This window comes from Pezoporus wallicus, unplaced genomic scaffold, assembly GCF_028554395.1.
Source record: "Pezoporus wallicus isolate ANWC-B61680 ecotype Strahan unplaced genomic scaffold, APGP_CSIRO_Pwel_v1 contig_8366, whole genome shotgun sequence".
Taxonomy (NCBI): Eukaryota; Metazoa; Chordata; class Aves; order Psittaciformes; family Psittacidae; genus Pezoporus; species Pezoporus wallicus.
In genome coordinates, this window is record NW_026642977.1 from 11,560 (window position 1) to 138,005 (window position 126,446).

Here is a 126,446-nt window from a genome sequence, read left to right on the forward strand (position 1 = left end):
TGTCCTCCCCCTGCCCATCTGCCTGCACTGATGAGCATCATCCCTATGGGAGCCTTTCTCCTGAGTGTGGTGGGTGCTATCTGACATCCCCTAGAGAATTTAGAGAGCCTCAGAAAGTCTTTCTGCAGGCTTGTGGTACAGGAGATGGGGCATAGTGTGGGCTGATCTCACTGCCTGGTGCCTGCAGGAGAGGGCTACCTGGTGTACTGTGTCCTTGTGGTGCTGTGGAGTGGGCGCCACTGGGGTCATCCCCTGCAGCCTGAATGGGTGTGGTTTGGTGCAGGATCCCTCCTTGGGCTATACCAGAGTGGGCGTGAGCCCTGGGGAACAGACCTTAGCTGTCACTGCAGCTCTTCGTGCAGTCACATGAGTTGTCATTGACCCCTGGATGTTGTTTTTTACTGTTTGTTTATTGCTGAGTAATTTCAGCCAATGTGTTTTTTAGCATTAGGTCTATTCATCATGAATGTCAACACATTAAGTTCATAAATTTTCTGACCTAGATGAAAATGAGTCTGGAACAGGCTACTCTTACTAACTTAACAAGCTGGTTTAATTTTCCCCTGCAACTTGCTCTAATAATATGACCAGCTTTAAATTCCTCTGGCTGGAAGGCTTGGCAGTAAAGTCCTGTGCAGGGCTAAGGTTTGAAACATGAGGCTTTTCTCAGGTTTGGAACATGGCAATTGATATCTCTTCTACTGAGCACTGATGGAAAATACCCAGGAGCAGAAGTTTGTTCTTGGGAAAGTACTTTTCATATGCTGAAGACAAGGACTGCAAACCCATTTTCCTAGAGGTCAGGTCACTGCTTAGCATGTGCATTAGCATCTAACTATAGAAAGCCACCCTAGCAATCCAGTCACTTTTGGTGACCCCAGCCAGAAGACACAGAGCATTTGTGGGGTCTGGTCCCAGTTTTCTCCCTTCTTAAGTGTTTCTTTTGGCTGTGATATTGTCTACCAGCACAGAAGCAGATATGCATTTGTCTTAGCAGTAGCAGCAGCTTATTGCAGAGTGCTTGGCAAAACTCTCCCTGTCCTAGTTTGCCACTGCCCCAGTTTTAAAGGCACTTGTTCCTCCAGACTGCTGCCCATGCCACCAGAAGGAGCTGACTTGATTCTGCACAAGGTGAATATCCTGTGGGAAAGCTCTGCCTGTCCTTGTCAGAGCTGGCTTCCAGGTCTCCCTGCTCACCATGCAGGATATGACCCTTAAATGAATTTTATGAATGAGCTAAATGGATTGTAATTGATGATGTAATCTTCACTTGAAAGTACAATTCAGAAACATGGAAACGAGCACAGTAAAGCATTAAATTAAATCACACCAATCTGGTCAGATCATGGAGAAAAGTATTTTTCTCTTTAATTTTGGCTTCTGTATTCATTGAATTTCTCCAAACAGCAGCTTGTCTGTACGTCTGATGCTCAGTTAATGGTATGAACTCAGTGAAGGAGCTTGAGCCAAGTCTGCCTGACTGCACATGCCTGAGGGTGCTCAGCAAAACAGCCAGAGAACAGGTGCCTGCTGTACTTGAGAGCTGCCTGATCTGATGGGAGGGAGGAAATCATGAATCTAGGAAATTCATTTCATGTATTTCATCCCACCAGAAAAGCTCTTCCACTGGTCACATCTCCACAAGCGGTTCAGTGTCTCGATGCTTGGGTTTGTGCTGTATGGGAAGCAACCTTCATGCTAGTAGCAACAAAACATGAGGAAGGGAACACACCCCTCCATTCCACCACTCCAGGATGGGTCTTTGGCTCTGCAAAGGAGGTAGTGGAGGGGCTGGGGTGGCCCTGGTCCTGCGGCAATGAGGGCAAGCTCTACAAATCTGTTCTGGGCTCTGCTCAGAACATTGCAACCGCCCCCCTTGTATCCTTAGGTTTAGATAAAAAATGAAGCAGGCAAAGCTATTAACCACTGCATGTTGTCTATTTGTTTTGTATAATCAGGTGTTGAAATCATGATAAATGTTGACATCAAGTAGGAAGAAGTGCAGAATATAATTGTGTGAGCCAATAGGGTCATATGAAGTCTGTGCTTTTGCTAACATAATATGAAGAGATGCTACTAGCAATTAATATTACCATTTATTATAACTAATTTTATAGCTAATTATTACAAGTAATAATTATTCTACTAGGATTATTTTCCTAAGGGCTTTGTCATTCCTTATGCTTGAAAGTTGTACAGTATGTATGACAATAGCTGAAACTTTAATTTTGTAGGATTCTCTCAGTGTGACTACTGCATTTGTGATGTGTGCATGTGACGCTGTATATGGTTTTGTTCTTTTACATCTGTCTTGCATGATGCCTTCTTGCTAAATGCTCTGCAAAAAATTTAAGTAAAAAGATGTGTCATGGTTTAAACCCAGTCAGGCAACTTGTTCACTCACTCCCAGTGAGTGGTGCCGAGCTGACAACAATTGAGGTCTGTCCCACCCCCCCCCGCACCGGGGCTCTCCCCTTCCCCACTCCCGGAGGAATGGGGAGGAGGATCGAAAGAGTGCAACCCCCACGGGTTGAGACAAGAACAGTCCAGCAACCAATGTACAACACAAATCACCACCACTACCATCAACTACAACAATGATAAGGGAAAATAACAAGGGAAGAGAATACGATACCACCGGCCAAGAAACGAGTCCCACCCGGAAGCCCGTGTCCTTCCGGGTGACTCCCAGTTACCCCCCACCCCGGGCATGACGTGCTGTGGTATGGAATACCTCCCTGGCTAGCCCGGGTCAGGCGCCCCATCTCTGCTTCCTCACAGCTTCCCCTCCTCCCTGGCAGAGCATGAGCCTCACAAAGTCCTTGGTCAGGGTAAACATCACTTAGCAACAACCGAAAACATCGGCTTCACCAACACCGTTCTCAGGCTGGAAGTCAAAACACAGCACTGCACCAGCTACCACAAAGGAAAAAACATGACTGCTACTGCTGAACCCAGGACAAGATGTCACAGTGTACTGAAAATATTGACACAACACATTTGCTATGTGAACTTGATGTACATTATTTCACATCAGCACTGCAGTGTAAATGAGCAGTGTATGCCATGTGAGGTTCTTACTATAATACATCGTAAGGATCTGTCCTTGGCTATAATATATAGTGCAGCAATGCAAAATTTGATGTAACCAGTACTGCATATTTCTCAGTCCTCAATCTCTCTATTATATAGTTAAGCATCTGTGATAATAATAATAATTGAAATTGATAGCATTTTTATCAGGCCTTCCATCTGAGGATGGAAGTTTCAGGGGTTTCACAGCTACACAGAAGTAAGCCCTACAATCTACCCTTGAGAGTAGATGGCTTTTTTTCTATTATGGAGATGAGGAGATGAAACACAGTTCAGAAGTGTGTCTTATGATGCCAAGCTTGTTTTCAAAAGTAACTTACTATTTGGATGCTAGAATTCCATCAACTCTCAATAGCTGCTGTGGTTTAAGCCAAGCCGGTAACTCAGAACCATGCAGCCGCTTGCTTACTCCCCCCCCTTCTTCCCCCTCCCCACTCCCAGAGGGATGGGGAGGAGAATCGAAAGAATGTAAATCCTATGGGTTGAGATAAGAACAGTCCAATAACTAAGGTATAACACAAAACTGCTACTGCTACCACCAATAATAATGATGATAAGGGAAATAACAAGGGGAGAGAATATAAAACTAAAGGGGGAAAAGGAAAAGAAAATAAGAAACACAAGTGATGCACAATACAATTGCTCACCACCCACCAACCATTACCCAGCCTGACCCAAGCAGCAATCTGGGCCTTCTGGGTAACAACTCCAGTTTCTGTACTGGGCATGATGTACTATTGTATAGAATACCCCTTTGGCTAGTTAGGGTCGGGTGTCTTGTCTTTGCTTCCTCATGGCTTCCCATGCCCCTCCTCACTGGCAGATCATGAGACTGAAAAGTCCTTGGTCAGAGTAAGCATTACTTAGCAACATCTAAAAACATCAGTGTGTTACCAACATTGTACTCAGGCTAAAGCCAAAACACAGCACTGCACCAGCTACTAGGAAGGAGAAAAATAACTTACAGCTGAACCCAGGAAAATAGCCTAAAGCAATGTGAGTGCTTTGACCATTTTTAACTTGTGTGCCATGGAAAGGTTCAGAGAGAACAAGGAGTCCGAACTTAACATCAGACCTTTCCTCTGACAACTAATTTTTTTTTTAAATTTTTGTCAGTTTATCTGTATCTCTTGTGTACTAGCTCTGAGCTAGAGGATTTAACATGAGAGAATAAGAGCACCTTTCAAATCTACTCTCCTTGGTTTATTGTCCTGTATGGAGATGCCTTCTGGGTTTTGTAGGGCAGTCTCAAACTTGCCTTTTTGGCCAAACCCTGGATATTTTGTTGATGCCTGGGTAGGTTGCGTGGCTTCTTCTGAGCCCTGTGGTGCTCAGTCTGTGCTGCTGTTTGCACCCAAGCCAGCTGAAATAAGCTAGCTGCCATATAGCGCTGGCCATGTTGTGATGTGCCCACAGTATGGGGGGATGTATGGAGGGCTTGTAGAAGAGCTGTCTGAACATGCACAGAAGAGACAGAGAAGGGAGGTTTTTCACTGGAGGGGAACCCAATGATGCTCTACATTGGTAAACAGAGGGTTTAGGAAAGGATAAACTTCAGGTGTGGGCCAGCAAATGGGGCTCTGTGCATACCTTTTGTTCTTAGGAGAAAAGGCAGCTGGCTAGGAGGGACCTGGGTATGTGCAGCCCCTGCCCATGAGCAGTCATGGCAGATTGTGGTAGCCTGAAGTTAACTGAAAATCCTGAAAATCCAACTGCCTTTAAGATTTCACTAAGGCTTCTCACTCCAGGATTTCTTTTTCACATACTTTATTCCTATGTACAACAACGTTTTCAAAAGCATGCATTGGAAATGACAATTAGCAGGAAGTTTCATTTCTGTGATAGACTTCTCTCTCCAAGCTCAAGAATCCAAAGGAAACACGACAAGAGAAAATTCATCTTATAGAATGAGTCTCCCAGGTGGGAAGGCTGCATTATGTTTGGCCACTTGCCACATACCAAAACCCCCAGTCACAAAGCCATTTGTGACTGACCCCAGGGTTGGGGGTGACTGGACAGCTGAGCAAGTTTGGTGGGAACATAATATTTGCAGGTAGCTTTGAGCAGGGAGATAGAGAGAAGTGTTTGCAGGGAATGAAATTGTGTCTACTTGATTGTGTCTGGTTGATATTCTTTCTATTAGTAAAATAACTCTGAAAATATGAATATATCAGTGTCATCAGTGTATGCTGAGACAGCAGTGCTGATCACTCCTGGCAGTCTGTGATGTGCTGTTTGCCTCTTTTCTAAGAGAGATCACATTTTTTAAGACTTAATTTTATTGTTTTAGCTTCATGAGTTTATTTCTGAACTTGGCTGCTGTTACCTGGAAAATAAATAGAGAATGAAGTACGATTTATACTACAGTTCGGCCAAATTGCTCTTATTAGAAGGAAAAATACATTTATTGAATGCATTGAGGATGGAATTAGCTCCTCAGTGATGATGATAAATGCTTGCAGTCCTGTAAACGTGCTGAACATTAACTTCCTAAATTACTGTACCACTTTGATTATCAAGTTTGGCCCTTTAAGCTTCATGACCCACACATAATCCTGGGGACTACTGACATTCTGAAGAGTCCTTAATGCTATTTTTTTTCCTAATTAAACTTTTTATTGAATTTTCTTACCCTTTTAATGGTTGCTTTGATTCTCTTATGTGCAAATGACAAAAGATTTGCACTAGCCATGTGAGTCTCTATTTTAGAACAGTCCCAATTTGAGGGATTAGCCATTTTTAATGACTTTAATCTCCTTTTTGAAAGTGATTTTTCTCACTCTGCTACAGTCCTTTGATTGCATTAATGTAGAATTAGCACTCTAACCATTGTTGCTAGATGTGTCACACCACATCTAGAATATATCTTCCCACTGAAATATTACTCCAGTAAAATACTTTAGATTTTCCTTCTCAGTTTATTATAGAATTCATAGAATCATAGAATAGTTAGGGTTGGAAAGGACCTTAAGATCATCTAGCTCCAATCCCCCTGCCATGGGCAGGGACACCTCACACTAAACCATGCTACCCAAGGCTCTGTCCAAACTGGCCTTGAACACCACCACGGATGGAGCATTCACAACTTCCTTGGGCAACCCATTCCAGTGCCTCACCACCCTCACAGTAAAGAACTTCCTCCTTATATCCAATCTAAACTTCCCCTGTTTAAGATTGAATCCATTACCCCTTGTACTATCACTACAGTCCCTAATGAAGAGTCTCTTCCCAGCATACTTACACACACCCTTCAGACGCTGGAAGGCTGCTATGAGTTCTCCACTCAGCCTTCTCTTCTCCAGGCTGAACAGCCCCAACTTTCTCAGCCTATCTTCATGCGGGAGGTGCTCCAGCCCCCGATCATTCTCATGGCCTCCTCTGGACTTGTTCTAACAGTTCCATGTCCTTTTTATGTTGAGGACACCAGAACTGTACACAATACTCCAAGTAAGGTCTCATGAGAGCAGAGTAGAGGGGCAGGATCACCTCCTTCAACCTGTTGGTCACGCTCCTTTTGATGCAGCCCAGGATATGGTTGGCTTTCTGGGCTGCAAGAGCACACTGCCGGCTCATGTTCATTTTCTCATCAGCCAACACCCTGAAGTCCTTCTCCACAGGGCCGCTCTGAATCTCTTCTTTGCCCAAACTGTATGTGTGCCTGGGATTTCTCCGACCTGGGTGTAGGACCTTGCACAAGTTATGGTTAAACTTCATGAGATTGGCATCAGCCCACCTCATAAGTGTGTCAGGGTCCCTGTGGATGCCATTCCTTCCCTCCAGGGTATCAACCGAACCACACAGCTTGCTGTCATCGGCAAACTTGCTGAGGGTGCACTCAATCCCACTGTCCAAGTCACCAACAAAGATGTTGAACAAGATTGGTCCCAACACCAATCCCTGAGGGACACCACTCATTACAGGTCTCCAGCCTGACACTGAACCATTGATCACAACTCTTTGTGTGCAGCCATCCAGCCAGTTCTTTATCCACCAAGTGGTTCATCCATCAAATTGATGCCTTTCCAATTTAGAGACAAGGATATCATGCGGGACAGTATTAAATGCTTTGCACAAGTCCAGGTAGATGACATCAACTGCTTTTCCCCTATCATCAATTCTGTAGCCCCATCATAGAAGGCCACCAAATTGGTCAGGCAGGATTTCCCCTTAGTGAAGCCATGCTGGCTGTCACCAACCACCTTGTTGATTTTCATGTGCCTTGGCATGCCTTCCAGGAGAATCTGCTCCAAGATTTTGCCAGGTACAGAGGTGAGACTGACTGGTCTGTAGCTCCCTGAGTCATCCACTTTCCCCTTTTTGAAAATGGGGGTTATATTTCCCTTTTTCCAGTCATTGGGAACTTCACCTGACTGCCATTATTCTTAACATATGATGGACAGTGGCTTAGCAACTTCATTTGCCAGCTCTTTCAGTGCCCGTGTATGGATTTCATCAGGTCCCATGGACTTGTGCACGTCCAGGTTCTTAAGATGATCTTGAACCAGATCCTCTCCTACAGTAGGCCTAGGGTCTTCATTCTCACAGTCCCTGCGTCTGCCTTCCGAGACTTGGGTGCTGTGGTCAGAGCATTTGCCAGAGAAGTCAGAGGCAAAGAAGTCATTAGGAACCTCAGCCTTCTCCAGATCCAGGCTAGCCAGTTCTCCTGACAACTTCTGGAGAGGGCCCATATTGTTGTACCTAATCTGTCTTTTATTTGCAGCATACCTAAAGAATCCCTTACTGTTATCTTTCACATCCCTAGCCGAGTTTAGTTCTAACTGGGCCTTAGGTTTCCTAGCCTGGTTGCTAGCTTCCCAGACAACATCTCTGTATTCTTCCCAGGCCGCCTGTCCTTGCTTCCACCTTTTATAAGCCTCTTTTTTCCCTCAAAGTTTCTTCAGCAGCTCTTTATGCATCCATGGATGTCTCCAGGCCTTCCTGCTGCATTTCCTTCTGCTTGGAATGCAACACTCCTGAGATTGTAGCAGGTGATCCTTGAATATCAACCAACAGTCTTGGGCCCCCCCGCCCTCTAGGGCTATATCCCATGGAACCTTACTAAGCAGGTTCCTGAAGAGGCCAAAGTCTGCTCTCTTGAAGTCTAGAGCAGGGAACTTGCTGCACACTCTTCTCACTGTCCTGAGGATCTTGAAATCGACCATCTCATGATCACTACAACCAAGGCTGTCCTGGAGCATCACTTTTCCAATGAGCCCTTCCCTGTTGGTGAGCATGAGGTCAAGCATGGCACCTCTCCTTGTCAGCCCCTCTTACTTGCAGAGGGACGTTGTCTTCTACACAGTCAAGGAGCCTCCTGGATTACTTTTGCTGGGCTGTGCCGACCCTCCAACAGATATCAGGGTGTTTGAAGTCCCCCATGAGAACAAGGGCCTCTGAGCATGAGGCTGCTTCTATCTATCTATGGAGCGCTTCATCCTCAGAGTCCTCTTGATCAGGCGGTCTGTAACAGATCCCCACAATAATGTCCCCCATAGCTGTTCTCCCTTTAACCCTGACCCACAAACTCTGTGTTGACTGATCACCTGTCCCCAGAGAGAATTCCATACTCTCCAACCTATTCCTAACATAAATAACAACTCCCCCTCCCCCCTGCCAGGCCTGTCTTTTATAAAGAGCCTGTAACCTTCCATTCCAACACTCCAGTCATAGGAGCCATCCCACCCTGTTTCTGTGATACCAATTATTTTACATCCCCATAGACGTGCACACATCTCTAATTCCTCTTGTTTGTTCCCCATGCTATGGGCATTTGCATAGATGCATCTGAGCTGAGCTCCAAATGAATCCAGCTCATTGGCTGGAGTGGCTGAAATATCTCTACGTTGCTCCGAGCATTTATTTTAGGTTCTGGCAACTGACTGGGTGTGTTGGAATGGAATGATGCCCCCCTCCCCCAACACATCTAGTTTAAAGCTTTCTTCACCAGCCTGGCAAACCAAAACCAAAACGGCTCTTCCCCTTAGACCAGCTCCACCAGCCTCCAGTAGACCTGGCCACCCAAATTGAGTCCCATGTTCTAAATACCCTGACTGTGGCATCACTGTTCTAACCATTTACTAACCTGCCAAATTGGTCTTTTCTTCAATGTAATATGCCATGTTAAAATTAACAGGGCTACTTTTCAGAGATTAATGGTAATGAGATTTCCCTAATTTCTTTGGTTTAGGCCTTTGGTAATCTCATTTTTATTTAGTAAAATTTAGTCAAATTCAGTATCTCATTTCTAACCATGGTAGGTTTAACCATGGTAGGTTGTTTCTGGGCCTTAAAATTTTCTAATTCTTTTTAAACTGTGAAAGAAATATAAAAGGGTGCAATAAAAAGCGTCTACATTTTAAACATTTTTATTGCAAACCCAGCTTTTTAGCCTGAGAAATGTTGGATTTTTAATCCAAATTGTATTAGCACAGCAATGTATTTGTGCATCACTCACAAAGTAATACCAGCTTTCTTAGATTTTGTTTTTTGAATAGGCCAATTTGTTTCAAGAACAGCAGCTGGAGGGCAACTGGCCCTAGTGCATGGAGGTGTAATAGCAGCCCTCCAGTCTCTGAAGGGGCCTGTAAGGATGCTGGGAAGGGACTCTTCATTAGGGACTGTAATGATAGGACAAGGGGTAACGGGTTCAAACCTCAATAGGGGAAGTTTAGATTGGATATAAGGAGGAAGTTCTTTACTGTGAGGGTGGTGAGGCACTGGAATGAGTTGCCCAAGGAAGTTGTGAATGCCCCATCCCTGGCAGTGTTCAAGGCTGGGTTGGACAGAGCCTTGGGTGACATGGTTTAGTGTGAGGTGTCCATGCCCATTGTAGGGGTGATGGAACTTGATGATCTTAAGGTCCTTTCTAACCCTAACTATTCTATGAATTCTATGATTTTGAAGTAGATTGGTTTGTTTTGGCGGCAAAAGAGGCCTGCTAGCAGAGTTGTTCAATTTGCATGGTGGGCCATTTTAATGATTGGAATAAGCACATATGGATGTAATGAAGTGGGCCCAGCCTGTGTTACCACTGGATTTGGCCCATTGCATCTCCAGTTTCAAGGCTGAACAACGCAGCTTTATTTGCTGGAGCTGTTTGTAGTGCTCGGGTTTCTTTCTGGCATGGTACAGCCCTTCCTCTGCCTGCCACTTCCCAGCACGAGGTGTGAGTAGTCTGTCTGCAAACAGGGAGTTATTTAAAATGTGTGTACTTTTGTAATATTTTCTGCAAAGTGAGCATTTTAAATTATTTTAATTGCAGCCAGTAAGGCTGAACCGTAAGTAACACAACGGTGGTATGCTTTTTTTCCCTGTTGTTTTTCTTTTCCTCCCCCCGGGTGGACAGCAGTAATGGTTGCAAACTCAACATGTGCTGCCCTAGTTCAAGCCCAGCATACCCCTCTTGCTCCCCTTTGTCTCCTTTCCCCTGGAGGAGCCCAGCTGGTGAGAGGAGGGAATTAGCCAGCCCTGAGTTTACTGACACCTCCCCGCAGCCCCTAATCCTGGCACTGGCAGCCAGCTGCTTCCTTCCCTCACTTGACCGTGGGTCCGTGGGCATGGAGCCCCGGATGTGGCTGGCAGCAGAGACAGGGGCCAGGGGCTCCCCAGAGGTACAGAGTGAAGCTGCACCGGCAGCTGGGTGGGCAGTGGAGGTGGCTTAAATAGTCTTTGTTGCAGCCGCAGAGACAGAGCAGTGCATGGTTGGGGGAACGAAGTCTGAGAAAAGTTCACGTAAAAAGCAGAGGCTGGTCACCTTGTGTTTTAGGTTTGGGCTCTGCTAGGCTCGGAGGAGTTAGTTGAGCACAAAGGCCTTGAACATCCTGAACATCTTAGAAGTGCGGGTGTTTGCTGAGAGCCAGGGTGCATTTTGGGAGTGGGAGAAAGCGTGTTCTCAGTGTGCAGCATTGTTCTGGGGCAGGACGTTTAGTTAAACAGGGGAGCAGAGCTCCCTGGGAGCACAGGGCAAGGGGAGCTGGTGCCCAACCCGCACATTCAGAAAACAGGCAGCCCTGTTGTGCAGGAAAAGTTGTTTGGTGTGTGATTATTTGGTTTAGTTTTTCCAAGGTAACTTTGCTCTCTCTTTTCCTGGGATGAAAAAGAAGGTCTTTGACACAGCAAACGGTACCTCAGGAGCCAGCCTTTTGTGGTGGTGATATCCCCTTTAGCCAGGCCTTTCTTTGAGAGATTCTCCGCCGTACATGTGCTCTTCCCTGCCTGGTAACTCTAGTTGGCAGGCACGAAGAGTGCGTGTGCGGCAGCCTACACGCACAGTTGGGGATTATTTTATTTGTTTGTTTTAGTAAGAGATGAAGTAGAAACATTAAATGTTTTATAAGGACAATGTATCTGGAGAACTGGTTCCTTTTTTGAATCTCCAAATGTGTATGTGGTCAGTGCCTTCCCTCATTTACATGGATTTTGGTTTTGCTTTGTTCCGTAGGTCAGTTTTATATCAGACTAGTGGCATTTTTGCTTCTCTCAACATCTCCGTGTTTATTGGAATTAGGATAGTTGAACTTGCTCTCTTCTGTTTCTTGTTAACAATTTTGTTTATGAAAGCTGCCAACATTTTATGTATTTTTCCTGAAATGACTGTTTTGCTGCTGGAGTTGGTGCTGTGTTTCTTTATGGTAATAGTGAATTCTAAACTATTTTCCAAAGCCTCATATTGAGCAAAGGAAATAGTTATTAAAATAGAGATTGGGCCATTGTTGGTTTATCCTGAAGTTCATTCTTTTGTAATGTCTTGAGATCTCCAATAGTGACATTCCGGGCTTTTTTAATTTGTATGGTTTTGTACCAAGCGGGCAACATTACCTTTGATTCGAGCAAGTATGGTAATGGTGCAGATCTCTTCTTTGATTTTCTTGAGCTTTATTAAATCTGATGCTTTTATTTCACCTAGATGTTTGACTCTGCTTCTGAGTAGTCTTTCATTCTGTTAAAATTTTTGTGACAGGACTGGAGGATTTTGTTTAATGGAGACATAACTTAAAATCATCTTGATGTAGCATTTAAAAAGGCCCACAAACTCACAGGTGATCACTTAAACACTGTAGTTTTTCAAAATGTTTGTATTGCTTCATTGCATATTGTGTTTTTCTTTATGCATTTTTTATTGCTTTACAGTACAGTGAGCAGGTGTTAAACCTGCTAAATAAGAATGCTTTTTATTAATGCTATATGTTGGTATATTTGTGAATTATGTGTACAACTATATTTTTATTTCTCTTTCTCAGACCTCCTTTGAAATTCAAGATCTCTTTGTTTTTTAGTTGACTTTTTTTAAAATGCTGTAGTAGCAGAAGCCCATAGTGTCGTTGAGAGCTTTGTCCTTATTTCACAGATGCACTGGGAATTGTTTTAAATCTCCTTTCTGCTTTCCCATTACAGATGGTGATGATGACCCACAACTCTCCTGGGTGGCTTCATCTCCCTCCAGCAAAGATGTTGCATCACCCACTCAGATGATAGGAGATGGGTGCGATCTTGGCACTGGGGAGGAGGAAGGGGGGACTGGTCTGCCATATCCCTGTCTGTTTTGTGATAAGTCCTTCATTCGCCTGAGCTACCTTAAAAGACACGAGCAGATCCACAGTGACAAACTACCTTTCAAATGCACCTACTGTAGCCGGCTTTTTAAGCACAAGAGAAGTAGGGATCGCCACATAAAGCTTCACACAGGGGATAAAAAGTACCACTGCCATGAATGTGAGGCTGCGTTCTCTCGCAGTGACCACCTCAAAATTCACCTGAAAACTCACAGCTCCAGCAAACCATTCAAGTGTAATATGTGTAAACGTGGGTTTTCATCTACCAGCTCATTGCAGAGTCACATGCAAGCTCATAAAAAGAACAAGGAACATATGGCAAAGACTGAGAAAGATGGAAAGAAGGATGCTTTTATGTGTGATTACTGTGAAGAGACATTCAGTCATACTGAAGATTTTGAGAAGCACGTAATGATACTCCACCCACAGCTTTCTGTGAAGGCAGATTTGCAGTGTATTCATTGCCCTGAAGTATTTGCAGATGAACACTTGCTGCTCTCACACATTCATGAAGCCCATGCCAACAAAAACCACAAGTACCCTATGTGCTCAGAGCAGTTTTCTTCAGTGGAGGATGTCTATTGTCACTTGGACAGCCACAGACAACCTGACTCCAGCAATCACAGCATCAGCCCTGACCCAGTCTTGGGGAGTATGGCATCCATGAGCAGTGCAACACCCGACTCCAGTGTATCAGTGAAAAGAATTTCCACCCCAGATTTGACCTTAAAGCCTTTGAAAGGACAAAAGAAAATGAGGTCTGTGGACAGAGGGGAAGGCCAGAAATGGTCTAAAGTTGCCTACAGCTGTCCGTACTGCATGAAACGCGACTTCAACAGCCTTGCTGTTCTGGAGATCCACCTGAAGACCATTCATGCAGACAAACCTCAGCAAAGCCACACATGCCAGACTTGCCTTGATTCCATGCCTACACTGTACAACTTGAATGAACAAATGAGAAAAGTGCACAAAACCCATGCCTATCCCATGATGCAGTTTAGAAACATTTCTGCCTTTCACTGTAACTACTGCCTGGAGATGTTTGTGGATATCAACAGCTTACAAGAACACATCCATATTACTCACTGTGTCCTAAACACAAACCCTCAAAATGGCAACAATACTTTCTTCTGTAACCAGTGCTCCATGGGATTTCTGATGGAAGCAACCTTGACTGAGCATATTCAGCAGACTCACTGCAATGTAGGGAATTCAAAATCTGATTTCCCTGTCATTCAGCCAGCACAGTCTTCTATGGAAGTTTATTCATGCCCTTATTGCACAAACTCCCCCATTTTTGGCTCCATTATGAAGCTTACAAAGCATGTTAAAGAAAACCACAAGAACATTCCTCTGGCACACAGTAAGAAGTCTAAAGCAGAGCAGAGTCCAGTTTCTTCTGATGTTGAAGTCTCTTCCCCTAAAAGGCAGTGGCTTTCTGCTAGCATAAATTCAGTGTCTAATGTTGAATACCCATGTAATCAATGTGATCTAAAGTTCTCAAATTTTGAAAGTTTTCAAACCCATTTAAAGTTGCATTTGGAGTTGCTGTTGAGGAAACAGTCTTGCCCTCAGTGTAAAGAAGACTTTGATTCCCAGGAGTCTCTTCTGCAACATCTCACCATGCATTACATGACAAATTCAACTCATTATGTATGTGAGAGCTGTGACAAACAGTTTTCTTCGGTGGATGATTTGCAAAAACATTTGTTGGACATGCATACTTTTGTGTTGTATCACTGCACCCTTTGCCAAGAAGTTTTTGATTCCAAGGTATCTATCCAAGTGCATCTGGCAGTCAAGCATAGCAATGAAAAAAAGATGTATTGTTGCACAGCTTGTAACTGGGATTTTAGGAAGGAGATGGATCTCCAGATCCATGTGAAACATAGTCACATGGGGAATCCGTCAAAGTCTCACAAATGCATCTTCTGTGATGAGACCTTTAGCACAGAGGTAGATCTGCAGTGTCACATCACAACCCACAGCAAAAAATACAATTGCAAGTTTTGTAGCAAAGCTTTTCATGCAATAATCTTGCTTGATAAGCACTTGTGGGAAAAACACTGTGTTTTTGATGCTAGCATGGAGAATGGTACAGCTAATGGCATGACCCCAACTAATAAGACAGAAGGGGTAGATATCCAGAACATATTAATGAAGAATCCAGATACTTCTAACAGTCATGAAGCCAGTGAGGATGATGTAGATGCTTCTGAGCCCATGTATGGCTGTGACATTTGTGGGGCTGCCTACACTATGGAGGTCCTCTTGCAGAACCATCGTTTGAGAGACCATAACATCAGGCCTGGGGAGGATGACTGTTCTAGGAAGAAAGCAGAATTCATCAAAGGTAGCCACATGTGTAATATTTGCTCAAGGACCTTCTTCTCAGAAAATGGCCTGAGAGAACACATGCAGACCCATCAAGGCCCAGCCAAGCACTACATGTGCCCCATCTGTGGGGAACGCTTCCCATCACTCCTGACCCTGACGGAGCACAAAGTCACTCACAGCAAGAGTTTGGATACAGGGACATGTCGGATTTGCAAAATGACGCTGCAGAGTGAGGAGGAATTTATCGAGCACTGCCAGATGCATCCAGATCTCAGAAACTCCCTCACTGGGTTTCGTTGTGTCGTCTGCATGCAGACAGTCACCTCTGCCCTTGAGCTGAAAATTCATGGGACGTTCCATATGCAGAAATTGGCAGGAAACTCTGCAACCTCGTCTCCCAATGGCCAGGCCTTGCAAAAACTCTACAAGTGTGCATTGTGCTTGAAGGACTTATGGAATAAGCAGGACTTGGTAAAGTTGGATGTGAATGGCCTTCCCTATGGCCTGTGCACTGGATGCATTACCAGGAGCACCAATGGACAGTCTTCAGGCTTGACTCCACAGGAGGTGAATGAGAGACAGTGTGGCAGTCTGAGGTGCCCAGAGTGTAGTGTCAAATTTGAAAGTGCCAAAGACCTAGAGAGTCACATTCAGGTTGACCACCGAGACCTGATGCCTGAGACTAGTGGCCAAAGGAAAGGTGCCCAAACATCCCCTGTTCCCAGAGTAAGTACAGCTGAACTTTAAAATGTCTGAGGGATAAAATGTAGACCTTCAATGAGACTGAGAACTGATTTGTTGTAATTCTTTTTTTGTTTGTTTTTTAGCTGTCACTTTATAAAATTACTAGTGCTACTAAAAAACCCAACAAAACAGGAGGAAAAGTAGAGTAAGGCACATAGAAAAATCAGATGTTGCTCAGCCTTGCAGGCTCCATGTGTGCTTGTATGTGTGTGTGGATGATTTTAAAAGTGATTTTAAAAGGATCTGCTTCATGGCCCTCTGATAAGATAGCAGTTTTCTTAGCAGATCTGGAAATAGTCGTCTAATGCAGGTTACATCTAAGTGTGCTCTCCTTCAATGTTTGCAGATAGCCTGCTTTCCCATTTCTTAGCTTACAAGATACTTGGGAACATGCAGATCCAAGAAAGGTTTCGGAAGCCTATTCAGGAGATTAATATCATTTGTAGTTTATAGTCTTTTAAAATTGTTTGTTGACATTTTGGTTCAAGATTGGGCCAAGTCAGTCCTTCCTCTGTCAGGAACAAATAGAATGAGTAGATTTTGAAAATCTTGGGAGACCAACAGCAAAGACATCTGAGTATTGATATCATCTGACATCTTTAATTAAACATGATGAGGTGAGATTTTCAAAAGTATCTAAGGAAATTAGGCACCCAACTCCTAATGAATAATTCCAATCATAGATGCCTGTTTATGCCAATCTGATAATTAAAGCACCCACAAGCACATCTCACTGTATTAAAAGAACCTGAAAATGACATTCAACTAGAACACTGGGGGCTCAGTAAGTAAGAGAAAACCCTAAGTACAGCCTGAGGACACAGTCTGAGATGCCTGCACTAGAGCTGGTGGAGGCTGTATGTGTCCCCAGCAGGACTTGTTAGCTCTGGCTCAGCACTGGGGCACACGAGGCAGCAGCGTCCAGTGGAGCTGGGCTGTGTCCAGCTAGCTCGGAGCACGGCACTGCCTGCGCCAGCACCCGCTGGCATCAATGCCCCCTTCCAGGCTTCTGAGTGAATCCCCCAGAAAGTTTAATTTCTTGGTTTTTTGCTTTTTTAGTAAAACAGCTGCATATTGTTCCCTCTGTGTGCGTTGAATGTTATGACTAAGCCTCTAGATGCACACACCTAATTCTGCAGAAGAATGAGGAATGGAAATATCCTTCCTTCGGTGTGATACCTCTTGAAAATTTGTCTGGGGCTCTGGCTAGGTCATTCTCCTTCCTCCTCCTCTGGCCTTTATTTCCTTCTAAATTCTTTAAAGCACCTCTGTTCTCTTAGGTAAGACTAATTCTTACTTCATAGCCTGAAGTATTACTTTTTCTTTCCTATTGACTATCAGAAGCAGAATATGTTGCCTTATTCTGCTCTTATTTCTTGCTTTAACTCTTTCTTTTCAGTGACAGCTTCCATACTCATTCTCTCAAGGGAGAGTTTTAAGTTCTTCAATAAGGTAAATGCCTTGAATTTCATCCCATGAGAGAAGGTCTTAGTTCCTTTGTAGAAGATAATGAAAAATCAGCATTTGTGATGATGGCAAATGTTACTTTCAACAGGTGTCTATGGCCTGCACATATGCTGATATCAGAGACATTTATGGTATACATCCCAGGAATAGATATATTGTTGTTAGGAATAATTCATTGCAGGTACAAGAGGTGAACTCTGATATCAGTTAACATGGAAACTATTGATGTTTCACTCAGGTTTCTCAAGGCAATGACTGCCCTTTGTGTCTGCCTAGCACAGGAGTTTTCAAAGAAAGAATTACACTGTCTTTTAAATGGTAGTAAACCTCTCTATTTCAGGAATAGCATTTACTTTACTTCATTGGTGTCATAGCAAAGCTCAGCAAGTTGAACACAGTCTTTCTTGTAATCTTGTTAGCATTCTGCTTACAGGTAAAATACCATTTTACTGGAGCAATCTTAAGTGCACAATGCATGTAGAGTTATCTGCAGATGTCCAGAGAAAAAAAGCTACTTCTCTCCAGTTCATGAGCACTTCTACATTTCTTTTTTAAACACCTTATTGATTTTTCTTTCTTAAACAGAAAAGCCATTGAAGACAAGGTACAGTCAGAAAGTATGGGGAGATTAGAGTTTAAGTAGTGGGTATATATTTCAGAGTAAATAAGAATAGGCAGAATGAAATCCAAGCAAATAGAAAAGATGATGACATACAAAATCCGTAACTTCTTTCAGTGTCAGAAATCATTCCACCAGCAGTTGCACTTCTTGAATTGAAAAAATGGGCATGAAAGCCTAAAGGAATTTCAGGGAAAAAAAAAAAAAGAAAGAAATGAAGAAAATAAATATTAGCTCTTGATGAATAAAAAGTTAATATATTTGGGAAGGGAAAAAGAGCAGGAAAAAAAGGACAATTCCTGTTTACTGTATGTATTAATGTTTGTGTATATACACACATGGATATAGCACCACAAAGGAAGCATGAAAATTTTATTTTTAATTTTTTTACTATCGAACTTTTGGATGTTTTGTTCTGAAAATCAGATGGAAACAGCTAGATGAGGATCAAAAAGCACTCATAATTACTTGTAAGCTTGGGGGCTTGTTTTTTTTTTTTTATCCATAAGAATGAAAGAAAGCACATAACCCTTGAAAATTCTGCTGTATTCTGTCTTCTTCAGTTACATTTTAATATAGCAAACAACCAGGAATAAATATTTTTGAATTGATCAGATTTGTTGCTAGGACTTCTAACTAGGATCCAATCATGATGGTCAATAAGATAGATTTCCAGATGGAGAAAATTTTTGCGTTGTGTACATGGCAACATCTGCATTGGGGGATTTGTTATTAGGAGATTTTAAGTCAAGTCAATGGTCTTCCATAAGGAACATCTCTAAGAGGAATAAATAAAGTACACCTTAGTAGTAAAAGGTTGATCTAACATCAGTTTGTGTTTGATTCTTATAGTTTTACATGAGCTATTCTGTTTGGATATGACTGAAAGGATTTTTTTAAATGAGCATCACAGGTGGAGGTACCATTCCAGTATCTGACACATGCATAGCTCAAGACCTTTCTAATTCTATCATGATGGCATAAGAGGTAATGCTTTCATGTTTTTCTGAACATATTTCTGTGTGTAGGAGCTTCAGTTTTGAATATATTCTATGAATTCCTTTTAACATGTCTTGAGAAACATGAATAGTTGTTTAGTATTGAGATTTCTTATTGCCCCTTGTAATACTGGAAACAGTCGTGTTTCAAGCTGTTCTTTGTCTTACACAGATTTATCCTCATTTTGTACCATAGTTATTGTGAACAATGCTTGTTTAACATTGACAATGGAAAATGCTTAGTCTTTCATTAAATTTCTATCTTTAATGGTGTTACATTTTTAGCCCACCTAGATTATTTGGACTGAAGAAGCAAAGGAGGTGGCATAGAAAGTTGGAAGAATGAACCCCGTTGTGCTCCTTTACTCAGTTCCTTTTCTCCTGCACACTTTCTTGGACTCAGTTCCTTCTCTTTGTTCTCCCCTGCACCTCTTCTCTTCCCTTGTAAATTTACTTGAATGGAGGAATATTTTCTTTGTAGAACAGGAAATTATTTCCAGATTTAAAGGAAAGGTCTGGAAAACCCATGGGAACAACGGTTACTTGAGAAATCAGAAGCCTCTTGTTATTGCTACTATTTTGTGCCAAGATTAGAATTAAATATCATGACTTAACGGGGATTGAACACCTGCTCATCTGGTCTCTTGTCACCTAGATGCCATCATCCAGACTCTGTTAGCTCCTCAGAGTCTGAGCACCTTTGTTGTCACCACTTGTGAAGATAGAACTTTAAAAACAGATAACTCACCCATTAATAATGTCTGTGAAGCCATGATACCCACATGATACCCACAAGAAGTTCTTATTTGGTACCACAAATAACACAACCTTGTATTTAAACTAGTGCTCCCCATTTACTGAGAATGGAAGTCTAGTTTTGTGACATTCTTTTAAAAAAATTATTAATGAGCCAAAAAATAATCTCTTCCATCTCTTGCATATACATTTGGGTGCTAATCTAGCTGTAGCTATTTTGTGGGCTGTATAAGGCCATTTATTAACCTCACTCCATATCAAGCAGGGTACCCTATCACAAGAGCCATAACCTCAGTTAAGCTGCTCTTGTGCGTGCATGTATCTCAGCTGAGGCTGAAGATAATACTAAAAGGAAGTATGAAATCTGGCCCCTCTGAGGGGTGGTCACGCCAAGCAGAGTGTTATAAGTTTGTGAAATAGTGTGGAGGAGTTTGTACTGGATCTGTGGGTAAACAAAGACATCCTGTCTCCAGGTCTGTTAGCAAGTTTTCAGAAGCACTGAAATCAATAAAAAAATGTGAATTATTTGTTTGTGTTTAACATAACTTTAAAGGTTTGAAATAGAGTTGAGCTGAAATATTGTCCTTTTTAGCTAGTTACTTATGGAACCCTCATAACAGAGGTAAGTGTTGAACAAGGGGCAGAACTTAGTCAGCTTTGAAGTTTTAAAGAGGAAGGTTTCAAGTTTTAAATGTGACCACATGAATCCTTCACTTCCCAAATCCTGTTTTTCTCCTCCAAGGCTTTTTGTGTTTTGTTTTGTTTTTAAAGTTAGGAGCCCTCAGCATGTGTATGCCGGTGTGTTTGAGAGGACATGTGTACATGTGTGTGCTGTGCTTGTCTGCCAGAAGAGACTCCCAAGAAAAAGTGCTGCAGAAATCCAGCTGCTTTTCCATCAGCAGCCTTGATTTCTGAATGGACTCCAGGAAGATACTTTCTTGAGCTGCCTAGGGACAACTAGCCAGTCCAAACTATTTCCTTTTATGTGGTTGGCTGTGTCAGATTTTGGTCAATGGAGTGCAGCCTTCTTCCTATTATCATGTGAATTACCCGTTGTTATTTTAGCCTGGACTGCATACAGAATTCATGGAATAGGCATAACATCCATAGACTGGTGCATTTGTTATTATGGTATTGCAGCATGTTCATTAACTTCCAGCAGTCTAACTTGTTGCTACTGATGACATGGAAAGTAGTTAAGAAGCTCTTGGCAGCACTTAATTGTTCTTTCCTCAGCAGATGTTTGAGAAAATAGGATCCCATGCGCAGAGGGGGATGACAGCAACTCCTCTGTTTAACTCAAAACTTACTTATTACTGCTGTCCTAAAAATGTGATTATAAGGTGTGGGATGGAGGCTGTAAGAAAAATTCAAGTGTGTCTAAAAGTGCACAAACCCCACCTACAAAATATTTTCCTTCAAAAAAGTTAGGACGGTGTTGTTTACCAAATTGGGTTTCTCAGTGCTAATGGCTTGGGTTTCTCATCCATTCCTCGGCTAACTAAACTTGTGGCCAGTTCACGGAGATTTCACATAGGCTCTGCTGCCATCCACACTGGCTGTAAGGATGTGGACCACATGCTCATGGCTGGTGGCAACTGCTTCAGCAGGAGTTATTCTCTAGGAAGAAGTAGGCAGAAAAAGCCAAAATTTTCTAAATTGCATGTCAAAAGATGCCTAGTTAGATAGCATATTCCCATGCAGTCAATGAGCATACACATTAGACCAAAGCACTGTGATCCTGGAGAGTTTCTGCTAGTATACAAAAAACCCACTTAGCATTCATTTTTTTTTTCCTAACTTGGATGTCTAAGTTGTCAACATGCATTTTAATTTCTAGAAATTATTTCTTTGATTTTTTCCTGTCATGTTGCACAAGTGCAAACACCACTGTCAATCTGAGTGCAAACTCCATTTTTCCTATTTGAATAAATGGTTCATATAATTGCCTCTTCACAGTGTCTCCTGCCTTCTGCAGCTAAGCCTCCCTGGTATGATGCTGAGACAGAGAAAATAATGCACAACAGATTGTGCTAGGAAACAATTCCTTGTGGTAATGCAGTTTTTCCAGAATTTCTGATGGGATGCCATTACAAAATATACTTTTTTCCTTTCACTTCCCCAAGTAACTATAGGTGTTTTGCCTACTATATTTTGAGTTTAACTAAAGATGGATTTTTTTGAGAAAGTTGATCTTTTTCTGAAAACAGTTACCTTTCAATGTCTTTTATTTCACTCTACAGGAATTTTTACTGCAATGGGTTAAATGACACAAGCAGTCTTATTATGGCTTAAGCACTCAGAGTTTCAAATACTATAACTTGGAATTTTTAAAATTGAAATAAAAAATTCTCCTAAAGCAGGCTGTTAATTAGAGGGTGCATTTATGGTCCCAGAAAAGCCCAGCCCAACTTGGTGTCTTGTTGGGGATATGTGAGCAGAAAAGGCCTCAGTGGAAGTTGAAGCATGTAACATGCTATATTCATGATCACACTTGCCTTATGCTACACTGCAGTTTTCTCTAATCTCTTTTTGGTTATTAAACAGAAAAAGACCTATCAATGCATCAAGTGCCAGATGACCTTTGAGAATGAGAGAGAGATACAAATCCATGTCGCTAACCATATGATTGGTAAGACATTCTTTAAACTAGGCCACTCATTGGCTCCTCTTTTTTTTCTGCTACTCTTTGAAATTCACTATTCTGATAACTTGTTAACATTCCTGCTGTAATTTCTTTTTTTATCTATCAAGGAAAATTGTTTTGATGTAATGATTCTTTACTTCAAAGCTTTTAAAATATGTGGTTATAAAAGTGCTACTGCTGAGCTTTTTTTCCATACCCTTTTAGAGTCTTCATGTAGCATTTTCATTTATATTAAAATCAAACTTTTGAAAGTATCTTCCATTCGATAGCATAAATTTCTCTCTATCCTTGTAAAAAGTACTTGCCAGTTATAAACCACTTAGGATCTATAATGTTTCAATTTTGTATGTCATGACATTGAATAGATTTAACTGCTAGCATTTTCCCAGCTACATGATGTGAATTCCTGAGGAACATTGTCAAAATAAAACACTTAAAGAGTTATTTCAGTGGGGTTTTTTTTCTTCATTTTCCAACAACTCTGGGCTTCAGAAAGTTCAACTTTTCAGACATACAAGTGCTTTAAAAAATCAGTGCTTGCTGCCTTCTACTATGGTCCTGTCACAAGTTTGTAGTGTAGTATTATTGTAATCTGATGGGTTGTATTTCTGCTGCAGCTATTTAGTTGCTTTTCTGATGAACACAAAGAAATGTTTTTCCTGTCTGTACAGATGTTATAAATATATGCATTGGCCCAAGAGGTCAGTTTATTTTGATGCATAGACCATGAAGGAGATACTTCCACATGCCATATAGGCAAATGTTGGATGAGATCTTTCAAGGACCTACAGTACACTCTGTGTGTCTCATATATTCACATGAAGCATTTACCTCCCATAAGCATAATGGTTTTCCTTCAGCAATTTTACATCAAGGAAACTTTTCTCCTGTCAATGCATGTATGCAACTCCTATTATCTTTGAAGAGAATTATGCATAAATGCCAGAGAGACAGAAATGTGGAATGACACAGTCTTCATACTCCCACCCCAAAATGAAAAGTCACAACAATTTTCACCTGAGTGCCAGGCAGGAGTTTGAAGTCAATGTCAAGCAGGTTTAGATGAAGATATCTAAAAATGTTTGCTTTTGTACCAGGTGTTAATGTAATATCTTGTTTGCAAGCTTGAAGAGTGAGATCCTTGTTAATTCACAGAATCATAGAATCACAGAATAGTTAGGGCTGGAAAGGACCTTAAGATCAAATAGTTCCAACCCCCCTGCCATGGGCAGGGATGTCTCACAATAAACCATGTTGCCCAAGCCTCTGTCCAACCTGGCCTTGAACACTGCCATGGATGGAGCATTTACCATTTCTTTGGGCAACCTGTTTCAGTGCCTCACCACCCTCACAGTAAAGAACTTCTTCCATATATTCAACCTAAACCTCCCCTGTTTAAGTTTTAACCCATTACCCCTTGTCCTACCACTACAGTCCCTAAAGAAGAGTCTCTCTCCAGCATCCTTGTAGGCTCCCTTCAGACATTGGAAGACTGCTCTGAGGTCTCCACTCAGCCTTCTCTTCTCCAGGATGAAGAGCCCCAACTTTCTCAGCCTGTCCTCATATGGGAGGTGCTCCAGCCCCTTTAGCATACTTGTGGCCCTCCTCTGGTCTTGTTCCAACATTTCCATGTCCTTCTTATGCTGAGGACACCAGAATTCACACAGTACTCCAAGTGAGGTCTCGCAAGAAAAGAGTAGAGGGGCAGGATCACCTCCTTCAACCTGCTTGGTCACGCTCCTTTTGATGCAGCCCAGGATATAGTTGGCTTTCTGGGCTGCAAGTGCACACTGCCAGCTCATGTTAAATTTCTCATTGACCAACACCCCCAAGTCCTTCTTCACAGGGCTGCTCTGAATCTCTTCTCTGCCCAACCTGTAGCTGTGCCTGGGATTGCTCCAACCCAGGTGTAGGACCTTGCACTTGGCATGGTTAAACTTCATGAGGTTGGCATCAGCCCACGTCACAAATGACTTCATGTAGCTCCCCCCTAGATTTTTTTATTTTTTTTTAGGAAGCCTGAAAGAAAAAGTCCTTAGGCAAGCTTAGTACTTGCTTCAACTTAATTTGTAATACAGTAGCTAATAAATGATTTTTTAATACAAAGGTCATGAAGTACCAAGTTAAGATTCTGCTTGATTCAAGAGGGGAATTCTTTGTCCTTTTGAAAACATGCAATTTCTTCTTTTTCCAGTAACTGATGTGTGAAGTTTATATATGTATATCCCCAGATTAGTTTTCTGTGTAATAATAATCGATGACATTATCAGGTTTACTATTAGAACCATCTAACCAATTTTCTATTGGAAAACAGCAGTGGTAGAAGGCATAGGTGGGTAAGAAAAGTGTGGTGATGCTGTTTTTGAAAACTGTACCTCTTGTTTCCTTAGAGCTGTATGTAAGTTATTATAGATATTTGGAAGAACTCTATATAAATACAAAGGTACATATAGACTCAGTTACCTAGACTTGGAACATTGTAAATGCCAGGACATGGTGAGAAAATATGCGATTATTACATTGTGGTGTCAAGTCTTTGTGTTTCTTTGCTGAGATATGGACTGAGAACATTCATTAAGTTCAAGTCATCACTTTTATACACTGCAGTTTAGGAAAGAGTGAAGTATAGAAAGCTTTAATATGGAACCAAGCTTCTTCTCACTATGGTCATCTCAATGCACAAGGGACTCATGGCCCCCTCTCCTTCAAGACATGTAACTGCTTCCAAAAAGGTGTTGCCAGTGAGTATGCTGATGGTATTTTTTTTTTTCCTAGGGAATACTGAAGGTGAAAGTAGAGGCTAGATATCACCATTTCTCCAGCAAGAAATGCTGTTGCCCTGGATTCAGCAGTAGCAGTCATTTTTTCTCCTTCTTAGTAGCTGGTGCAGTGCTGTGTTTTTGGCTTTCAGCCTGGGAACAACTCTGATAACACCAATGTTTTTAGTTGTTGATAAGTAGTGTTATTCAAGGGCATTGAAAGGATATCCTCATGTCTTCTCCATGATCCCGCAGGAAAAAAACAATTGTTGTGGTTTAAGCCCAGCTGGTAACTCAGAACCACACGGCCACTTGCTGACTCCCCCCCCTCTTCCTTCTCCAGCTCCCAGAGGGATGGGGAGGAGAATCGAAAGAATGTAACTCCCACGGGTTGAGATGAGAACAGTCCAGTAACTAATGTATAACACAAACCACTACTGCTACCACCAGTAATAATAATGATAAGGGAAATAAAGAAGGGAGAGAATACAACTGCTCACCACCTGCCAACCGATACTCAGCCCAACTGAGCAGTGATCTAGCCCTTCCAGGTAACTGCCCCCAGTTTATATAGTGGGCATGATGTTCTGTGGTATGGAATACCCCTTTGGTTAGTTTGGGTCAGGTGTCCTGTCTCTGCTTCCTCCCGCCTTCCCCTCCTCCCTGGCAGAGCAGGAGACTCAAAGTCCTTGGTCAGAGTAAACATTACTTAGCAACAACAAAAAACATCAGTGTTATCACCATTGTACCCAGGCAGAAAGCTGAAACCACAGCACTGCACCAGCTACTAATAAGGAGAAAAATGACTGCTACTGCTGAACCCAGGACAGGTGTTCAGGGTGAAAGTTTTAGAGAGGAGAGGTCTTTGAAACATTGCACTGATTTGGGCTCCTTTGTAACATCTCCATGCCCACATTTTCAGGCATTGGGGAGTCCACCTGGGACTATATCAAAAACTTTCAGTAGTTCTTGCTGCCTCTGTACTTGCTTACCTCCTGTTGTGCTGACCTGGCAATGCTTATCTCCCCACCTACCACTGCTTCTGATTTGCAGTCTCTATTAGATGCAGAGAAGAATGGGTACACAGCTCTGGGCTCTACGGGAGGGACTGAGCAGGCATGGCAGCAGCCAGAAGCATGTAAATCTGTCAGTGCAGCTTCTCCCTGGTGTCTGGGGGAGTTTCCATTGCAGGGCCACCACTGAGTCCCCACAGCATGTAAGTGGTGTCTGTCCTGGGGAAAAGGTCCCAGCACTCACCCATCCTGTGCTGCCAAGGGAGATCCCACTCAAAACCATGTACAGGATTTGGCCCAGGGTTTTCCTATTGTTTTTTTTTACACCTGTGCTGTTACCAAAGCCAGGCTGGGTGCCCTAAATAATATTTTTCAGGGTGTACAAATTTCCACAGATGTGTTGCTCTACATGCAGGTCAGGCCCCCCAGTACCATGGGAAAGTGCATTTGAATCCATGCTGGGGCTCTCAGCCATTTGGGTAAGGGATGTGGCCACAGCAATGCTTCTCTCTGTCTTGGTTAGATGGATGATGTTTCCTTTTTAATGTCCAAAAAAGATGAACAACTGTCCCCACCCTTCTTTCTCCCTTTCTCTAAGGAAGTCTCCTGGCAAACGTGCATGGGGAAACTCAACTGCGGTGCAGTTAGTGCTGGAACAGGGGAAATAATGATTCCTGGTCATTCTCTAACACTGGGATAGCTGCAGGACCTTCCTGCCTCAGGCTCCAGAGGGTCTCTAAGGGTTTGTGGACTCATGAGAGGTTGTCCAACTCCTCGGAGCTCAGCAGAGCCCTTCTCTGGTGCTGCTCCTGTCCTTACACATGCAACTGTTGGTGCTCTCAGTCAAAATTCACATCTGAATTCTGGTGAGCAGTGAGGGAGGGGGGGCAGGCTGGAGGTGTGGTATATGCATGAGGCCCTGTTTGTGCTTTGGGAGCCACTGGGGACAAAAGGGAGTGCTGGAGGAAAAACTTCCAGAAGTCACATGGAAATTGTTCAGTGGTCTGGTTCTTGGACTGCTGTCTGGATAAATACCTCCCTGTCTGATGTGATGGGGATGACCAAGTTAAACACTGTGTTTGGAGGAACAGGGGGAATTTTCTGAGTACTGCCCTAAGCCATGGTATATTATATATGTAGCATAGGGCTCCAAGTACCTGAATTACATTTCCTGTCCTTGGATATCAAGTTTCAAGTTCAGCATTAAAAGCAAAGAGAAGTGATAACATCCATATGTTCTGATGACAGATAGGATATGCCACAAAGTGACCACACACTAGCTGTATAATATGCAGAGTTCATTAAACAAGCACACTAAAGCCAATAAGCACAATAAAGCAAGCACACTAATGTGAATTAGGTAAATATATATAGAGAGAATAAGAACAATAAAGCAAATCAGAGATATAGGTACATAAGTAAAGTACCAAAGAAAGTTAGCAATGCATTAAATCATTACTGCATAGAGAGAACAGAGATTAAGAAGGGATATATCACCAATTACCACTGAATCATCATCCAGGCCCACACTTCCAGCTAGGAAGCCCCATTGCAGCTGATGCCAGGAGTCTCAGGTAACTGGGAAAATTCCTACACAGTGGTGTAGGTGAAGCTTCTCTTATGGCCACAAGAGGATCCCCCTTATCAAAACGACCGGCTTTATGCCAGATCTCTAATCGTTTACTCGTGGGACCATGCAGTTTCTCATGACCTCACCGTTGTCCACTGTGAGAGTGTGGGCCAGGTGCCCCAGTGCAGCCATGTACGAAGGTCATAGAACAGCTGCCCACCTATGTTTTCCTGCCTCTTTCTGACAGTCGCGATGAACATAAACATATATACTCTACAGAATACACTGTGGCAGGCAACAACCTTTGTTGTGCCTCTCAGTCATGAGAGGGAATCAACTCCCAGCTATGTTCCCATCCGTTACACTATCCATAGTTACATTTCTTTCAGATGCATACAAGTATTCTAAGCGGAAGATGACCCAATACAGGGTTTTTTTGTTGACATTTAAAAATAACAGAATATTTAAAGATAACAAAATAAGTTTATTGCTCCATAAGAGGTCAAACTGCAATAATAACCACAGAAATAATTTTCTAAAAAGCAGCAATTTAGAAAGCTGATTTTATGTTTGAAAGAATTAGCAGTTGATACCAAGCTCAATCACTGAGATGAAAACAGCACAGTGGTGAAGGGGTTGAGATAAGATTCAAAAATCAAACATAAACTAATACATTCCCAGTTATGTTTTTCTCTTCTGTTTAAAAACGGAAGCAAACAACTTTAACTTTTTACTTAGGAACGCATCATTATCATAAATTCAGATCTTAACAAAATTGATAGTTCATATATTATATAAATAAAAATTTAGACTCATTTTGGATGGTCTTGGACTTCTGCACGTCACAGTAAATTCTAAGTGCATGTGTATGTGAAAAGGATGTAGGTTAGGATCATTTTGCAGAACTGACTTTTATATATGCGGAAATACTAGCCCTGGGCGTCTCTAATAGGGATGTAAAGCATTTCTGATACTCAGCCTGATCTTGTGAAGTGCTTTGTTCCTCGTTCTCATTGATTTGGGAGCTGAGGACAACTAGCGCTTCTCAGAATCTCTCTTATGATAAAACATCTTTTATTTTATATGAAATAAATGTAGTCAATATTGGAAGAATGGCAGCTTCAATTCTTTTAAAAATCCTATTTTTTTGTGTTTAACACAGTACTTGAGTTCATTTAAAAGCTTAAGGCTGCTATTTGGTAAATACATTCCCTTCCATTAAGATACCATCATGATATTGTGTCCTGAGAGAAATTTTTTTAATTCTTGAGGGAAAATCTTCAGACCTAAGTGCTACTGTTAGTTAAAGAATATACATAGTAGTGGTGATGATGACATTGTAAAGCACTATCTTGGTAACATCTTTCAGGCATTATGGCAAATAAAAATGTGCCAGATTGTTTTTGAAGCATTAGATGCAAATTATCAACAGGAACATATTTCTGGACTCAACAGCTGAATGTGTGAATTAATTATGGACACATTAGGAACTCAGAAATATTTTTTTATCTTTGATGTTTGTAAAGCATATTCCAAGTAATTGCTCTTTTTATGCATAAATGAACGTACAACCTTCATATATTTACTCAGCACTTGCTTCAATGTTCAATTCTATGTGGACTTGCCTTAACAGTATTTGCTAAATTTTCATTTGGCTGGATACTGTGAAAGACAGGGAAAAGAAAGCTAAGTGTATTTATCTTAATAGATGAACAACATACATGATGTTTCCACATGGACACGAGAGCCTTAATCCTAACATATGCAAGTGCCACGAGCTGGCCAGAGCCCTGATGGTGCTGCTGCAGGAGATTTTGCCCAAATGGAGCTTGCTCCTGACGCAGGCTTCTGGGCTGAGGGATTTGCTATGCCAATAGGTCCTCATGTTATTTAGTCAAACTCTAAGCCCTGGGTTTCTATTTTTTGTGTTAATTATTTTTAGCATTAAGCACTTGTGCAAGTAGTTAAATAACATTGGCTATTTATTTATTTATTTATTTATTTATTGGTTATTTAACAGAGCCTTGGGTGACACGGTTTAGTGCAAGGTGTCCCTGCCCATGGCAGGGGGGTTGGAACTAGATGATCTTAAGGTCCTTTCCGACCCTAACTATTCTATGATTCTATTGTAAAGAGTATAGTCTTTAAAAGGCTAGAAATGTTTTCATTTCAAAGCCACACTTTTTAACAGTGTAGTCTCACTGAAAGCTAAATCGCCATTGCAAACAGACATAAGAAGCTCCCTTTAATATAAACAATATCATCCCTTAATATAATTTGTTACTTAATTGGTTTCTTGTTTTGAAACTTGTTTCATAACACTGAATTTCTACTGACCCTTCTTTTCTAAGGCTGGAAAGTTCATTACCACAACTCTTAATAATTTTAGCCAATCATACTGTGTAGCTGTGGCCTCATGTAATTGTTATCTATGCATATTTGTTCATACAAATTACACTACTTCATAAGAATCTATTTTGTTTTGCTTGTTTATCTACCAGAAAAGAAATAATATTTCCCTTAATGTATTCATTCACATGTTCCTTCTGCATTTTTCATTTCATTTACAACTTGGAAATAGTAGTTCAGTTTTCACAGAAATTTTTATGGCTGCTATGACAACATTCCAGTTTTGCATTATATATGCTTAATTGGCTATAACCACAGTTTTACATAGCTTTCATTCTTTGAGTTTGGAGGCTGTAAGGAATCTTAACACAGTTAACAATTTTCATATGCAGTTATGATTACACTTATGTTGTGGTGGAAGCCCAGCTGGCAACTCAGAACCACACAGCTGCTCACTCACTCACTCCCTTCTTGCCCCTGCTCCCGGAAGGACGGGGAGGAGAATTGCAAGAATGTAACTCCAATGGGTTGAGATAAGAACAGTCCAGTAACTAAGGTATAATACAAAAATACTACTACTGGCAACAATAAAAATAATGATAAGGGAAATAATAACACCACCTACACCTGGGTTGGAGCAATCGCAGGCACACCTACAGGTTGGGCAGAGAAGAGATTCAGAGTGGCCCTGTGGAGAAGGACTTGGGGGTATTGGGAAATGAGAAAATGAACATGAGCCGGCAGAGTGCGCTCACAGCCCAGAAAGCCAACCGTATCCTGGGCTGCATCAAAAGGAGAGTGACCAGCAGGTCAAAGGAAGTGATCCAGCCTCTCTACTCTGCTCTTGTGAGACCTCACTTGGAGTATTGCATACAATTGTGGTGTCCTCAACATGAAAAGGACATGGAACTGTTGGAACAAGTCCAGAGGAATCCACGAGGATGATCAGGGGACTGGAGCACCTCACCTATGAAGATAGATAGGCTAAGAAAGTTGGGGCTGTTCAGCCTGGAGAAGAGAAGGCTGCGTGGAGACCTCAAAGCAGCCTTCAAACATCTGAAGGGGGCCTCTAAGGATGCTGAGGATGAACTATTCATTAGGGACTGTAGCGATAGGAAAAGGGGTAACAGTTTAAAACTTAAACAGGGAAAGTTTAGATTGGATATAAGGAAGAAATTCTTTACTGTGAGGGTGGTGAGGCACTGGAATGGGTTGCCCAAGGAAGTTGTAAATGCTCCATCCCTGGTGTTGTTCAAGGCCAGGCTGGACAGAGGCTTGGGCAACATGGTTTAGTGTGATGCATCCCTGCCCATGGCAGGGGGGTTGGAACTAGATGATCTTAAGGTCTATGATTCTAAGGGGAGGGAATACAGATGATTACTACCTGCCGACTGATACTCAGCCCTACCCGAACAGCTATCTGGGCCTTTTGGGTAAATCCCCCCAGTTTCTATACTGGGCTTGACATGCTTGGAATAGAATACCACTTTGGCTAGTTTAAATCAGGCATCTAGTTTCTGCTTCCTCATGGCTTCTTGTGCCCCTCCTCACTGGCAGAGCATGAGACTGAAAAGTCCTTGTTTGGAGTAATCATTACTTAGCAACAGCTAAAAACATTGGTGTGTTATCAGCACTGTTCTCAGGCTAAAGTTGAAAACACAGCACTGCACCAGCTACAAAGAAGGAGAAAAAACACTGCTACAGCTGAACACTGGACAACCTGTGCAAACATTTTCCTGGTAGTTTAATATTTATTCATAAAGAGAGCAGGTAATAAAACACCTTTTCTACAACCAGTCTGAGTAAGTGTGCTGTTTCGTCAAAGTTCTCATTAGCAAGAGATATTTCAGTTGCTCCAGACAATGAGTTGGATTCATTTGGAGGTCAGTTCAGATGCCTCTCTACAAATGCATGTAGTATGGGGTACAAACAAGAAGAATTAGAGATGTGTGCATGGCTGAACAGGTATTGTTGGCATCACAGAAACATGGTGGGATGGCTCCTACGATTGGAGTGTTGGAATGGAAGGTTACAGGCTCTTTAGAAAAGACAGGCCAGGCAGACAGTTAGGGGGAGTTGTTATTTATGTTAGGGATAGGCTGGAGAATATGGAACTCTGTCTGGGGACAGGTGATCAGTCAACAGAGAGTTTGTGGGTCAGGGTTAAAGGGAGAACAGCTATGGGGGACATTATTGTGGGGATCTGTTAAAGACTGCCTGATCAAGAGGGCTCTGTGGATGAAGAGCTTTATAGACAGATAGGAATAACCTCATGCCCACAGGCCCTTGTTCTCATGGGGGACTTCAACCTCCCTGATATCTGTTGGAGGGACAGCACGGCTCAGCAGAAGCAATCCAGGAGGTTCCTCGACTGTGTGGAAGACAACTTCCTTCTGCAAGTAATAGAGGAGCCAATAAGGACAGGTGCTATGACTGACCTCGTGCTCACCAACAGGGAGAGGCTGGGTGGAAATGCGATGCTCCAGGGCAGCCTTGGTTGTAGTGATCATGAGTTGGTCAAATTCGAGATCCTCAGGACAGTGAGAAGAATGTGCAGCAAGATCACTGCCCTGGTCTTCAAGAGAGCAGACTTTGGCCTCTTCAGGAACCTGCTTAGTAAAGTTCCATGGGATATAGACTGTCGTGGTTTGAGTAGCTGCTGTACTTGCCACTGGGGTAGCTGCGCTGTTCTTTTTTTTGATGGAAGGGGGAAGATACTGTCTTTGAACTCTCATAGTTTATGAATCATTTCATCCACTGTTCATGGTACTATGTCATACCAGGTTACTGTTGCCAGTGAATGGGCATATGATGACGGTGCATTCCGTGTAAGTTTTCGCCACATGGGTCATGTACATTCAACTTCATCTGGATCTATGGTTATATCCCCATTATTCGGCTTGATGTGATAGATCATCTCTACGATGGCTGATTCCCTCAGAGACTGGATGCCTTTGTCTAAAGCAGTCCTCTTGGCCGAATGACTCATAACATGGTCCTTGTATGGAAACCTTTCTTTCACAGCTGCCAAGAGCTGCCTCCAAAGACATAGGGACTTTTTCTCTCTTGCAATTGCTTTGTCAATTCCCCCTTCTCTAGCAAGTGAAAGCAGCTGCTTGGCTTCTGTACCTTCTAGTTCGTGACCAATGGGCCCATTGTCCCAACATCAGAGCAACCAGGTGATGATGTGCTCCCCTGGTTGACGTGTAAAATCTTTTCACATATTCCATAGCTCGGTTGAGGTCTGAGGTCAAGAAGTCACCTCTTCTTCGTCATGTGATGATGACTCCTGATCAGATGCTGCCCCAATTGGTGAATACATTGTTTCTTCATCTTGCTTCACCCTTCTTGCCTCCTTTTTGCTTTTTCTCTTGTGTACACGGGCAACCGATATTGGTACGAATTGGACCTCTGGTTTAGCTGCAGTGATTATCACTGTGTTTTGAGTAGCGACTGTACTTGTTGCTGGGGGTGGTGAAGCTGCTGTGCTTGGAGCTGGGGTAATCGCGCTGTCTGCTGCAGTCAAAGTTTGAGTAGCTGCTGTATTGCCGCTGGGGTAGCTGCGCTGTTCATTTCAGCCAAAGCTTGAGTAGCAACTGTACTTGTCACTGAGGGTGGTGGAGATACCGGCTCTGTAAGCATAGGCCAAGCCCCAGCACGTTGCCGTGATTTGTCCGTCTCCGGTATGGCCAGAATGACCACACACCTCATTTAAGTGTTTTACTAATTCTTCTGGATTTTGCAGTTGTTCGGTAGTGAAATTCCAAAGTACTGGAGGGGCCCACTGACCTAGGTACTTGCCCATACTATCCCACACACCCTGCCACTCATGGCTGTCCAGCCTCAGGGAAAATCTCTTGGTCCTCCTACATCATTGTTTGACCCCAGACAAGACCCAAACCTGACTCTGCTTAACTCTTGAAATCAGTAGTGGGCAAAACACACTCTGTATGCGTGTTAGCATGGTGATTCCCATCACCATCAGCAAACAAGTCTCAACAGCATTAAAAGGCCATTCAAAAACTTCAAAACTCTCAAATGATGCTGTAAATGATCTGGGGGGGGACAGACGGCGGGGTGGACTGGGAGGGTAAAAGAATGTCTCCTTTACAGGTTGACCACCCGAGAAGGAGAAAAAAGATGTGTAAATGCTAAGCACTTTTATTATATACCTCCCAAAGTATAAAGGTAGCGACCACACTGGGAACATAAGCCAGATCAGTTTCATGATCAATGATTCTATTGTATTACAAGTCATTGCCATAAAGTACAATGAGACAAGAACCATAGCCCAAGCCTCACACTTGAAAAACACTAATGCAGCAAATACAAGCTCGAAGGAAGGTACGATATACTGAAACTCTGAGATCAAGAGGAACAACTTTGAGAGCCAATAAATCAGCATTGTGACGAGTGACTACTAATCCGGACAGATCTGTCGTTATCGTGGGTTCGTGCCTCATGTTGGGCGCCAAAAAGAGCTGTCGTGGTTTAAACCCAGTCAGGCAACTCGTTCACTCACATCCCCCTTTTCCTTCGTCTTTATTTCCTTCCCCCTCCACCCCCCCCCCCCTCCCTTCCCCACTCCTGGAGGGATGGGGAGGAGAATCAAAAGAATGCAACTCCCACGGGTTGAGACAAGAACAGTCCAGCAACCAATGTACAACACAAATCACCACCCCTACCACCAACGACAACAATGACAAGAGAAAATAACAAGGGAAGAGTATACGATACCACCCGCTGAAAAATGAGCCCAACCCAGAAGACCTCATGTGCTTCCAGGTAACTCAACTTTGAGGGAAAAAAGAGGCTTACAAAAGGTGGAAGCTAGGACAGGTGGCTTGGTAAGAATACAGGGATGTTGTCTGGGAAACTAGGGACCAGGTTAGGCAAGTGTCCTGGGTTCAGCAGTAGCAGTCATTTTTCTCCTCCTTGGTAGCTGACGCAGTGCAGTGTTTTGACTTTCGGCTTGGGAACGGAGCTGATAACAATGATGTTTTGGTTTGGCCAAGGACTTTGTGAGCCTCATGCTCTGCCAGGGGGGAGGGGAAACTGGGAGGAAGCAGAGACAGGGCGCCTGACCCAGGCTAGCTAGGGAGGTGTTCCATGCCACAGCACATCATGCCCAGGAGGTAACTGGGAGTTAGCCGGAAGGGCTGGTAGACTGCAGGGTTGGAGGAGGCATTGGTCAGAGCTTGGTCGGGCTGGGGGGGGCAAGTTATCAGTCGGCTGGTGATGAGATGTTGTATTCTCTTCCCTTGTTATTTCCTTTATCATTGTTATTATTGGTGGTAGCAGTAGTGATTTGTGTTATACCTTAGTATATATATAGTATATATACCTTAAACTGTTCTTATCTGGTTCAAGACCATCTTATGAACCTGAACGTGCACAAGTCCATGGGACCTGATGAAATTCATCCAGAGGTCCTGAAGGAGCTGGTGAATGTATTTGCTATGCCACTGTCCATCATATTTGAAAAATCGTGGCAATCAGGTGAAGTTCCCAACGACTGGAAAAAGGGAAATATAACCCACACTTTCAAGAAAGGGAAAATGGATGACACAGGGAACTACAGATCGCCCAGTTTCATCTCTGTGCCTAGCAAAATCTTGGAGCAGATTCTCCTGGAAGGCATGCTAAGGCACATGAAAATTAACAAGGTGGTTGGTGACAGCCAGCATGGCTTCACTAAGGGGAAATCCTGCCTGACCAATTTGGTGGCCTTCTATGATGGGGCTATGGAACTGATGGAGGGGGTAGAGCAATTGACGTCATCTACCTGGACTTGTGCAAAGCATTCAATACTGTCCCGCATGACATCCATGTCTCTAAATTGAAGAGACATCAATTTGATGGATGAACCACTCAGCGGATAAAGAATTGGCTGTATGGCTGCACACAAAGGGTTGTGGTCAATGGCTCAGTGTCCGGCTGAAGACCTGCAACGAGGGGTGTCCCTCAGGGATCAGTGTTGGGATCAATCTTGTTTAACATCTTTCTTGGTGACATGGACAGTGGGATTGAGTGTGCCCTCAGCAAGTTTGCCAATGACACCACACTGTGTAGTTCGGTTGACACACTGGAGGGAAGGCATACCATCCAGAGTGTGGTATATCAAATATGGACTCCAGTTCTGGTGAAATCTGAAGACCTTTATTTCACATCTTGCATCCCTTTTGTCGTTTACTAAGTGCTAATCAGTAACTTCCTACTCTCTTGCTTCCTTATCATCCCTATTTACCAAACTATGAAGGGTTAAAAATATTCATTGTTTGGTCTGTCTTTGAGATGCACATTCTGCTTTATCTTGCAAACTGCCGGCTTTGTTTTAAAAATGATCCTTACCCTTAATTGTTCTTTTTATGGTTCCCAAGGCTTAAGCCAGACAAGGGTGATAGATCCATTTCGTTAGCCATTTCTATCCTGTCACCCACACCAGAGGGACCTTGATATGCTTGTGAGGTGGGCCAGTGCCAATCTCATGAACTTCAAAAGTGCCAAGTGCAAGGTCCTACACCTGTGTCGGAGCAATCCCAGGCACAGCTACAGGTTGGGCAGAGAAGAGATTCAGAGCAGCCCTGCGGAGAAGGACTTGGGGGTGTTGGTCGAAGAGAAAATAAACATGAGCCGGCAGTGCTCACTCACAGGCCAGAAAGCTGACCGTATCCTGAGCTGCCTCAAAAGGAGCGTGACCAGCAGGTCGAAGGAGGTGATCCTGCCCCTCTACACCGCTCTTATGAGACCTCACTTGGAGTATTGTGGGCAGTTCTGGTGTCCTCAACATGAAAAGGTCATGGAGCTGTTGGAACAAGTCCTGTGAAGGGCCACGAGGATGATCAGGGGACTGGAGCACCTCACGTATGAAGATAGATAGATAGGCTAAGAAAGTTGGGGCTGTTCAGACTGGAGAAGAGAAGGCTGTGTGGAGACCTCATAGCAGCCTTCCAGTATCTGAAGGGGTGCTATAGGGATGCTGGGGAGGGACTCTTCATTAGGGACTGTAGTGGTAGGACAAGGGGTAATGGGTTAAAACTTAAACAGGGGAAGTTTAGATTGGATATAAGGAAGAAGTTCTTTCCTGTTAGGGTGGGGTGGTAATGGAATGAGTTTCCTAAGGAAGTTGTGAATGATCCATCCCTGGTAGTATTCAAGGCCAAGATGGATGGAGTCTTGGGTGACGATACAGCACTCCCTACCCTGTCAAAATGTTTTTTACATTTTTTACTAGCATGCACTTGTAAATTCTTACCCCACAGACTTTTCTGAAAAGCTTTCACAAATCTCATTTCTTAACCACAAGGAGCCCACAAGGACAGTTTTCCACTTGCACAAATATCTCTTACTGGCATGTCAGGTCCCACTTGCACATACTAGCATTGTGAAGTTCAAAACCATTTCTTGGGGTAGGTTTTAGGGATGTAGGAGTAATGGCTTAAACTGGGAATAGATGTATCCTTCCCCCTTGTCTCCCTGCTGGTGACAGCAAGTACTGCAGTCCTGACAAGCAAAAGGAGAACCTTTGACTCCCATGGGATTTCCATGTGTGGATTTGTTGCTCATGTAGTAAGACTTTCATGGTTAAGCAAATAGCATTTAAAATTTAGAAAAACCTTTTGCAAAGTATTTTGCATTTCCATTGTTCAGACCGTTTAACTATGATATGTTGTTCATAGAGATAGGATGCCATTAAGTCCCAGGGGACCGATCTTGTTCAACATCTTTGTTGGTGGCATGGACAGTGGGACTGAGTGTGCCCTCATCAAGTTTGCTGATGACACCAAGCTGTGTGGTTCGGTTGATGCGCTGGAGGGAAGTTATGCCATCCAGAGGGACCTTGACGTGCTTGTAGAGGTGGGCTGATGCCAACCTTATGAATTTTAACCATGCCAAGTACAAGGTCCTACATCTGGGTTGGAGCAATCCCAGGCACAGCTACAGGTTGTGCAGAGAAGTGATTCAGAGCAGCCCTGTGGAGAAGGACTTGGGGGTGTTGGTCAATGAGAAAATGAACATGAGCTGGCAGTATGTGCTCGCAGCTCAGAAAGCCAACCATATCCTGGGCTGCATCAAAAGGAGCGCAACCAGCAGGATGAAGGAAGTGATCCTTCCCCTCTACTCTGCTCTCATGAGACCTCACTTAGAGTATTGTGTACAGTTGTAGTGTCCTCAACATAAAAAGGACATGGAACTGTTGGAAAAAGTCCAGAGAAGGGCCACGAGGGTGATCAGGGGACTGGAGCACCTCCCGTATGAAGATAGGATGAGAAAGTTGGGGCTGTTCAGCCTGGGGAAGAGAAGGCTGAGTGGAGACCTCATAGCAGCCTTCAAACATCTGAAGGAGGCCTACGAGGATGCTGGGGAGGGACTCTTCATTAGGGACTGTAGTGGTAGGACAAGGGGTAACGGGTTAAAACTTAAACAGGAGAATTTTAGATTGGATATAAGGAAGAAGTTCTTTACTGTGAGGGTGGTGAGGCACTGGAATGGGTTTCCTAAGGAAATTATGAATGCTCCATCCCTGGTGGTGTTCAAGGCCAGGTTGGCAGAGCCTTGGGTGGCATGGTTTAGTGCAAGGTGTCCCTGCCCATGGCAGGAGGGTTGGAACCAGATGATCTTAAGGTCCTTTCCAACCCTAACTATTCTATGATGCTATGATTCTAAGTATTCTGGTAGAGACAAAAAAAAAAAAAGAGTTTACTCTTCCCGAGTAGAAAATGCCATGTTAACTTTAGCTCTGATTATGAGACTAAAAGTCTAAGGGGGAGCAGTGTTCAGATCCAGTATCAATGATCTTTGGAGAGTTTTACCATTAACAGCCTAATGATTTCTCTTCTAGAAGATGCGAAAACCAGTCTTTTCACTGATAGGGTATTTATAGTGGGTAGATAAAGGCAAGTGTAAGTAACCATATGCTAGTGGAGGCTAAAAGTCTTAATCATATTCAGTACAACTTGTGAGAGGTTGTTTCCAACTTTCTTGCCAGAGCCACTGGCTGCTCTGAAGGGAGAAAATACACCTGAGGCTGATCCATGGGGATGGGGGACAGTGTGGGGCAAGCCCTGCTCCTCCATCTAGCCAGGCTGGAGCAGTGGTGACTTTCAGCAGCAGGGCTGAGTGTACACTCCACTCACCCTGTCATGGTTTAAGCCCAGCAGATAACTCAGCACCATGCAGCCTCTTGCTCGCTCCCCCCTTCCCCCCCTCCCAGGCAGGATGAGGAGGAGAATCAAAAGAATGCAAATTCCATGGGTTGAGATAAGAACAGTCCATTAACTAAGTTATAAGACAAAGCTACTACTCCCACCACCAATAATAGTAAGGGAAATAACAAGGGGAGAGAATATAAAACTAAAAAGGGAATGGAAAAAAAACAATAAACACAAGTGAGGCACAATACAATTGCTCACCACCCACCGACCAATACCCAGCCTGACCCGAGCAGTGATCTGGGCCTTCTGGGTAACTCCCCTCAGTTTCTATACTGGGTATGATGTGCTGTGGTATGGAATACCCCTTCGGTTAGTTTGGGTCAGGTGTCCTCTCTCTACTTCCTCATGGCTTCCCGTGCCCCTCCTCCCTGGCAGAGCATGAGACTGAAAAGTCCTTGATCAAAGTAATCATTACTTAGCAACAACTAAAAACATCAGCATGTTATCAGAACTGTTCTCAGACTAAAGCTGAAACACAACACTGCACCAGCTACTAGGAAGGAGAAAAATAACTGTCACAGCTGAACCCAGCACAGCAGGGGATGTAAAAGTGATTCTCTGATTCTTCCTCTGCAGCCTTTGGGAGAGAAAAGACAGGACATCAGCAACTGCAAAGAGGGAGACAAATTATATTTATAATATTAAAGTGAGTGTATTTGTGTTTTTGCCACTCGCCAGGGTTTTTCAGATGTAGAAAAACGCAAATTCACATTTGCTATTTCCATATATTGACTGCAAAAACTGCCTGCTCTCAATTAAGACCTATAGCTTTTGGGATGTATGGAACAGTTTTACAAAATATTTACATCAATAATTTAATTTTACATGCTATTACAGTTTTTCTTGTGTTTAGTAGAAGGGACTTAGGCCTAAGAGAGGAAATCTATCCAGTGTAGCAGAAGGGAAATAAATCTAAAATTAGATTGTTAGTATTCACAACAAGGAATGTCCAGTGCTGACTGTTACCATTGGTAGTTATCGAAGGTCACTTTCCCCAGCAGCCTTTTGTTACAGCCACTGCAAAGCCCCTGCTCTCTATGCAGAGCTATCACTATCCCTTTAAAACTGCCTTTAGAAGCGATTGGAGCTTTGTGTGAGACAGTTAAGTAGAACATTTTTTTAGCAAATGTAAATGTGCACTGTAAAGTACACAGCTATTTCCCAGATAATTTGCAATTGTATATTTTATGTTAATTTCACCAAAAATGTTGCACCCCTGCCAGGTTTAGTAGAGGCTCAATGTGATATGAATAATTTCTAGCTAATTTTTTTTTTCTTCATTTAAGATTTGGCACCTTTTAAATATTTTAATAATAGCAACAAGAAAGAAGATTTAGAACAAGTGAAATATTAGAGCCAAAGAATTTCACATTGAGAGAAGGAATAATTGCATGGAACAGTTTCCACAGATGTTTTTCCTTGTAATATTGTAACTATTAACTAAACTGTATATTTTAGGGCCTTGGTTTACAATAAACTATTAGACATGCTCTGCTGTAATAAAAAAAAAATATTGACAATATACTATAGAGATTTTTAAAAGACAATTAGTATTTCCCTGTCTGGAAAGTTGTCGTGGTTTAAGCCCAGTCAGCCATGCAGCTGGCTTGCTCACTCCCTCCCTTCCTCACCCCCACTCCCAGAGGGATGGGGAGGAGAATTGAAAGAATGTAACTCACACGGGTTGAGATAAGAGCAGTCCAATAACTGAGGTATAACACAAACCACTACTGTTACCACCAATAATAATAATGAGAAGGGAAATAACAAGGGAAGAGAATACAACTGCTCACTACCCGTCGAACAATACCCAGCTGGACCAAACAGTGATCTAGCCCTTCTGGGTAACTGTCCCCAGTTTCTATACTGGGTATGATGTGCTCTGGTATGGAATAACTCTTTGGCTAGCTTAGGTCAGGTGTCCTGTCTCTGCTTCTTCGTGGCTTCCCCTCCTCCCTGGCAGAGCATGAGACTCAGAAAGTCCTTGGTCAGGGTAAACATCACTTAGCAACAACTAAAACATCCGTGTTATCAGCACTGTTCCCAGGCTGAAAGTCAAAACCACAGCAATGCACCAGCTACTAAGAAGGAGAAAAATGACGGCTACTGCTGAACCCAGGGCAGTATCCACCCCTTATTCCATTCACGTCAATCTCAGATCCCACATTTTCAATATACCATCACATATACATATACATATACATATACATATACATATACATATACATATACATATACATATATATACATTCAAAGAGAGAGAGAGAAAGAGACAGACAGAGACCATTCCTTAGTGCATGGACAGATCCCTATAAAGCTTCTGAGTCCATTCAGTCCATGGTGTCAGGTTCCATCTCTTGTAACAGTCTTTCAGAGCAGGAGAGGCTGTGTGCAGTGTTGTATCATTGACTGTTGATGCTGATCATTCCTTTACCACAGAACTCGTCTGGTTTCATCAAAGTTGATTCTTTGTTGGGATGATGGTCAGAGGAAAGTCAGGGCCAGTTGCTGGTGACCTGAAGACATCTAGATGGTGGTCTATAAAAGTGCCACACAGCAGGCAACATCATGCAATTGAGTTCATTGGCTGTTTTCCACTAAAATCAAATCCCCTTGAGGTATACATCGGACTTCCCCATCTTCCCGCATTACCCACCAAGTATATCCAGGTCCCTGAGCAAAAGCAATCCCACAAGTGTGTTTGCCTTTACCTGAAGCAGGAATAACCCAGACTGTCTTCCCCAGCAAATTCTTTATGTGCACCACAAGAACTTTGTCCCCTTCTACAGTATGTAAAAGTTCTGACTGGGCTGGGCCAGCCCTGTTGGCAGATCCTCTGGTGTTGACCAACCAGGTGGCCTTTGGTAGGTGTGTATCCCAAAGCTTGAAAGTCCCACCACCCATTGCTCTCAGTGTAGTTTTTAACAGCCCATTGTACCATTCAATTTTCCCAGAGGCTGGTGCATGGTAGGGGATGCAATATACCCACTCAATGGCATGCTCTTTGGTCCAAGTGTCTATAAGGTTGTTCCAGAAATTAGTCCCATTGTCTGACTCACTTCTCTCTGGGGTGCCGTGTCACCACAAAATCTGTTTCTCAAGGCCCAGGATAGTGTTTCGGGCAGTGGCGTGGGGCACAGCTCATGTTTCCATCCATCCGGTGCTTGATTCCACCATGGTAAGCACATGAGCACTTTCCTTGGCAGGTTGGTGGGAGTGTGATATAATCAGTCTGCCAGGCCTCCCCATATTTGTACTTCAATCATCGTCCTCCATACCAAAGAGCCTTTAACCATCTAGCGTGCTTAATTGCAGCACATGTTTCACACTCATGAATAACCTGGGCAAGAGTGTCCATTGTTAAGTCCACCCCTCGATCACAAGCCCCTCTGTATGTTGCATCTCTTCATTGATGGCCTGAAGTGTCATGGGCCCACCGGGCCAAAAATCATAGAATCACAGAATCATAGAATAGTTAGGATTGGAAAGGACCTTAAGATCATCTAGTTCAAACCCCCCTGCCATGGGCAGGGACACCTCACACTAAAACTTGCCAGCAAGGCTCTGTCCAACCAGGACTTGAAAATGAATTGTCCATCCCCAGTATCCCTATAACCCCCCTTCAGATACTTGAAGGCCGCTATGACGTCTCCACGCAGCCTTCTCTTCTCCAGGCTGAACAGACCCAACTTTCTCTGCCTGTCTTCATACAGGAGGTGCTCCAGTCCCCTGATCATCCTCGTGGCCCTCCTCTGGACTTGTTCCAACAGTTCTATGTCCTTTTTATGTTGAGGACACCAGAACTGCACACAATACTCCAAGTGAGGTCTCACGAAAGCGGAGTAGAGGGGCAGGATCACCTCCTGCAACCTGCCGGTCCTCCTCCTTTTGATGCAGACCAGGACATGGTTGGCTTTCTGGGTTGCGAGTGCACACTGCCAGCTCGTGTTCATTTTCTCATCAACCAACACCCCCAAGTTCTTCTCCACAGGGCTACTCTGAATCTCTTCTTTGCCCAACCTGTAGCTGTGCCTGTGATTGCTCCGACCCAGGTGTAGGACCATGCACTTGGCATGGTTAAACTTCATAAGGTTGGCATGAAAAGTAATTCATGCTTATGTTGCCAGTCTACGTCCATCTGAGCCACTTCAATCTTAGCCACTTTATCCACCTGTTGGTTGTTCAGATGTTCCTCAGGGGCCCGAATTTTAGGTATGTGAGCATCTACATGGCATACCTTCACCACCAGGTTCAGCACCCACGCGGCGATATCTTGCCACAGTCCAGCAGCCCAGATGGGTTTACCTCTGCGTTGCCAGTTGCTCTGCTTCCATTGCTGCAACCACCCCCACAGGGCATTTGCCACCATCCATGAGTCAGTATAGAGATAAAGTAATGGCCACTTTTCTCGGTCAGCAATGTCCAGGGCCAGCTGGATGGCTTTCACCTCGGCAAACTGACTCCATTCACCCTTGCCTTCAGCAGTTTCTGCAACTTGTCGTCCAGGACTCCATATAGCTGCCTTCCATCTCCGATGCTTTCCCACAATACGGCAAGAGCCATCAGTAAATAAGGCATACTGCTTTTCACTTTCTGACAGTTTATTATATGGTGGGGCCTCTTCAGCACGCACCACCTCCTCCTCTGGTGACATTCCGAAATCTTTGCCCTCTGACCAGTCCATGATGAATTCTAGAATGCCTGGACGTCTGGGATTTCCTATTCGAGTTCTTTGTGTAATTAGTGCAGCCCATTTACTCCCTGCCTTTGAACATCCAGCCCAGCACGGGCAGCCGGGGTGCCAGGAGGAGCTGTGCTTCAGTGCCAATCACTTCCGAAGCAGCTCGAACCCCTTCATAGGCTGCCAGTATCACTTTCTAAGTTGGGGTATAGCTGGCCTCAGATCCTCTGTATCCCCGACTCCAAAAAACACAGGTCCGACCTCGCATCTTCCCTGGAGCTTTCTGCCAGAGGCTCCAGGTAGAACCATTCTCCCTGGATGCGGTGTACAGTACATTTTTTACATCTGGCCCAGTCCGGGCTGGTCCAAGGGCTACTACATGAATTATCTCTCGTTTAATTTGTTGTTGCTCAGGGCCCCATTTAAAATCATTCTTCTTCCGGGTCAGATGATAGAGAAGGCTTACAATCAAGCTATAATTTGGGATGTGCATTCTCCAGAACCCCACAGCACCCAAGAAAGCTTGCGTTTTTTTCTTATTAGTTGGTGGAGACATTGCTGTTATCTTGCTGATCACATCTGTGGCTGTCTGGCAACGTCCATCTTGCCATTTTATTTCCAGAAATTGAATCTCCTGTGCAGGTCCCTTGACCATACACTGTTTTATGCCAAAACTGGCTTTCAGCAGGATCTGGATTATTTTCCTCCCTTTCTCAAAGACGTCTTCCGCTGTATCGCCCCACACAATAATGTCATCAATGTATCGCAGGTGTTCTGGAGCTTGCCCTTGTTTCACTGCAGTCTGGATCAGTCCATGGCAGATGGCAGTGCTGTGTTTCCACCCCTGGGGCAGTCGGTTCTAAGTGTACCGGATGTCCTTCCAAGTAAAAGCAAACTGTGGCCTGCATTCTGCTGCCAAAGGAATTGAGAAAAATGCATTGGCAATATCAGTTGTGGCATACCACTTGGCTGCCTTCGACTCCAGTTCATTCTGAAGTTCTAGCATGTCCGGTACTCAGCACTCAATGGTGGTGTGACTACATTCAGGCCACGACAGTCTACTGTTAGTCTCCATTCTCCATTAGACTTTCACACTGGCCATGTGGGGCTATTGAAGGGTCAGTGGGTCCTACTGATCACTTCTTGGCTCTCCATTCTATGGTTCAGCTGATGGAGGGGAATCAGGGAGTCTCGGTTGATGTGATATTGCCACCGGTGCACTGTTGTGGTCGCGATTGGCACTCGTTCTTCGACCTTCAGCAACCCCACAGCAGAAGGATCTTCTGAGAGACCAGGCAAGGTGGACAGCTGCTCAATTTCCTCTGTCTCCAAAGTAGCTATACCAAAGTCCCATCAGTACCCTTTTGGGTCTTTGAAGTACCCTCTCCTGAGGTGGTCTACGCCAAGGATGCATGGAGCCTCTGGACAAGTCACAAGGGGGTGCTTTTGCCACTCCTTCCCAGTCAGGCTGATTTCAGCCTCCAGCACAGTCAACTCTTGGTATCCTCCTATCACTCCAGAAATACAAATTGGTTCCACCCCTTGATAGATTGATGGCACCAGGGTATACTGTACACCAGTGTGTACTAGAGTCTTATACTTCTGTGGGACTGATGTGCCAGGCCATCTGATCCACACAGTCCAGTAAACCCGATTGTCCCTCTCCTCTACCTCCACCTGGCTGGAGGCAATGCCCCTCTAATAGTGATCACAACATTGGGCACTTAAGTCTTGCAGAAAGGAATTATTCTTCTTTATCACAGGGGCTGGAGAAAAATCACCTCTTCTACTCCCTCTGGGAATCTGCTCACCAGAGACTAAAGCCACAGCTTTCAAGGGATGATCATTCTTGATCTTTGTTCTCCTCTTCAGTTCACACACCTGTTCCTCCAGAGCTGAGGTAGTTTTTCCATCCCACTTCCTCATGTCTTCTCCATGATCCCACAGGTAAAACCATAGGGTGGCCCGTGGCGTATACTTTCTATATCTTCTCTCTCAAGCAGTAGGACACCTTTTGTTAATAGCCGAGACATGTGTTGGTACACTTGGGGAGCTGGATAGATCATATAGATCGTCTCTCAATTGTTTTACATCCTGGGACAGTTTTTCCACAGCTGAAATGATGGAAAGGGTGAGATTGCCTTCAAACTCTCGGAGTTTGGTAGTACTATGTCATTCCAGGTTACTGTTGCCAATGAATGGGCATATGATGACAGTGCATTCTTTTTAAATTTCTGCCACATGGGTCATGTACATTCTACTTCATCTGGACCTATGGGTACATCCCCATTATTTGGCTTGATGTGATAGATCATGGTTGATTCCCTCATAGACTTGATGCCTTTCTCTAGCGTAGTCCGCTTGGCCGAACAACTCAGTATTCCTTGTATGCAATCCTTTCTTTCACAGCTGCCAAGAGCCGCTTCCAAAGGCTGAGAGACCTTTTCCCTCTTGCAAGTGCTTTGTCAATTCCCCCTTCTCTAGCAAGTGATCTCAGCTGCTTGGCTTCCCTACCTTCTAGTTCATGACCATCAGCCCCATTTTCCCAGCATCGGAGCAACCAGGGGATGATGTGCTCCCCTGGTTGACGAGTAAAATCTTTTCGCAGATTCCTTAACTCATTTGAGGTCCGGGGTCGAGACATCACCTCTTCTTCCTCTTCTTCCTCTGATTCACATACTAATAACTCCTGGTCAGATGCTGTCCCAATTGGTGAGTACCTTGTTTCTTCATCTTGCTTCATCCTCCTTGCCTCTTTTTTGCTTTTCTACTTGCGTACAGGGGCAACCGATATTGGCAAGAATTGGTCCTCTGGTGTAGGTTCTGTACTTGAAGTTGGATTAGCCGTGCTGTCTGTTGCTGTCGAATTTTGGGCAGCTACTGTACTTGTCGCTGGGGCTGGTGTAGCTGCTGTGCTTGGAGCTGGAGTAGCTGCACTGTCTGTTGTGGTCAGAGTTTGAGTAGCTGCCGTACTTGTCGCTGGGACTGGTGTCGTTGCTGATGTATTTGGATTTGGAATAGCTGCGCTGTCTGTTGCAGTTGAAGTTTGGGTAGCTGCTGTACTTGTCGCTGGGGCTGGTGTAGCTGTTGTGCTTTGAGCTGGAGGAACTGCGCTGTCTTTTGCTTTGCCATCAGATCCAGAGACATCTTTTCCCTTTGAAGGTGCTGGATAGTGTTGAACAGAGCTCTGTAGAGCAAAGGCCAAGGCCCAGCACATTGCCGTTATTTGTCCCTCTCTGGTATGACCAGGATGACAACACACTTCATTTAAGAGTTTTAATAATTTTTCCAGATTTTGCACTTGTTCAGTGGTGAAATTCCAAAGCACTGGAGGGGCCTACTAGCCTAGATACTTGCCCATACTATCCCACACACCCTGCCACTCATGACTGTCCAGCCTCAGGGAAAATCTCCTGGTCCTCCTATATTGTCATCTAATCCTAGACAAGACCCAAACCCAACTCTGCTCAACTCTTGAGATCAGACGAAATGGTCGTGGGTAAAACACACTCTGTATGTGTGCCAACATGATGATACCCATCACAATCAGCAGGCAGATCTCAAGGTTACCTAAAGGCCATTCAAAACCTTCAGAACTCTCAAATGATGCTGTAGACGGTTGGGGGGGAGGGGGGGCTGGGAGCGTATGGGAATGTCTCCCTCATGGGTTGACCACCTGAGGAGGAAAAAAAAGATGTGTAATTGTTAAACACTTCTATTATATACTTCCCAAGGTACAGAGGGGTTTACCACACTGGAAATGCAAGCCATATCAGTTTCATGATCAATGATTCTATTGTATTACAAGTCATTGCCATAAAGTACAATGAAACAAGGACCTTAGCCCAGGTCTCCCAGCCGATAAACACTAACACAGCAAATACCGGCTGTAAGTAAGGTACAACATGCTGGAACTGTGAGATCAAGAGCAACAACTTTGAGAGCATTGTGATGAGCAACTATTAATCCAAAACAATAAATGCTTATCACAAATACGACTAGACACGCTCCGGTCAGATCTATCTTTATCTCAACCCTTCATGCCCCACGTTGGGCGCCAAAAAGAACTGTCATGGTTTAAGCCCAGTCAGCCATGGAGCTCACTCCCCCCCCTTCCTCCCCCTGCTCCCAGAGGGATGGGGAGGAGAATCGAAAGAATGTAACTCCCATGGGTTGAGATAAGAGCAGTCCAGTAACTATGGTATAGCACAAACCACTGCTGCTACCACCAACAATAATGATAAAGGAAATAACAACGGAAGAGAATACAACCGCTCACCACCTGCCGACCGATATCCAGCCCGACCGAGCAGTGATCTAACCCTTCGGGGTAACTGCCCCCAGTTCTACATCCTGGGCATGACATGCTGTGGTACGGAATACCTCTTCGGTTAGTTTGGGTCAGGTATCTTGTCTATGCTTCCTCCTGGCTTCCCCTCCTCTCTGGCAGAGCATGAGACTCACAAAGTCCTTGGTCAGAGTAAACATTACTGATCAGTAACTAAAACCATCTGTGTTATCAGTGCTGTTCCCATGCTGAAAGTCAAAACCACAGCACTGCACCAGCTACTAAGAAGGAGAAAAATGACTGCTACTGCTGAACCCAGGAGAAAAGTGAACACAGGAGAAGCAGCGCCAGCCTTTGCCAGGCTCGCTGAGAGGAAATCTGGGATTATCAGCAGCACCTCTTTAGGGCTTGTCAGTGTTTGACTTGGCTAACAGGGAGGCTTCAACTTGTGGCAAACCAGAGGTTAACTTCCTGAAGAACATGGAATCTAACATTCTAAAGACTGTGGAAACATGATTTTCTACTTCATAGCAGTAAGCAAAACTATCCCATTCCTGATATATTATACAATATTTGTTTCTTTTCTGAGCAATATGTGCCTGCTTTAGGAACAAGTTTAAAGTTCAAGATTCCAGAATCCTGAATCTTGTTCTTAAAAACTGTTGTGGTATAGTAACTCCTCTGAAGTACTGCCTGTGACATGTTTAAAGCTATTGCTTTATCCTAAACGAAGCTACATCTGTCATACCCCTAATTCATAAATTTACGCACATGCCCATAGAGCATGTATGCTCTTGTCATGCAGGGGATAGCTGCACCTATATACATACAGCAGTGTGCTAGGGTACTGAAATAATAAACTCAGCTATATTGAAAAGTCTACAGATTCCATTTTCCCCACATAATCTTAAACCATCTATTCTATTCATGAATATATATAAAAGAAATGCTATTTTCAGGTGTCTATGGCCTTACCTTTCAAACTCTTGAGCACAGGGTAGTATTCCATAAGGAAATTTGGTTACTCTGCCTGCCAGTTTCATAATGAAATATTTTATTTTGATATTTTTTTTCTTCAGAAGTTATTGTAAATCTTTTACTTAACACCAGACTGCTGGCACACAGCTTTAAAAAGAAGCCTTCAGGACAAAAGAGGAGATACAGGCCCCACTGTCTGTTTGCATTTGAGCACCAACAACATGTTAGAGGAACCTGAAGTCTAAGGCAGAATAATCATGCTTACCAGGTGCCTTTTGTTGTATTTTCGTGGTTGACTCTTACACAGAGGCTAATGCACGTGAGAGGTTTGTGAGCCTTGTACCGTGCCATACGAAATCACCTTTCTCATCGTTTGTCTGTGTGGAACCTAGCAACAGTGGCTTTTTGATAATTGAACATTGGCTTTCTTGATGAATGTTGGGATAATTTAATATCAAACATACAATAAGAAAAACAGATGGTGTAATATGTGCAATATTTTCTACAAATTAAACCAAAGTTGGGTTCTTGGCTTTAGGCTGTCGTGGTTTAAACCCAGTCAGGCGACTTGTTCACTCACTCCCAGTGAGTGGTGCCAGCCTGACAGCAATCGAGGCCCATTCATTCCATGATGTCAGGTTCCATCTCTTGTAACAATCTTTCAGGGCAGGAAAGGCTGTGTGCAGTACTGAATCGTTGCCTGCTGATGCTGGTCGTTCCTTTACTGCAGAACTCATCTGGTTCTATCAAAGTTCATTCTCTGTTGGGATGATGGTTGGAGCAAAGTCAGGGCTAGTCGCTGGTGACCTGGAGACGTCTAATTGATGGGCTATAAAAGTATTACACAACAGGCAACAGCATACAATTGAGTTCATTGGCTGTTTTCCCCTAAAATCAAATCCCCTTGAGGTATACATCGGACTTCCCTATCTTCCTGCATTACCCACCAAGTATATCCAGGTCCCTGAGCAACAGCAATCCCACAAGTGTGTTTGCCTTTACCTGAAGCAGGAATAACCCAGACTGTCTTCCCCAGTAATTCTTCATATGCACCACGGGAACTTTGTCCCCCTCTACAATATGTAAAAGTTCTGACTGGGCTGGGCCAGCCCTGTTGGCAGATCCTCTGGTGTTGACCAACCAGGTGGCCTTTGGTAAGTGTGTATCCCAATGCTTGAAAGTTCCCCCACCCATTGCTCTCAGTGTAGTTTTTAACAGCCCATTGTACCGTTCGATTTTCCCAGAGGCTGGTGCATGGTAGGGGATGTGATATACCCACTCAATGCCATGCTCTTTTGTAAGCGGTGAGGAGAAGCAGACAGGCCAACCCAATATCGGTGATAAGGAACTTCTAGTTTGTTTGTGACGCAGTTCACACATATATAGGAGTGGTATTCAGCCACTCCTTCTTGGCACAACAGTATTGGTTAGCCCCCCACAGCTTCCTCCACATTCTCCTCCCAGGTCCAGTCTCCGGCTACCTGTGGGGGCCACCTCCTGCCTTGCTTGCACAGTCCTCCAGAACTCTATGGTTCTGCTCTTGGAGTCATTCTGCAACAATTTCCCCCTTTTTCTTTGTGCAAGCAAGGCATTATGGGTTATTCTGTTCACCTGTTTTATCACACAACTATAAGCAAGTCTAATAGCTACGATGATTAACCTAACAATGATACATAAGTGCAATACTTCAAACAGCAGTGTTTGACTCAACCTGTAATGCCCTGTGAAGACAACCATCTAGTTATTCTTAGGATATTGCTCATTTACTATTGCAGGGTAAGCTGAGCCAGGGTTCTCAGCTGTGCGTGCATCGAATTAGCATAATCAGAGAGATTCATACAAGACATTCCATCAAACCCTTCACATCCATGTCCCTGTTCAAACAACAAAAGGTTCTGCAGTGTTGCATGTCTTACAGAGTCAACATTAAAACAAATCAGGAATTGCCTTTGATGTAGAATTGTCTGCTTAGCAACTCAGCAACCCAGTCTGCTTAGTTGAGCTGAAGCACTTACAGTGATTTGGCATATTATGATTGGATACATGTTTTGAAGACCCTTAGTGACTAACATATAATTGGTTAAACACAGGTGTGAGAACTCAACCTTGAAAGCTTGCCAACAGTCCACAGTTCTCATTAACTTGGTGAATTCCAGCCTCTTATCTTGCTTGCTTAAGCTTCTTCAGGCCTCCCATGGCCTTGCTGTATCTTTCAGGACTATTCAAAGTTTATGTACCACTTATGCATTCTCCTGTGAGAACACTGTCTCCACATCTTCCCCCTTTTGTTTTATCCAGTAACAAATCGCTACTACAGCAAGGCACACACACATTTACATTAGCAGAGTAACTATTACAGGGTGCAGCAGCATGTTGAAGATGCTGATGGCAGTGAAGGACTAGCCAAAGAAATTTCTTACCAGTCTGTCCAGCTCATGGAAAGGCTTGACAAACTTTGCAGGCAGTCACCATGGACCTGTAGGCAGGAGGACACAAATATACCCCCTCCCCCAGGTTATCAGTTCTTCAGAAGTAGACAGGTTAGACAGGTTAAAGTTAAATGTAACATCATTACTCTCTCTCTCCCCCCTCCTTTTTTTTTTTTTTTTTTTTTTTTAGTCCCTGCAAAAGCCATCATTACTCCCACTACAGTCCCACGTACAGAACGTGGCACAAGGACCCTGTGGAGACTAATAGCAAAGCAGCTCCGAGAAGCATCATTGCAGTGCAAGGTGGCAGGCTCAACCTTAGCGGGCGTCCCCGCAGAGGCTCTGCCTCCCCCACATCGTATGAGGCTTGGGCTTTTATACTGACCAAAATGCACACTCATTCCAACATAGGTGGCCAGCCTGTGCTGGAAGAAGTGGCCAGCAGTATCTACAGAGGTCTCCAAGGGTTGATAGAAACCTGGACATACTTATATTTACCAACTTCTAATACATGAGTATCACAGAGAAACTGTATGGGCTCCCCCTGTCAATTGCAAGAAAAAATCATAAAATATACAGCTTGAGTATAAGAGGATTTTAACGCATACGTGGTCACTGTTTGTCAAGCCTCCTTAACTATTTTGAGATCAAGAGCTTCCCACTCTTTAGCCCCCTGCTGTGTAGTAAACACAGGATATGCAAAGATGCCCATTGCAGAAAATTCCCCAGTAATGATCACGTCTTTGGTTACCCATTGTTACAACTGAGCGTCTCCAGGGCCAGTGAGTCTGAGCAGACCGACCCGGGAGACAAAGAGTCAGAGTCTGGAAGCAGAGGATACAAATCTGGCTCGGACCCAGGGGACTCGGGGGCCGATCCTGCGCCGAACTCGGGGTCTCCGTTGCTCGCAGCTGTGTCTTTCTTATCAGATGTCTCCCGTTCGGTATGTGGCCATCTGCAGACCTGGCTCCTCCGTGACCGAGTTAATTTTTTTTTCACTCTACGGCGTAGTTGGTTGGAGAGGCTTGCCGTTCCTTTAAATCTCCCTCTAGCGCATGATCCCTATTTTCTACTGCGTGCTTCAAAATGGCGCCGCAATCGATCCAGCGCCGAGGCACCGCCCTCTTTCTTTCGGATATCTCGGCATTTATCTTGCGTATACCTTCTAATATACTTTCTCTGTCCTTTTAAAAGTCCCTACTTTCGGAACTGGGGTGGTGGGGGAGCAGGGGGTTGCACCTCCTCCGCGGAACCTTCTGATGGAGGGAGAAAAGCGGGGGGGGGGGGGGAACCCTGTGCTCCCGCGAGTTGGGGGGAACGAGTTGTAATCTTCCCCCGGTTTCAACCGACCGGGGACGTCTGTTCCTAGTTTCTCCGTTGCTACCGCGGCAGTTTTCTTTTCTGCCTTGTATCTTTTTATACAGTTCATTACTTCCCTCCGTGGTTTACCGAGTTTCTTTGCCTTTTTATAATCATTAAGCACTGAGTCAAATAGTTCATCACCAAACTTTTGCCACTCACTCTTCCCAAATATTGTATTAGGATCTGCAAAAAAAATCTCTTAGCCTTCCCTACAGCCACTAGACCTGCTAGCTGCTTTAGAGTCTCAGCCTCAATTCCCTGCTTTTATAAAAAGCACTGTAATAAGTCCAGGGCTACCTCTCGGTCCATTTTCATGGCCAGCCTTTTCCGGATCGTCTTCTTCTGGGTCGTCCTGTAACCTTGATCTCCGGATCGGCCTCCCGACGCAGCAGTGTCTGGTTCGCCCCAGCGGCGGATTCCTTTTGGTTAGTCCAAGCACCTGGGTCCGTCACGCCCCCGCATCAGCATTGCCCACGCTTCCCGGCCGCTGCCGCCGGTGCCGCTCACTCGCCGTTCCGGGTCCCCGTCGACCGGGGCCCTGTATCCGGGTCCCCGTCGATCGGGGCCCTGTATCCGGGTCCCCGCTAGTCGGGACACTTTAATCCGGGTCCCCCCTAGTCGGGACCCTGTAATCCGGGTCCCCGCTAGTCGGGGCCCTGTAATCCGGGTCCCCAGCGACCAGGGCCCTGTAGTCCGCGTCCCTGTTCGGGCGCCATTTGTAAACGGCAAGGAGAAGCAGACAGGCCAACCCAATATGGGTGATAAGCAACTTCTACTTTATTTGTGACGCAGTTCACACATATATAGGAGTGGTATTCAGCCACTCCTTCTTGGCACAACAGTATTGGTTAGCCCCCCACAGCTTCCTCCACATTCTCCTCCCAGGTCCGGTCTCCGCCTACCTGTGGGGGCCACCCCCTGCCTTGCTTGCACAGTCCTCCAGAACTCTATGGTTCTGCTCTTAGAGTCATTCTGCAACATCCAGGGGTTGACAGAAACCTGGACATACTTATATTTACCAACTTCTAATACATGAGTATCACAGAGAAACTGTATGGGCTCCCCCTGTCAATTGCAAGAAAAAATCATAACATATACAGCTTGAGTATAAGAGGATTTTAACGCATACGTGGTCACTGCTTGTCAGGCCTCCTTAACTATTTTGAGATCAAGAGCTTCCCACTCTTTAGCCCCCTGCTGTGTAGTAAACACAGGATATGCAAAGATGCCCGTTGCAGAAAATTCCCCAGTAATGTTCACCTCTTTGGTTAACCATTGTTACAACTGAGCGTCTCCAGGGCCAGTGAGTCTGAGCAGACCAACCCGGGAGACGAAGAGTCAGGGTCTGGAAGCAGAGGATATAAATCTGGCTCGGATTCAGGGGGATTCGGGGGCTGATCCTGTGCCGAACTCAGGGTCTCCGTTGCTCGCAGCTGTGTCTTCCTTATCAGATGTATCTCGTTCGGTATGTAGCCATCTGCAGACCTGGCTCCTCCGTGACCGAGTTAAAAATTTTTTTTTTTCTTTTCACTCTAGGGCATAGTGGGCTGGAGAGGCTCGCGGTTCCTTTAAATCTCCCTCTAGCGCATGATCCCTATTTTCTACTGCGTGCTTCAAAACGGCGCCGCAATCGATCCAGAGCCGAGGCACCGCCCTCTTTCTTTCGGATATCTCGGCATTTATCTTGCGTATACCTTCTAATATACTTTCTCTGTCCTTTTAAAAGTCCCTACTTTCGGAACTGGGGTGGTGGGGGAGCAGGGGGTTGCACCTCCTCCGCGGCACCTTCTGATGGAGGGAGGGGGAGAAAAGGAGGGGGGGGGGGAACCCTGTGCTCCCGCGAGCTGGGGGGAACGAGCTGTAATCTCCCCGCCTCTGCTTCCTCACAGCCTCCCCTCTTCCCTGGCAGAGCATGAGCCTCACAGAGTCCTTGGTCAGGGTAAACATCACTTAGCAACAACCGACAACATCGGCTTCACCAACGCTGTTCTCAAAACTAGAAGTCAAAACACAGCACTGCACCAGTTAACACAAAGGAAAAAACATGACTGCTACTGCTGAACCCAGGACATTATCCACCCCTTATTCCATACCATTCACGTCGTGCTCAGATCCCACATTTTCAATACACCATCGCTCTCCCACATATATACATCCATATACATACAGACCAAGAGGAAAAAAATCATTTTCTTAGTGCATGGACCAATCCCTATAATGCTGCCGAGTCCATCCGGTCCATGATGTTCCAGGTTCATTCTCTGTTGGGATGATGGCTGGAGGGAAGTCAGGGCCAGTCGCTGGTGACCTGGAGACATCTAGTTGATGGGCTAGAAAAGCATTACACAGCAGGCAACAGCATACAATTGAGTTCACTGGCTGTTTTCCCCTAAAATCAAATCCCCTTGAGGTATACATCGGACTTCCCCATCTTCCCGCATTACCCACCAAGTATATCCAGGTCCCTGAGCAAAAGCAATCCCACGAGTGGGTTTGCCTTTACCTGAAGCAGGAATAACCCAGACTGTCTTCCCCAGCAAATTCTTCATATGCACCACGGGAACTTTGTCCCCCTCTACAATATGTAAAAGTTCTGACTGGGCTGGGCCAGCCCTGTTGGCAGATCCTCTGGTGTTGACCAACCAGGTGGCCTTTGGTATATGTGTATCCCAATGCTTGAAAGTTCCCCCACCCATCGCTCTCAGTGTAGTTTTTAACAGCCCATTGTACCGTTCGATTTTCCCAGAGGCTGGTGCATGGTAGGGGATGTGATATACCCACTCAATGCCATGCTCTTTGGCCCAAATATCTATAAGGTTATTCCGGAAATGAGTCCCATTGTCTGACTCAATTCTCTCTGGGGTGCCGTGTCGCCACAAAATCTGTTTCTCAAGGCCCAGGATGGTGTTCCGGGCAGTGGCATGGGGCACAGCGTATGTTTCCAGCCAGCCGGTGGTTGCTTCCACCATGGTAAGCACATGGCGCTTGCCTTGGCGGGTTGGTGGCAGTGTGATATAGTCAATCTGCCAGGCCTCCCCATATTTATACTTCAACCATCGTCCTCCATACCAAAGAGGCTTTAACCGCTTGGCTTGTTTAATTGCAGCACATGTTTCACACTCATGAATAACCTGGGCAATAGTGTCCATTGTTAAGTCCACCCCTCGGTCACGGGCCCATCTATATGTTGCATCTCTGCCCTGATGGCCTGAAGTGTCATGGGCCCACCGGGCCAAAAATAATTCACCTTTATGTTGCCAATCTAAGTCCATCTGAGCCACTTCAATCTTAGCCGCTTTATCCACTTGTTGCTTGTTCTGGTGTTCCTCAGTGGCCCGACTCTTGGGTACATGGGCATCTACATGACGTACCTTCACCACCAGGTTCTGCACCCGGGCAGCAATATCTTTCCACAGTGCAGCAGCCCAGATGGGTTTACCTCTGCGTTGCCAGTTGCTCTGCTTCCATTGCTTCAACCACCCCCACAGGGCATTTGCCACCATCCATGAGTCAGTATAGAGATAAAGTACTGGCCACTTTTCTCGTTCAGCAATGTCCAGGGCCAGCTGGATGGCTTTCACCTCGGCAAATTGACTCGATTCACCCTCTCCTTCAGCAGTTTCTGCAACTTGTCGTCCAGGACTCCATACAGCTGCCTTCCATCTCCGATGCTTTCCCACAATACGGCAAGAGCCATCAGTAAACAAGGCCTACTGCTTTTCACTTTCTGACAGTTTATTATATGGTGGGGCCTCTTCAGCACGCACCACCTCCTCCTCTGGTGACATTCCGAAATCTTTGCCCTCTGGCCAGTCCATGATGACTTCTAGAATGCCTGTACGACTGGGATTTCCTATTCGAGTTCGTTGTGTAATTAGTGCAGCCCATTTACTCCATGTAGCATCAGTTGCATGATGTGTAGAGGAGACCCTGCCTTTGAACATCCAGCCCAGCACGGGCAGCCGGGGTGCCAGGAGGAGCTGTGCTTCAGTGCCAATCACTTCCGAAGCAGCTCGAACCCCTTCATAGGCTGCCAGTATCTCTTTCTCAGTTGGGGTATAGCTGGCCTCAGATCCTTTGTATCCCCGACTCCAAAAGCCGAGGGGTCGACCTCGAGTCTCCCCTGGAGCTTTCTGCCAGAGGCTCCAGGTAGGACCGTTCTCCCCAGCTGCAGTGTACAGCACATTTTTTACATCTGGCCCGGTCCGGACAGGTCCAAGGGCTACTGCATGAACTATCTCGCGTTTAATTTGCTCAAAGGCTTGTTGCTGCTCAGGGCCCCATTTAAAATCATTCTTCTTCCGGGTCACATGATAGAGAGGGCTTACAATCGAACTGTAATTTGGGATGTGCATTCTCCAGAACCCCACTGCACCCAAGAAAGCTTGCGTTTCTTTCTTATTAGTTGGTGGAGACATTGCTGTTATCTTGTTGATCACATCTGTGGGGATCTGTCTACGTCCATCTTGCCATTTTATTCCCAAAAATTGAATCTCCTGTGCAGGTCCCTTGACCTTACTCCGTTTTATGGCAAAACCGGCTTTCAGCAGGATTTGGATTATTTTCCTCCCTTTCTCAAAGACTTCTTCCGCTGTATCGCCCCACACAATAATGTCATCAATGTATTGCAGGTGTTCTGGAGCTTGCCCCTGTTCCAGTGCAGTCTGGATCAGTCCATGGCAAATGGTAGGGCTGTGTTTCCACCCCTGGGGCAGTCGGTTCTAAGTGAACTGGACACCCCTCCAAGTAAAAGCAAACTGTGGCCTTCACTCTGCTGCCAAAGGAATGGAGAAAAATGCATTGGCAATATCAATCGTGGCATACCACTTGGCTGCCTTTGACTCTAGTTCATACTGAAGTTCTAGCATGTCCGGTGCGGCAGCACTCAATGGTGGTGTGACTTCATTCAGGCCACGATAGTCTACTGTTAGTCTCCATTCTCCATTAGACTTTCGCACTGGCCATATGGGGCTATTGAAGGGTGAGCGGGTCCTGCTGATCACCCCCTGACTCTCCAGTCTACGGATCAGCTGATGGATGGGAATCAGGGAGTCTCGGTTGGTGCGGTATTGCCGCCGGTGCACTGTTGTGGTCGCAATTGGCACTTGTTGTTCTTCAACTTTCAGCAACCCCACAGCAGAGGGATCTTCTGAGAGACCAGGCAAGGTGGACAGCTGCTCAATTTCCTCAGTCTCCAAAGCAGCAATACCAAAAGCCCACCGGTACCCTTTTGGGTCTTTGAAGTACCCTCTCTTGAGGTAGTCTATGCCGAGGATGCATGGAGCCTCTGGACCAGTCACAATAGGGTGCTTTTGCCACTCCCTCCCAGTCAGGCTGATTTCAGCCTCCAGCACAGTCAACTCTTGGGATCCTCCTGTTACTCCAGAAATATAGATGGGTTCCACCCCTTGACAGCTTGATGGCATCAGGGTACACTGTGCACCGGTATCTACTAGAGCCTTATACTTCTGTGGGACTGATGTGCCAGGCCATCTGATCCACACAGTCCAGTAAATCCGATTGTCCCCTACCTCCACCTGGCTGGAGGCAGGGCCCCTCTAATGGTCGTCACAGCATTGGACACTTAAGTCGTGTTGAAAGGGATTATTCTTCGTTATCACAGGAGCTGGAGTAAAATCAGCTCTTCCACTCCATCTGGGAAACTGCTCACCAGAGACTGAAGCCGTAGCTCTCATGGGACGATCAGTCTTGGCCCTTGCTCCCCTCTTCAGTTCACTCACCCGTTCCTCCAAAGCTGAAGTAGGTTTTCCATCCCACTTTGTCATGTCTTCTCCGTGATCCAGCAGGTAAAACCATAGGGTACCCCGTGGCGTATACCTTCTGTATCTCCTCTCTTGAACAATAGGATGTCTTTTGTTAATTGGTGAGACGCGTGTTGGTACACGTGAGGAGCTGGATAAATCAGATACATCGTCCCTCAATTTGTCGAGGTCCTGGGACAGTTTTTTCACAGCTGAGATGATGGAAGGAGTGAGATTGTCTTCAAACTCTCGGAGTTTATGAACCATTTCATCCACTGTTAGTGGTACTATGTCATTCCAGGTCACTGTTGCCAATGAATGGGCATATGATGACGGTGCATTCCGTGTAAGTTTTCGCCACATGGGTCGTGTACATTCAACTTCATCTGGATCTATAGGTGTATCCCCGTTATTCGGCTTGATGTGATAGATCATCTCTACGATGGCCGATTCCCTCAGAGACTGGATGCCTTTGTCTATAGTAGTCCACTTGGCCGAACGACTCGTAACATCGTCCTTGTACGGAAACCTTTCTTTCACAGCTGCCAAGAGCCTCCTCCAAAGGCTGAGGGACTTTTTCTCTCTTGCAATTGCTTTGTCAATTCCCCCTTCTCTAGCAAGTGATCCCAGCTGCTTGTCTTCTGTACCTTCTAGTTTGTGACCATCAGCCCCATTGTCCCAGCATCGGAGTAACCAGGTGATGATGTGCTCCCCTGGTTGACGGGTAAAATCTTTTCGCATATTCCGCAGCTCGGTTGAGGTCCGAGGTCGAGAAATTACCTCTTCTTCTTCTTCTTCGTCATGTGATGATGACTCCTGATCAGATTCTTGACCGGGTGGTGAATTCATTGGTTCTTCATCTCGCTTCACCCTTTTTGCCTCCTTTTTGCTTGTTCTCTTGCGTACAGGGGCAACTGATATTGGTACGAATTGGTCCTCTGGTTTGGCTGCAGTGATTATCACTGTGGTTTGAGTAGCGACTGTACTTGTTGCTGGGGGTGGTGTAGCTACTGTGCTTGGAGCTGGGGTAACCGCGCTGTCTGTTGCAGTTGAAGTTTGAGCAGCTGCTGTACTTGCCACTGGGGTAGCTGCGCAGTTCATTGCAGCCAAGGTTTGAGTAGCGACTGTCACTTTGCCCTCAAATCCGCCGACATTCTTTTCCTTTTGAAGGTGCTGGATAGTGTTGAACAAGGCCCTGTAAGCATAGGCCAAGCCCCAGCACGTTGCCGTGATTTGTCCATCTCTGGTATGGCCAGAATGACCACACACCTCATTTAAGTGTTTTACTAATTCTTCTGGATTTTGCAGTTGTTCGGTAGTGAAATTCCAAAATACTGGAGGGGCCCACTGACCTAGATACTTGCCCATACTATCCCACACACCCTGCCACTCATGGCTGTCCAGCCTCAGGGAAAATGTCTTGGTCCTCCTACATCGTCGTTTGACCCCAGACAAGACCCAAACCTGAATCTGCTTAACTCTTGAAATCAGTAGTGGGCAAAACACACTCTGTATGCGTGTTAGCATGGTGATTCCCATCACCATCAGCAAACAAGTCTCAAGAGCATTAAAAGGCCATTTAAAAAATTCAAAACTCTCAAATGTAAATGGTCTGGGGGGACGACTAGGAGGGTAAAAGGATGTCTCCTTCACAGGTTGAGCACCTGAGAAGGAGAAAAAAGATGTGTAATTGCTAAGCACCTCCATCATATACCTCCCAAAGTATAAAGGTGGTGACCACACTGGGAACATAAGCCAGATCAGTTTCATGATCAATGATTCTATTGTATTACAAGTCATTACCATAAAGTACAAAGGGATAAAAACCTTAGCCCAAGCCCCACACTTGAAAAACACTAATACAGCCAATACCGGATGGACGTAAGATATGGTATACTGAAACTGTGAGATCAAGAGGAAAAACCTTGAGAGCCAATAAATCAGCATTGTGACGAATGACTATCAATCCAGTCAGATCTGTTCTTATCTCAACCCCTCGTGCCCCACGTTGGGCGCCAAAAAAGAACTGTCGTGGTTTAAACCCAGTCAGGTAACTTGTTCACTCACTCCCAGTGAGTGGTGCCGAGCTGACAACAATCAAGGTCCGTGTTCGTCTCCCCCCTCCCTGCACCGGGGCTCTCCCCTTCCCCGCTCCCGGAGGAACGGGGAGGAGGATCGAGAGAGTGCAACTCCTACGGGTTGAGACAAGAACAGTCCAGCAACAAATCACCACCGCTACTATCAGCTAAAACAATGATAAGGGAAAATAACAAGGGAAGAGAATACGATACCACCGGCCAAGAAAACGAGTTCCACCCGGAAGCCCGTGTCCTTCCGGGTAACTCCCAGTTCCCCCCCACCCCGGGCATGACGTGCTGTGGTATGGAATACCTCCCCGGCTAGCCCGGGTCAGGCGCCCCGCCTCTGCTTCCTCACAGCCTCCCCTCTTCCCTGGCAGAGCATGAGCCTCACAGAGTCCTTGGTCAGGGTAAACATCTCTTAGCAACAACCGACAACATCGGCTTCACCAACGCTGTTCTCAAAACTAGAAGTCAAAACACAGCACTGCACCAGTTAACACAAAGGAAAAAACATGACTGCTACTGCTGAACCCAGGACACCCCGGTTTCAACCGACCGGGGACGTCTGTTCCTAGTTTCTCCGTTGCTACCGCGGCAGTTTTCTTTTCTGCCTTGTATCTTTTTATACAGTTCATTACTTCCCTCCGTGGTTTACCGAGTTTCTTTGCCTTTTTATAATCATTAAGCACTGAGTCAAATAGTTCATCACCAAACTTTTGCCACTCACTCTCCTCAAATATTTTATTAGGATCTGCACAAAAATCCCTTAGCCTTCCCTAGCCACTAGACCTGCTAGATGCTTTAGAGTCTCAGGCTCAATTCCCTGCTTTTATAAAAAGCACTGTAAAAAGTTCAGGGCTCAGTTCCGTGCTTTTATAAAAAGCACTGTAATAAGTCCAGGGCTACCTCTCGGTCCATTTTCATGGCCATCCTTTTCCGGATCGTCTTCTTCTGGGTCATCCTGTAACCTCGATCTCCGGATAGGCCTCCCGACGCAGCAGTGTCTGGTTAGCCCCAGCGGCGGATTCCTTTTGGTTAGTCCAAGCACCCGGGTCCGTCACGCCACCGCAGCAGCATTGCCCGTGCTTCCCGGCCGCTGCCGCTCACTCGCCGTTCCGGCACTTGTTGTTCTTCAACTTTCAGCAACCCCCCAGCAGAAGGATCTTCTGAGAGACCAGGCAAGGTGGACAGCTGCTCAATTTTCTCAGTCTCCAAAGCAGCTATACCAAAAGCCCACCGGTACCCTTTTGGGTCTTTGAAGTACCCTCTCTTGAGGTAGTCTATGCCGAGAATGCATGGAGCCTCTGGACCAGTCACAATAGGGTGCTTTTGCCATTCCCTCCCAGTCAGGCTGATTTCAGCCTCCAGCACAGTCAACTCTTGGGATCCTCCTGTCACTCCAGAAATATAGATGGGTTCCACCCCTTGACAGCTTGATGGCATCAGGGTTCACTGTGCATCGGTATCTACTAGAGCCTTATACTTCTCTGTGGGACTGATGTGCCAGGCCATCTGATTTACACAGTCCAGTAAATCAGACTGTCCCCTACCTCCACCTGGCTGGAGGCAGGGCCCCTCTAATGGTCATCACAGCATTGGACATTTAAGTCGTGGTAAAAGGGATTATTCTTTGTTATCACAGGAGCTGGAGTAAAATCAGCTCTTCCACTCCATCTGGGAAACTGCTCACCAGAGACTGAAGCCGTAGCTCTCATGGGATGATCAGTCTTGGCCCTTGCTCCCCTCTTCAGTTCACTCACCCGTTCCTCCAAAGCTGAAGTAGGTTTTCCATCCCACTTTGTCATGTCTTCTCCGTGATCCAGCAGGTAAAACCATAGGGTAATCCGTGACGTATACCTCCTGTATCTCCTCTCTTGAACAATAGGACGCCTTTTATTAATAGCTGAGACGTGTGTTGGTACACCTGAGGAGCTGGATAAATCAGATACATCGTCCCTCAATTGTTTGAGGTCCTGGGACAGTTTTTCCACAGCTGAGATGATGGAAGGGGTGAGATTGTCTTCAAACTCTCAGAGTTTATGAACCATTTCATCCACTGTTAGTGGTACTATGTCATTCCAGATTACTGTTGCCAATGAATGGGCATATGATGACGGTGCATTCCTTGTAAGTTTTCGTCACATGGGTTGTTTACATTCAACTTCATATGGATCTATGGGTGTATCCCCATTATTCGGCTTGATGTGATAGATCATCTCTACGATGGCCGATTCCCTCAGAGCCTGGATGCCTTTGTCTGTAGTAGTCCACTTGGCCAAATGACTCATAACATGGTCCTTGTATGGAAACCTTTCTTTCACAGCTGCCAAGAGCTGCCTCCAAAGACATAGGGACTTTTTCTCTCTTGCAACTGCTTTGTCAATTCCCCCTTCTCTAGCAAGTGATCCCAGCTCCTTGGCTTCTGTACCTTCTAGTTTGTGACCATCGGCCCCATTGTCCCAGGATCGGAGTAACCAGGTGATGATGTGCTCCCCTGGTTGATGGGTAAAATCTTTTCGCATATTCCGTAGCTTGGTTGAGGTCTGAGGTCGAGAAGTTACCTCTTCTTCTTCTTCTTCGTCATGTGATGATGACTCCTGATCAGATTCTAGACCGGGTGGTGAATTCATTGTTTCTTCATCTTGCTTCACCCTTCTTGCCTCTTTTTTGCTTGTTCTCTTGCGTACAGGGGCAACTGATATTGGTACGAATTGGTCCTCTGGTTGGGCTGCAGTAATTATCACTGTGGTTTGAGTAGCGACTGTACTTGTTGCTGGGGGTGGTGCAACTGCTGTGCTTGGTTCTGGGGTAACTGCGATGTCTGTTGCAGTCGAAGTTTGAGCAGCTGCTGTACTTGCCACTGGGGTAGCTGCTCTGTTCATTGCAGCCAAAGTTTGAGTAGGGACTGTACTTGTCGCTGGGGGTGGTGAAGCTGCTGTGCCTGGAGCTGGAGAAGCTGCACTGACTGTTACTTTGCCCTCAGATCCGCCGACATTCTTTTGCTTTTGAAGGTGCTGGATAGTGTTGAACAAGGCCCTGTAAGTATAGGCCAAGCCCCAGCACGTTGCCATGAGTTGTCCACCTCTGGTATGGCCAGAATGACCACACACCTTATTTAAGTGTTTTACTTATTCCTCTGGATTTTGCAGTTGTTTGGTAGTGAAATTCCAAAGTACTGGAAGGGCCCACTGACCTAGATACTTGCCCATACTATCCCACACACCCTGCCACTCATGGCTGTCCAGCCTCCGGGAAAATCTCTTCGTCATCCTATATTGTCGTTTGACCCCAGACAAGACCCAAACCTGACTATGCTTAACTCTTGAAATCAGTCGTGGGCAAAACACACTCTGTATGCATGCTAGCGTGGTGATTCCCATCATGATCCGCAAACAAGTCTCAACAGCATTAAAAGGCCATTCAAAAACTTCAAAACTCTCAAATGTAAATGGTCTGGGGGGAGGACTGGGAGGGTAAAAGGATGTCTCCTTCACAGGTTGAGCACCTGAGAAGGAGAAAAAAGATGTGTAATTGCTAAGCACTTCTATTATATACCTCCCAAAGTATAAAGGTGGTGACCACACTGGGAACATAAGCCAGATCGGTTTCATGATCAATGATTCTATTGTATCACAAGTCGTTACCATAAAGTACAATGAAACAAAAACCTTAGCCCAAGCCCCACACTTGAAAAACACTAATACAGCAAATACCGGATGGACGTAAGATACGATATAAAGCCCGTGTCCTTCCGGGTAACTCCCAGTTCCCCCCCACCCCGGGCATGACGTGCTGTGGTATGGAATACCTCTTTGGCTAGCCTGGGTCAGGCGCCCCGTCTCTGCTTCCTTACGGCTTCCCCTCCTCCCTGGCAGCGCGTGAGCCTCACAAAGTCCTTGGTCAGGGTAAACATCACTTAGCAACAAACAAAAACATCAGTTTCACCAACACTGTTCCCAGGCTGGACGTCAAAACACAGCACTGCGCCAGCTACCATGAAGGAGAAACATGACTGCTACTGTCGAACCCAGGACATAGGCCTTTGTTATCTTCCCACCTATGAAATGTTGATACACTGCAGAGTGCTTCCAGATTTTGCCAGATTTCTGTGCAGCTCCTTTAGAGTCATTGGTAGAGTCCAAAACTAGCATTAAGGAAAACAAAGGAATTTATGCTTGGAAGTCAGCATTGCTCTGCACACACAATTTTTCTTTTGTTTCTTCAAGGACTCTTTTATTATTGAAGCTAATGATTTTGTTTTCAAGTTATATTCTCAGGGGCATGGACACCCAGAGTAATCAAGGATATACTTTTAATACTGCTCTGGTGCAATGTTAGGTCTCTGGGGGCTTGGAATTCCTGCTTGGAAGAAACATTGATTTCCTGGTGCTGAATATATTCGTGAATTGATATGCTACCTATGTGTAAATTAGTTCAAATCAAAGTAAATTAGCTCAGATTTTTGTCTTTCGCCCAAGTTGGATGTCTTTTTGAGTGAAATGGGAGCTCTCTGTGGGTATGTAAAGCAGAAATATGGGATGTAGTATCTATTGTGTGGGTCTGAGAGGAAAAGGAGGATATGTTTTGCAATTTTGAATTGACTTATTTTGGCTATGGAGAGGAGTTTGGAAATTTCTCACTTAAATTGGACAGTGTTATCAGTGCAAGAAAGTACATGTAGAGGAACAATGTAGAGAGAGTTCTCTTTTCTCTTTTGAAAATCCATGTGGAATGAGTTACAATGCAAACTTTTTCAAACATTCTCCAAAGCCATTCACCTAGTATCCCTACCACACCACTGCATGTAATGAAACAAATGACGGAACATGCTATTTTCATAAAGTGTTGGTTGTTAGTGCCTCTTGTACTGGATCGGGAAAGGAGTTCAGAGGAACAGATACTGCTGGAGAATCTGTCTCCAATTTTCCCTTGGAACTGCACTTCTAGGGTTTTCAAAGGTTTATGTATTTAACAATGCAAATCTTTATTTTAGGTTATCATTTTCTGCTCAGGATTTTTACTAATTTAAACAGTGAAACAAGCACTACTGTGTGGTCATAAAGAATGTTTTAATTGCATCTGATGTTGATGAGGTTAGGAAGGAACGTTGGCGCATTGCTGGGCTAACTTGCCCTGTAGTAAAGAATGATGTTAATGCTGCATTTTCTATGTGTGTGGTGTGAAAGAGAAAGGGAAAATTCTTTCTGTATTCTCCAGAGTTTTCAAGCCATATACAGTATGGTTTGAGGACGAATTATTAATAATTTCTTATACTGTAAATAGTATTCTATGGAGGAAACCTGTTAAGGGTTTGTATTATAGGAATATTTAGGGGATGAATGTTATGGAGAATAACATAAAACACGGTAGCATAAAACAAGTATTGCCTGGAAATGTTGTGTCCTAAAGCCAATGGCATTCAGACAAAGTGAGCCAAGTCCAGCCCCAGTGTCGGAAGCCAGTGGTGTGCCCAGCCCTTCATCCCACCACCTGCTCAAGCAAAGGTAAGTTTTATCCTTGTCTTTTGCTTGGCAATTGTCTGGATGCCAGGCTGGAAGAGGTGTGTGTGAGGATGGTGGAGGAGAATTAGGTTATTACATTTCCTCTTTAAATCTTCATCAGGGCTGCTGCCTCTATTTTCTACAGAAAAATCAATGCATTCTGATTCTGTAATTTCCCATGGTGACTCACGTGGCATGCCATGGGATGTGACATCTGATCGTGGCAGCTTGAACTCTTTTTTTTTCTGGTGAAAGAATTCATTGAAATTTCACAACATTTGCATGCTTTTGTGAAAACACTCATTTGTGTTTGCGACAGCCTGCTAATGGCGGATGCCGGGGCTTGCGAATGCCACCTACAGTCAGTGCTCATTATGGCATGGAATGTGCCATTAATAATGTATCTGTGAAACTCAGCTGCAAGGAGGCCAAGTAATTATCCCATCATAGCATTTCCTCCTTCAGTGTCATCACAACTGGGATTTCATTAAAAGTCCTAACAGTAGAAATATTGTGTGGTGCAGTCTGTATATATATATATTTTCATTTAAATTATCAGCAATGCCATGGCTCAGAGGTAATTTGACTTCTTGAAACCATAGAGCCCCTGTGAATTTCCTTCCTCCTCTCCCTCTTGCCGCTGCACCAGCTGATCAGCCCTAGAAGAACAAAAGGTTTATCTGAAGCTATGAAGCATATTTCACCAGCTTCTGGCATCTAGATTTAAAAAAAAAAATAAATCAAAGTACTCCATTGAGCATGTTAATACTGAGCAAAATGCACACAGCCAGACACTAAGCCTTTACAGGGATTTAGGCATTTGAAAAGTGATACTCTGATCCGGTCTGGATTTAATTTCCTTAGCATAAAGCAAAATCATAAAATAATATAGGTTTTTAAATTAATGAAAAACTTAACATTTTTTTCTCCCTTTGATTTATTTATTTATCTGGTTTCTGTCAGTCAGGCAGTAACAAAATCTTGGGCAAAAGTATGCTATAATGGAAGTATTTTCCCTTTTTAATATCATAACCTTCCAACAGTATGAACCTCTGGTATAAAAATAAATGGGCATGAAGAGCAAAAGCATCTGTGGCTCCTTAGAGGTCTCAGAGGGAGTTTGGGATGCTTCTAAAAATTATTAATATCTGGTACACTAGTCCTCCTTGGGATATTTTCTTTTGGTTTTATTGCCACTGGCTTCCCATGCCACTCCTGGGGAGTGTAATGAGAGCCCTGCCAGTGGCAAGCAGAACACTTGGCAGTGGTCAGAGCTATTGCAGGGTTTGCCTGGGCTTATCCCCACCATCCTGATGTTGCTGGCAGATCTGTGGTCCTCTAGCCTGCAGGCAGCACCAGACCCCACATGGGAGCGTTGCAGGGAAGGGGCTCCCCTTGCACTTGGTCATTCATATGTGGCAGGGTAGATGGGGCTAGGGGCTGTCCCCGTGTAGCCACATCCTCTTGGATGTTGTCTGGATCTGTAAATTGGTGCCAGAGGTGGTGCTCAATAGCGGAGACTTTCCAGTGCAACTTCTCACCTGACTGGCAGTTATCCTGGTAAGCCCAGGCTATGCTGCATTAATATTTTTAATATAGAAGGTCTTTAATGGCGGACGAGCTGTGTGCTCCCCCTTGGGGGATCTAAGCTCTTGCAAAGCTCCTGCTGTTTACACCAACTTTTTGAGGGGTCAGCTGTTTTCTGGAAAGCAAGAAGCCCCAGGTCCCATCTGCATCAAAAGAAATGGGGAGAGAGGAGAAAGCATAGGACAGGGTTCAGCTGCAGACCAGATGGTCATGCTCTCTCAGCAGTTTAAATTCATACAGGGGCAAAGAAGAAGAGCAGGGACTGCAGTGCTAGCTGTGGGCTTGGGGCATCTGAGTCTGCTTGAGTGTAGTGGAAGATCCAGGCCAGAGTGCTGCTGGGCTCCTCTGGAGCTCAGTCAGCAGGGGCTGCACTGGCTGTGTTTATCCTCTAGCAAATCAATTGGTTTGAGTGTGGGATGTGGTTCTTTCTGTTGAGAAGTCCAGGCAGAAGGTGTGTAGGGTACCTCATGGGCAGAGTTTGCATCTTCCCCTGTTTCCTCAGGTATCACCATCTGGATGTTACTTTTTATCAAAATAAATAGCTTCACTTCAATATGCGTTTGTCTGCAAGGCTATAAAGAGCTGCCCAAAGACATGGGGCTTTCCCAAGTACTGGTTATTACAATGTTTAAATTACTTTGAATTTAAACAATATTATTTAGAAATACTGTCATCAGCTGGAATCTGCAACTGGTACCCATCATTAATAAGTGAAGCAATTTAGGTTAATTGCATCATGCCTCAACTCAGAATTTCCATCAATTTTCAAGTCATTGGAAATGGTACTTACTGGAAACACAGAAAGGTACTGAAGAAATCCTTCTAGGACTATTCCTCATAGTTGAGCTTGCTTTCTTATTCCATAATGAAACACTAATAATTATGAAGTTATATATGGTGAATTTCTATTTATTTAAAAGAGTTTGTTTGCCATTGATCAATCTCAGTATCAAATGAATTCAGATTTGGAGAAGTCTCTTGCAGGAATTGACTACCATGGAAATTTTCCCTCCTGAAGAGGGAGCAATCATGTTCTCCCACCTGTTCTCCAGGTGTTTGTAGAAGAGGCTTCCAGTAAGAAGTCACTGCTTCAGTTTGCAGCCTGGGGGGAGGAGGTGTAGGAACTGAGCTCTGTTCCCTAAAACAATATGTATGCCTGTCCCGGAGATTGGCTCTAGTGCCTGTCTTGAGGTTGTGCTGGCTCTGATCCATGCTGTCAAGAGCTGTCTGCTGGGATAAGTGCCCATACTCACCAATATTTTATGTCAGAAACTTTGCTGTCCCCTCACCCCTGCAGCTTACTGTATACTTAGTTTTATTATTTATGAAAGGAAGGGGAGGGGTGAAGAAACATACATCAAAGTGACCATGTTAAGTCTTCTGCTTCTGCAGTAACATCCCGGCCTGTCATTTTATGAACCAAAGTGCAGTAGTTACACCATGCTATGAAAGACTCAGAGTAAGGAAAAGGGGAAAAGCAGCTTAGAAACTCCTTCTTCATATTGGAATCATAGAAGAGTTAGGGTTGGAAAGGACCTTAAGATCATCTAGTTCCAATCACCCTGCCATGGGCAAGGACACCTCTCGCTAAACCATGTCACCCAAGGCTCTGTCCAACCTGGCCTTGAACACCGCCAGGGATGGAGCATTCACAATATCCTTGGCCAACCCTTTCCAGTGCCTCACCACCCTCACAGTAAAGAGCTTCCTTATATCTAACCTAAACTTCCTCTGTTTAAGATTGAATCCGTTACCCTTTGTCCTATCACTGCAGTCCCTCCCCAGCATCCTTGTAGGCCCCCTTCAGATTTTGGAAGACTGCTATGAGCTTCCAACTGGACGTTGAGATGTTGACCATAACTCTTTGCATGCAGCCATCCAGGCAGTTCTTTATCCACCAAGTAGTTCATCCATCAAATTCATGTCTCTCTAATTTAGAGACAAGGATGTTGTGCAGGACATTGTTGAATGCTTTGCACAAGTCCAGGTAGATGTCATCAACTGCTTTTTCCCTATCATCAGTTCCATAGCCCCATCATAGAAGGCCACCTAATTGATCAAACAGGATTTCCCCTTAGTGAAGCCATGCTGGCTGTCACCAACCACCTCAATGTTTTTCACGTGCCTTAGCATGCTTTCATGGAGAATCTGCTCCCAGATTTTGCCAGGCACAGAGGTGAGACTGACTGGTCTGTAGTTCCCTGGGTCTTCCATTTTCCCCTTCTTGAAAATGGGGGTTATATTTCCCTTTTTCCATTCATTGGGAACTTCATCTGACTGCCATGATTTTTCCAATATAAGGGACAGTGGTTTAGCAACTTCGTTTGCCAGCTCCTTCAGGACCCGTGGATGGATTCCATTAGGTCCCATGGACTTGTGCACATTCAGGTTCATAAGATGGTCTCAAGCCAGATCCTCTCCTACAGTGGGCCTAAGGTCTTCATTCTCACAGTCCCTCTATCTGCCTTCTGAGACTTGGGTGGTGTGGTCAGAGTATTTACTAGTGAAGACACAGCCCTCTCCAAATCCAGGTAGCCAGTTCTGATAGCTTCCAGAGAGGGCAAAATATTGCAGCATCGTCAAGGGATTGAGCCAGAATGTCCCCTAGTTTGGTTTTCCCAGTTTAGAGCTGAAAAGAACGAGGAAAAGAAGTGTTTGAATATTGTGCTATGAAGGGAATATTCCTGCAGTAGAACAGTTGTGATATTAGAGCAGGTCTCCTAAGAGGTCCCCTGGATCCCATGTGCTGATTGGAGTGGCACATTCCCAGAATGCTGGTTGCTCAGCATGGGCTGTGCATGCAGCTAGGAAGCACACTGTCGAAGAACAGGTAATGCTCTAATTTCCCCTGTGCAGATGCAGCCAGGAATATCTTAATTTATTGGTGTGCTGCCATGCAAGAGGGAATGCTGGCTATGCAGTCTTGCATAACTATTAGCAAAAGATAGAGCTGACAGGGGCTTGACTTTTACTAAACTGGGTTTGAAAGAATCATTTCCTTTTGTTGTGTTTGGAAGGGTTTGAACAATTCTTCGTTATTTAATTATAGATATGCAAGTAATACACCAGGAATGGTCCTGCTATTCCAGTGAAACTGAGCATATGAAAATATTTAGTTACAGTAGTAAAAAGGCAGTAATTAAATAGCAGTGTCATTTGTATTGTGTATGACTCAGAAATTCATCCAGCAAGATACTTTCTCTATGCAAAGTTTTGCTGTTTGTAAATTATTATGTGCACCGCACACCACGCTTTGGCTGAGCAGTGCTTTACAATTACCGCCTCTTTCTTCTGTGAGATCCAACCAGCTTCTCAACAACTTTGGTGACTGTCTGATCTGTGTCTCTGTGTACATGGTATGCTTTTGGTGACAGACACCTTATAATTATCCCATATAAGCATTCATTGTATTCATGTAATTAATTTTGTTCAAACTATTATATTTGATAGATTAGGCATTACATAGTTCTTTTTATACATGAAATGGAGCTGCCTTTGAACATTAACATGGCTAATTGCTAGTCATTTGTGTTACTAACAAGCACCAGAATGGTAGCGTAAGGTTAGATTCAACAGTCAACAAGTTTGCCGATTCAGATTTCAAAGCATGGCTTTTTGTGACAGTGGATTTCTGCATCTCACATGCAACTGAAATTGGACTCATGTGAAAATTCTACCCATAAAAAATGTGATACGGTGCCATGTTCTTCTCTTACTTGCATTGGTGTCTGAACTGGAGTTACTCCACTTTTATTTTAAACCATATTAAGAGAGGTTTTTTGCAATTATTTTAGTGAAACTGAGCGCTTGCATTCACTTGTAGACTTAGAAAGCTATTTCAGGATGATTTTAAGACTGTTCTGCCTGTTAACAGGTACTTATTTCCAGCAGTCCCAGATAATGGATACTCCTGATCAGCGTGTGTTGAAATGCTGCAGACGATCTTTAAATGAGGAGGTGCCCTCAAAGCTTTCCTTTCAAAATGTTCTTGTCGAAATACAGACACTTTTTTTGATAGGGATTTGGTTTATGGCATAGATATATTGCACAAAGGCAGAGTGAGTACCTGTCCATAGTAATTGGATGTTGTCATCCAGCAACATGATCACAAAGCAAAGCTTTGGCATTATTTTTCCTTTCTAAAGGATCTGGAAAAACTTTCTGATGGGCTGATGTGAGAATTTTCAGTAGAGTTCATTCATGGACAAATCCTGCTCCCTTTGAAGTCTATGGCATTTTTACCATCGAGTCTAACAGTACAGCCAACAGCTGAGAGCATTTGAAAGTCTCACCTTGCTAAAATTATTGTCCTTTGAGTTATTTCTCAGGACCCCCTTGTCAAGCTGACACTGCAAAGCCACTAACGTATTTCCTGAGATAATGTCTTAATGTTTTGGGTTTAAAAAAGAGAGGATGGAAAGGCATCTACTCATATCTACAGCCAGCAGGTATTTCGGACCATGTTCAGGAAGAGAAGAATGTGTATGATCATTAAAGATATTGGGAAGCTTCTTTACAAAGAAAGACATTTGGAATTTAAAACAAATTCAGACCCAAAACAAGCTTAGGTCTGATAACGCTCTAGATTAAAGTGCCTTCCTTATGCATTTGTTTTAATTATGAATTTACTTCATAGTAGCAACCTGATGGTCAGGCAGGCTCCTGCAGTGGAGGATTCTGCTGTTTTAAAGAGGTGAATGATTGAGCCAGAAAATATTTTTAGGCAAACTTGTTTTCTTAGTTCTTGCAAACAAGCATGAACTAAAGGGCCTGGACATGTGAGGTGGTGTTCGAGACGCTGTGCTGGAAGCTGATGAGGGTCTTCATACAGGGCTCCTTTTTTAAGCATCTTTGCAGGACCTGAAGACTGAGAAGCAAAACCACTTTAGTGCTGACCTGCTTGTGGTGTATTTCACATTCAGTAAATTTCAGTAACCATGCATTTAAAATGAAAAGTTGATGACAAACTGTGCCAATGAATGAAACCCAATTGTTTATAACACTTGAATATGGCTCTGGAAATATTATTCCAAGCCTTCTCCTGGTGACATGTCACATTTAGATCAAAAACTCTATGTGGCAGTTCACATTTCTTAAGCTAAGTGCAAGCATGCCAGATACTATTTCAATTGAGCATCTGGCATCCAGAAAGCCATGTTTAATAGGATGGAAAGAAATGTTACTTTTTATCACATGAGACAGCAAAGAGAACCCAGGAAACAAAAATATTATTTAATTTGAACAAATTATAGTAAGACTCTCAGGGGCTCTTTCAGGGAATAGATGAGGAAAAGCACTTAAATATCATTCCATCAAACTAAATTTTTAACTACAATTTTTTACAGATAAAATGTGTTTGGAGGGTTCAAAGAAGATTAGAGCTCACCTAAGAAATAGTATTCAAATTTGAACAGCTAATGGAAGCCTGCAAAAACTGTTCATGTCTATATCTTTCCTCTAAGGGACTTAGATTTCAGTATTCTTATGGAAACACATTGATCTGATTTCATTTCTGTTTCTCTACAGACTTCATTCTTGTAATTTCTATGTTACAAATGTCATTTTGAATATTATAATGCTAATTCCTACTGACAATAAGGTTTTAAAGCTCAGCTTCCATTACTAAGGTAATGTTTACTTCAGATAGCATATAATTGTTTGCTTTTTTCACAGTAAATTCTCTGTTCCAAACTACTTAATCATAAATGGCAAAGAGAAGAGACTTTTGTACCGTTTAATGTTCTTGTGATTACATTAGAGTACCATGTAAGCCCACATCAGTGGATCTTGGGAAACACATTTTTTTTTTCTTGTCCACATTTCTGAAGGCAAAGTATTTTGAGCACTGGTCCTTACAATAACATAAATAATTTATTTATATAAATATCACCAATACTGCATAAATCTTCTCTGCTCCTGAACTCTCAGGACATTTCTTCATTTGCTTAGATGGAATCATCAAGGACTTCCTTATGCCTTGCTGTAATTCAAATAATGTACCATATTCCAGTCACAGGCAGCGTATTCCCTGCTCCCAACAACAGGAGACCAGCATATGCTTTCAGAATGAGCTTTCTGCTGTATCACATCAACCTAAACAATATTTATTATGCTTCATGCAAGTTAAAACATTTTCTTCCTTCTAACGCTGTGCAGAGGATGCAGATTATTGTTGGCTCAAGGATAAACTTTGACTGTCCTGTCTTTTCTGTCAGAAACCAAATGCACTCATGAATTAAGTTGTGAAGGAAACAGAAATGAGTGTGTTTAGTAGTGTGCTCATTTATAACCTCACTTAGGCAGCAGGGTATGTAAAGTACATAGGAGCCAGTGGCATAGCGGGAGCCCATGGTGGTCAGTGCTAGGGGGCCATTTGGGGATGCTGCTCAGCACAGGGCTGCAGGTGGTCATGCTTTTTGGTACTGTGATGCTAAAATGGATAACCCATGGTTCTGGAGAGTGGCAGGTTCACTGTGAGCTCTCTCTGTTACTGTTTTTAAATTTGGGGTGGCAATGGACAGTTTTTGGGGCTGTTCAGCCTGAAGAAGAGAAGGCTGCATGGAGACCTCATAGCAGCCTTCCAGTATCTGAAGGGGGCCTATAGGGATGCAATATACCCACTAAATGGCATGCTCTTTGGTCCAAGTGTCTATAAGGTTGTTCCAGAAATTAGTCCCATTGTCTGACTCACTTCTCTCTGGGGTGCCATGTCACCACAAAATCTGTTTCTCAAGGCCCAGGATGGTGTTCCGGGCAGTGGCATGGGGCACAGCGTATGTTTCCAGCCACCCGGTGGTTGCTTCCACCATGGTAAGCACATGGCGCTTGCCTTGGCGGGTTGGTGGCAGTGTGATATAGTCAATCTGCCAGGCCTCCCCATATTTATACTTCAACCATCATCCTCCATACCAAAGAGGCTTTAACCGCTTGGCTTGTTTAATTGCAGCACATGTTTCACACTCATGAATAACCTGGGCAATAGTGTCCATTGTTAAGTCCACCCCTCGGTCACGGGCCCATCTATATGTTGCATCTCTGCCCTGATGGCCTGAAGTGTCATGGGCCCACCGGGCCAAAAATAATTCACCTTTATGTTGCCAATCTAAGTCCATCTGAGCCACTTCAATCTTAGCCGCTTTATCCACTTGTTGGTTGTTCTGGTGTTCCTAAGTGGCCCGACTCTTGGGTACATGAGCATCTACATGACGTACCTTCACCACCAGGTTCTGCACCCGGGCAGCAATATCTTTCCACAGTGCAGCAGCCCAGATGGGTTTACCTCTGTGTTGCCAGTTGCTCTGCTTCCATTGCTTCAACCACCCCCACAGGGCATTTGCCACCATCCATGAGTCAGTATAGAGATAAAGTACTGGCCACTTTTCTTGTTCAGCAATGTCCAGGGCCAGCTGGATGGCTTTCACCTCGGCAAATTGACTCGATTCACCCTCTCCTTCAGCAGTTTCTGCAACTTGTCGTCCAGGACTCCATACAGCTGCCTTCCATCTCCGATGCTTTCCCACAATACAGCAAGAGCCATCAGTAAACAAGGCATACTGCTTTTCACTTTCTGACAGTTTATTATATGGTGGGGCCTCTTCAGCACGCACCACCTCCTCCTCTGGTGACATTCCGAAATCTTTGCCCTCTGGCCAGTCCATGATGACTTCTAGAATGCCTGGACGACTGGGATTTCCTATTCGAGTTCGTTGTGTAATTAGTGCAGCCCATTTACTCCATGTAGCATCAGTTGCATGATGTGTAGAGGAGACCCTGCCTTTGAACATCCAGCCCAGCACGGGCAGCCGGGGTGCCAGGAGGAGCTGTGCTTCAGTGCCAATCACTTCCGAAGCAGCTCGAACCCCTTCATACGCTGCCAGTATCTCTTTCTCAGTTGGGGTATAGCTGGCCTCAGATCCTTTGTATCCCCGACTCCAAAAGCCGAGGGGTCGACCTCGAGTCTCCCCTGGAGCTTTCTGCCAGAGGCTCCAGGTAGGACCGTTCTCCCCAGCTGCAGTGTACAGCACATTTTTTACATCTGGCCCGGTCCGGACTGGTCCAAGGGCTTCTGCATGAACTATCTCGCGTTTAATTTGCTCAAAGGCTTGTTGCTGCTCAGGGCCCCATTTAAAATCATTCTTCTTCCGGGTCACATGATAGGGCTTACAATCGAACTGTAATTTGGGATGTGCATTCTCCAGAACCCCACTGCACCCAAGAAAGCTTGCGTTTCTTTCTTATTAGTTGGTGGAGACATTGCTGTTATCTTGTTGATCACATCTGTGGGGATCTGTCTACGTCCATCTTGCCATTTTATTCCCAAAAATTGAATCTCCTGTGCAGGTCCCTTGACCTTACTCCGTTTTATGGCAAAACCGGCTTTCAGCAGGATTTGGATTTTTTTCCTCCCTTTCTCAAAGATTTCTTCCGCTGTATCGCCCCACACAATAATGTCATCCATACAGTCAGATCTGTTCTTATCTCAACCCCTCGTGCCCCACGTTGGGCGCCAAAAAGAACTGTCGTGGTTTAAACCCAGTCAGGTAACTTGTTCACTCACTCCCAGTGAGTGGTGCCGAGCTGACAACAATCAAGGTCTGTGTCCGTCTCCCCCCCCCCTTGCACCGGGGCTCTCCCCTTCCCCGCTCCCGGAGGAACGGGGAGGAGGATCGAGAGAGTGCAACTCCTACGGGTTGAGACAAGAACAGTCCAGCAACAAATCACCACCGCTACTATCAGCTAAAACAATGATAAGGGAAAATAACAAGAGAAGAGAATACGATACCACCGGCCAAGAAAACGAGTTCCACCCGGAAGCTCCTGTCCTTCCGGGTAACTCCCAGTTACCCCCCACCCCGGGCATGACGTGCTGTGGTATGGAATACCTCCCCGGCTAGCCCGGGTCAGGCGCCTCGTCTCTGCTTCCTCACAGCTTCCCCTCCTCCCTGGCAGAGCATGAGCCTCACAGAGTCCTTGGTCAGGGTAAACATCACTTAGCAACAACTGACAACATCGGCTTCACCAACACTGTTCTCAAACTAGAAGTCAAAACACAGCACTGCACCAGTTAACACAAAGGAAAAAACATGACTGCTACTGCTGAACCCAGGACAGGCCTGTAGTGATAGGACAAGGGGTAACGGGTTTAAACTTAAACAGGGGAAGTTTAGATTGGATATAAGGAAGAAGTTCTTTACTGTGTGTGTGGTGAGGTACTGGAGTGGGTTGCCCAAGGAAGTTGTAAATGCTCCGTCCCTGGTGGTGTTCAAGGCCAGGTTGGACAGAGCCTTGGGTGGCATGGTTTAGTGTGAGGTGTCCCTGCCCATGGCAGGGGAGTTGGAACTAAATGATCTTAAGGTCCTTTCCAACCCTAACTATTCTATGATTCTATGATTCAGAAGTCAGCATTGCTAGTCTGGGTTTACCTCTGTAATTAAGATGGAAATCTGGCCCACTCTCTCCAACAGACTGCAAAGAGTTTTTTACCTTTAAATCTATCACATTTACATTACGTGGGGCCACAACATGTCACCTACATCCTTGACTATTTTAATTCAAAAATATAATTTAAATATCCCTGGTTACCCTGGGATTTCAAAATATACTATTAGGCTGTAAGAGATAATGAATAGCAATGAAGGAAAAGGTCTACATTAAGTTTTTTTTTTGTATTAGAATAAATAATTTGGCTGTGGTATAGTTTGAGAGTTATCACTATGCAGTGTGCAGCATGTTACTGGGAGCCACACCTATGGATTCACACCTTTCAGTGCATGTAGCCCATACTCCCATGACATGAGGACATTGCCTCCAACACCTCTGCAGGCTTGCAGGGAGTGCTTCCTTTGGATCAGACTTTGTGAACTTAGAGCCCATGGCTAGAATAATGCTAGTTTACATATTATTTTTTCTTGCATCTTGATTGCTTGCGCCCTTCACTAAAGCATAAGGAATGCTAACAACAAATGGTGGTAAAGAGAAATTAGAAACATTTGACTTAGTGGGTGTTGTGGTTTAAGCCCAGCCGCTAACTCAGAACCATGCAGCCTCTTGCTCACTCCCCACCTTCTTCTTCCCCCCATCGCTCCCAGAGGGATCGGGAGGAGAATCAAAAAAAATTTAACTCCCACGGTTTGAGGTAAGAACAGTCCAGTAACTAAGGTATAACACAAACCACTACAGCTACCACCAATAATAATAATGAGAAGGGAAATAACAAGGGAAGAGAATGCAACTGCTCACTACCCGCTGACCAATACCCAGCCTGACCGAGCAGTGATCTAGCCCTTCCAGGTAGCTGCCCCCAGTTTATATACTAGGCATGACGTGCTGTGGTATGGAATACCTCTTGGCTAGTTTGGGTCAGGTGTCCTTTCTCTGCTTCCTCCCAGCTTCCCCTCCTCCCTGGCAGAGCACGAGACTCAGAAAGTCCTTGATCAGACTAAACATTATTTAGCAAGACCTAAAAACATTGGTGTTATCAGTGTTGTTCCCAGGCTGAAAGTCAAAACCGCAGCACTGCATCAGCTACTAAGAAGGAGAAAAATCACTGCTACTGCTGAATCCAGGACAAGTGTGTAATTTCTAAGGATCAGTTGCTATGTTTAAAGAATTAAAGGTGATTTTCCTCCTCAGCAAAAGATTTCCAAAATGTTGATGCCTTCTCTAAGGTATAGCAGAATAATGGGAGGCTGGTGGCACTGTTTTGTTGCCATTATCTTCACTGCTCAATAGTTGCGCATCAGCACAGTAATATTTTTCAGATTTGCAAGCATTAAATATATTAATTTAATGCCTTGGTTCTCTTGTAATTCATGCACTTAATTATATGATAGTTACTCAAATGAAAGAGATACAGCTGCTGTTGTACCAATTCTTGTAGGAATCTGAGATTTTGGAACTGACTTTTGATTTCAGGGTGGGGATTTTTCTGGCCCTTTCCAAAAGCTAGTGAACATTTAAAGGTAATTTTCTGAGTATGTGGAACAGGTAAATTTCAGGTAATGTTACCTTCCTAGCTTCTTTTCCTGGAGTGTGGAGTACATTTGGCAGCTGAGGGACTGGGTTGTTTTCACTGCTCCTTGTGGATTATAATCATTAAAACAGAGGAGCTAAGTCAAAGCTTCCACAGCACAGGACCCTGCTCCATTACAGATGGCTGTGGAAGGAAGTAAACAGCAGGAAAGAGATGTGTGTTTGTGTCCACGTGCACATAACTGTATAGAATTCAATTTGTTCATAATGGGCCAATTGGCCAGTCTGCAAGCACTGTACAATGAAATCACACAATAAATTAAAGTATAAAGGTTCAACCAGGCCAAATAGACCACCAAATGGAGCAAAAAGATTTGGCAAAGGCAAACCCAAGTGACCTCAGCAGTGAAGGTAATTAATGCACAGGGTGAGGAAGAAAAGAAGTTGACAAATACAAAAAAGGTAAAGACAGTTCAAAGAAGGGGGCCCCAAGAATCCGCGGAGGCTAATGCTGCCAAAATACATGGAGGCTCCATGACAACCATACAGTTGCCACTCCAGGGATGTGGCACCTCCTCTTTGGGAGGTGAGATCCTTATGGGCATCCTGCAACAGGTGATGCCCCAGAGTAGTGGTTTCTACTTTCCAGCATACAACAGTTTTGAGCTTAAGTATTTAAGATACATAGCAACAGGCTTTTTCTTAGGAAAAGCAGTAGTTATAAGATGGTGGAATAGGTCTTCTGATTTTTACTGCTTTGGTTTTATTGTATGTCTCCAGTGCTTGAAGGTGGAAAATTATCATGGGAATACTCTTTGTTTAGGAGATGTGCTTGTGAAAGTCTCCATAAATTACTTAAGACCTTTGAAAACTGTTCCATATGCATGTGCAGCTCACTCTGCAGGAGGGTTAATACCACATCCCCACAAACCTCCACTGGACAAGGTCTGGCAAGAGGGCCATGCTGAATGGCAGCTATATGAAACTACTTGTGCTCTGTACAAATACTTGAACCCTTCCACACTGAGCCCCTTGCAGTGGATCAGAAAAGGAGGAACACTTTCAGGCCTTGCGTATTTAAAGGAAACGTGCTTGTGGGCAGGCAGGAAGAGGCTGTTTCCCCCAGTGGGGTTGATGGAGCCCTCTGGGATCGCTTTCTGCAGAGCTCCATGTTGCATGTTTCAATTTCTGATTGCTTGCTGGTGTCCTGTCTCCTGGCCCAAAGTTGATTAAAATGTTAGGTGAGCCCTTGGTGCTTAATCACGCGGCCTGCCCCACTCAAAGGGCAGGGGATCACAGCAGCAGAGGGGCTATTGCCGAGCCCCAGCTTCTGGGCAGGCCTCAGGGACTTGCAGCTGGCACTGGCAGACCGTAGCAGTGCTGTGCTTCTCAAGGGGAGGAGGTTCTTTGATGCCTCTTTACTGAATGACAGAAAAAGCAAGAGAGTTCTTAACAGTGACCATAGTGAAGTTTTGTGAAAACATGTTGCAGCCATATTTAAAGTTTTAGTTGCTGTTGTTGACATGTGAGATTATGCTTAGTTCCTCAGGGACTCAGGATATTTTGTAAGAATTGTAAGTGTAGCTTCATATCCATCCTCTCAGAGTCCCACTGGAATAGATGATGCTGGGTTACTGTACTGTGGGTAGTTTCTTTTGATGTCAGTAGCAGATTTAACACTTCTACACAGTTGCATTTTACTTTGAGTATTTGAAGTTTGTCTTGTGTATGTGAAGTAATTGCTCTGCAGCATGCTTTCTTGGAAGAGATTGTAATGTTTGTTCAAGTTTAAAAGCTGTAAATGAGAGGCAGCGCAAACTACAGGCCAATCACTATTAAAAATACACAGAGATGTTTTTAATTGCTAAAGGCATCTAGCATAAGGCAGAAATATTTATTTGCCTGGTTTGTAGTCTGATTTTCAGGCTTACAACAAGGCTAAATCCTTTCAAAGAGTTACTAGAAATTGGTATTTGAACTTGTGAACTCGGGAAAACTCCTAATCTGCTCAGAGGTCTCTGGCATGACCTCTGAGCCCCACAGACTGTTGTCTCGAGCTTTCCCTTAACTCTCCAGAGACTTGGTGGCTGCTTTTCTGAGTTCCGGCCTAAACGCAAGTTACACCAGAAGGTTTACAAAATTTTAAACCCTTTGTATGCAGGCAATTTTCACTGTGCTGATATATTAAAAGCAGCTCCCAGCCCCCAAATGAAGTACATTAGAGCTCCTATTGAGCCCAGCCTAGCTGTGTGAGGCCTACACAGCTGTTATTTAGGCCAAATTTCCAACTGAAAACTGAAGGATGTAACTTAAAGAAAAGTTATATTTTAAAATAAGGCATCTGGTTATTAATTAAACACAGGTAGGAGTTCAGTTGTACAGTGGGTTTCAGCCTCAACAGCCTGACACTTGGGAAGGTAGGGAGGTAATTTTCGAGGGTCAAGAAAGGGCATGTCCAGTCAAAGGTTGCTACTTGGTGGCACTGTAAAAATCATTCTTTTTTTCAGTACTTGTGTCTCCCTGAAAAATGAACAGAATATGAGTATTCTTAAACTGTTGCATGCCTGAGAGAGAGGCTGATCAGCTCCCACAATTGCTTTTTTGCTGAAATTGACTTTAAAGCATAGCAGATTCCCTGGGGAGCATGCTTGTATAAATCTGCAGTTAGCAGTATTTATAAGAACAGAAATTTTTATGGCCTGTCCTCAATTTCCCAGAATGTCTTTACTGTGGGATAGGTGGTCCCCATTAGCATGGCAAGTTCAGGAAATCTTGTGATCATAGCTGATCCCTCACCTACCCACCACTTTCCCCCATGGATTGCAACACCATGCTGATGCTCATCCCTGCACTGAATTCTGTTACTTCTCTGCAGGAGCATATTTTTTTGACCGTGTCTCATCCTGGTAACATAAATGAACCTGTGCCTTCTGGTTGCCTCTTCACTTACATAACCTAGAGTAGCTTTCTTGGTGTATGCCAGTTTCCAAGTGGTTTCTCAGTTTTTAATGCAGAGGGTTATTCATGAAAAACTGAGCAAAGAATATGAATTAATTATATTATCACATTGGCATACTTTGGCTTCCAAGGACTTTTGTACCCAATTTTCATTTACTTTGACTGGACAGTTGCAAAAGATCTGGCACTGCTCCTCACTTGCAGTTAACTGACTTTATCTCAAAGTATTTCCTGCAAGTGCCCAAACCAGATTTCTCTCTGGTCTATTTAAAATAAAATATTCAAAAATATGTGTTTAAAATACTTCTGTCTGTATATAGAGTGTGGTATGAATAATTTGTTGAAGTTCAGATACAGTCTTTCAGTTCTTATCAGAAATATATGATATGAATTTGAAAGTATGCCCTCCAACATTCTTTGTCATGTATAGTGCATAATGAATTTCCAGCTTGGCAGAAAGGAAAAGATCAGAGAGAAGCAGAGTATACCATGAGTATTTATTATGATACTATTGAAAACAATATGACAACTCTGGGTAATTTCTTGGTTATTGAAGTAACAGTCTAATGTGGGAAAGGACACTATAAAATAAAGAACTTGTGTCCTTCAACTAAAGAATATTAGGTTGTCATGGTTTAAGTCCAGCCACTAACTCAGAACTATGTAGCTACTCGCTCACTCCTCCCTCTTCTTCCTCCCCCTGCTCCCAGAGGGATGGAGAGGAGTATTGTAAGAATGTAAATCCCACGGGTTGAGATAGGAACAGTCCAATAACTAAGGTATAATATAAAACCACTACTACTACCACCAATAATATTAATGACGAGGGCAATAAAAAAGGGAGAGAATGCAATTGCTCACCACCTGCCGACTGATACCCAGCCTGACCCAAGCAGCAATTTGAGCCTTCCAGGTAACTCACCCAGTTTCTATACTGGGCATGACATGCTGTGGTATGGAATACCCCTTTGGCTAGTTTGGGTCAGGTGTCCTGTCTCTGCTGCCTCCCATTTTCCCATGTCCATCATCATTGCCAGAGCATGAGACTGAAAACGTCCTTTATCTGCATAAACATTACTTAGCAAGAACTAAAACCATCAGTGTGTTAACAGCAATGTTCCCAGACTGAAGTCAAAAATACAGCACTGCACCAGCTACTAGGAAGGAGAAAAATGATTGCTACTGCTGAACCCAGGACATAGGTTAATTAGGCTAATGTCATAGGTGCTTGTTTATACTTTTCTTGCTTGTCCGAAACTATCCAATACTTTTCAGCATCATCCAACATTAATGTTAGCATAAATAAAGCTATTTTTAATATAAATTAGGGATAACTTTGAGTATAAATGAGTGTTTGTAATGATTTGAAAGGCTGGTGAGATCTACTTGCAGCATGCACAGTAAACATTGGTGTTCCAGCAGTGTAGGTGGAAAAAATCCATGGGTCTTCCCAGAATACTCAAAGCAGAAACAGTAAAATTTGGGGGCATCTTAGAGCTAAAGCTTGACACACAAACTCATTCTAGTGTGGTGGTTCTTAAGATATACAATTTGGAGGTGATATTCCTCTATGGGATGGTGCATGTGTGTACATGTTCACAGGTATCCTGTTGTTTAATATTATTTATTCATATTGACAGGAGTGAAAAGTTTTTTACTTGTGTGGCAGATTAAAGACAATTAAAATTCAGTAATCATCCCTTAAGTACAGAGGAAGTAACTCAAAGAGAAAGCACTGAACTTGGCTAGTGCTGTAATCACCAAAGAGTGGCAAATAACAATTATCATAGAATCACAGAATAGTTAAGGTTGGAAGTGACCTTAAGATCATCTAGTTCCAAGCTCCCTGCCATGGGCAGGGACACCTCACACTAAACCATGCCAGCAAAGGCTCTGTCCAACCTGGCCTTGAACACTGCCAGGGATGGACCATTAACAACTCCAGTCCCCTGATCATTCTCATGGCCTCCTCTGGACTTGTTCCAAAAGTTCCATGTACTTTTTATGTTGAGGACACCACAGATGAACACAAAACTCCAAGTGAGGTCTCACGAGAGCAGAGTAGAGGGGCAGGATCAACTCCTTCAACCTGTTACTTATGGTCCTTTTGATGCAGCCCAGGATATGGTTGGCTTTCTGGGCTGCGAGACCACACTGCTGGCTCATGTTCATTTTCTCATTGACCAACACCCCCAAGTCCTTCTCCAAAGGGCTGCTCTGAATCTCTTCTCTGCCCAACCTGTAGCTTTGCCTGGGATTGCTCTGACCCAGGTGTAGGACCTTGCATTTTCATGGTTAAACTTCATAAGGTTGGCATCAGCCCACCTCACAAGTGTGTCAAGGTCCCTCTGGATGGCATTCCTTCCCTCCAGGGTATCAACTGAACCACACAACTTGGTGTCATCGGCAAACTTGCTGAAGGCACACTCAATCCCACTGTCCATCTCAGCAACAAAGATGTTGAACAAGACCAGTCCCAACACCGATCCCTGAGGGACACCATTCACTACTGGTTTCTAGCCGGACTTTGAGCCATTGACCACAACTCTTTGTGTGCAGCCATCCAGCCAGTGCTTTGTCCACTAAGCGATCCACCTATCAAATTGATGTCTCTCCAATTTAGAGACAAGGATGTTGTGTGGGACAGTGTCGAGCGCTTTACACAAGTCCAGGTAGATGACGTCAACTGCTCTACCCCTGTCCATCAGTTCCGTAGCCCCATCATAGAAGGCCAACAAATTGGTCAGGCAGGATTTCCCCTTAGTGAAGCCATGCTGGCTGTCACCAACCACATTGTTGATTTTCATGTGCCTTGGCATGCCTTCCAGGAGAATCTGCTCCAAGATTTTGCCAGGCACAGAGGTGAGACTGACTGGTCTGTAGTTCCCTGAGTCATCCACTTTCCCCTTCTTGAAAATGGGGGTTATATTTCCCTTTTTCCAGTCGTAAGGAGCTTCACCTGACTGCCACGATCTTTCAAATATGACAGACAGTGGCTTAGCAACTTCATTTGCCAGCTCCTTCAAGACCCATGGATGGATTTCATCAGGTCCCATGGACTTGTGCACGTTCAGGTTCTTAAGATGGTCTCGAACCAGATCCCCTCCTACAATGGGCCTACAGTCTTCATTCTCACAGTCCCTGCGTCTTCCCTCCAAGGCTTGGGTGGTTTGGTCAGAGCCTTTGCCAGTGAAGACTGAGGCAAAGAAGTCATTGAAAACCTCAGCCTTCTCCCAGTCCACGGTAGCCAGTTCTCCTGCCAACTTCCGGAGAGGGGTCGCATTGTCCCTAGTCTGTCTTTTATTCCCTATGTACCTATAGAATCCCTTCCTGTTTTCCTTAGCATCCCTGGCCGAGTTTAATTCTAAGTGGGCCTTAGCTTTCCTAACCTGGTCCCTAGCTTCCTGGACAACATCCCTGTATTCTTCCCAGGCTGCCTTTCCCTGCTTCTACCTTTTATAAGCGTCTTTTTTTCCCTCACAGTTTCCTCAGCAGCTCCTTATCCATCCAAGGAGGTCTTCTGTCCCTCCTGCTTCTCTTCCTTCTAGTCAGGAATGCAGCACTCCTGATCTTGTAGCAGGTGATCCTTGAATACCAACCAACAGTCTTGGGCCCCCCTGCCCTCTAGGGCTATATCCCATGGAACCTTACTAAGCAGGTTCCTGAAGAGGCCAAGGTCTGCTTTCTTGAAGTCCAGGGCAGTGAGCTTGCTGCACACTCTTCTCACTGTCCTGAGGATCTCGAACTTGACCATCTCATGATCACTACAACCAAGGCTGCCATGGAGTGTCACATTTCCAATGAGCCCTTCCCTGTTGGTGAGCAGGAGGTCTAGCATGGCACCTCTCCTTGTCGGCTCCTCTAGTACTTGCAAGTGGAAGTTGTCTTCCACACAATCGAGGAACCTCCTGGATTGCTTCTGCTGGGTTGTGCCATCCCTCTAACAGATATCAGGGTCGTTGAAGTCCCCCATGAGGAGAAGGGCCTGCAAGCATGAGGCTATTCCTGTGACGAGGTGCATTGGAAGCTGCAGATCCAACCTTTCATGAGGGCAGATCAGGACTTTGGTCGCTCGAGATTGTCTCGGGAGATGTCATTCCTCTTCGGAAACTTCCTGATTGCCTAAGCAGTCTTTTTTCCAAACAGATTTGCCTGTCCCACATGCCCTTGGTCACCGTGCTTGTAGTAAGCGTGGGTAAGGCCATTCCCAAATCTCCGCTCGTGAAGCCAAGCCATCATTCCTATATGTCTATAGAGTGCTTCATCCACAGAGTCCTCTTGATCAGGCATTCTATAACAGATCCCCACAGTAATGTCCTCCATAGCTATTTTCCCTTTAAGCCTGACCCACAAACTCTCTGTTAACTTCTCACCTGTCCCCAGACAGATTTCCATACTCTCCAACCTATCCCTAACATAAAGGGCAACCCCCCCTCCCCTCCTGCCAGGCCTGTCTTTTCTAAAAAGCCTGTAACCTTCCATTCCAACACTCCAGTCATAGGAGCCATCCCACCATGTTTCTGCGATGCCTATTATATCATACCCCCATAGATGTGCACACATCTCTAATTCTTCTTGTTTGTTCCCCATGCTACGGGCATTTGTATAGAGGCATCTGAGCCAAGCTCCAAATGAAGCCAGCTCATTGGCTGGAGTGGCTGGAATATGTCTACATTGCTCCGAGCATTTATTTTAGGTGCTGGCAACTGACTGGGTGTGTTGGGATGGAATGATGCCCCCCTCCCCCAACACATCTTGTTTTTACAATAACAATTGTATATGTTGAACTTCCTATTCTTTGCGTAATAAGTAATGTGTCAGTATGCTCTCACTTGGTGAACACATGGCACATATGTGCATTTGGCCTCCAGTGGAGTCAAATAAGTTCCTTGGAAAAACTCCCGGACTAGCAAGGTTTTCTGCTGTTTGTAGAACAAGGTTAGTAAGTTATTCTAGTGTTGGCATAGATTGTATGAAGCACTTGTAAAGAGCTAAATATCTAAATTTATTAAAGTGATAAATATTGAACATAATTTTCTACTTGTGATTTTGAAACCAGAGTGATAAATTTTCTTTGTAAACATAGTTGCAACAAATGCATACATTAAAGTTTCTTGGTAGAAAAATTAAATTGCATATAGTTGTCCTGGGTTTTAAGGAAAGGAATAATTGCTACAGCTGAACCCAGGGTGATATCCACCCCTTATTCCATGCCATTCACATCATGATCAGATCCCACATTTTTCAATAAACCATTGCTTTTGTCTCATATATATGTATATACATATATGCACACAAAACCAGCAAAGGGCTGCAAGTAAGGTATCATGTGCTGATATTCTGAGATCAAGCTCAGCAACTCACCCCTGCCCTTGAAGAGACTGGAGCCTCAACCCAGTGGTGGATATTGCTTTTGAACGCTCAGAGTTGACAAGTCACTTCATCCAAAGCCATAAAAAATTAAACTGAAATGCCCTGTGGGGGTGGTTGCAGCAATGGAAGCAGAGCAACTGGCAACGCAGAGGTAAACCCATCTGGGCTGCTGCACTGTGGCAAGATATCTCTGCCTAGGTGTAGAACCTCTTGGTGAAGGTATGCCACGAAGATGCTCATGTACCTAAAATTCGGGCCACTGAGGAACACCAGAACAACCAACAAGTGGATAAAGCTGCTAAGATTGAAGTGGTTCAGATAGATTTAGATTGGCAACATAAGGGTGAATTATTTCTAGCCTGGTGAGCCCATGACACTTCAGGCCATCAAGGCAGAAATGCAACGTATGGATGGGCTTGTGACTGAGGGGTGGACTTAACAATGGACACCATTGCCCAGGTTATTCATGAATGTGAAATGTGCTGCAATTAAGTAAGCAAAGTGGTTAAAGCCTCTCTGGTATGGAGGATCATGGCTGAAGTACAAATATGGGGAGGCCTGGCAGATTGATTATATCACATTCCCACCAACCCGCCAAGGCAAGTGCCATGTGGAAGCAACCACCGGATGGCTGGAAACATACGCTGTACCCCACGCCCCTGCCTGGAACACTGTCCTGGGCCTCGAGAAACAAGTCTTGCGGTGACATGGTACCGCAGAAAGAACTGAGTCAGACAATGGGACAAATTGCCTAAGCAACCTAATAGACACTTGGGCCAAAGAGCATGGCACTGAGTGGGTATATCACATCCCCTACCATGCACCAGCCTCTAGGAAGGAGAAAAATAACTGCTACAGCTGAACCCAGGGCAGTAGTGCAGTTAAAATGCATTATAGGCCTGAACCAGAGAATATATCACTGTTAGTAGAAACGAAGCTTGCTAGCATTCTGTCGCTCTTCCAGAAAGGAACATTGCATTGTATTATCAGTAATCATAATAACAACAACAGCAGCTGTTATTGATGTAAGAGCTGGAGTTCTTACGGATTTTTCACTCAGTTTAGGAATTATATACTGTAATCTGCATCACTATGAGATTTTAGATTTCTGTTAACTTGTTCATGCCATGAAACAATCCCTAACAAAGGCAATTATAGGTGAATGAATTGGTGTGCAAACAGAATTAATGTGTTTGGGGGTTGGGGGCTTCTGGTGGGTTTTGTGTTGTTTTGTTTTGTTTTTTTTTAAAGATTTGGAGTATTTTTATCTGTCTAATCTCATCTGAGCACAAGGGTCTGGATATTATGCATTTACATTTTAGAGACCTTCATCAATTTTTATAAGTTAACATGGCAATTTTATAGTATGCAGAAGCTTTCTCCACTTCTAAAATGTTTTATTTTCATTAAGCTATGAATGCAGAAGAATGTCTGTCAGGTTTTCTTGCATTAGTTTGGCTGGTTTATCTTAAGCATACTCAGTAGACTTGCCTCAGTTTTTCTCAAGCTATTATTCTTTCTTACACCGTATTTGCACATTGCAGTGCATCTAGGGGATTTCAGCCATCTGAATATTCATGAAAAAAGACCTGTTCTACTTTCATAAGGTCCCTGGATGAATTGGACGAAACTTCAAGGCCTCATGGTGGAGCCAGAGCCGCATTTGTATACCTTGCCATCACCACACATAAGATAGCATAAAACCTAGACCAATCAGAAACTTGACAGTAAGCCTTTTGATTTTGCAGGAAAGCCTTCATCAAGCTGAGAGAGGGAAGGGAATATAGCCCAAACTGGACTTCACTCTGTGGCAAGTTTGAAATCCCCGCCCAACCACAGAGATGCTTGATTTGAATAGTTGGAAAATGCGTCCAAGAATTCAGCAGCAAGAACTTGGCTTTCAGCAACTCCTGCCTTTTTTAAAGGAAAATTCACTATATGGGTCACTTAGGAGCCTTATTTATTCTGTTGGAATTTTAAATATGTACATTCTTTAAAGCGTAGTTGCAACATGTACTGTATATTGCTTGCTGCTGTACATTTCTATTCCACAGCCACTTTGTTTCTTAGCCTCATGGCGGAACACTCTTGGCTAAAGCTGCCATGTTTTGACATTGTATTCTAGGGTGTTTTTTTGGTCCTTAGTCTACTTAAGAAACAGAAAGAAACAAAAGAAACCTTCATTCACGCTGCATATGTTAGCATTGGCTTCTCCTTTAAACATTATGCAACATTATCCAACATATGTTGTGTGTTATGAAACTCATCTCTGCATATTTGTGGGGGCGTTTTAGTGTTATGTCAAAACTATCGTTGAAGTCACTAATGACGTGTCACTGAGTTATGCCACTGATTAACTATTGCACTTGTTCATCTTTTCTCAGCTCATGTAGCTGGGCTCTGGTACATGTCGTGGGAGTACAGCTCAGAGCTTGGGAGGGGGTTTGCTGCCAGCTCTCCTGTCTTCTCCTCCGGGGCACACAGGAGGGCAGCTGGAAAGAGGTGTCAGGGTTTGCAGTTCCTGCTGCCTGCATACTCTTCCAGGACTGTGTTGGCTGTGAAGCAGAGCAGAGGCTTGGTGCAGATCCATCCCTGTGGTGTGTTAAGGCTCTGTTGGATCAGATATTCAGCAAAGTTTCCTCAGCTAGTGTTTTCGGTTTCGTTGGTAAGATTGTTTCTTAATACCACAACACTGTATAAGAGCATTTTCTTTACCCAGTAAGTTTTAAGTGGAGCTTGCAAGGTTCAAATGAGTCCATTTTAAGCACAAAAAAGCTTTAGAAAATTATGAGATTATGAAGCTTAATGTTAAGGTGGAATCTGAACCAGAACACTTATGGTTGAATTGTAAAGGGTTCAAATGTCTTTATAGCTTTCAGAGTTGTCTCTTCACCAAATCAACAAATTTGAGACTATAAAATTGAAACAGTCTACGTCTCAACCCCTTAACTATATTAAATAGGAATACGTGAAAATTGCATATTATAAAAACATATGCAAGGTCACAGGATGGCATCTTTTTTGCGTTCTATTTAAATGGCTGCAGAGTGTAAACATCCCAGGGTCTATATATATCCAAAATGCCGGTGATTTTCTGAAGGTCTGCAGAGAGAAAAGTTCTAAGCAATCCTCTCGGAGCTCTCTCCATTGGATCCCAGTGGGTACTGAGTTCCCAAAGCACTGGACATGTCCCTGGTGAGCAGGGTGCTCATGCCTCCAGAGGGGATGACCCTGTAGCCATTCCTCAGAATTGTGGGGTGGTTAGTGCCAACAGCTCCAGTCATTCAAACTGCAGTGCATCCAATCGCTCCAAAGGAATTTTTGTGAAACCAGAGTATCCCATATTATCAAGAGTTAATTATAACAAATATATGGTTTGTGATTAAATAAAATGCAGCTGGAAAAATTAATCACATCTTGCATTAAGCAACACTTAAGACTTTTAAAGCTACAATAGGTGCAGAACTTAATATTTAAAGATCCCTTGAAATGCCAGGGAATATAAATGAGACTGTGCTCTATAGTGTCTTGATATGGTGATGCCAACCAATGGAGGTGCAGAATTCAATCCTGCTGTTTTATAATAGGCTAGTAAATATTTTATCTTGTGCCGTGTTCTTTTTCCATATAATTTTAGTCCAAGCCCACCACACCCTTAGTCAAGCAAAAGTTTAAATTCATTAATTTATCAAAGGTCTGATGCTGTCTGTTAACCCCACTGCCAGGGCACACAAGAGGTGCTCTTTTCTCTCTGCACCCTTTTTTTCTTTCATCAGCTTGCCCCGCATTTTAAGATCTAAGCCTTTATTTTATGGGAACTGTGTCACATTAAAAAGAAAAAATAAAATAAAAATATAGTGCCATTTTGTTTGCTTTGCTGAAGGCACAGACCTGGAGAATCAGTGCTGTGCATAAGCTGCCTGACCCTACAGTTTCTCTTACCAGGATTTCATTTGTGTGCAGAAGGGATTAGTCAGAATTTACTGTAGCTTTGCCCTGTGGAGCTGTGAACTCCCTAGGAATATGCTCTGACGAAAGCATGCAGTTGGTAAGATTAGAACAAACCCTTCTGCTACAGAAAGCGCCTTGGTCACTCACTAGGCCTCCAACATTGAAATAATTTTCATTTCTAACCTTTTTGATCGTTCAACCTCAAAGAAGCCTTGGCTTTTATGACAGCTTGCACCCAAATTGCCCAATTATTTGGGGGGTGGGGGGAAGGAATAAGGGAAAATATGAAAACAGTCTCATGTGAGAGATGGGGCACTTGATCTGCCCTCATGGCTTTTTCTTCCCTTCTACCAATATTTTTACAGCTGTTGACATATATTGAGTTATATGTGGCTGTGCCATAACCCCGTGGTAGAGTTTCAAAGATCTGTTTACCAGAAAGTGTGCCGTTCTCAAGTAAATGACTCTGACTTCAAGAAAGCACAGTAGTTTAAATGTTCCTATAAATACAGGAGCTAAGACATTTTAATTATAACTTTTGAGTTATACAGTGCTCTGTTACATACACTAGGCTTTTACAAAAGGCTGGGGATGTGTTCAGGTTACTGTGCTCTCGTGGCTAAGGCAGTAACTGCAAGCACCTCATTTTCTGATTCCTTTTATTTATGTGCATTTGCAGTGTTTATTGACAATAAACACCTTTAGTTTGGGAGTTCAGTGGTAAGAGCTAAGAGGTGGGGAAAAGAAATTCAGCAAAAAAAAAGAATATTTAAACTCAGATTCAAGAGATTTTTTTTTTTTTTTTGCTTTGGGATATCATAGAAATGATACTTTTGTTGGAATATAACATTGCCAGTTACGACTTCAGCTAGGAAGTATCAACACATCTATTGTCCTTTCAGTGCCCTTCCAACTTGCATCTGGTAACTAGGGCAGATATTGAGAAACCAGTACTGATAGATCTGTCAAATTTTTGGGAAAATCCTAGGATGTGTGTTCATTGCTGATTTTTTTTTTATCAGTGTAGCAGTATTTGCTTTAGTGAGGTTATTCCTAATTTGCTCTGATGAAAGGAGGGAAAAAGTAATTTTTGATGTGGTGCTGCTGTCTTGGGAATAAATATGTACAGGGTGTGGGTGAAGCACAGATGAGCAGCAGTATGTGCCAGGAGGCTAATTTTTAGCTGTCAGTGGGTCGATGATGTTATTTTATTTTCCTTTTTTAAGCTTGAAAACAAAACATATCTAAAAGGCTTTTACAGGATTTTGTCTTACAAGACAGTACCAGTTATCCACACTAAAGGTTTCCACCCTGGATATGAACGTCTGATTCTTTGTATTTGGTCTGATAGTAGAACAGTGACTATAAGCTTTAACAATCGCCCTTCAAAGAGCTCTGCAATTGAGATTTAACAAATCAAGTATCAATAAGACCCCCTAAATGAAACTGTCTTTCTGCAGTACCTGTGACAGAGCCACTGTAATAATGATTTCAGCTCGCTCTGCTGTGACTGCTTCAGTAAAAAAAGCTCCTCTCAGTGTCTTCAGGGCCTGAACCAAGATGCTCCGAAATTGGTAAAAAAATCCTTCGATGACTGAAACCAATTTTGGATCAAGCCTGTACTGCAGGCTTGGATGCCCATTGTTGCTGATGGCATGGTTTTGGTCATGCAGTCTGCTAATCTACATAAATTAATAAATAAATAACACATGCATAGTAAACTGCTTCTTTTGGCTGCCCTAAAAGACTGCCATGGTTTCTAGCAGCATTTTTCATGGTCTCAACAAGAGGACTCTGAGCACTGTGGAAGCCCTCAGTGCCATTGCCAGCAGATCCTCCTTGGCCATTAAGCAGTGCCCCTGTGTCACTCAGCCAGGGAATGTTACATGCTTCCATTTAAAAACAGTTGTGCAGCTTCTTCAGTAGGAACTGAAAACCCAGGACCACCATCAGAGCTACATCCTCTGGCCTTTCACCTCCAAAATCATAACAGATGTTTTCTAAGGTGTTTTTGAGTAGCAGTGGGAATGCACGCAGGCTGTAGAGGTTGCAGGGAGGTACCGAGAGCATTTGACCAACTCTTAATGTCTTTTACTGGATTTGGACTCACATTATTGTGTGTTTCCTTTGCTTATAACTTCATCTTTTTTGAGAATCAAACCCAGCTTTTCTGTTGCGCAAATTGTACAGGAGAGTGAGGTCTAGAGAAAGACTTCTTTCTCCTTCTGAGCACTGCTATGAACTCTTACTTAGGAGAGCAAGACCATTCATCTTGAGCACCTTGTAGGTTGTTTTTTCTTTCAAAAACATCATTCGAAGTTGGACTACAAGCAAGTGATCTGAATTATGAGAATAAGCTGTAAGGCCCATACTGATGTGCCTGGTCCCTATTTCAGATGGTGTTCTGCTGACAGGAAGGGTATGCAACACAATGATCACACACTAGCTGTATAATATGCACAATTTATTAAACAAGCACACTAGCACAAATCTGATATATATATCTATATAGTAAATAAATACAATAAAGCAAATCATATATATATATGTAAAGCACTGAGGAAAATTAGCAATGTATCAAATCATTACTGCATAGAGAGAATAGTTATTAAGAAGAAATACATCACCAATTACCACTGAATCATCATCCAGGCCCACAGTTCCGCTGGGAAGCCCCATTGCAGTTGATGCCAGGAGTCTCAGGTAATTGGGAAAGTTCCTATGCAGTGCATCCACCCATAGGTGAGGCCTTGGATTCAGCCACAAGGGGGTCCTGCTTTTATACCCTTAGAAAAACAAATGGCTTTATGCCAGATCTCTAATCGTTTACTCATGGGGCAGTGCATTTTCTCATCATCTCACTGTTGTCCACACTGAGAGTGTTGGCCAGGTGCCCAGGTGCAGCCAAGTATGAAGGTCATAGAATAGCTGCACACCTATGTTTCCCTGCCTGTTTCCAACAAAGTCACGATGAACATAAACATATATACTCTATACTCTACCGAATACACTTTGACAAAAAACATACTTTGTTATGTCTCTCAGTCATGAGAGGAATCAATTTCAGCTAGGTTTCCATCCATTACAGATGGCAAAGGTGATCGATTCATGTTTGCCTTATGAGCATTTTTGTATGTGATACCTTCCATTATCCATGCTAGTTAAGCAGGCTTCTTCCTGACAGTGGGATTAGGACAATTTGATAGCACAGTATTAAGATGTAGTTAACCATATACAAATTAAGTGTTTAATTAATTATTTCTGTGGATATTTTAGGTTATGTAAATCAAACCCAAGCAATAATAAGTCATAGAATCATAGAATCATAGAATAGTTAGGGTTGGAAAGGACTTTATGATCATCTAGTTCCCACCCCTCTGCCATGGGCAGGGACACCTCACACTAAACCATGTCACAAAAGGCTTTGTCCAACTGGGCCTTGAACACCACCAGGGATGGAGCATTAACAACTTCCTTGGGCAACCCATTCCAGTGCCTCACCACCCTCACAGTAAAGAACTTAATCCTTAAATCCAGTCTAAACCTCCCCTGTTTAACTTTTAACCCATTACCTCTTGTCCTATCACTACAGTTCCAAATGAAGAGGCCCTCCCCAGCATCCTTAGAGGCCCCCTTCATATGCTAGAAAGCCGCTATGAGGCCTCAACGCAACTTTCTCTTCTCCAGGCTGAACAGTCCCAACTTTCCCAGACTATCTTCATACGGGAGGTGCTCCAGTCCCCTGATCATCCTCGTGGCCTCCTCTGCACTTGTTCTAACAGTTCCATGTCCTTTTTATGTTGAGGAGACCAAAACTGTACACAGTACTCCAAGTGAGGTCTCATGAGAGCAGAGTAGAGGGGCAGGATCACCTCCTTCAACCTGCTGGTCACACTCCTTTTGATGCAGCCCAGGATATGGTTGGCTTTGTGGGCTGCAAGTGCACGCTGCCGGCTCATGTTCATTTTCTCATTGACCAACACCACTGTCCTGGGTTCAGCAGTAGCAGTCATGATTTTTCCTTTCTGGTAGCTGGTGCAGTGCTGTGTTTTGACTTCCAGCCTGAGAACAGTGTTGGTGAAGCCGATGTTTTCAGTTGTTGCTAAGTGATGTTTACCCTGACCAAGGACTTTGTGAGGCTCATGCTCTGCCAGGGAGGAGGGGAAGCTGTGAGGAAGCAGAGACGGGGCGCCTGACCCGGGCTAGCCAGGGAGGTATTCCATACCACAGCACGTCATGCCCGGGGTGGGGGGGAACTGGGAGTTACCCGGAAGGACACGGGCTTCCGGGTGGAACTCGTTTTCTTGGCCGGTGGTATCGTATTCTCTTCCCTTGTTATTTTCCCTTATCATTGTTGTAGTTGATAGTAGCGGTGGTGATTTGTGTTATACACTGGTTGCTGGACTGTTCTTGTCTCAACCCGTAGGAGTTGCACTCTTTCGATCCTCCTCCCCGTTCCTCCGGGAGCGGGGAAGGGGAGAGCCCCGGTGGGAGGGGGACACGGACCTCGATTGTTCTCAGCTTGGCACCACTCACTGGGAGTGAGTGAACAAGTTGCCTGACTGGGTTTAAACCACGACAGCTCTTTTTGGCGCCCAACGTGGGGCACGAGGGGTTGAGATAAGAACAGATCTGACTGGATTGATAGTCACTCGTCACAATGCTGATTTATTGGCTCTCAAGGTTGTTCCTCTTGATCTCACAGTTTCATTATATCGTATCTTACGTCCATCCGGTATTTGCTGTATTAGTGTTTTTCAAGTGTGGGGCTTGGGCTAAGGTTTTTGTCTCATTGTACTTTATGGTAATGACTTGTAATACAATAGAATCATTGATCATGAAACTGATCTGGCTTATGTTCCCAGTGTGGTCGCTACCTTTATACTGTGGGAGGTATATAATAGAAGTGCTTAGCAATTACACATCTTTTTTCTCCTTCTCAGGTGCTCAACCTGTGAAGGAGACATCCTTTTACCCTCCCAGTCCTCCCCCCAGACCATTTACATTTGAGAGTTTTGAATTTTTTGAATGGCCTTTTAATGCTGTTGAGACTTGTTTGCTGATGGTGATGGGAATCACCATGCTAACACGCATACAGAGTGTGTTTTGCCCACTACTGATTTCAAGAGTTAAGCACAGTCAGGTTTGGGTCTTGTCTGGGGTCAAACAATGATGTAGGAGGACCAAGAGATTTTCCCTGAGGCTGGACAGCCATGAGTGGCAGGGTGTGTGGGATAGTATGGGCAAGTACCTAGGTCAGTGGGCCCCTCCAGTACTTTGGAATTTCACTACCGAACAACTGCAAAATCCAGAAGAATTAGTAAAACACTTAAATGAGGTGTGTGGCCATTCTGGCCATACCGGAGACGGACAAATCATGGCAACGTGCTGGGGCTTGGCCTATTCTTACAGGGCCTTGTTCAACACTATCCAGCACCTTCAAAAGGAAAAGAATGTCGGCAGATCTGAGGGCAAAGCAACAGTCACTACTGAAACTTTGGCTGCAATGAACAGAGCAGCTACCCCAGTGGCAAGTACAGCAGCTGCTCAAACTTCAACTGCAACAGACAGCGTGGTTACCCCAGCTCCAAGCACAGCAGCTACACCACCCCCAGCAACAAGTACAGTTGCTACTCAAATGTCCTGGGTTCAGCCGTAGCAGTCATGTTTTTTCCTTTGTGTTAACTGGTGCAGTGCTGTGTTTTGACTTCTAGCTTGAGAACAGTGTTGGTGAAGCCGATGTTGTCGGTTGTTGCTAAGTGATGTTTACCCTGACCAAGGACTCTGTGAGGCTTATGCTCTGCCAGGGAGGAGGGGAAGCTGTGAGGAAGCAGAGACGGGGCGCCTGACCCGGGCTAGCCGGGGAGGTATTCCATACCACAGCACGTCATGCCCGGGGTGGGGGGTAACTGGGAGTTACCCGGAAGGACAGGAGCTTCCGGGTGGAACTCGTTTTCTTGGCCGGTGGTATCGTATTCTCTTCCCTTGTTATTTTCCCTTATCATTGTTTTAGCTGATAGTAGCGGTGGTGATTTGTTGCTGGACTGTTCTTATCTCAACCCGTAGGAGTTGCACTCTCTCGATCCTCCTCCCCGTTCCTCCGGGAGCGGGGAAGGGGAGAGCCCCGGTCCAGGGGGGGGGGAGACGGACACGGACCTTGATTGTTGTCAGCTCGGCACCACTCACTGGGAGTGAGTGAACAAGTTACCTGACTGGGTTTAAACACCCAGTTTAATCACCACAGTGATAATCACTACAGCCAAACCAGAGGACCAATTCGTACCAATATCGGTTGCCCCTGTATGGAAGAGAACAAGAAAAAAGGAGGCAAAAAGGGTGAAGCGAGATGAAGAAACAATGAATTCACCACCCGGTCAAGAATCTGATCAGGAGTCATCATCACATGACGAAGAAGAAGAAGAAGAGGTAACTTCTCAACCTCGGACCTCAACCGAGCTGCGGAATATGCGAAAAGATTTTACCCGTCAACCAGGGGAGCACATCATCACCTGGTTACTCCGATGCTGGGACAATGGGGCTGATGGTCACAAACTAGAAGGTACAGAAGCCAAGCAGCTGGGATCACTTGCTAGAGAAGGGGGAATTGACAAAGCAATTGCAAGAGAGAAAAAGTCCCTCAGCCTTTGGAGGCGGCTCTTGGCAGCTGTGAAAGAAAGGTTTCCGTACAAGCACGATGTTACGAGTCGTTCGGCCAAGTGGACTACTATAGACAAAGGCATCCAGTCTCTGAGGGAATCGGCCATCGTAGAGATGATCTATCACATCAAGCCGAATAACGGGGATACACCTATAGATCCAGATGAAGTTGAATGTACACGACCCATGTGGCGAAAACTTACACGAAATGCACCGTCATCATATGCCCATTCATTGGCAACAGTAACCTGGAATGACATAGTACCACTAACAGTGGATGAAATGGTTCATAAACTCTGAGAGTTTGAAGACAATCTCACCCCTTCCATCATCTCAGCTGTGAAAAAACTGTCCCAGGCCCTCGAACAATTGAGGGACGATCTATCTGATTTATCCAAGTCCTAAGGTGTACCAACACAAGTCTCAGCTATTAACAAAAGGCGTCCTATTGTTCAAGAGAGGAGATACAGGAGGTATACGCCACGGGGTACCCTATGGTTTTACCTGCTGGATCACGGAGAAGACATGACAAATTGGGATGGAAAACCTACTTCAGCTTTGGAGGAACGGGTGAGTGAACTGAAGAGGGGAGCAAGGGCCAAGACTGATCGTCCCATGAGAGCTACGGCTTCAGTCTCTGGTGAGCAGTTTCCCAGATGGAATGGAAGAGCTGATTTTACTCCAGCTCCTGTGATAATGAAGAATAATCCCTTTCAACACGACTTAAGTGTCCAACACTGTGACGACCATTAGAGGGGCCCTGCCTCCAGCCAGGTGGAGGTAGGGGACAATCGGATTTACTGGACTGTGTGGATCAGATGGCCTGGCACATCAGTCCCACAGAAGTATAAGGCACCAGTAGATACCGGTGCACAGTGTAACCTGATGCTATCAAGCTGTCAAGGGGTGGAACCCATCTATATTTCTGGAGTAACAGGAGGATCCCAAGAGTTGACTGTGCTGGAGGCTGAAATCAGCCTGACTGGGAGGGAATGGCAAAAGCACCCTATTGTGACTGGTCCAGAGGCTCCATGCATCCTCGGCATAGACTACCTCAAGAGAGGGTACTTCAAAGACCCAAAAGGGTACCGGTGGGCTTTTGGTATTGCTGCTTTGGAGACTGAGGAAATTGAGCAGCTGTCCACCTTGCCTGGTCTCTCAGAAGATCCCTCTGCTGTGGGGTTGCTGAAAGTTGAAGAACAACAAGTGCCAATTGCGACCACAACAGTGCACCGGCGGCAATATCGCACCAACCGAGACTCCCTGATTCCCATCCATCAGCTGATCCGTAGACTGGAGAGTCAGGGGGTGATCAGCACCCTTCAATAGCCCCATATGGCCAGTGCGAAAGTCTAATGGAGAAAGGAGACTAACAGTAGACTATCGTGGCCTGAATGAAGTCACACCACCATTGAGTGCTGCCGTACTGGACATGCTAGAACTTCAGTATGAACTAGAGTCAAAGGCAGCCAAGTGGTATGCCACGATTGATATTGCCAATGCATTTTTCTCCATTCCTTTGGCAGCAGAGTGCAGGCCACAGTTTTCTTTTACTTGGAGGGGTGTCCAGTTCACTTGGAACTGACTGCCCCAGGGGTGGAAACACAGCCCTACCATTTGCCATGGACTGATCCAGACTGCACTGGAACAGGGGCAAGCTCCAGAACACCTGCAATACATTGATGACATTATTGTGTGGGGCGATACAGCGGAAGAAGTCTTTGAGAAAGGGAGGAAAATAATCCAAAACCTGCTGAAAGCTGGTTTTGCCATAAAACGGAGTAAGGTCAAGGGACCTGCACAGGAGATTCAATTTTTGGGAATAAAATGGCAAGATGGACGTAGACAGATCCCCACAGATGTGATCAACAAGATAACAGCAATGTCTCCACCAACTAATAAGAAAGAAACGCAAGCTTTCTTGGGTGCAGTGGGGTTCTGGAGAATGCACATCCCAAATTACAGTTTGATTGTAAGCCCTCTCTATCATGTGACCCGGAAGAAGAATGATTTCAAATAAGGCCCTGAGCAGCAGCAAGCCTTTGAGAGAATTAAACGCGAGATAGTTCATGCAGTAGCCCTTGGACCAATCCAGACAGGGCCAGATGTAAAAAATGTACTGTACACTGCAGCTGGGGAGAACGGTCTTACCTGGAGCCTCTGGCAGAAAGCTGCAGGAGAGACTCGTGGTCGACCCCTCGGCTTTTGGAGTCGGGGATGCAAAGGATCTGAGGCCAGCTATACCCCAACTGAGAAAGAGATACTGGCAGCCTATGAAGGGGTTCGAGCTGCTTCGGAAGTGATTGGCACTGAAGCACAGCTCCTCCTGGCACCCCTGGTTGCCCGTGCTGGGCTGGATGTTCAAAGGCAGGGTCTCCTCTACACATCATGCAACTGATGCTACATGGAGTAAATGGGCTGCACTAATTACACAACGAACTCGAATAGGAAATCTCAGTCGTCCAGGCATTCTAGAAGTCATCATGGACTGGCCAGAGGGCAAAGATTTCGGAATGTCACCAGAGGAGGAGGTGGTGCGTGCTGAAGAGGCCCCACCATATAATAAACTGTCAGAAAGTGAAAAGCAGTAGGCCTTGTTTACTGATGGCTCTTGCTGTATTGTGGGAAAGCATCGGAGATGGAAGGCAGCTGTATGGAGTCCTGGACGACAAGTTGCAGAAACTGCTGAAGGAGAGGGTGAATCGAGTCAGTTTGCCGAGGTGAAAGCCATCCAGCTGGCCCTGGACATTGCTGAACGAGAAAAGTGGCCAGTACTTTATCTCTATACTGACTCATGGATGGTGGCAAATGCCCTGTGGGGGTGGTTGAAGCAATGGAAGCAGAGCAACTGGCAATGCAGAGGTAAACCCATCTGGGCTGCTGCACTGTGGAAAGATATTGCTGCCCGGGTGCAGAACCTGGTGGTGAAGGTACGTCATGTAGATGCCCATGTACCCAAGAGTCGGGCCACTGAGGAACACCAGAACAACCAACAAGTGGATAAAGCGGCTAAGATTGAAGTGGCTCAGATGGACTTAGATTGGCAACATAAAGGTGAATTATTTTTGGCCCGGTGGGCCCATGACACTTCAGGCCATCAGGGCAGAGATGCAACATATAGATGGGCCCGTGACCGAGGGGTGGACTTAACAATGGACACTATTGCCCAGGTTATTCATGAGTGTGAAACATGTGCTGCAATTAAACAAGCCAAGCGGTTAAAGCCTCTTTGGTATGGAGGACGATGGTTGAAGTATAAATATGGGGAGGCCTGGCAGATTGACTATATCACACTGCCACCAACCCTCCAAGGCAAGCGCCATGTGTTTACCATGGTGGAAGCAACCACCGGGTGGCTGGAAACATACGCTGTGCCCCATGACACTGCCCGGAACACTATCCTGGGCCTTGAGAAACAGATTTTGTGGCGACACGGCACCCCAGAGAGAATTGAGTCAGACAATGGGACTCATTTCCGGAATAACCTTATAGATATTTGGGCCAAAGAGCATGGCATTGAGTGGGTATATCACATCCCCTACCATGCACCAGCCTCTGGGAAAATCTAACGGTACAATGGGCTGTTAAAAACTACACTGAGAGCAATGGGTGGGGGAACTTTCAAGCATTGGGATACACACTTACCAAAGGCCACCTGGTTGGTCAACACCAGAGGATCTGCCAACAGGGCTGGCCCAGCCCAGTCAGAACTTTTACATATTGTAGAGGGGGACAAAGATCCCATGGTGCATATGAAGAATTTGCTGGGGAAGACAGTCTGGGTAATTCCTGCTTCAGGTAAAGGCAAACCCACTCGTGGGATTGCTTTTGCTCAGGGACCTGGATATACTTGGTGGGTAATGCGGGAAGATGGGGAAGTCCGATGTATACCTCAAGGGGATTTGATTTTAGGGGAAAACAGCCAATGAACTCAATTGTATGCTGTTGCCTGCTGTGTAATGCTTTTATAGCCCATCAACTAGATGTCTCCAGGTCACCAGCGACTGGCCCTGACTTCCCTCCAGCCATCATCCCAACAGAGAATGAACTTGGAACATCATGGACCGAATGGACTCGGCAGCATTATAGGGATTGGTCCATGCCCTAAGAAAATGATCTTTTCCTCTTGGTCTGTATGTATATGGATGTATATATGTGGGAGAGCGATGGTGTATTGAAAATGTGGGATCTGAGCACGACGTGAATGGTATGGAATCAGGGGTGGATAATGTCCTGGGTTCAGCAGTAACAGTCATGTTTTTTCCTTTGTGGTAGCTGGTGCAGTGCTGTGTTTTGACTTCCAGCCTGAGAACAGTGTTGGTGAAGCCGATGTTTTCAGTTGTTGCTAAGTGATGTTTACCCCGACCAAGGACTTTGTGAGGCTCATGACCAAGGACTTTGTGAGCCTCTGCCAGGGAGGAGGGGAAGCAGTGACGAAGCAGAGACGGGGCGCCTGACCCGGGCTAGCCAGGGAGGTATTCCATACCACAGCACGTCATGCCCGGGGTGGGGGGGAACTGGGAGTTACCCGGAAGGACACAGGCTTCTGGGTGGGACTCGTTTCTCGGCAGGTGGTATCGTATTCTCTTCCCTTGTTATTTTCCCTTTCCATTGTTGTAGTTGATAGTAGCGGTGGTGATTTGTGTTGTACATTGGTTGCTGGACTGTTCTTGTCTCAACCTGTAGGAGTTGCACTCTTTCGATCCTCCTCCCCGTTCCTCCGGGAGCGGGGAAGGGGAGAGCCCCGGTGGGGGGGGGACACGGATCTCGATTGTTCTCAGCTCTGCACCACTCACTGGGAGTGAGTGAACAAGTTACCTGACTGGGTTTAAACCACCATAACCCCCAAGTCCTTCTCCGCAGGGCTGCTCTGATTCTCTTCTCTGCCCAACCTGTAGCTGTGCCTGGGATTGCTCCGACCCAGGTGTAGGACCTTGCACTTGGCATGGTTTAACTTCATAAGGTTGGCATCAGCCCACCTCACAAGCGTGTCAAGGTCCCTCTGGATGGCATTCCTTCCCTCCAGCCTATCAACCAAACCACACAGCTTGGTGTCATCAGCAAACTTGCTGAGGGTGCACTCAATCCCACTGTCCATGTCACCGACAAAGATGTTGAACAAGATTGGTCCCAACGCCGGTCCCTGAGGGACAACACTCGTTACTGGTCTCCAGCCGGACATTGAGCCATTGACCACAATTCTTTATGTGCGGCTATCCAGCCAGTTCTTTATCCACCAAGTGGTCCACCTATCAAATTGATATCTCTCTGTCCTGGGTTCAGCAGTAGCAGTCATGTTTTTTCCTTTGTGTTAACTGGTGCAGTGCTGTGTTTTGACTTCTAGTTTGAGAATAGTGTTGGTGAAGCCGATGTTTTCGGTTGTTGCTAAGTGATGTTTACCCTGACCAAGGACTCTGTGAGGCTCATGCTCTGCCAGGGAGGAGGGGAGGCTGTGAGGAAGCAGAGACGGGGCGCCTGACCCGGGCTAGCCGGGGAGGTATTCCATACCACAGCACGTCATGCCCGGGGTGGGGGGTAACTGGGAGTTACCCGGAAGGACAGGGGCTTCCGGGTGGAACTCGCTTTCTTGGCCGGTGGTATCGTATTCTCTTCTCTTGTTATTTTCCCTTATCATTGTTTTAGCTGATAGTAGCGGTGGTGATTTGTTGCTGGACTGTTCTTGTCTCAACCCGTAGGAGTTGCACTCTCTCGATCCTCCTCCCCGTTCCTCCGGGAGCGGGGAAGGGGAGAGCCCCGGTGCAGGGAGGGGGGAGACGGACACGGACCTTGATTGTTGTCAGCTCGGCACCACTCACTGGGAGTGAGTGAACAAGTTACCTGACTGGGTTTAAACCACGACACTCTCTAAATTAGAGATAAGGATGTCATGCAGGACAGTGTCGAACACTTTACACAAGTCCAGGTAGATGATGTCGACTGCTCTACCCCGTCCATCAGTTCCGTAGTGCCATCATAGAAGGCCACCAAACAGGTCAGGCATGATTTCCCCTTAGTGAAGCCGTGCTGGCTGTCACCAACCACATTGTTGTTTTTCATGTACCTTAGTATGCCTTCCAGGAGAATCTGCTCCAAGATTTTGTCAGTCACAGAGGTGAGACTGACTTGTCTATAATTCCCTGTGTCATCCATCTTCCCCTTCTTGAAAATGGGGTTTATATTTCCCTTTTTTCTCCAATTGTTGGGAACTTCACCAGACTGAATCAACAGATTATAGTCCTGTTGCTGGAGGTAGCTGGAGGCTGAAAATTAGGTCTGATACTGTGAAACATATCCCATTGCCCTTTAGTACTGGAGCTCATCTGTAATTGCAAGATCACTTGCATTTAAGAGGTAGATTCCTCTGTACAGAAGGAATGAGTTATGATGTGTTGTAAATCATCAGGATTAACTATTGGAGTTGAACGTGCCTGTTTTTGTGGAGACCTACATAAACCAGCATTATGGAAGTCACTTTAACATATATTATGAACTTCTGTTCTTTCGCACACAGTGCTATTAAAAATTAATTCTGCATTTCTGCTGCTTGCATAATAATTCTGGATCAGATTGTTCAGGTCAATAAGGAGAGAATGAAGATGTTGCAGCATTATCTGCGTGAGCTTGTAGGCATTTTTCCTTTAAGTATATTGCCCATAAAATGTTATGCAAACATATACTACCCTTTGCATGATCGTGATAGATGTTTTGATTTATTTATTTGTATGATGTAAATGTGTTGTCTGAATGCTTGCAGCACCGCTGAAGTGTTGGAAGGTCTTCTTTTTGACCATGTCTTTTGACCTTTCTCATACCATCTCTTTGGGAGTTAAATTTTTCTAGTTAAACTCTTTTCTTGTTAAGTTTGAGAACTTACTGGAGTTTTTCATTGGTTTCTCAGCAATATGAAAACCTGTGAAGCATCACAAAAGGAAGCTGATAAATAACATGGAGATTTCCCATTGATGAGGAGAGGCCAATGAGGGTCTTGCACACTGGTGGACACCTCCTAGGGATGTGGGCTTCTCATTTGCATGGGGTGCACATGGTTGTCCACTGTTGCCACCCATGTTAGCAGCAGGAGGGGAGCAGAAGTGTTCTGATAAAATTAAACAAATCAGTTAAATATATAGGTTTAGATTTGAGAGCAAGGTGTTTCAACCATAGTTTTATTAATGATTTTAGAAATAACTGCTCATCCTCCTTTCCATCTGCTTCTCTTTTCTGCTACTAATGCTCATGTGAGAGTACATCTGACATTACCCTCCTGGTACATTGGGGCAATGTGAAAGGGCTTCTTTATAAATGAGGATAAAGGGTCATCACAATCTATCAAGGATCTGATTTTTGTGCTATTTTTAGGAGTGAAAAGATAGGGACAAAAGTAGATGCATGGATTCCTGCGGGAGAGGAGCATTCAAAACTTGGTGAGCTAAAGCACTTGAGGAACTCCACACACATGGTCTACTGTGAGGCATCCCTGCCCATGGCAGGGGGGTTGGAAATAGATGATCTTAAGGTCCTTTCCAGCCCTAACCATTTTATGATTCTATGTGTCCTGGTTTTGGCTGTAGCAGTCATTTTTCTCCTTCTTAGTAGCTGGTGCAGTGCTGCGTTTTCGACTTCAGCCTGAGAACAATGCTGGTAACACCAATGTTTTTAGTTATTGCTAAGTAATGTTTACTCCGATCAAGGACTTCTCAGTCTCATGCTCTGCCAGGGAGGAGGGGCATGGGAAGCCAGGAGGAAGCAGAGAGAGGACACCTGACCCAAACTAGCCAAAGGGGTATTTCATACTACAGCATGTCATGCCCAGTATGAAAATTGGGGGGAGATACCTGGAAGGCCCAGATTGCTGCTCAGGTCGGGCTGGGTATCGGTTGGCGGGTGGTGAGCAATTGTATTCGCTCCCCTTGCTATTTCCCTTATCATTATTATTATTGGTTGGTTTACTCTCACTTGTCTGTAGCGACAGGTGAGGGTCGAAATGGCAGATGACAAGGTGCATTGGAAACTGCAGATCCAACCTTGCATGCAGGTGAATCAGGACTTTGGTCGCTCGAGATTGCCTCAGGAGATGACAGTCCTGGTCGGAAACTTCCTGATTGCCTAAGCAGCCTTTTTTTCAAACAGATTTGCCTATCCCACATGCGCTTGGTCAGCGTGCTTGTAGTAAGCATGGGTAAAGCCCCTCTCAAATCTTCGCTCGCAAAGCCAAGCCATCAATTATTATTAGTGGTGGTAGTAGTGGTTTTGTTTTATACCTTTGTTACTGCACAGTTTTTATCTCAACCCATGGGATTTACATTCTTTTGATTCTCCTTCACATCCCTCTGGGAGTGGGGAGAAGAAGAAGGGGGTATCCTGGGTTGAGCAGTAGCAGTCATTTTTCTCCTTCCTAGTAGCTGGTGAAGTGCTGTGTTTTTGACTTTCAGCCAGGGAACAGCGTTGAAAACACCAGTGTTTTTAGTTGCTGCTCAGTAATGTTTAGTCTGACCAAGGACCTTCTGAGTCTCATGCTCTGCCAGGGAGGAGGGGAAGCTGGGAGGAAGTAGAGACAGGACACCTGACCCAAACTAACCAAAGAGGTATTCCATACCACAACATGTCATGCCCAGGATGTAGAACTGGGGGCAGTTACCCGGAAGGGCTAGATCACTGCTAGGGTCGTGCTGGATATTGGGTGGCGGTTGGTGAGTGGTTGTATTCTCTTCCGTTGTTATTTCCCTTATCATTATTATTGTTGGTGGTAGCAGCAGTGGTTTTGTGTTACACCTTAGTTACTGGACTGTTCTTATCTCAACCTGTGGGAGTTACATTCTTTTGATTCTCCTCCCCATCCCTCCAAGAGCAGGGGGAGGAAGGGGGGGAGTGAGCAAGCAGCTGCATGGTTCTGAGTTACCGTCTGGGCTTAAACCACAACACTATGATATGCAGTTTGTGCAGTGTGATGTATTAGTCACCAATCTCAATGTTGATTAAGGGGCATGTGAACTTGTATTATTTTGACATATGCTTACCAGCTTCACTTGTTATCTGCCTTTGAAGATGCCAGTGGACTAAACTGAGGTTTGGTGCAATTCAGCAGGACTCTTTCAAACACCAGAGCTGTGCTATGGTGCACAAAATATACCACTAATTTGGGGTATTCAACAGCACTTGTTGCTGTTCACTTGTAGTAACTTGTCCTGTTACTAAAGTCTCTAATGAAGAGTCCCTCTCCAGCATCCCTATAGGCCCCCTTCAGATACTGGAAGGCTGCTATGAGGTCTCCACGCAGCCTTCTCTTCTCCAGGCTCAACAGCCCCAACTTCCTCAGCCTGTCTTCATATGGGAGGTGCTCCAGTCCCCTGATCATCCTTGTGGCCCTTCTCTGGACTTGTTCCAACAGTTCCATGTCCTTTTTCTGTTGAGGACACCAGAACTGCACACAATACTCCAGGTGAGGTCTCACAAGAGCAGAGTAGAGGGGCAGGATCACCTCCTTCGACATCCTGGTCACGCTCCTTTTGATGCAGCCCAGGATACGGTTGGCTTTGTGGGCTGCAAGCACACACTGCTGGCTCATGTTCATTTTCTCATTGACCAACACCCCCAAGTCCTTCTCTGCAGGGCTGCTCTGAATCTTTTCTCTGCCCAACCTGTAGCTGTGCCTGGGATTACTCTGACCCAGGTGTAAGACGTTGCACTTGGCATGGTTAAACCTCATGAGCTTGGCATCAGCCCACCTCACTAGTGTGTCAAGGACCCTCTGGATGGCATTCCTTCCCTCCAGCGTATCAACCGAACCACACAGCTTGGTGTCATCGGCAAACTTGCTGAGGGTTCACTCAATCCCACTGTCCATGTCAGCGACAAAGATGTTAAACAACACTGGTCCCAACATCGATCCCTGAGGGACACCACTCGTTACTGGTCTCCAGCCAGACATTGAGCCATAGCGTGCGGCCATCCAGCCAGTTCTTTATCCACCGAGTGCTCCATCCATCAAATTGATGTTGCTCCAATTTAGAGACAAGGATGTCGTGTGGAAGTGTCGAATGCTTTGCACAAGTCCAGGTAGATGACATCAACTGCTCTATCCCTGTCCATCAGTTCTGTAGCCCCATCATAGAAGGCCACCTAATTGATCAAACAGGATTTCCCCTTAGTGAAGCCATGCTGGCTGTCACCAATCATCTTGTTGTTTTTTGTGTGCCTTAGCATGCTTTCATGGATAATCTGCTCCAAGATTTTGCCAGGCACAGAGGTGAGACTGACTGGTCAGCAATTCCCCGGGTCATCCATTTTCCCCTTCTTGAAAATGGGGGTTATATTTCCCTTTTTCCAGTCCTCGGGAACTTGACCTGACTGCCATGACTTCTCAAATATGATGGCCAGCGGCTTCGCAACTTCATTTGCCAGCTCCTTCAGGACCCGCAGATGGATCTCATCAGGACCCATGGACTTGTGCACGTTCAGATTTTTAAGATGGTCTCAAATCACATCCTCTCCTACAGTGGGTGCAAGGTCTTCATTCTCACAGTCCCTGCATCTGCCTCCCAAGACTTGGGTGGTTTGGTCAGAGCCTTTGCCAGTGAAGACTGAGGCAAAGAAGTCATTCAGAACCTCAGCCTTCTCCAAATCCAGGGTAGCCAGTTCTCCCGAGAGCTTCCTGAGGGGGCCTACATTCTCCCTAGTCTGTTTTTTTATTTGCTATGAACCTGTAGAATCCCTTCCTGTTACCTTTAATACCTCTAGCTAAGTTTAATTCCAGCTGAGCCTTAGCTTTCCTAACCTGGTTCCTAGCTTCTCAGACAACATCCCTGTACTCTTCCCATGCCACCTGTCCTTGCTTCCACTTATTATAAGCCTCCTTTTTCAATTGAATTTTCCTCAGGAACTCCTTATCCATCCAAGGAGGTCTCCTGGCCCTCCTGCTGCACTTCCTTCTGGTTGGGATGCAACACTCCTGAGCTTGCAGCAGGTGATACTTGAATATCAAACAACAGTCTTGGGTCCCTCTGCCCTCTAGGGCTGTATCCCATGGAACCTTCCTAAGCAGGTTCCTGAAGAGGCCAAAGTCTGCTCTTTTGAAGTCCAGGGCAGTGAGCTTGCTGCACGCTCTTCTCACTGTCCTGAGGATCTCAAATTCGAGCATCTCATGATCGCTGCACCCAAAGCTGCCCTGGTGCATCACATTTCCAATGAGCCCTTCCCTGTTGGTGAGCATGAGGTCAAGCATGGCACCTCTCCTTGTCGGCTCCTCTATTACTTGCAGAAGGAAGTTGTCTTCCACACAACTGAGGAACCTCCTGGATTGCTTGTGCCGGGCCGTACCGTCCCTCCAACAGATGTCAGGGTGGTTGAAGTCACCCATGAGAACAAGGGCCTGCGAGTGTGAGGCTTTTCCTATCTGTCTAGAGAGTGCTTCATCCGCAGGTTCTCCTTGATCAGGCGGTCTGTAACAGATCCCCACAGTAATGTCTCCCATAGCTATATTCCCTTTAACCCTGATCCACAAACTCTCTGTGGACTGCTCACCTGTCCCCAGACAGAGTTCCATACTCTCCAGCCTATCCCTAACATAAATAACAACTCCCCCTCCCTGCCTGCCAGGCCTGTCTTTTCTAAAGAGCCTGTAACCTTCCATTCCAACACTCCAGTCATAGGAGCCATCCCACCGTGTTTCTGTGATGCCTATTATATCATACCCCTGTAGACGTGCACACATCTCTAATTCCTCTTGTTTGTTCCCCATGCTAGAGGCATTTGTATAGAGGCATCTGAGCCGAGCTCCAACTGAAGCCGGCTTATTGGCTGGAGCGGCTGGGATATCTCTACATTGCTCCAAGCATTTATTACAGGTGCTGGCAACTGACTGGGTGTGTTGGAATGGAATGATGCCCCCCTCCCCCAACACATCTATTTTAAAGCCTCCTTGACCAGTCTGGCAAGCCTCTTACCAAAACTGCTCTTTCCCTTCTTTATTATCAGACCAGCTCCACCAGCCCTGGCCTACAAGCTTGGGTCCTGTGTTCAAGACACCCAAACCCCTGACTATGACACCACCCTTTTAACCAGTTATTAACCTGACTAATCCTCCTAGCTTTTTTTAGGTCCTCCCCTGTACCCTGGAGAATTGATGAAAAGACCACCTGAGCTCCAGAGCCCCTAACCACCTCCCCCAGGGCTCTTTATTCCTTCTTTATGTTCCCCAGGCTACTACTATCTAGATCCCTAGCACCCACATGTATCACCAGGAGCAGGTAATAGTCCGTGGGACTTACTAGAGCAGGCAGCCACTCTGCCACATCCCTGATCCGTGCCCCCGGTAGGCAACACACCTCCCTTGAGACGGGGTCTGGCCAGCAGACAAGTGCTTCTGTCCCTTTCAGTGTAGAGTCCCCTACTACTACAACCCGCCGCTTTTTCCTAGCAGCCCCAGTAGAGATCTTCTTTAGCAGTGCATCAGCCGGCTGTTTCTGGCTCGAGTGCGCTTCCTCATTAGCCCCCTGCAGGACAGCAAAGTGGTTCTGCGTGGTGACAGGGGATTTAGGGGGAAGCCCCTTGCTTTTGGTTGTCCTTTTTCTTCTTTTTTTTGTTTTGTTTTTTTTTTTGTTTTTTTTTTTTGTCACTAATTCCCAGCTTCCCAGGTTAACGGCCTCCTTCTTTCCTTCATGACGCAGAGGTGAAGCTCGAGGCCCCTGGACAGTTTGGGCCGGGAGCAAGCATTCCTGCTTCCTCTCAGCTTCCCTGACATCTCGCAGCCTATTAACAGCATCCCGCAGCTCAGCCACCTGCTGAAGGAAGACCTCCACCAGGGAGTACCGAGTGCAGCCCTGCCCATTGTGCACCACTCCCTCACAAGACCAGCGCAGGCACTCTCTACACCCCGAGCTCTGCACTGCATCCTCCCCTCTCATCGGCTCTGTCTGGTTGCCTACGCTGGCCACCGCCGGGGCAGCCAGAGCAGAGCTCCCAGACCCGGCCCTGATCATACGACGGATGCTCACCCACCCACGCAAACTGCCTGGTCCGCGCTCCTGATCGCTCGCGCTCCCTGGGGCAGTCTTTTACCCAGTCAGGGCTGGTGCCGCAGCTTCAGGCTCCGCCCCCTGTGAGTCAGCTGCTCGCGTCAGCTGAGCTGCCGGCTCCTGGGTAGGTCCTATCGAGGACTTGAGGCTCCCTCGGTGGCTCTTGTTGCTCTGAGTTGAGGCTCCTGGACGCTGATCTCCCCCCCGCTCCGGTGTTGAAGGCGTCCTCTCTCGAGCTACTCACCTCAGCAATTGACACAGGTGCCCCTGTGTGCAGGTGTCCTGGCAGAGCTGCTGGTAAGAGGGAAGGCTTTGCCTTTGGCAGCTCTTGCTCACGTCCTGGCAGTTCTGGGGTCTCCATGTAACCATGGTCAGTTCACAATGGATATGCAGGTGGTCTGGGTGCAAGCTGGTGGGGAGGGTGTACCTTGTGGCTCTGGTGGTCCTGGTGCTGAGGAGCATGCCAGGCCTGTAAAACAAGTAAAACGGGCTTTATACCCTTTTAAACTCAGTTTAAAGCTTTGCATGTTTTAAAAGCACTTGGCATATTCCAGTGGGATATTTAATAAGAGTATAATGATATTTTAATTATTAATGTCACAAGAAGAATAGATGCCAAATAGATATTAGTTACTGCTGTTTGTCTGTATTGAGCTCTTTGCTGTGATATTGTCAATAGGATCAGAGGATGAACGTATTTCTGCTGTGCAGCAATGCAGGGAGCTGCTTCCGGGGAAGAGATGAGAGTGGAGAAAAGACCAGAAGTAATGAGGGATGTTCAGGTTTAAGCAACACGATGGCATGAGGGAAGCTAGTGCAGGGAATAGACTGTGTGGCCTTGGGCCTGCATTCAGGGTTGTATTACTTAAGTTCTACCAGGTATCAATATTAAATGTGAAATAATATAACTGTGAACATATCAAAACTTTGAAATACATAACTAGGATCAAGTTGTGTGGGAATACAGTTTTTTTTATTAACATGTAGCCATTCATAGGGGTTCATTAGCTTTATCCAGACTCATTCTGTGTGTGTATGGGCTTGCACACTCAAGAGGCATCATGTTTCATTTCCTGTATTGGTTTTGCAATTCCATCAAAGCTACTGGAGTTATTCCTTAATGAACTATTGTGAAGGAACAGACAGACCTATCAGACCAGAAAACTCCAAGTCCCTGTGTTATAATTTTTCATTAAAGTGATGTTTCTTACCACAGTGGACAGCTCTCATATCCCTTGAAAACTTATAATAGTAAAATTGTCATAAGGATGAAGCAGGAATGCAAGATTTTATTAAACAATCTTTGGTTCATAAAAGACATCAATGTTGTCCCATTTTAGATCATATAAATATATTTCAAAGTCGAATCATATTTCAGCAAAGAGATAAAGCACAAAAGAATATGAGTAGTGGATGCCACCATAAAATATTAAACCATCCAAGAATGGGTGTAGGTGTATGTGTATCCACAAGGGCAAGTCAGGGGCTGTGAGCAAGGCAAGGTTTTGGCAATATATCAGTAGAGCCATGAGCACAGGTATCTGTGTCAGTCTGTGTGTGCGTTGTGGTGGTGGTGAGGGTTTGGCATGGTTTCTTACAGCGTGGAGCTGGGCGTTTCTGCACAGCTCTGTGAAATGCTGCAGGATCATGGCAGGTGTCTTTAGTCCAGCAGGGTCATCAAAGGGAGATATGAGCTTTACCTGGATAAATAAGTATAAATAGTTTTCTTTCTGATATGTGACCAGATTATTTTCCATTTGATTTTCAGCAAAGGTCCCAAGTGGACCACAGATCAAAAAATGATAAGGGTCAGTTACAAGGTTGAGCTTATTTGATGTTGCCATAGTAACTGACCTCCAGTATCCCTGGGAGGACAGCACCCAGCTCCCCAGGTAATATTTCTGCTGCCACACTATCAATCCACTGCCTTTCACTGCCAGGCTGCCTAATCACTGGGGCATTGGCCCATGCCACGATGGAGCACGGGGTCCCCTCACCCTTCAGCTGCCCCACCAGCTGGGGTGGCTCGTCTGTGTCCTATGGGATTAATTACAAAGCTGTAATGGAGCAGTGTGGTCCAAATGGATTGTATAGCAGGTCAGGAGCTTAGGCAACAATGGCGGGGAAGAAATGTCACCTGTACAGCAGATGTCATCTTCATCCAATGTGAGCATCTGCAAATTTGCCATCCCCTCGGAGCAGTCGCATTGTATTCTCAGACCTTGGTTTTACCTCCATCGTTGGATTGTTTTTAATGCAAACCAGTGATGAAATGGTGCCAGCCAGGCGAGGGGTCAAAGTGGTTCTCTGCAGGCTTTGTTTTGGAGGGAGGTATCTATCACTGTCATCCTACCCTTCTCCCAGCCCCTTGCCACATGGAAAAAATTACTGGAGAAGCTCCTGCTTTTCTTATGTCAGAAATTTTTCCCTTTGCGTACTTACTGGGAAATTAATGTATAAACAGAATAGTTCCATGCAGTTTTCATTTTATTTCCCTGTGTTCATTCCAATTTCTGTTATAATTAGAGAACACAGGCCATTTAATTTCACAAAATTTATGATCTATGGAGAGGAGAAGGTTCTGTGTGAACGCGCTATATTAATGCGTTGTTACACTTAATCATGGTATTTCAAAGTTCATTACAAATGCAGTTAACTCGTGTACATCTAAGTAGAGAAAAGATATTCCCCTTTATTGCCTTAATTTGCTGCAGTGGAGTAGAAATTTACTGGTCTGGGAAGCTATAGTACGGGATGTACATGTTGTTGTCAGGAATGAGCATCAGATTGTTTTACACAATATCTCAAATTAGGACTATTGCAGTTATTCCATAAGGGAAAATTTTGCTTTATTAAATCAAGTTGGAGAGAAATTTTAACTAATGGTAAAGACAATGCCATCTTGATTTTTATTGTTCAAATCTCCTATTTCTTATTGGTGTGGTAACATGTCAGTACACAACAGTGTTAATGTGTACCTTTATACTGTCATTAATATAGTTATAATTAGAAATGCAACTGATACATTGTTGATGCAGGAGTCACGGACAACGCAGAGACGATCAATGTGATCAAGCAATTGCCAAATTTATTACAAAGCCTTAACTCCTTATATACTATTTCTTGCAGGCACTTACAGTGATTTGGCATATTATGATATGATACCTGTCTTGAAGACCTTTAGTGACTAACATATAATTGGTTAAGCACAGGTGTGAGAACTTGACCTCGAAAGCTTGCCAGCAGTCCACAGTTCTCAGTAACTCAGTGAATTCCAGCTTCTTCTTATCTTGCTTGCTTAAGCTTCCTCAGGCCTCTCATGGCCTTGCTGTATCTTTCGGGATTATTCAGAGTTCATGTACCAATTATCCATTCTCCCGTGAGAACACTGTCTCCACATTGTTGCATCCTAGACATGTCCCAGTCCTCTGTTATAGCTGCCCAGGGAATTCAAGGAGCTGTTGCTGTGGAGCCACCACCCCTTTCATCTTTCTGTTCCTGACTCTCTACTCCCTTTCCTTTTCTCTTTTTACTTCCTTCCCAACCTGCCTGTTTATGTCTCCCCATCCCACTTTCCTCACTGCAGCTCTAGTGCCAGCTCTCACCGTCAGCGCCCTGCTCTCACCCTGCATGCCACTGCAGAGCACCCATTGCCAAACAGGCTTCCAGAGAGCACCCAGCCCCAAGGTGTCACCAGCAGCTCAGCACCAGCACATTCTTCTGCACAAGGCTCTGCCTGGAGATCTTTTTATTTAAATTGTTCTTTTTCACACTGTGTAGATGGCCCTTCAAGGCCTGTGTGCTCTGGGAATTACCTCTACCTGCAAGTGTGCCAAGGTGCAACTGCGCAAGAGTCACCACCCACCCGAGCACAGGCTGTGCCCCACGTCCCGCACACAGAGCCCTGCCATTTGCCTGCCTTGTAAAAGGGCTTTGGGATCCTGAGAGTACCAAAGGACTTGTACAAAACAATAATTTCCCTGTTTGGCCCCTTTAAAGAAATAAAAAGTTAATTTAAAGCAATTGTAAGTAAAGACCACTGTTGCAGAATGGCTCCAAGAGCAAGGCCATGGATCCTTAGAGGCCTTGTGCGAGCAAAGCAAAGTGTAGGCCTCACATGTAACTGGAAACCGGATGTGGGAGGAAAATGTAAAGGAAGCCGTGTAGAACTAACCAATACTGTTGTGACTAGTAGGCATAGCTAACACCATGAGGATATAACCGATGTGCGACACGAATAAAGCAGAAGCTTGCTTATCACCCATATTGGGTTGGCGTGTCTTGCTTCTCCTCGCCGTCGACAAATGGTGCCCGAACAGGGACTCGGATAACAGGGCCCCGGAAAACAGGGCCCCGGATAATGGGGACCCGGAAAACAGGGCCCTGGATAACGGGGCCCCGGAATGGCGAGTGTGAGCGGCACCGGCGGCAGCAGCCGGGGAGCGTGGGCAGTGCTACTGCGGTGGTGTGTCTGACCCCGGTGCTTGGACTGACCAAAAGGAGTCCGCTGCTGAGGCGAGCCAGATACAATTGCATCGGGAGGACGATCCAGTATTGGACGATCCGGAGACTGAGGTTACAGGATGATCCAGAAGAGGACGATCCGGAAAAAAGAATAGGCTGGCCAAGAAAATGGACCGAGAGGTAGCCCTTGATTTATTACAGTGCTTTTTAGAAAAGCGGGGAATTAAGCCTGAGACTCTAAAGCAGCTAGCAGGTCTAGTGGCTGTAGGGAAGGCTAAGGGATTTTTTGTAGGTCCTAATACAGTTTTTGAGGAGAGTGAGTGGCAAAAGTTTGGTGATAAATTATTTGACTCAATGCTTGATGATGATAAAACGGCAAAGAAACTGGTTAAGCCATGGAGAGAAGTAATAAATTGTATAAAAAGATACAAGGTGGAAAAGAAAACTGCCACTGTAGCAACGGAGAAACTAGGAACAGACGTCCCCGGTCGGTTGAACCCACTGGAAGATTACAACTCGTTTCCTCCAACTCGCGGGGAGCTCCCTGTGCTTGGAGCACAGGGTTTTTCCCCCCCTCCTTCTTCATCAGAAGGTGCAGTGGAGGAGGTGCAACACTCTGCTCCCCCGCCACCACACTTGAGTTCCGAAAAGCAGAGGGATTCCGAAAGTAGGGATTTTGGAAAGGACAGAGAAAGTCTAATAGAAGCCGATAAAAGCAAGAGCCAGGTCTGCAGATGGCCACATACCGAACAAGAGACATCTGACAAGAAAGACATAGCTGCGAACAACGGAGACCCTGAGTTCGACCCAGGATCAGACCCCAAGTCCCCTGAATCCGAGCCAGATTTATATCCTCTGGTTCCAGACTCTGACTCTTCGTCTCCCAGGTCGGTCTGCTCAGCTCATCAGCAACTACTCACTGGCCCTGGAGACGCTCAGCTGCAACAATTGATGAAAAAGCTTGAAGGCCTTGAGACTCCAATTGAGACATCTCCATCAGTGCCTCCACCTTATCCTCCGTAAAACCCCTTCCTTAAAGAAGGCAAGCAGGGGGAGGGGGTGGGAGAGGTATCGGGGGGCAAAAATCCTGCGCACTGTTGGCACGGGTTAATCAAAGATGCGATTATTACTGGTGAATTTTCTGCAGTGGGCCTCTCTGCATATCCTGTGTTTACTACACAGCAGGGGGCTAAAGAGTGGGAAGCTTTTGATCTCAAAATAGTTAAGGAGGCCTGACAAGCAGTGACCACGTATGCGTTAAAATCCTCTTATACTCAAAGCTGTATATGTTATGATTTTTTTGCGATTGACAGAGGGAGCCCATACAGTTTCTCTGTGATACTCATGTACTAGAAGTTGGTAAATATAAGTATGTCCAGGTTTCTATCAACCCTTGGAGACCTTTGTAGATACTGCTGGCCACTTCTTCCAGCACAGGCTGGCCACCTGTGTTGGAATGAGTGTGCATTTTGGTCAGTATAAAAGCCCAAGCTTCATACGATGTGGGGGAGGCAGAGCCTCTGAGGGGACGCCCGCTAAGGTTGAGCCTGCCACCTCGCACTGAAATGATGCTTCTCGGAGCTGGTTTCCTATTAGTCTCCACAGGGTCCTTGTGCCACGTTCTGTACGTGGAACTGTAGTGGGAGTAATGATTGTCTGGATTTTGTGCTTCAACTATTGTAGTTGTGTGGAGTGTGCTTGTGGGATCCCATACGCGCGCGCGCGCGTGTGTGTGTGTGTGTGCACTGAGGGCAGACGGTGTTCTGTGTATTTTTTGTTGTTGGGTTCATGTAAAAGCTTTCAACGGGTAGCTGTTTAACATTTTGGGCATGAAAGGGTTAATGTAGAAGTGCGGCTGCCGGCAGGTATTTATGGTTGCTGCTGAAGCAGGCAGGCAGCTGTAGCTGCTGCCCAGCAGGCTGGCTTTTGCAGGGATCAAAAAAAAAAAAAGGGGGGGGGGGGGGAAGAGCAATGATGCTGCAAATATGCAGTTTAACCTGTCTACTTCTCAAGAACTGATAACCTGGAGGAGGTGCTACATTTGTGTCCTCCTGCCTACAGGTCCATGGCGACTGCCTGCAAAGTTTGTCAAGCCTTGCCATGAGCTGGACAGATGAATGGAAAAACCTGATGCCTCAGCTACAGGAGATGACCATGAATACCCCAAGCAGAATGAGATAGAGGAAGAGAAAATAGAATGATTGCAAAACATCACTTGGGGGCAACTGAAAAGTAACATCCTGAATATGTGTGCTTGTAAAGTAGCTATTATTAGAGGTTGGGATTTTGTGTATAAAACCACCTGTATTTACTAGCTAGTTGCTAATAAGAAACTACACCTTGTATTGTATAGATTTGTCACTTGTAAAAGAGATGTTAGAGTATGGAAATTTGCAGTAGCTGCTAGAAAATGCTAAGGCAAAAGCTAGAAAGATTCTAATACAATGGTTGTGTTATAAAGCAGGTGATGGAACAAATTAAGAGGGTGGGAGAATTCAACTGGTAAGAAATTTCTTTGGCTAGTCCCTTGCTGCCATCAGCATCTTCAACATGCTGCTGCACCCTGTAATAGTTACTCTGCTAATGTAAATTTGTGTGTGCCTTGCTGTAGTAGCGACTTGTTACTAGATACAAAACAAAAGGGGGGAGATGTGGAGACAGTGTTCTCACAGGAGAATGCATAATTGGTACATAAACTCTGAATAATCCTGAAAGATACAGCAAGGCCATGAGAGGCCCAAAGAAGCTTAAGCAAGCAAGATAAGAAGAAGCTGGAATTCACTGAGTTAATGAGAACTGTGGACTGTTGGCAAGCTTTCAAGGTTGAGTTCTCACACCTGTGTTTAACCAATTATATGTTAGTCACTAAGGGTCTTCAAGACATGTATCCAATCATAATATGGCAAATCACTGTAAGTGCTTCAGCCGGGGCCTTGGCTCAGTTAAACAAGCTAGGCTGCTGGCTTGCTAAGCAGACAAATGCTACATTGAAGGCAATTTCTGATTTGTTGTTTGATGTTGACTCTTTGAGACATGCAACACTGCAGAACAGAGCCGCTATAGACTTTTGGTTGTTGGCACAGGGACATGGATGTGAAAAGTTTGATGGAATGTGTTGTATGCATCTTTCTGGTCATTTTAATTTGATACACGCACAGCTGAAAACCCTGGCTCAGCTTACCCAGCAATTGCAAGTGAGCAATGACCTAGGGATAACTAAATGCTTGTCCTCATGGGGCATTACAGGTTGGCTTAAAAACACTGCTATTTGAAGGATTGTGCTTATGTATCATTGTTATTTTAATCATTGTAGTTGTTAGACTTGCTTATAGTTTTTTAATGAAGCAAGTGAACAGAATGACCCACAATGTTTTGCTCTCACAAAAGAAAAAAGGGGGAATTGTTGCAGAATGGCTCCAAGAGCAAGGCCATGGATCCTTAGAGGCCTTGTGCGAGCAAAGCAAAGTGTAGGCCTCACATGTAACTGGAAACCGGATGTGGGAGGAGAATGTAAAGGAAGCCGTGTAGAACTAACCAATACTGTTGTCACTCGTAGGCGTAGCTAACACCACGAGGATATAAGCGATGTGCGACACGAATAAAGCAGAAGCTTGCTTATCACCCATATTGGGTTGGCGTGTCTTGCTTCTTCTTGCCGTCGACAGACCATGCCTTCTGAAGGCGTGCATTATTCACATTTCTTAGCTATCTTGGAGCTAAAAAGTGAATTTGGTGGTATTTGAAGATATAAAAATAAAAATGAATGTACATCAAAAGACAATTTCTTTAATTTTTAAAAATATGTTTTCATGAGAAGTTCATGTGCTGCCACAGTGAAGGAAGGGCACATTTCAGGAATTATTTACAGAAACCACTTTTTTAATTTTAGGTCTTTTCTGATTTCTAGAAGCTGTACATTGTGCTGTCCAAATTTCTACAACTCCCTCCCTTCAAGAAAATTAAAAGAGTGTTTAATTTTATGTATGAAAATTGCTTTAATATGGCTTTGGTACCTCAAAAAAAGACTCAACTGCACCCAGAACCATAAACGTTAGTAAATATTGAAATGTATTATCTTACAGAAATGGTAGGCTTGAAACAATAGTAGTAATTATTATTTCCGTATGTATTAGCTAGAACATAGGGGCATTTAAAATGGGCCCTGTGTATTCAATGCTTAAGCTATATGACATGGAAATTACACTTTCAAATGTAGTTTAAATACTTTCAGTGGTCTCTCTTCACCTTGCAAAAGCCAAGAGTTATAAAAATTAAGGTTGGGACGTTGCTCTGGGCTCCTGCTCTTCTCTGATAGTTTCTTCCTCTCCTGTACTTTTGCAGTGTAGTCTGCATTTCAGCCCGCTTTTGGTGTTGCTGGCAGAGTTCACACTGTTAAATTCAAGTGCTGTTTGGCTATTTAATAATCTATCCCCAGAGCAGGGATGCTCTCCCTTTGTGGTAGGATGCAAGGCGGAGTAGTGCAGTGTCGTCAGGAGCCTGGGGAGCAGGCATGTGGGCTCCTAGTGGGTTGATCATGGTGCTGCTTCCATCACCACTGAAAATCACTGCCCCTACATGTGGTTTGGGCTGTACACCTGCATACCTCGCACAAGCATCTCGGCCTGCTTCTCTGGTGAGGCTGGAGCCACAGCAATGTCTGTGGGTCAATGAAATTGTGTGTGCCGGCACGGGTGTTTCTTGCCAACTGCTGTTGCTGCATCCCTGATACTAATCTGCTTTGTCACTAACAAGTTGTATCATTTGAACCTTGCAGAGGAAGGCATCAATCATGAGTGCAAGCTATGTAACCAGATGTTTGACTCTCCGGCAAAGCTCCTGTGTCACCTGATTGAGCACAGCTTTGAGGGGATGGGAGGCACATTCAAATGCCCTGTTTGTTTCACAGGTAAGATAAGGAGGCCAAGAAAAGCCTCAGCATCCATGGCTAGATCCAGAAATGACACTCAGAGGATTTGTAAAATGCTGTATTCCTTTTCTTGGGAAAAAGAAGTACTGTGCTTAGAAATGTTCAAAGTGTTTTCTGTCTGAAACTGAGGCTCACTCTGAAGAGCACCACTGTAGTGTCTGATGCCAAGCAGTGCTGCCGCACAGTTCAAACCCTTTAAAATTATACCTTGTGTCTTGGAGTTGCTATGTGTTTCCAAGTGCAGGACTTGCATGGTATGGACCTGCTCTTGCAAGCCCTTATTCCCCTGAGCAAGGACACTGTAAAGGCTGCATAGTTCACAGTTCACTCATGGTGGTGAGGCTCATGTGAGTAAAGGCTTGATAAGACCAAATTGTACAACTGTGTAGTTTTGCCAGCTGCTCTCTCAGAGGTTTCTTTAAGCCCAGTTTACTTGTGGTGGCACACAAACTGAGAATCTGCTTTTTGTGTGATCTTGGAGTTAGTTCATCCTTTCCTGAAACATGCTCTAAAACACCTTTTTGAGTGCATGTGTTTAATTCCACTAAAGAAGCTATTTTCAGATGCTGATGATCATTCATGTAAAATGAGATACATTTTTAACCATCTAAAACCTGTGGTTCAATTTGTTTCACTTCCAAATTTCACTTGATAAAGTCAGAATAATTGTTGATTCAAAATCATAATGTAGATGCTGTGACATTTCTGATGTTAATTCTTGATATTTTTTTATATTGAATGGACAACCCATTTAAAAGGTTTAAAAACTGTGACAAGCCTGCCCTTTCAGATTTGCATGGCTGCCAGGAATGCTGTTCTGGGCCACATGTCTTCCAGACCCCAGCTGTCAAGGCTTCTCCTGGGCTGGCTGTCCTGCATTAAAAATGCACCTGCTGCGAGCCCAGGGCTCCCCTCAGGAGGGGTGACATCCTCTCTTTGGTCTCATGACTGAGTTCTTCCAGTTATCCATTAGCTTCATGTGAAATATCAAAAATCCATACAACATATAGGGTCTGTTAGAAGTAAGATGTCTGCCAGTCTGAAGACTGTAAATTGACTACTTGTAAGGAAATTCTGCTGAACAGAGTGTATTGACATTCTCTGGAAGATATCCTTGGACTTCTTAGAGTCTTTACAATTGTAAAAGGGCAGTTTGAAGCAAGATGCATTATATGAAACAATCTTAACTAATTGTACTATGTTGTTTCAGTTTTTGTACAGGTAAACAAACTGCAGCAGCACATCTTTGCAGTCCATGGGCAGGAAGATAAAATATATGACTGTTCCCAGTGCCCGCAGAAGTTCTTCTTTCAAACAGAACTTCAGGTATGTTTACAACAGGATTAAAAGCAAACCTAAAGCCATTGATTTCTCTGTGCAACCATCACCTTTGTGCAGCAATTAGAACAGGTGAAAATCCTTGGCGTAGTCTATTCTGCCCTTAAACAGTCTCTCAGTCTCCTCCTGCCTCTCTGGGTGTATTGTTCACTCCCTGGAAAGAATACAGGGATGTTGTCCGGGAAGCTAGGGACCAGGTTAGGAAACCTAAGGCCCACTTAGAATTAAACTCTGCTAGGGATTTGAAATATAACAGGAAAGGATTCTATAGTTACATTGCAAAGAAAAGACAGACTAGGGACAACATGTGCCCTCTCTGGAAGCTATCAGGAGAACTGGCTACACTAGCTTTGGAGAAGGCTGATGTCCTTAATGACTTTTTTGCCTCCATCTTCACTGGCAAAGGCTCTGACCACACCACCCAAGTCTTGGAAGGCAGATGCAGGGACTGTGAGAATGAAGACCCTAGGCCAGCTGTAGGAGAGGATCTGGTTCAAGACCATCTTAAGAACCTGAACTTGCACAAGTCCATGGGACCTGATGAAATCCATACACGGGTCCTGAAAGAGCTGGTAAATGTAGTTGCTAAGCGACTGTCCGTCATATTTGAAAAATCATGTCAGTCAGGTGAAGTTCCCTAAAAGTTGAAAAGGAAATATAAACCCCATTTTCAAGAAGTGGAAAATGGATGACCCAGGGAACTACAGACCAGTCAGTCTCACCTCTGTGCCTGGCAAATTCTTGGAGCATATTCTCCTGGAAGGCATGCTAAGGCACACAAAAAACAACAAGGTGGATGGTGACAGCCAACATGGCTTCACTAAGGGGAAATCCTGCCTGACCAATTTGTTGGCCTTCTATGATGGGGCTACGGAACTGATGGACAGGGGTAGAGCAGTTGACATCATCTACCTGGACTTGTGCAAAGTGTTTGACACTGTCCCACACAACATCCTTGTCTCTAAATTGGAGAGACATCAATTTGATGGTTGGACCATTGGTGGACAAAGAAATGGCTGGAAGGCCGCACACAAAGAGTTGTAGTGTATTGTGGCATTTCACAACACAGACTCAAGTTAATGCAGAGACTCAAATCCTCGTTTATTAGCACCAAGCCCTTTTTATCCCCTTGTTCAGTACTTTCCCAACCTGCACATACATACAGCGTTCACTCTCATTGGCCACTGTGAAACTCCCCAGGTAAATAGTCCAATCAGAATGTTGCAGAACCTCTCACAAACCCCACATCCTCTGGACTACAACTGAGATTCCCGCCACAACTATATCCTGGCCCACCCTCCCAAGGTTTGCTTGTTTAACGTCCCTGTCCTTCAACATTCCAACTCATCGCCCCAGGGCTTGTCAAAGCACCAAGGCCTCAGAGCTCATTCCCAAACTCTTTTTCATGCAAATCTTATCGCCTTCACTCCCCACAGTCAATGACTCAATGTCCAGCTGGAGACTGGTAGTGAGTGGTGTCCCTCAGGGATCGGTGTTGAGACCGGTCTTGTTCAACATCTTTGTTGGTGACATGGACAGTGGGGTTAAGTGCACCCTCAGGAAGTTTGCCGATGACACCAAGCTGCGTGGTTCGGTTGATGCGCTGGAGGGAAGGAATGCCATACAGAGGAACCTTGACATGCTTGTGAGGTGAGCTGATGCCAACCTTATGAAGTTTAACCATGACAAGTGCAAGGTCCTACACCTGGGTCGGAGCAATCCCAGGCACAGCTACAGGTTGGGCAGAGAAGAGATTCAGAGCAGCCCTATGGAGAAGGACTTGAGGATGTTGGTCGATGAGAAAATGAACATGAGCCGGTATGAAGATAGGCTCAGAAAGTTGGGGCTGTTCAGCCTGGAGAAGAGAAGGCTGCATGGAGACCTCATAGCAGCCTTCCAGTATCTGAAGGGGGTCTACGAGGATGATGGGGAGGGACTCTTCATTAGGGACTGTAGTGGTAGGACAAGGGGTAACGGGTTAAAACTTAAACAGGGGAAGTTTAGATTGGATATAAGGAGGAAGTTCTTTACTGTGAGGGTGGTGAGGCACTGGAATGGGTTGCCCAAGGAAGTTGTTAATGCTCCATCCCTGGCAGTGTCCAAGGCCAGGTTGGACAGAGCCTTGGGTGACACAGTTTAGTGTGAGGTGTCCCTGCCCATGGCAGGGTGATTGTAACCAGATGATCTTAAGGTCCTTTCCAACCCTAACCATTCTATGATTCTGTGAGCAGGTGAAAGGGGTCTCTGAGCATGGCTCGAATAAATAAGTAAGACAGATATCATGATTCATTATGAATATTTCTCTTGACAACAGTGTTTATACATCTTGACATGTCTACGTCAAACACCTTGTAAATAATTTCTTTTTCTCCATTAATAGTTTAGAGACTTATTAACATACAAAGACTAAGCAAATGGTAGCTACCCCTCCCCTTTCTCACTGTTAAGTTAGAAGTAAAAGAATTTTCTCTACCATGGTATGAGAGCAAAGTGTGGGTGCAGCTCGACACGATGCTTAATTGGAAGCTGCACCAAGGCACAAGCACATTAACAAGCTGCAGGTTCTGAAAACCAGGCATTACATACCAGTTTCCAGGGCAGCACTGGATGCCACAGCAGTTTGAGCCCCCACAAACCCATTTCTGGGTGCAGAAGCCTTTTGGATGGGCCAGACCCTTACCTTGTAGGCCCCCTTCAGATATTGGAAGGCTGCTATGAGGTCTCCACACAGCCTTTTCTTCTCCAGGCTGAACAGCCTGAACTTTCTCAGCCTGTCTTCATATGGGAGGTGTTCCACCCCCTTATCATTCTCATGGCCCTCCTCTGGACTTGCTCCAACAGCTCCATGTCCGTTTTATGTTGAGGACGCAGCACACCAAGTGGGATCTCACAAGAGCAGAGTAGAGGGGCAGGATCAATTCCTTCCACCTGCTGGTCATGTTTCTTTTGATGCAGCCCAGCGTACAGTTGGCTTTCTGGGCTGCGAGCGCACACTGATGCCGTCTCATGTTCAGTTTCTCATCGACCAACACACCCAAGTCTTCTCTACAGGGCTGCTCTGAGTCTCTTCTCCACCCAACCTGTAGCTGTGCCTGGGATTGCCCCAAACCAGGTGTAGGACCTTGCACTGTTGAACTTCATGATGTTGACCCTGACCCACAAGCTCTCTGTTGGCTCATCACCTGTCAGCAGACAGAGTTCCATACTTTCCAGCTCATTATAGACATAAATAGATACACCCTCTCCCTGTTTGCCTGGCTTGTCTTTCCTAAGGAGCCTATAACCTTGCATTCCAACACTCCAGTTGTAGGAGCCATCCCACCATGTTTCTGTGATACCACCAATGTCATATCCCTGTAGCTGTGCACACACCTCCAATTCCTCTTGTTCATTCCCTAGACTACGGGTGTTTGTATAGAGGTATCTGAGCTGAGCTCCAAATAAAGATGACTCATTGGCTGGAGCAGCAGAAGTAGGTCTGCATCACTCCAAGCATTTATTACAGGTGCTGGCATCTGACTGGGTGTGTTGGGATGGATCAAATCCCCCCTCCCCCAACACATCTAGTTTAAAGCTGCCTTAACCAGCCTGGCAAGTCTCCTACCAAAGCAGCTCTTCTTTGTCAGACCAGCTCCACCAGCCTCCAGTAGACCTGGCGTCCCAAATTGAGTCCCCTAACTATGGGACCTCCGTTCTAACCGTTTATTAACCTGCCAATTCTGCCTGGACTTTTCAGGGTCCTCCCCTTTGACCTAGAGGATCAATGAAAAAACTATCTGAGCCCCAGAGCCCCTAACCACGTTTCGCAGGGCTCTGTAGTCCTTCTTAATGTTCTCCAGGCTACTGCTGTCTATATAGCCAGCATCCACATGGACCACTAGAAGTGGGTAACAGTCAATAGGACTCATATCTTACCTGTGTAGCACTGCTACTGTCCCTTGGCAAATGCGGTCTTTTTCCGGAATGGTACCATGTGCCCCATTGAAATCTGTTAGCTTTATAAGCCAATAAACTTAAACTTTGGAGGGGTTTTATTTATCTTGCTGAATTCCCAAGCTGCTGCATCTTGTGTAATGCTGTGGAAGGATTGAAGATATTTTGACGTTGTTCTTTTTTTGTTGTTGTTTTTTTGTTTGTTTTGTTTGTTTTGTTGTTTTTGTTTTTTTTTTCCCCAGGGGAGTCTCTTTTCCCTTGTTCTAGCAACCTGTTTTATGTAAGTGTACAAAAGTTTTAACAATACCTAGTTAATATTTAAATAAAGTCAGCAGATTTTGGGTTTGTGTGCTCTCACTATGAATGTTTTATGAAGGCAACAGTGGCTTATAGAGACGGCTCTGATTTTTCCTCAATTTTTCCTTTAAAGTGGTGTCAAAATGCCAGCACAATTAAAATGGGCACACTGGCTTCCTAGGTCATTGCATTAACCTTTAAAATCAGGTGATCAAATAAAAAGAACCTTGTTAAATTACAGTCTTTACAGCGCCCGTATTTTTTTGCAATTAACAGTTTTAATTAAATAGTGTTTCAATTCTGAAATGGTGTGTGTTGCAAAATTACTGAAAATACCTTTAATCAGATAAATTATGATTGTAATTTCCCAACTTTTATGCAGGATTTGTGTGCACGTAAAATTTCTGTGCTCATAATATTTACACGGGTAATTTTGAATGGTGTTGGCTGAATGAAATTTCAGTTCTTAGCTTTACAGGTTTAGTCTATTTCAGCAGTGAGAGTGACTCAGAAATGCATGTTTACTTGATACAGGGATTTTACTAATCCAAATACCTGAGCCAAGGAGGGCACAAAATATGTGTGCAAAGCAGTTAGAAATGCTCAAAACTTTGAGCCAGTCTGCCTTGCACAGATTATCAGTTTCTGATGTGTGTACTGCGTCTCTAAACTCCTCAAATGGTTATATTTTTTGTTGAGTTATGAAGATTTTGTATTATTTTAGTGAACCAGTTGTTCAACTGATAGTTGGGTTAAATCTGCTTTGTGGTTTAAGCC

At 44.8% G+C, this 126,446-nt stretch overlaps 1 protein-coding gene across 1 annotated transcript; it reads left to right on the plus strand.

The window, feature by feature from the left end:
* The first annotated feature begins 12,532 nt into the window (after nt 1-12,532).
* On the plus strand, nt 12,533-121,519 carry LOC130592252 (zinc finger protein 423-like). Its single transcript, XM_057396461.1, has 4 exons — nt 12,533-15,707; nt 22,113-22,197; nt 119,949-120,080; nt 121,312-121,519. The coding sequence occupies exons 1-4, from the start codon at nt 12,561-12,563 to the stop codon at nt 121,446-121,448; spliced, it is 3,501 nt and encodes a 1,166-aa protein (XP_057252444.1). The 5' UTR covers nt 12,533-12,560; the 3' UTR covers nt 121,449-121,519.
* The last annotated feature ends 4,927 nt before the right edge of the window (nt 121,520-126,446 follow it).

Coding starts and splice junctions, on each gene's coding strand:
- LOC130592252 (XM_057396461.1), top strand. CDS start 12,561: ATGATAGGAGATGGGTGCGATCTTGGCACTGGGGAGGAGGAAGGGGGG. Junction 22,198..119,948: donor TGTCGCTAACCATATGATTG/GTAAGACATTCT, acceptor TGAACCTTGCAG/AGGAAGGCATCAATCATGAG. Junction 120,081..121,311: donor ATGCCCTGTTTGTTTCACAG/GTAAGATAAGGA, acceptor ATGTTGTTTCAG/TTTTTGTACAGGTAAACAAA.